Here is a 144,179-nt window from a genome sequence, read left to right as displayed (position 1 = left end):
AAGACTGAACAGCACATGCAGACACTAAAGGAGGACAGAGCGTAAATGAAAAACCATAATGGATTCAAACGTGGAAAAGGAAAACAGTTTAACGAGGGACAGAGAGATGAGTGTAGAGGAGGGAGGACAGTGCATAGATGAAAAACCATAATGGGTTCAAGCCTGGGAAGGGAAGAACTTCGACATGGGACAGAGAAAAGAGGGTAGAGGAGGGAGGTCTACGCGGGACAAAATGAAACATGGAGTTTGGAAACCACAATGCAGTACAAGAATGAAATGAAGACAAGAAGACGTGTCGCAGTTAAGATCTTCAGGTTCAGGAGGAAAGACTGAACAGGAAATTCAGACATTTGAGGAGGACAGAGCATAAATGAAAAGCCATAATGGGTTCAAGCCTAGGAAGGGAAGAACTTCGACGTGGGACAGAGAAAAGAGGGTAGAGGAGGGAGGTCTACGTGGGACATAAAGAATCGCGGAGTTTCGAAACTACAATGTAGTACAAGAATGAAATGAAGACAAGAAGTCGTGTTCCAATAAAGATCTTCAGATTGAGGAGGAAATACTGAATAGGATATCCAGACACTAGAGCAGGCCATAGTATAAATGAAAACGCATATTGGGTTCAAGACTGACAAAGGAAGAAATTCGACGTGGGCCAGATAGAAGAGGGTAGAGGATGGAAGTCTACGCGGGACAAAAAGAACCATGGAGTTTAGAAATCACAATGCAGTAGAAGAACAAAATGAAGACAGGTCGCAGTAAAGATAGAAAGGATCAAGAGGAAAGACTGAAAAGGACATCCAGACATTAAAGGAAGACAGAGCATACATAGAAAACTAGACTTGTGCATTCGTCTTCGGGCGAACATGAAAACGAGCACGAAGAGGCCGTTTTTTTGTTCGTTCCGAAGGAACGTAGAACAGAATACAGTGCCGGCAAACCGTAGGCGAAGACGAAGACTCACAATCACGAAGAATCGAAGATTCTTCGTGATCGTCTTCGTTTTTGCCGCGCAACCGCCAAAATTTCAAACAGGAGTGAGCTGATCCTCGTCTGTCCAATCAGCTCACTCTTGTGACGTAACGCTAAGGGTCTCGTCCAATGCCTGTGCTGCTGTTTTTTGAATTCTGAAGGCGCCTTTATAAGACCAGAGCTTGCCTGAGAGATCCATTCATTTTTCGCTGTGACTGCTTTGGCAACACTGCTGTGCTGCATCCGAGCGTTACAGAGAGAGATTGTTCTGTTCTGTGTGAGACTGGTAAGCCTTAGCCTGCCATTTCTCACTGTGTACTTCATCCTCACTTCAGTGCTACTTAATTAATATATTTAATAATAATAATTTGATTAATTAAATTTTGTTAAAATTAATTTGTCATCAACTTTAGTGTAAGTGCTGTTGAGTTGACAGTGCACCCAGTGCCTCAGTGGCACTGGGGTGCCCTTGCCCTGGGCTGGCACTAGTGCCTATTGCCTGTCCTGCTTAAATAAATTAAATAGAATTTATAAATTACAATTTAATAGAATCTATAATTTAATAGTTCATTATAATATTATATATATATATATATATTTGTCAGTCATATATATATATATACTATAGTATACTAGTGTAGAGTGTACTGTAGACATTCATCTACTAGTGTCTAATTTAAAATCAGTAATATTAATTAATATAATTAATAATTGAATTCATTATAAAATTATATATATATTTGTCAGTTATAGTTAGTAATAGTATACTAGTGTAGAGTGTACTGTAGACATTCAGAACATCTACTAGTGTCTAATCTAAAATCAGTAATATCAATAATCCTCTAATTCTTTCTTATCTTAATAGTTAATTAAATTAGCTATAAATAAAAGTAATAATATTAATTAATTACTACTAGCGTATAGTTCAGCTAATCTTATTAGTACTGGTGCTGCAGCTCTATAGTTTGTGCTTTGTTTTAGCAACAGTAAGAGACCAAGTCAATTTTTCTTAATTAATCTTTCATTTTATTTCATTTGTTTTGCTCACCTCAGTCCATCAGTGAAGTGAACTTGTTGGGCTAGTGAGTGCAGCCGCATAAGTGCTGTGTTTTTTTTTGATCAGCAAGCAGTGACGTTAACTGTTTTGCAAAGATTTTCTCATTTATTTTACATTTTATTTCAATTTTATTAAAAGTACCCTTAGTGTTTTGCTCACCTCAGTCCATCAGTGAAGTGAACTTGTTGGGCTAGTGAGTGCAGCAAGCAGTGAAGATAACCGTTTTGCTGTGACATTTTATTTTATTTCTAATTCTTTTCAAGAAAAATTGACTGACGAGCTGTACTAAGCAAAGCTTCAAGCTACTAGCTGTAGTACTAAAATAATTCTAATCTTTAATCTTAATCTATAATATATTATAAATAATATTCTAATTCATAATCTATAATATAAGTAATTCTAATTCTAAATTCTAATTCATAATCTATATTCTTCTATCTATAATACATAATATATAAGTAAATTAGTTCTAATCTATTAATATTATATAACTTAATATTAATTAATAAATCATATACTGAATCTGATTTAACCTCACTTTAGCTTAGTGGGTTTGAGAGCGTCTGCCTAGAGGTAGACTTATAGTAAGGAAATATAGCTTTAGGCTAGCATAGTGGTAGGCTAAGCTCTTAGGCCCGTGTAAATTCAAATTAAAAATAAAATACTGCTAGTTATTAAATAGTTAATCTTGAGTTAATAATTTCAATAACTTTAGGATTTTGGCAGATTGCACACAGCACAGTGCAGTAGTGCATAGTTTTACTTTTTAAGCAGTAGCACTGAAGAGAACTTCCTCTAATTTTTTTGTCTTTAATTCGTTTTTCCTTTTTTTTTTTTTTTTTTTTTTTTTTTTTTATAGTTTTTTAAACACTACACTACACTACACTACACTACACTACACTACACACACAACACAAAATTTGAAATGGATCCTCCTTTTGGGACTAAGGAGGGACAAGCTCCATCTACCACCACCACCACCACCACCACCACCAGCACCACCACCAGCACCACCACCAGCTCTAAGATGCAGCCTTTGCGTCAGTCTAGTCGGCCAAGTAGGCCAAGCTCTCGCTTATCATTTGGGGAAGCATTGCTTGAAGGATCATCAAGTAAAGGAAAGGCACCAAAAGCAGGCAGTAGTAGTGCGGCTAGGCCCACAAGCTCTATGGTTTTTTACGGAAAGCCTAAAGCACCAGAAGCACGTTCAAAGTTAAAGGGTAGCACAAGTAGTACCAGCCCAGTGACTAAAAAGAAGTGCCTTTTGCCCCAAGCAGCATCTTCCCCATCCACCAGCAGCATGCAAGGTACCAAGCAGAGCCAAATTAGCAGCAAGACTCAGAGGGGTCCCAAACCAAAGCGATCTCATTCCTTTGTAGGGAAAACCACCACCACCACCACCCCCGCCTCTACCACCACTAGTGCTGCGCCTACTGTTCCCACTGGTACCGCCACGCCATGTCCTCCTAGTACCTCTAGCAAGCCACCAAGTCCTTACAAAATTTTTGTAAAGACAGTTAGAGAGAGGGCTACACATAGTGGAACTCCACCTAGCGAGGTAGCAGAGGAGCCTGAGACTGAGAGGCCAAGTGCAGAGTCTATTCTTCCTGCTCGCACTACTACTAGTCACGAGTCTCACGACGATATCAGTCTTAGCTCCAGCCTAGCAGGAATTCCATTCGATCTGGCTAATGAAGAGCTAGACTATGAGCCAGAGGAAGTAGAGGAGATGAGTGGTCAGGAATCAGATTCCTCAGGGAGCAGTGTCCAAATGACTAGTGCACAATTTTCCCCTGAGCCTCCACCTTCTCCGCTACGATCATCACCATCACCACCACCAGCAGCAGCAGCAAAACCTAGCAAATCTAAAGCAATTAGCAGTCCCACTATGGCCAGTACTGTTACCACCAGTCCCACCACCACTAGTTCTGCCTCTGTTCATCCACCCCGAGCAGTAAGAGCAGCACCCAAGGCACACTCCAAGGCTATGCGCGCCCCAATTTGGGAGCACTTTGAAAATGTTGAAGAAGGGCGCTATGGAAAGTGCAAACATTGTGGGAAGCTAATAAGCAGAGGGAAAGTGTCTGGCCATTTTACCAGTGCTAGCATGAAGCATCACCTCAGCACTCAACACAACGCTGTGCTATTGGGGAAAGATGCAGAGGTAAAACTTAGTGCAGGCAGCATAGCTGGTGGCCGTGGAAAAACCCCAACAGCTTCTTCTTCTGAGCCAATAGCAGCAGCAGCAGCAGCAGCAGCAGCAACTAGTGCTGGCAGCCAGAGACCAAGGCAGGTTGGAGCACTGCATGCCCAGCCCACCCTGGAAGAATTTGGGGCATTCCACTCCAAGAGAACGATGCCCAAACAGCAGGCCAATAAAGTAACGCGACTTATTGGTCAGTTCATTGCTGTTGGAGGGGCATCCTTCTCCATGATTGAAGGGGAGCCTTTCAAACAATTGATGGCGGCTGTGGCTCCACAATACACAGTTCCGTCACGTTCCACTTTCAGCAGGAACATTGTCCCCTCGCTGTATCGGTCCTGTGTTGCAGCAGTGAAAGAGGAGCTTTCCAAGGCTGCTGGTCAGTGTGTTCATTTCACTACAGATTTGTGGAGTGCACCTAGCGCCCAGCATGCCTTTCTTTCTTTGACAGCACACTGGTGGCAGCCCGGTGTGTCTAAGGAAGTTGCTGCAGCAGGCTACCGATCATTCCTTCTCCATGCAGAAGTGATGGATGAAAAGCACACTTCCCAAAATATTCTGCATGCGATTAGGAAAATGTTTAGCCTTTGGGTGGGAGCAGAGGCGGGCACCAATGTTGAAGTTGGTTTTGTGGTAACTGACGGAGGTGCCAATATGGTGAAAGCGCTGCGAGATGGTCATATTGTTGGTGTGCGCTGTGCAGCCCACATCATCCATCTTGTAGTGAAGGCAGCAATGTCAGAAGGAACTAATGTGGCAGCAGTAGTTCTGTCCCGCTGCAGAAAGATCGCTGGGCACTTTCACCATAGTGTTAAGGCTAGCCAACTTTTGAGGGAAGAGCAAGAGAGGTCAGGTCTTCCCGTACACTGCCTACGTCAGGATGTCAGTACACGGTGGAACTCCACGTTAGACATGCTAGAGAGGATTTTGGAGCAGCAGAGGGCAATCCATAATCTTGCCTCAGAGCACAATATTGGGATTACCTCTCCATTGAATAGGGAGGATTGGACAGTGATCGCCCAGCTAGTGGCAGTCCTTAAACCATTCAGGGATGCCACAGAAAATTTAAGCTCAAACACTGCCAGTCTGGCCCAGGTAATCCCAGTGTTCTCCCATCTAGGCAGCAAGATGGATGTGTTCCTTGGAAACCGTGAGGCTGTTCAAGGTGGCACTCTACATCCTGACGTAGCAGCCATAGTCAGGAAGCTGAAGGATCTGCTAAAAGTACACCTTCGCAAGCGAATGGAAGAGAGTCCCGAAATGATGCTAGCGTGCCTTTGTGATCCAAGAATTAAGGGAAAGCTAGCTTTGAAATTCAATGTTCTCAGTAGCTACCGGGAGCAATTGGTCAACAAGGTGCGTGACTGGCAGCGTAAAATGGGAATGCTGTCCGAGGAGGGTGAGGTGCAGGAGGAGGAAGAGATGATGTGGTCTGCTACCCCTAGCAGCAGCATCAGCAGCAGTGCCACAAGCAGCACAACACAGCTGAGTGGAGCAGCTGCGTTTTGGGAAGAGGCACTTGGCAGTATAGTTGGACCATCTGACAGAGCTAGCAGCAGAAAGGAGAGTAGTGCTGCTGAAATGGTCAAACTTTACCTCTGTGAAGTTCCTTCTGCTCCTAATGTTGATCCTCTTAGCTACTGGGATGAAAAGAAGAGTGTGTGGCCTGCACTCTCATGGGTTGCGCAGCAGCTTCTATCATGTCCGCCAACCACTGTTCAAAGTGAGCGCGTGTTTTCTATGACTGGAAACATACTGAGTCCACAGCGCTCACGCATGGCACCTCATCTGATGGAGCAGATTGCCTTTCTTAAATTCAATCTGCCCAAATTGGGTTACCCAGCTCTTAGCTTGGAAAGTTAAATTTTTTCTCTCTAATGTTTAAGGTAGTTTCTCCCCCTGGTTGCACTTGCTGCGGTGTGGCAACGCCTGCTACCTCCGCCGGTGTAGCTAGCTTATGCTAGGGCCTTGTGTCTGAGTTCTGTAGGTCTGCTCCCAAACGCCAAGGACTGACAGTGCTTGGATGCTTTGCCCTGGGGTGAAACAGGTGAGCGGGTCGTCAATTGCCCACTCATTCGCCTTTCCCAATTCTGCTGCTGCTGGTGGTGGTGCCAGTGTCTCTCTTCAATGCCAGTTCGCTTCCTGGCTAGTGTCATGCCTCGAATGTCCCTGATGGTAAGGGTAGTTTCTCCCCCCTGGTTGCACTTGCTGCGGTGTGGCAACGCCTGCTACCTCCGCCGGTGTAGCCAGCTTACGCTAGGGCCTTGTGTCTGAGTTCTGTAGGTCTGCTCCCAAACGCCAAGGACTGACAGTGCTTGGATGCTTTGCCCTGGGGTGAAACAGGTGAGCGGGTCATCAATTGCCCACTCATTCGCCTTTTCCAATGCTGCTGCTGCTGCTGGTGGTGGTGCCAGTGTCTCTTCTCTGCCAGTTCGCTTCCTGGCTAGTGTCATGCCTCAAATGTCCCTTATGGTAAGGGCAGTTTCTCCCCCCTGGTTGCACTTGCTGCGGTGTGGCAACGCCTGCTACCTCCGCCAATGTAGCCAGCTTACGCTAGGGCCTTGTGTCTGAGCTCTGGAAGTCCGCTCCCAAACGCCAAGGACTGACAGTGTTTGGATGCTTTGCTCTGGGGTGAAACAGGTGAGTGGGTCGCCAATTGCCCACTCATTCGCCTTTCCCAATTCTGCTGCTGCTGCTGCTGGTGGTGGTGCCAGTGTCTCTTCGATGCCAGTTCGCTTCCTGGCTAGTGTCATGAATCAAATGTCCCTAATGGTAAGGGCAGTTTCTCCCCCCTGGCTGCCTCTGTCTGCGGTGTGGCAACGCCTGCTACCTCCGCCGGAGTGGCCAGCTTACGCTAGGGCCTAGTGTCTGAGCTCTGGAAGTCTGCTGCCAAACGTCTAAGACTGACAGTGTTTGGGTGCTTTGCCCTGGGGTGAAACAGGTGAGTGGGTCGCCAATTGCCCACTCATTCGCCTTTCCCATTTTTCAATGCTGCTGCTGGTGGTGGTGGTGGTGCCAGCATCTCTTCTCTGCCAGTTCGCTTCCTGGCTAGAGTCATGCCCAAAATGTCCCTAGTGGTAAGGGCAGTTTCTCCCCTCTGGCTGCGTCTGTTTGCGGTGTGGCAACGCCTGCTACCTCCGCCGGAGTGGCCAGCTTACGCTAGGGCCTTGTGTCTGAGCTCTGGAAGTCTGCTGCCAAACGTCTAAGACTGACAGTGTTTGGGTGCTTTGCCCTGGGGTGAAACAGGTGAGTGGGTCGCCAATTGCCCACTCATTCGCCTTTCCCAATTCTGCTGCTGCTGCTGGTGGTGGTGCCAGTGTCTCTTCGATGCCAGTTCGCTTCCTGGCTAGTGTCATGAATCAAATGTCCCTAATGGTAAGGGCAGTTTCTCCCCCCTGGCTGCCTCTGTCTGCGGTGTGGCAACGCCTGCTACCTCCGCCGGAGTGGCCAGCTTACGCTAGGGCCTTGTGTCTGAGCTCTGGAAGTCTGCTGCCAAACGTCTAAGACTGACAGTGTTTGGGTGCTTTGCCCTGGGGTGAAACAGGTGAGTGGGTCGCCAATTGCCCACTCATTCGCCTTTCCCAATTCTGCTGCTGCTGCTGGTGGTGGTGCCAGTGTCTCTTCGATGCCAGTTCGCTTCCTGGCTAGTGTCATGAATCAAATGTCCCTAATGGTAAGGGCAGTTTCTCCCCCCTGGCTGCCTCTGTCTGCGGTGTGGCAACGCCTGCTACCTCCGCCGGAGTGGCCAGCTTACGCTAGGGCCTTGTGTCTGAGCTCTGGAAGTCTGCTGCCAAACGTTTAAGACTGACAGTGTTTGGGTGCTTTGCCCTGGGGTGAAACAGGTGAGTGGGTCGCCAATTGCCCACTCATTCGCCTTTCCCATTTTTCAATGCTGCTGCTGGTGGTGGTGGTGGTGCCAGCATCTCTTCTCTGCCAGTTCGCTTCCTGGCTAGAGTCATGCCCAAAATGTCCCTAGTGGTAAGGGCAGTTTCTCCCCTCTGGCTGCGTCTGTTTGCGGTGTGGCAACGCCTGCTACCTCCGCCGGAGTGGCCAGCTTACGCTAGGGCCTTGTGTCTGAGCTCTGGAAGTCTGCTGCCAAACGTCTAAGACTGACAGTGTTTGGGTGCTTTGCCCTGGGGTGAAACAGGTGAGCGGGTCGCCAATTGCCCTCTCATTCGCCTTTCCAATTTTTCAATGCTGCTGGTGGTGGTGGTGGTGGTGGTGGTGGTGGTGGTGCCAGCATCTCTTCTCTGCCAGTTCGCTTCCTGGCTAGAGTCATGCCCAAAATGTCCCTAATTGTAAGGGCAGTTTCTCCCCCCTGGCTGCCTCTGTCTGCGGTGTGGCAACGCCTGCTACCTCCGCCGGAGTGGCCAGCTTACGCTAGGGCCTTGTGTCTGAGCTCTGGAAGTCTGCTGCCAAACGTCTAAGACTGACAGTGTTTGGGTGCTTTGCCCTGGGGTGAAACAGGTGAGTGGGTCGCCAATTGCCCACTCATTCGCCTTTTCAATGCTGCTGCTGGTGGTGGTGCCAGCATCTCTTCTCTGCCAGTTCGCTTCCTGGCTAGAGTCATGCCCAAAATGTCCCTAATGGTAAGGGCAGTTTCTCCCCCCTGGCTGCCTCTGTTTGCGGTGTGGCAACGCCTGCTACCTCCGCCGGAGTGGCCAGCTTACGCTAGGGCCTTGTGTCTGAGCTCTGGAAGTCTGCTGCCAAACGTCTAAGACTGACAGTGTTTGGGTGCTTTGCCCTGGGGTGAAACAGGTGAGCGGGTCGCCAATTGCCCACTCATTTGCCTTTCCCATTTCCTTTTCCATTTCATTATTTTCCTTCTGATACACAACCAACCAAACATAACACACACAATAACACATATAACACATATAACACACAGTGACATCACACATAACACACATACACACACACTTACAATGCACAAAACACAAGGACCTTTTCCTTGTTATTTGCCCTGGCCTTCACTCACTAATAGCATTACATTAACACTATAACTCACACTTCACCCTATAACATTTTTCCATCCACATACCTGCCAACAGACCCAACTTTTTCAGGGACAGTCCTGCTTTTTTCCAGTCCTGTCCCATCTAATTTAGCTAAACTAGGTATGCAAAATGCAAATACACATAGGTAGTTATAGCTCGGTAGGTAACGCTACTATAAACATTTAATAAATATAATCAAGTACTAAATAATAAATCTAACTTTAAAATACATTTAAATAAACCCCTATTTTTTTAAAAAAAAAAACATTAAAATTAAATTATTATTATTTAGACATAATCCATCTTTAACCAAACCAGTGCACTGCTACTAATCTTAAACATAACCGTACATTAACCCTAAGCTATTTTTTAGTTCTTGTCCAACATTTTTCCATCAGCATACCTGCCAACACACCCAAGATTTTGGTGGACAGTCCTGCTATTTTCCAGTCCTGTCCAATAAGTAAGTTGGGTTGTTGATGCCATTGTAAATAGGTAGCAAATGTTAGGCATGTAAAGTGGTCCAAAATCAATTTAAAAATGTAAAATATTCCCTATTCTTTTATTAAACATCTATGGACAGTACACCTCGGTATGTGTGTGCAACTCTATTGGTCGTTTCGGCAGGGGGCTCGCCTGCCATCAACGAATGAAGTGCATTCTGCAGTTCTGCAATTCACTCGTTGATGCCAGACCAGCCCCCTGCCGAAACGACCAATAGAGCTGCACACACGTACCTTCACGGCAGCTGCTGCTGCTGTGATGTGTTATTAACCCCGTATTAACCCCTGCTAGGCAACCAGGAGGAAAACGAAGATTAAACGAGCACGAAGAATGTCCGCGAATATTCGCCCGAAGAGAAGACAGGAACGGGCGAATATTCGCGGAATACGAAGATTTTTTTTTCCCCGAAGACGAGCACGAAGACGAACACGAAGAGCCCCCTGGTGCCCAAGTCTATAGAAAACCATAATGGGTACAAGCATGGAAAAAGAAAAAAGTTTGATGAGGGACCAGTAGCGTACCTAGCAGGGGGGGTGTGGGGGAGCAGTCCGCACTGGGTGCCGCTCATCAGAGTGGTGCCACCATGCCTGCACCCCTCCAGAGACGAATAGTAATGTCCGTCTCTAGAGGAGCAGGCTGGTTTGGGGAGATCTGCATTATTGTCAATGTCTGACTCAATGTATAGTGATAGGGATTACGCTGTACCACCGTCATAATTGCCTCAGTATATAATAATAGCGGTTATGCAGTACCACCGTCAATGTTTGCCTCAGTATATAATGATAGCAGTAATGCTGTACCACCGTTAATGTTTGCCTCAGTATATAATGATAGCAGTTATGCTGTACCACCGTCAATGTCTGCCTCAGTATATAGTGATAGGTGTTATGCTGTACCCCCATCAATGTCTGCTTCAGTATATAATGATAACAGTTATGTTGTACCCCCATCAATGTTTGCCAAATGATAGAAACTATGCAGTTTTAAAGTGTGTGTGTGTGGGGGGGCACATACAGGGTTCACCCCAGGTGCCAAATACTCTAGGTATGCCCCTGTGAGGGACAGAGAGAAGGAGGTAGAGGAGGGAGGCCTACATGGGACAAAATAATATAGAATTTAGAAACTAGAATGTAGTAAAAGGAGGGGAAGAATGCAGGAAGAAAAGTCACAGTAAAGATAGTCAGGATCAGGAGGAAAGACTCAATAGGACATCCAGACATTAGAGGAGGACAGAGCATAAATGAAAAGCCATAATGGGTTCAAAGCCTGGAAAAGGAAAAAAGTTTGACGAGGGACAGAGAGAAGAGGGTAGAGGAAGGAGGCCTACGTTTGACAAAAAAAAAAACTACGGAATTTAGAAACTACTATGTAGTGCATGAAGGAGAGGAAGAAGTGTTGCAGTAAAGATAGTCAGAATGAGGAAGAAAGAGTGAACAGGACATCCAGACATTAGAGGAGGACAGATCATATTTGAAAAACCATAATGAGTTTGTAACAGTTAGATGAGAGGATCCCAGGGACAGAGACTGGCACAGCAGGACACAGGAGAAAAGCTGGCTGAGTAGCCCAGTAAATATTGCGTACGACAACTGAGCAGGGTAGGGGGCAGCCGACGACGTGGAACCTGGTTCCTGGGCAGGTAAGTCCTTACAAGGTTCACACCTGTGAAAGGAAAGAACTTTGACGTGCGACAGGGAGAAAAGGATAGAGGAGGGAGGTCTTCGCGGGACAAAAAGAATCATGGAGTTTGGAAACCACAATGCAGTAGAAGAATGAAATGAAGACAGGAAGACGTGTCGCAGTAAAGATCATCAGTTTCAGGAGGAAAGAGTGAACAGGACATCCAGACATTTGAGGAGAACAAAGCATAAAGGAAAAGCCGTAAAGGGTTCAAGCCTGGCAAGGGAAGAACTTCAACGTGGGACAGAGAAAAGAGGGTAGAGGAGGGAGGTCTACGAGGGACAAAAAGAATCATCGAGTTTAAAAACTACAATGTAGTAAAAGAATGAAATGAAGACAGGAAGACATATCACAGTAAAGATCATTGGGTTCAGGAAAAGACTGAACAGGACATACAGACACTAAAGGAGGACAGAGCGTAAATGAAAAACCATAATGGGTTCAAACGTGGAAAAGGAAAACAGTTTAACGAGGGACAGAGAGATGAGTGTAGAGGAGGGAGTTCAGTGCATACATGAAAAACCCTAATGGGTTCAAGCCTGGGAAGGAAGAACTTCGACGTGGGACAGAAAAAAGAGGGTAGAGGAGGGAGGTCTACGTGGGACAAAAAGAAACATGGAGTTTGGAAACCACAATGCAGTAGAAGAATGAAATGAAGACAAGAAGACGTGTCTTAGTAAATATCTTCAGGTTAAGGAGGAAAGACTGAACAGGATATTTAGACATTTGAGGAGGACAAAGCATAAATGAAGGACCAAAATGGTTTCAAACGTGTAAAAGGAATACAGATTAACGAGGGACAGACAAATGAGTGTAGAGGAGGGAGAACAGTGCATAGATGAAAAACCGTAATGGATTGGAGCCTGGGAAGGGAAGAACTTCGACGTGGGACAGAGAAAAGAGGGTAGAGGAGGGAGGTCTACGTGGGACAAAAAGAATCATCGAGTTTAAAAAATACAATGTAGTAAAAGAATGAAATGAAGACAAGAAGACAAATCACAGTAAAGATCATCGGGTTCAGGAGAAAGACTGAACGGGACTACCAGATGCTAAAGGAGGACAGAGCATAAACGAAAAACCATAATGGGTTCAAGCCTGGAAAGGGAAGAAATTCGGCGTGGGACAGAGAAAAGAGGATAGAGGAGGGAGGTCTACGTGGGACAAAAAAGAATCTACAATGTACTACAAGAATGAAATGAAGACAGGAAGACAAATCACAGTAAAGATCATCGGGTTCAGGAGAAAGACTGAACAGGACTACCAGACGCTAAAGGAGGACAGAGCATAAACGAAAAACCATAATGGGTTCAAACGTGGAAAAGGAAAACAGTTTAACGAGGGAAAGAGAGATGAGTGTAGAGGAGGGAGGACAGTGCATAGATGAAAAACCATAATGGGTTCAAGCCTGGGAAGGGAAGAAATTCAGCGTGGGACAGAGAAATGAGGATAGAGGAGGGAGGTCTACGTGGGACAAAAAGAATCTACAATATAGTACAAGAATGAAATGAAGACAGGAAGACATATCACAGTAAAGATCATCGGGTTCAGGAAAAGACTGAACAGGACATACAGACACTAAAGGAGGACAAAGCGTAAATGAAAAACCATAATGGGTTCAAACGTGGAAAAGGAAAACAGTTTAACGAGGGACAGAGAGATGAGTGTAGAGGAGGGAGGACAGTGCATAGATGAAAAACCGTAATGGATTGGAGCCTGGGAAGGGAAGAACTTCGACGTGGGACAGAGAAAAGAGGGTAGAGGAGGGAGGTCTACGTGGGACAAAAAGAATCATCGAGTTTAAAAACTACAATGTAGTAAAAGAATGAAATGAAGACAAGAAGACAAATCACAGTAAAGATCATCGGGTTCAGGAGAAAGACTGAACAGGACTACCAGACGCTAAAGGAGGACAGAGCATAAACGAAAAACCATAATGGGTTCAAGCCTGGGAAGGGAAGAAATTTGGCGTGGGACAGAGAAAAGAGGATAGAGGAGGGAGGTCTACGTGGGACAAAAAGAATCTACAATGTAGTACAAGAATGAAATGAAGACAGGAAGACATATCACAGTAAAGATCATCGGGTTCAGGAGAAAAGACTGAACAGCACATGCAGACACTAAAGGAGGACAGAGCGTAAATGAAAAACCATAATGGATTCAAACGTGGAAAAGGAAAACAGTTTAACGAGGGACAGAGAGATGAGTGTAGAGGAGGGAGGACAGTGCATAGATGAAAAACCATAATGGGTTCAAGCCTGGGAAGGGAAGAACTTCGACATGGGACAGAGAAAAGAGGGTAGAGGAGGGAGGTCTACGCGGGACAAAATGAAACATGGAGTTTGGAAACCACAATGCAGTACAAGAATGAAATGAAGACAAGAAGACGTGTCGCAGTTAAGATCTTCAGGTTCAGGAGGAAAGACTGAACAGGAAATTCAGACATTTGAGGAGGACAGAGCATAAATGAAAAGCCATAATGGGTTCAAGCCTAGGAAGGGAAGAACTTCGACGTGGGACAGAGAAAAGAGGGTAGAGGAGGGAGGTCTACGCGGGACATAAAGAATCGCGGAGTTTAGAAACTACAATGTAGTACAAGAATGAAGTGAAGACAAGAAGTCGTGTTCCAATAAAGATCTTCAGATTGAGGAGGAAATACTGAATAGGATATCCAGACACTAGAGCAGGCCATAGCATAAATGAAAACCCATATTGGGTTCAAGACTGACAAAGGAAGAAATTCGACTTGGGCCAGATAGAAGAGGGTAGAGGATGGAAGTCTACGCGGGACAAAAAGAACCATGGAGTTTAGAAATCACAATGCAGTAGAAGAAAAAAATGAAGACAGGTCGCAGTAAAGATAGAAAGGATCAAGAGGAAAGACTGAAAAGGACATCCAGACATTAAAGGAAGACAGAGCATACATAGAAAACCATAATGGGTACAAGCATGGAAAAAGAAAAAAGTTTGATGAGGGACCAGTAGCGTACCTAGCAGGGGGGGTGTGGGGGAGCAGTCCGCACTGGGTGCCGCTCATCAGAGTGGTGCCACCATGCCTGCACCCCTCCAGAGACGAATAGTAATGTCCGTCTCTAGAGGAGCAGGCTGGTTTGGGGAGATCTGCATTATTGTCAATGTCTGACTCAATGTATAGTGATAGGGATTACGCTGTACCACCGTCATAATTGCCTCAGTATATAATAATAGCGGTTATGCAGTACCACCGTCAATGTTTGCCTCAGTATATAATGATAGCAGTAATGCTGTACCACCGTTAATGTTTGCCTCAGTATATAATGATAGCAGTTATGCTGTACCACCGTCAATGTCTGCCTCAGTATATAGTGATAGGTGTTATGCTGTACCCCCATCAATGTCTGCTTCAGTATATAATGATAACAGTTATGTTGTACCCCCATCAATGTTTGCCAAATGATAGAAACTATGCAGTTTTAAAGTGTGTGTGTGGGGGGGGGCACATACAGGGTTCACCCCAGGTGCCAAATACTCTAGGTATGCCCCTGTGAGGGACAGAGAGAAGGAGGTAGAGGAGGGAGGCCTACATGGGACAAAATAATATAGAATTTAGAAACTAGAATGTAGTAAAAGGTGGGGAAGAATGCAGGAAGAAAAGTCACAGTAAAGATAGTCAGGATCAGGAGGAAAGACTCAATAGGACATCCAGACATTAGAGGAGGACAGAGCATAAATGAAAAGCCATAATGGGTTCAAAGCCTGGAAAAGGAAAAAAGTTTGACGAGGGACAGAGAGAAGAGGGTAGAGGAAGGAGGCCTACGTTTGACAAAAAAAAAAACTACGGAATTTAGAAACTACTATGTAGTGCATGAAGGAGAGGAAGAAGTGTTGCAGTAAAGATAGTCAGAATGAGGAAGAAAGAGTGAACAGGACATCCAGACATTAGAGGAGGACAGATCATATTTGAAAAACCATAATGAGTTTGTAACAGTTAGATGAGAGGATCCCAGGGACAGAGACTGGCACAGCAGGACACAGGAGAAAAGCTGGCTGGGTAGCCCAGTAAATATTGCGTACGACAACTGAGCAGGGTAGGGGGCAGCCGACGACGTGGAACCTGGTTCCTGGGCAGGTAAGTCCTTACAAGGTTCACACCTGTGAAAGGAAAGAACTTTGACGTGCGACAGGGAGAAAAGGATAGAGGAGGGAGGTCTTCGCGGGACAAAAAGAATCATGGAGTTTGGAAACCACAATGCAGTAGAAGAATGAAATGAAGACAGGAAGACGTGTCGCAGTAAAGATCATCAGTTTCAGGAGGAAAGAGTGAACAGGACATCCAGACATTTGAGGAGAACAAAGCATAAAGGAAAAGCCGTAAAGGGTTCAAGCCTGGCAAGGGAAGAACTTCAACGTGGGACAGAGAAAAGAGGGTAGAGGAGGGAGGTCTACGAGGGACAAAAAGAATCATCGAGTTTAAAAACTACAATGTAGTAAAAGAATGAAATGAAGACAGGAAGACATATCACAGTAAAGATCATTGGGTTCAGGAAAAGACTGAACAGGACATACAGACACTAAAGGAGGACAGAGCGTAAATGAAAAACCATAATGGGTTCAAACGTGGAAAAGGAAAACAGTTTAACGAGGGACAGAGAGATGAGTGTAGAGGAGGGAGTTCAGTGCATACATGAAAAACCCTAATGGGTTCAAGCCTGGGAAGGAAGAACTTCGACGTGGGACAGAAAAAAGAGGGTAGAGGAGGGAGGTCTACGTGGGACAAAAAGAAACATGGAGTTTGGAAACCACAATGCAGTAGAAGAATGAAATGAAGACAAGAAGACGTGTCTTAGTAAATATCTTCAGGTTAAGGAGGAAAGACTGAACAGGATATTTAGACATTTGAGGAGGACAAAGCATAAATGAAGGACCAAAATGGTTTCAAACGTGTAAAAGGAATACAGATTAACGAGGGACAGACAAATGAGTGTAGAGGAGGGAGAACAGAGCATAGATGAAAAACCGTAATGGATTGGAGCCTGGGAAGGGAAGAACTTCGACGTGGGACAGAGAAAAGAGGGTAGAGGAGGGAGGTCTACGTGGGACAAAAAGAATCATCGAGTTTAAAAACTACAATGTAGTAAAAGAATGAAATGAAGACAAGAAGACAAATCACAGTAAAGATCATCGGGTTCAGGAGAAAGACTGAACAGGACTACCAGACGCTAAAGGAGGACAGAGCATAAACGAAAAACCATAATGGGTTCAAGCCTGGGAAGGGAAGAAATTTGGCGTGGGACAGAGAAAAGAGGATAGAGGAGGGAGGTCTACGTGGGACAAAAAGAATCTACAATGTACTACAAGAATGAAATGAAGACAGGAAGACATATCACAGTAAAGATCATTGGGTTCAGGAGAAAAGACTGAACAGCACATGCAGACACTAAAGGAGGACAGAGCGTAAATGAAAAACCATAATGGATTCAAACGTGGAAAAGGAAAACAGTTTAACGAGGGACAGAGAGATGAGTGTAGAGGAGGGAGGACAGTGCATAGATGAAAAACCATAATGGGTTCAAGCCTGGGAAGGGAAGAACTTCGACATGGGACAGAGAAAAGAGGGTAGAGGAGGGAGGTCTACGCGGGACAAAATGAAACATGGAGTTTGGAAACCACAATGCAGTACAAGAATGAAATAAAGACAAGAAGACGTGTCGCAGTTAAGATCTTCAGGTTCAGGAGGAAAGACTGAACAGGAAATTCAGACATTTGAGGAGGACAGAGCATAAATGAAAAGCCATAATGGGTTCAAGCCTAGGAAGGGAAGAACTTCGATGTGGGACAGAGAAAAGAGGGTAGAGGAGGGAGGTCTACGTGGGACATAAAGAATCACGGAGTTTAGAAACTACAATGTAGGGTTAATTTAGGGGCAGTTATGGTTGTTGGGGTGTTTAGGGTTAATTTAGGGGCAGTTATGGTTGATGGGGTGTTTAGGGTTAATTTAGGGGCAGTTATGGTTGATGGGGTGTTTAGGGTTAATTTAGGAGCAGTTATGGTCAATGGGATATTTAGGGCTAATTTAGGGGCAGTTATGGTTGATGGGGTCTTTAGGGTAAATTTAGGTGCAGTTATGGTTGGGGTTAATTTCATGCTGAGGGCTGAGGGTTAATTTAATAAGGTTAATTTAAGGTGCAGTTAGAGGTAAAGGGGGGCAAATTAAGGGGAATCTAAATCCTAGGGGCAGTGAAGATTAACCCAGTACTTATTTATAAAAGTATTGTGTCAGTGAGGTGAGGCAAGCCTGGGGCAGATGTGCATATCTGGGGGGGCAGGTTGGAAAATAAAAACAAAATATTTTTCTCAATCATAGCTTTTATTTAAAAAAATAGTTTACATAGTTTACATGAATTACCATTTACTGGTAAAACTTTTTTCCTACAGGGTCATCTTATATTCAGGCTTTTACTTCCCCCCCCCCTAAATTAATATTCAGATGGGGGGGTCGTCTTATAATCGAGCAAATATGGTAATTTAGCAGCAGTTATGGTTAATTGGGTGTTTAGGGTTAATTTAGGGGCAGTTATGGTTGTTGGGGTGTTTAGGGTTAATTTAGGGGCAGTTATGGTTGATGGGGTGTTTAGGGTTAATTTAGGGGCAGTTATGGTTGATGGGGTGTTTAGGGTTAATTTAGAGGCAGTTACGGTTAATGGGGTGTTTAGGGTTAATTTAGGAGCAGTTATGGTCAATGGGATATTTAGGGCTAATTTAGGGGCAGTTATGGTTGATGGGGTCTTTAGGGTAAATTTAGGTGCAGTTATGGTTGGGGTTAATTTCATGCTGAGGGTTAATTTAATAAGGTTAATTTAAGGTGCAGTTAGAGGTAAAGGGGGGCAAATTAAGGGGAATCTAAATCCTGGGGGCAGTGAAGATTAACCCAGTACTTATTTATAAAAGTATTGTGTCAGTGAGGTGAGGCAAGCTTGGGGCAGATGTGCATAACTGGGGGGGCAGGTTGGAAAATAAAAACAAAATATTTTTCTCAATCATAGCTTTTATTTAAAAAAACAGTTTACATAGTTTACATGAATTAACATTTACTGGTAAAACTTTTTTTCCTATAGGGTTGTCTTATATTCAGGCTTTTACTTTTTTCCCTAAATTAATATTCAGATTTGGGGGGGGTCGTCTTATAATCGAGCAAATACGGTAATTTAGGGGCAGTTATGGTTAATGGGGTGTTTAGGGTTAATTTAGGGGCAGTTATGGTTGATGGTGTGTTTAGGGTTAATTTAGGGGCAGTTATGGTTAATGGGATATTTAGGGTTAATTTAGGGGCAGTTATGGTTGATGGGGTGTTTAGGGTTAATTTAGGGGCAGTTATGGTTAATGGGATATTTAGGGTTAATTTAGGGGCAGTTATGGTTGGGGTTAATTTCATGCTGAGGGCTGAGGGTTAATTTAATAAGGTTAATTTAAGGTGCAGTTAGAGGTAAAGGGGGGCAAATTAAGGGGAATCTAAATCCTGGGGGCAGTGAAGATTAACCCAGTACTTATTTATAAAAGTATTGTGTCAGTGAGGTGAGGCAAGCCTGGGGCAGATGTGCATATCTGGGGGGGGCAGGTTGGAAAATAAAAACAAAATATTTTTCTCAATCATAGCTTTTATTTAAAAAAATAGTTTACATAGTTTACATGAATTACCATTTACTGGTAAAACTTTTTTCCTACAGGGTCATCTTATATTCAGGCTTTTACTCCCCCCCCCTAAATTAATATTCAGATGGGGGGGGTCATCTTATAATCGAGCAAATATGGTAATTTAGGAGCAGTTATGGTTAATTGGGTGTTTAGGGTTAATTTAGGGGCAGTTATGGTTGTTGGGGTGTTTAGGGTTAATTTAGGGGCAGTTATGGTTGATGGGGTGTTTAGGGTTAATTTAGGGGCAGTTATGGTTGATGGGGTGTTTAGGGTTAATTTAGGGGCAGTTATGGTTGATGGGGTGTTTAGGGTTAATTTAGGGGCAGTTACGGTTAATGGGGTGTTTAGGGTTAATTTAGGAGCAGTTATGGCCAATGGGATATTTAGGGCTAATTTAGGGGCAGTTATGGTTGATGGGGTCTTTAGGGTAAATTTAGGTGCAGTTATGGTTGGGGTTAATTTCATGCTGAGGGTTAATTTAATAAGGTTAATTTAAGGTGCAGTTAGAGGTAAAGGGGGGCAAATTAAGGGGAATCTAAATCCTGGGGGCAGTGAAGATTAACCCAGTACTTATTTATAAAAGTATTGTGTCAGTGAGGTGAGGCAAGCTTGGGGCAGATGTGCATAACTGGGGGGGCAGGTTGGAAAATAAAAACAAAATATTTTTCTCAATCATAGCTTTTATTTAAAAAAACAGTTTACATAGTTTACATGAATTAACATTTACTGGTAAAACTTTTTTTCCTATAGGGTTGTCTTATATTCAGGCTTTTACTTTTTTCCCTAAATTAATATTCAGATTTGGGGGGGGGTCGTCTTATAATCGAGCAAATACGGTAATTTAGGGGCAGTTATGGTTAATGGGGTGTTTAGGGTTAATTTAGGGGCAGTTATGGTTGATGGTGTGTTTAGGGTTAATTTAGGGGCAGTTATGGTTAATGGGATATTTAGGGTTAATTTAGGGGCAGTTATGGTTAATGGGGTGTTTAGGGTTAATTTAGGGGCAGTTATGGTTAATGGGATATTTAGGGTTAATTTAGGGGCAGTTATGGTTAATGGGATATTTAGGGTTAATTTAGGGGCAGTTATGGTTAGGGTTAATTTCATACTGAGGACTGAGGGTTAATTTAATTAATTTAATAAGGTTAACTTAAGGTGCAGTTAGAGGTAAAGGGGGGGGGGCAAATTAAGGGGAATCTAAATCTGGGGGGCAGTGAAGATTAACCCAGTACTTATTTATAAAAGTATTGTGTCAGTGTGCTGTGTCAACGAGTCTGAATATATGAGGGCACTATGGCATATCTGGGGGTATAAGGCATATGTGGGGAGGACGGAGTGACATATCTAGGGGTTTAAGTCATACTGGGGTATAAGTAATATCAGGGGGCACTGTGGCATATCAGGGGGTATAAGGCATATGTGGGGAAGGTGGAGTGGCATATCTGGGGGTATGTAGCATATCTGGAGGCAGTGTGGCAAGCCTGGGCTCAATTGTTCATAACTGGGGGGCAGGTTGGGAATAAAAACAAGAAATACATTTTTATCAAAGTTTTTTTTTATTCTGCCGGTTTTTTTTTTTTTAACATCCTGTTTATTAAATTATTTTTAATAAATGAAAATTTTACAATATTTTTTTTTGTCCGATTAATCGAAAAAATAAATCGTTAGTTGCAGCCCTACAGACAGACAACTGGGAGAGGGGGTGCAAGCAGACCAGCTAGTATAACGGGCCACAGCCAGGGGCAATTGGGCAACTATCTGGCTACAGATCAATACGGCAGAGGCAGGTATATCAGCAGAAATCTTCCTGGCAACAGCAGATATCTCACCTAACGCACCGGGCCAAGTCGGGCAGGGACAGGTACCGCACCGAGGCAGATCCGGTAGGGGCAGGTACCTCACCGGGGGAGATCCGGCAGGGGCAGGTACCTCACCGGGGCAAGTCAGGCGTTTTCCCCTCGCAGGCCTCAGGCTGACCTTCTCCGGCTGCCATCCTTTCAGCGGCTGAAAGCAGTGCCAGTTACATCACAAGGGCACCACCCATTGTGATGACACGCCCATCACTAGCGTTACCAAGCAGCAGCTCCTGCTATAGCCATTTGGACAGCGCCCCCCGCCGTCGCAGCAGGCAGTCACGAGCTCCGCCTCCGGTTTCCATGGTTAAAGGATCTTCGTAAACGGTGAAAGACACTGTGACAGAGCATGTGCCCCGGCCTGGGCGTGGCCTATACACAAAACGAAGGTATTAACGAACTACTGTGCATACACTCTCAATGTATAACGTTGTATATAGCTCTCTCTTAATGCACGGTTAGCCTGGCCAGACCCTCTCCTCAAATCCCTGTGCATCCATGATGTCCCTCTTTCTTCCTCTGATCCTCTCCCTCTTTCCTTGATGCCCCTCCTCCCCTCAATACCCTTCTTCTCCTCTTAACCCCTCTTTCCTCACCCTAAGCCCACTGTCCTACTTTGAACCACCTTTTTCCTCCCCAATGGCCGCCCCTCTCCTCCTTTAAACCCCCTCTTTCCTTCCCCAGTGCCCCTCTCTCTTCCCCTGATGCCCCCGCACCAGCGCAAGTGGGGCAGGGGCAGGTACCTCACCAGGGCAGGCACCCCCCCCAGGCAGATCCGGCAGGGGCAGGTACCTCACTGGGGTAGATCCGGCAGGGGCAGGTACTTCACCGGGGCAAATCAGGTGTTTTTTCGTCTCTCAGACCTCAGGTTGACTTTCTCCGGCTGCCATTTTTCCAATGGCTGAAAGCAGTGCCAGTTACATCACAAGGGCACCACCCATTGTGATGACACACCCATCACTAGCGTTACCAAGCAGCAGCTCCTGCTATAGCCATTTGGACAGCGCCCCCACCGTTGCAGCAGGCAGTCACGAGCTCCGCCTCCGCTTTCCATGGTTAAGGATCTTCGTAAACGGTGAAAGACACAGTGACAGAGCATACGCAGTGTGCCCCGGCCTGGGCGTGGCCTATACACAAAACAAAGGTATTAACGAACTACTGTGCATACACTCTCAATGTATCACATTGTATATAGCTCTCTCTCAATCCACGGTTAGTCTGGCCAGACCCTCTCCCCAAATCCCTGTGCACCCCTTCACCATCGTGATGTCTCTATTTCTTCCTCTCCCTCTTTCCCTGATGCCCCTCTCTCCTCCCCCCAATACCCTTCTTCTCCTCTTAACCCCCTCTTTCCTCCCCCCTAAGCCCACTGTCCTACTTTGAACCCTCTTTTCCTCCCCCCAATGGCCACTCTCTCTTCCCCTGATGCCCCCTCTCTTCTCCCCTGATGCCCCTCTTTTCTAGGAGGTCAGAATGTTTGCTGGGTATGAGGGTATCGCAGTGTTCTACAGCCCTAAAAGCCCCGATAATGTGTATAGAAACGGCAGGAAATTACTTTATACTTCAAACAATCTAAATAAAACAAAAATTATATGAAATATTATGTGGATGGGTGTGATCAGGAGCAGATATACATACAATATATAACACAACACCCTATATACACAATATAACACCCTATACATACACATATACACGCTGTAACACCCTATAGACACATGTACACGCTGTTACACCCTATATACCCGCTATAACGCCTGTGACAAACCCTGTAGCATGAGGGCCATAAATGCCACAGGGGTCTTAAGCACAGTCCTCTAGGGCAATAAGTCAGGAACACCAGCCTGTAGCAAAACCGGTGCTTTACTTTTTAACTGCTCAAACCCCAAAACCAAATTGTAAAAAGAAAAACCTAGCTCCCAATTGGAGCCTTCTCTAACTACACTATGCTGTCCCAGACTGGCCAGCCTAAACACCCGCTAACAAGTGATGGGAAATTTGGATCAGTAAAGTGAATCGGATCATTTCGAGTCGTTCATTGAAATGATCCGTTTCATGATCCGTTTCTCCGGATCACTCACAGGAGTTACTATTTCCCAGTCCCTCCCTTCAGTCACACTGACAATTGTCCCCCGCCCCTTTCATTAGAGTCTATGAATCCTCCTGCCTGCCTACTCTGGTGATGTCACGCAAGGCAGAGAGTCGTTCAGAGAATCCTTCAGAGATTCGAATCCTTCAGAGAATGATTCAGAGAATCTCACTGACACCATATGTTTAGAAATAAATACAGGATTAATCTTCACTGCCCCCAGGATTTAGATTCCCCTTAGTTTGCCCCCCTTTACCTCTAACTGCACCTTAAGTTAACTTTATTTAATTAATTAAATTAACCCTCAGTCTTCAGCATTAAATTAACCCTAAAGACTCCATTAACCTTAACTGCCCCTAAATTAACCCTAAAGACCCCATTAACATAACTGCCCCTAAATTAACTCTAAACACCCCATCAACCATAACTGCCCCTAAATTAACCCTAAACACCCCATCAACCACAACTGCCCCTATATTAACACTTAAGACCCCATCAACCATACCAATTTATTATGTAATTTATCTGGAGTACATGCAATTAATTTGGGGGCCGTTATGGCTAATGGGGTGTTTAGGGTTAATTTTAGGGGCAGTTATGGTTGATGGGGGGTTTAGGGTTAATTTAGGGGCATTTATGGTTGATGGGGTTGTTAGGGTTAATTTAGGGGAAGTTATGGTTGATGGGGTCGTTAGTGTTAATTTAGGGGCAGTTATGGTTAATGGGGTCTTTAGGGTTAATTTCATGCTGAGGAGTGAGGGTTAATTTAATTTGATAAAGTTAACTTAAGGTGCCGTTAGAAGTAAAGGGGGGCAAACTAAGGGAAGTCTAAATCCTGGGGGGGCAGTGAAGATTATTAATGTATTTATAACATTATTGTGTCAGTGAGATTCTCTGAAGGATTCAAATCTCTGAAGGATTCAAATCTCTGAATGACTCACTGAATCTATGAGTCATAGTTCCTCTGTGAATTAATGAGCTGTAACCTGATCCCAGAGTCTGTGTCTGAGTGCTGTGCAGATGACTCTAGGATCAGGTTACAACTGCATGATTCACAGACTGAACTGTTACAAATGACTTGTTCAGTCTACTGAACCGATTCACCCGGATCACTGAAAAGAATTGGATCAAAAGAACGATTCGTTCATGATCCGGGCATCACTACCGCTAACTTGATCTCCCCACCAGACCCAGCTAAGCCAGGCTCTGGAAAACCTCCTCCAGACAGCACACAGGTCAAGGCAGGTATTGCCTCACTTGGCTCAGGGATGATCTTCTTCAGGGCCTCTCCTTGCCCTGGGAGTATAGGGAAACTTCCTCTTTCCCCAACAGTCTCCCTGATTATCAGGCTCCAGGGGTTTTTAATGCCCAGCACCTGTACCTGATGCCGACCCCACAGGAATCCCAGACCAGATCCAGCAGACTTCTAGCTTCCTGGAAAAGCCAGCATGGATTTTCCTCAGAATAGGGGAACGGAGCATTGGCCCACCCTGCTCTCCAATTGCTTCACCCCAGGAACCCATATTTACCCAAATGCCAAACTAAGCATCTCCCTGGGGTTTACACTAAGGGCCACACACCCTACACACACATATACACAATGTAACACCCTATAAACACATATACATACACACACATGCTTTTTAAACACTTTACAAATACATACACACACTGTAACACCTTACACATATGTACACACTTTAACACCATATACACACGTACATACAAACACGCACACATACACATTCTCTCTAAACACTCAACACATACATACATACACTGCAATACCTAAAACATACACATAGATACATACACACACATATACCGACATGCATGCACACAACACACCCTCTCTAAACACATACATACATACACTTAACTGTGTGTAAAAAAAAGTTGTAATATTTCTGTTAATCTCTGTGGTTCTCATTTGATCTATACCTGTGATGCGGGGCTTGCACATGTTATTCAGTTGATCTCTATGTTCCCATGTGGTTCTCATTTGATCTAAACATGTGATGCAGGGTTTGCACATGTTATTCTGTTGATCTCTATGTTTCCATGTGATTCTCATTTGATCTATACCTGTAATGCGGGATTTGCACGTTTTATTCAGTTGATCTCTGTGTTTCCATGTGGTTCTCATTTGAGCTATACCTGTGATGCGGGGCTTGCATGTGTTTTTCAGTTGATCTCCCATGTTTCCATGTGGTTCTCATTTGATCTATACATGTGATCCGGGGTTTGCACATGTTTTTCAGTTGGTCTGTATGTTTTCTATTTTGTGTGAACAATACATAAAATTTTTTAAAATGGTCCCCAAACCAGTTCAGTCTCTGACCAATCAGCAGCACTCGCAATATATAAATGGAGCATTGCGTTCATTGAGAACATGAGGCATCCATTTAAAAAAAAAAAAACAAGGAATTCTCTCTTGATCGAGCAAGACTTGGGGGAACTTGAATGGTGGTTCCCAAGGACTGCCTTGGGTGAGAGGCATTCCCCTGCACCGTTCACAGCAATCCAGCCTGCTACTGCATAATTTTTATTTATTTTTTATTTTTTTTAATATTGTTTTTATAATTTTATTAATAATATATTTAGTTTTAACTTTATGGAGGCTGCTGATCGGTCTCATGAAGTTTGATGCTTTTTCATCAAACATCATGAAGGTTTTAACAGATGAAAACTACTGTAGGGCAGTACACCATGATACTTGCACATCTAGAAAACCATTATAGTGTTTGTTTATGAGACATTTGTACTTTATGACTTGCCAAAGTTTTTTGCATATTTTAAGCTAAAAAATGTTTTTGGACTGGTGAAATACAGCTTAGAAAAATATTTTGAACAATAACGGGTTACTAGAAATATAAAATTAACTATGGTTTAGTAAATCATTTTGAAAATTTTTAGCTCTAATATTTATTGGATAGCTACACATGTATTTGCCTGTTTATTATTTACTGTGAAGATGATTTATGTGTTTTAACCCCTTAAAGACAAGACTGTTTCTTACTTGTACTACATTTTGGATCTTAACGTTTTTCAGTGTTGCTGTAATTTTCTTCTTTCTCATTTTGTGCACCCACACACATTATGTATTGGGTTTTTTTCAGGACAAACATATAAAAATAAAATATAAAATATGGTGATTTTTTTGTTAAAAATGACTTTTTCTCAATTTTTAACCCCTTAAAGACCGGGCTCAATTTTTCCTTTTTGTACCCTGTGAGACCGAGGCTGTTCTAACACTTTTGCGGTGGTTGTGTTCAGCTGTAATTTTCTCCTCACCCATTTAGTGTACCCACACATGTTATATATTGTTTTTTTCAGCGAAAGATGGGCTTTCTTCTACCATATGTTTTGATCATCTCATCTTATTTACTATAGAAAAAATAATTAAACATGGTGAAAATTTGAAAAAAAACCCCACCTTTTATGACTTTTCTTTGAAAAATATTTTACTCACCTACAAAAGGAAGTAAAAAAACTAGCTAAATAGATTCTACTATTTGTCCTGAGTTTAGAAATACCCAATGTTTTTATGTTTTTTGCTGTTTTTTGTAAGTTATTGGGCAATAAGTACAAGTAGCGTTTTATGCTGGTATTTTAACCCTTTTATGCATGAGATTCTACCACCTGCCTTTGCCAAAATTTAATTTTGTATTTTTTTCCACACAAATTGTACTTCAGGAATGAATTCATAGCTCTTGGTATGCGTCACTATCAAACAACCCCCCAATGTGTGTTCAGTAACATCTCCCAAGTGCAGTGATACCCCACATGCATGGGTTTGTCGGGTTGTTTGAGATTTAAAATCCCACATTTGGGAAGTGCGCTTTTTTTCTCTATTTTGGTCAGTCTGTACCTATGCCCTATCTTTGAGCTCGGCCACTCCAATTTAACCCATCAAGCCATTTTTTATTAAATTAGACACCCCTTGGGTATTTGAAGTGCTTTTATTTTAACTCTTTCTATGTTGAGATTTTTTTAGAAATGTATTTATTTATTTTTTAATTTATTTATTTATTTTACACATTTTGCTGGTACTGGATGGTTCCTCTGGTGACATCACTGCATAATTATTTTTAAATGTTAGCACACTTTTTTTTTTTAGCATTTTTTTTCCATAATTTTTTTTTTTTATATTTTACTAATCACATTGTGATTAGAAAGCTGGGCTCCATTGACTTGCATGGTTGAATGCAGTACCTGGAGACCATCTAGCGAACCTTTTCAACTTGATTGTTTTTTTTACAGGGCGGCCGCCATTTAGCGGATGGCGAAGATCACTTGCAGCTGCGGTCACAGCCCGTCCTGGGGTAAGTGTTTGGTGTCGCTGAATGCCTCCAGATCGAGGCATTCCAGCGACACCATTGAAGTTTAGGAGGTGATCGTTGATCGCCTCCTAAACTCTTTTTAAACGGGCATCCGCCGCCATACAATGTATGGCGGATGTTGACGCCCTGGGGAGAGGCCAGACATGGCCCCTGATGCCGATCTCGGCATTACTGAATGCCTCGGCATTAATTAAATAAGCTTAGAAAGTTATCAACGATCACTTTCTTCACTTAAATGGCGTTTTAAGCGAAGAAAGTGATCGTTGATAACTTTCTAAGCTTATTTAATTTTTTGACGGTTCAGGACCGTCAAAGGTCGTTAAGTGACCGTTTTTCCGTGACGGTCCTGAACCGGCAAAGGTCATTAAGGGGTTAAAAAAAATATTTTGCTCATCTGCAAAAACTAATGAAAAACCTGCTAAATGGATTCTACTATTTGTCCTGAGTTTAGAAATACCCAATGTTTTTATGTTTTTTTGCTTTTTTCTGCACGTTATTGGGCAATATATACCACTAGCGTTTTGCTATTTCAAAACCATTTTTTCCCCAAAGCTGGTCATTCTGCCCCATGTGCTATTTCAGATATCTTTGCAGCCGGCCAATGAAATTTACCCCATTAAACCATATATTTTTAAAAACTAGACACCCTGAGGTATTTGAAATGCTGGTATTTTAACCCTTTCCATGCACTAATTTTACATGCAATAATTTTTAAACATTTCTTTACATTTTTTTTTGTTTAACTAATCGCACTGATCAGTGAGCCTGGCTCCATTGACCTTGCATGGTTGAATGCAGTACCTGCATTCAACCTGCAGGAGGAGCTTGAGACTTCTCAAGAGGGTCTGGAAACTCATTCATTTTTCTATTGTTGTGAGTGGGGGCAACGTCATTTACATGATGGCGCTTGTGGTTGCTCTTCGGAGCAATCACAAGGCTATCGAGGTGGGGGGGTTGTGTTGCTACATGCCTCGATATCTAGGCATGTCACCAGAATCAGGAATCAGCACTCTTGATAAAGACCTCATTGTGAGGTCGAAACGTTGTTGTCCGTTTCCTTCAATAAATCTGTCTGATGGAACCCTTGAGTGCCTGGAGCCTTTTTCTATTTCGATATCTAGGCATGTCAGCAACACCATTTATGCTTTGGAAGCGATTCCGATTTCTTCCTAAGTTGTTTTAGCCTGCCCCTGCCGCGATCTTTGATGACCGGTGCGGCGGCGACGGCCATTTTTCTTGTGGGGAGGGCTTTAGAATTTAGAAAATACAATATAGTACAAAGAGGAGAAAAGGACAGGAAGATGTGTTGCAATAAATATAGTCGGGATCAGGAGTAAACACTGAACAGGACATTAGAGGAGGGCAGAGCATAAATGAAAAGACATAATGGTTTCAAAGCTGGAAGGGAAGAAATTTGACGTGGGACAGAGAGAAGGGTAGAGGAGGAAGGTCTACACAGGACAAAAATAATTATGGAATTTAGAAACCAGAATGCAGAAAGAGAATGAAATGAAGATAAGACGTGTCGCAGTAAAGATCGTTGGGGTCAGAAGGAAAGACTGAACAGGAAGAAAAGACTGAACAGGAAACAGGAGAAAAACTGGCTGAGTAGACCAGCAAATATCGGGTATGACAGAACAAAATCAGCAGGGAGAAAACAAGGTCAGGCAAGCCGGGTAAATGTTCAGAGAATCAGATGTTCATGGAGCCAAATAAGGAATCAAACACTAGGTGAAACAAGCTGGGTTAAAAGTCCAACAAAATAACAATGGAGCAAGAACAAGGTATACACCAACCAAGGGTAACTGTCTAGAAATGGATAGGGTTTAAATACTGGACTTCTGAGGTTAGCTGAGGTAAAAGCGGCAAGTATTGGCAGCCTCCTGGCTTCAGTGACGTCACAGATGCGACCCGCAAGCTCCCGTGATCAGATGACCACGCTTCGCATGCTGCTGTGATGATGTGGCCGCGCCCCACAAACCATTTGCTTCTACTCTCCAGCTGGGTAGGAGGCAGTCTGACGACGTCGGACGTTGTTCCTGCGCAGGTAAGTCCATGCAGGCCTCAAGCCTAGGAAAGGAAAAGATTTCAACAAGGGACAGAGAGAAGAGGGTAGAGGAGGGAGGCCTACACAGGACAAAATAATCATGGAGTTTGGAAACCACAATGCAGAAAGACAATTGGAGTTAAATGAAGATGAGAAGACATGTCACAGTAAAGATCTTTAGGTTCAGGAGGACAGACTGAACAGGACATCCAGACAGAGAAGGACAGAGTATAAATAAAAACCCATAATGGGTTCAAACGTGCAAAAGTAAAAAAGTTCAACGAGGGACAGAGAGAAGAGTGTAGAGGAGGGTGGACAGTGCATAGATGAAAAACCATAATGGGTTCAAGCCTGGGAAGGGAAGAACTTCGACGTGGGACAGAGAAAAGAGGGTAGAGGAGGGAGGTCTACGTGGGACAAAATGAAACATGGAGTTTGGAAACCACAATGCAGTAGAAGAATGAAATGAAGACAAGAAGACGTGTCGCAGTAAATATCTTAAGGTTAATGAGGAAAGACTGAACAGGATATTCAGACATTTGAGGAGGACAAAGCATAAATGAAGGACAAAAATGGTTTCAAACGTGTAAAAGGAAAACAGATTAATGAGGGACAGAGAGATGAGTGTAGAGGAGGGAAGACAGTGCATAGATGAAAAACCGTAATGGGTTGGCGCCTGGGAAGGGAAGAACTTCGACGTGGGACAGAGAAAACAGGGTAGAGGAGGGAGGTCTACGTGGGACAAAAAGAATCGAGTTTAAAAACTACAATGTAGTACAAGAATGAAATGAAGACAGGAAGACATATCACAGTAAAGATCATCGGGTTCAGGAGAAAGACTGAACAGGACTACCAGACGCTAAAGGAGGACAGAGCATAAACGAAAAACCATAATGGGTTGAAGCCTGGGAAGGGAAGAAATTCAGCGTGGGACAGAGAAATGAGGATAGAGGAGGGAGGTCTACGTGGGACAAAAAGAATCTACAATATAGTACAAGAATGAAATGAAGACAGGAAGACATATCACAGTAAAGATCATCGGGTTCAGGAAAAGACTGAACAGGACATACAGACACTAATGGAGGACAGAGCGTAAATGAAAAACCATAATGGGTTCAAACGTGGAAAAGGAAAACAGTTTAACGAGGGACAGAGAGATGAGTGTAGAGGAGGGAGGACAGTGCATACATGAAAAACCATAATGGGTTCAAGCCTGGGAAGGAAGAACTTTGACGTGGGACAGAAAAAAGAGGGTAGAGGAGGGAGGTCTACGTGGGACAAAAAGAATCATCGAGTTTAAAAACTACAATGTAGTAAAAAAATGAAATGAAGACAAGAAGACAAATCACAGTAAAGATCATCGGGTTCAGGAGAAAGACTGAACGGGACTACCAGACGCTAAAGGAGGACAGAGCATAAACGAAAAACCATAATGGGTTCAAGCCTGGGAAGGAAGAACTTCAACGTGGGACAGAAAAAAAGAGGGTAGAGGAGGGAGGTCTACGTGGGACAAAAAGAATCATTGAGTTTAAAAACTACAATGTAGTAAAAGAATGAAATGAAGACAAGAAGACAAATCACAGTAAAGATCATCGGGTTCAGGAGAAAGACTGAACAGGACTACCAGACGCTAAAGGAGGACAGAGCATAAACGAAAAACCATAATGGGTTCAAACGTGGAAAAGGAAAACAGTTTAACGAGGGAAAGAGAGATGAGTGTAGAAGAGGGAGGACAGTGCATAGATGAAAAACCATAATGGGTTCAAGCCTGGGAAGGGAAGAAATTCGGCGTGGGACATAGAAAAGAGGATAGAGGAGGGAGGTCTACGTGGGACAAAAGGAATCTACAATGTAGTACAAGAATGAAATGAAGACAGGAAGACATATCACAGTAAAGATCATTGGGTTCAGGAAAGGACTGAACAGGACATACAGACACTAAAGGAGGACAGAGCGTAAATGAAAAACCATAATGGGTTCAAACGTGGAAAAGGAAAACAGTTTAACGAGGGACAGAGAGATGAGTGTAGAGAAGGGAGGACAGTGCATACATGAAAAACCATAATGGGTTCAAGCCTGGGAAGGAAGAACTTCGACGTGGGACAGAAAAAGAGGGTAGAGGAGGGAGGTCTACGTGGGACAAACTGAAACATGTAGTTTGGAATCCACAATGCAGTAGAAGAATGAAATGAAGACATGAAGATGTGTCGCAGTAAATATCTTCAGGTTAAGGAGTAAAGACTGAACAGGATATTCAGACATTTGAGGAGGACAAAGCATAAATGAAGGACCAAAATGGTTTCAAACGTGTAAAAGGAATACAGATTAACGAGGGACAGAGAGATGAGTGTAGAGGAGGGAGAACAGTGCATAGATGAAAAACCGTAATGGATTGGAGCCTGGGAAGGGAAGAACTTCGACGTGGGACAGAGAAAAGAGGGTAGAGGAGGGAGGTCTACGTGGGACATAAAGAATCGCGGAGTTTCGAAACTACAATGTAGTACAAGAATGAAATGAAGACAAGAAGTCGTGTTCCAATAAAGATCTTCAGATTGAGGAGGAAATACTGAATAGGATATCCAGACACTAGAGCAGGCCATAGCATAAATGAAAACGCATATTGGGTTCAAGACTGACAAAGGAAGAAATTCGACGTGGGCCAGATAGAAGAGGGTAGAGGATGGAAGTCTACGCGGGACAAAAAGAACCATGGAGTTTAGAAATCACAATGCAGTAGAAGAACAAAATGAAGACAGGTCGCAGTAAAGATAGAAAGGATCAAGAGGAAAGACTGAAAAGGACATCCAGACATTAAAGGAAGACAGAGCATACATAGAAAACCATAATGGGTACAAGCATGGAAAAAGAAAAAAGTTTGATGAGGGACCAGTAGCGTACCTAGCGGGGGGGTGTGGGGGAGCAGTCCGCACTGGGTGCTGCTCATCAGAGGGGTGCCACCATGCCTGCACCCCTCCAGAGACGAATAGTAATGTCCGTCTCTAGAGGAGCAGGCTGGTTTGGGGAGATCTGCATTATTGTCAATGTCTGACTCAATGTATAGTGATAGGGATTACGCTGTACCACCGTCATATTTGCCTCAGTATATAATAATAGCGGTTATGCAGTACCACCGTCAATGTTTGCCTCAGTATATAATGATAGCAGTAATGCTGTACCACCGTTAATGTTGGCCTCAGTATATAATGATAGCAGTTATGCTGTACCACCGTCAATGTCTGCCTCAGTATATAGTGATAGGTGTTATGCTGTACCCCCGTCAATGTCTGCTTCAGTATATAATGATAACAGTTATGTTGTACCCCCATCAATGTTTGCCTAATGATAGAAACTATGCAGTTTTAAAGTGTGTGTGTGTGGGGGGGGCACATACAGGGTTCACCCCAGGTGCCAAATACTCTAGGTATGCCCCTGTGAGGGACAGAGAGAAGGAGGTAGAGGAGGGAGGCCTACATGGGACAAAATAATATAGAATTTAGAAACTAGAATGTAGTAAAAGGAGGGGAAGAATGCAGGAAGAAAAGTCACACTAAAGATAGTCAGGATCAGGAGGAAAGACTCAATAGGACATCCAGACATTAGAGGAGGACAGAGCATAAATGAAAAGCCATAATGGGTTCAAAGCCTGGAAAAGGAAAAAAGTTTGACGAGGGACAGAAAGAGGGTAGAGGAAGGAGGCCTACGTGGGACAAAAAAAAAACTACGGAATTTACAAACTACTATGTAGTGCATGAAGGAGAGGAAGAAGTGTTGCAGTAAAGATAGTCAGAATGAGGAAGAAAGAGTGAACAGGACATCCAGACATTAGAGGAGGACAGATCATATTTGAAAAACCATAATGAGTTTGTAACGGTTAGATGAGAGGATCCCAGGGACAGAGACTGGCACAGCAGGACACAGGAGAAAAGCTGGCTGAGTAGCCCAGTAAATATTGCGTACGACAACTGAGCAGGGTAGGGGGCAGCCGACGACGTGGAACCTGGTTCCTGGGCAGGTAAGTCCTTACAAGGTTCACACCTGTGAAAGGAAAGAACTTTGACGTGCGACAGGGAGAAAAGGATAGAGGAGGGAGGTCTTCGCGGGACAAAAAGAATCATGGAGTTTGGAAACCACAATGCAGTAGAAGAATGAAATGAAGACAGGAAGACGTGTCGCAGTAAAGATCATCAGTTTCAGGAGGAAAGAGTGAACAGGACATCCAGACATTTGAGGAGAACAAAGCATAAAGGAAAAGCCGTAAAGGGTTCAAGCCTGGCAAGGGAAGAACTTCAACGTGGGACAGAGAAAAGAGGGTAGAGGAGGGAGGTCTACGAGGGACAAAAAGAATCATCGAGTTTAAAAACTACAATGTAGTAAAAGAATGAAATGAAGACAGGAAGACATATCACAGTAAAGATCATTGGGTTCAGGAAAAGACTGAACAGGACATACAGACACTAAAGGAGGACAGAGCGTAAATGAAAAACCATAATGGGTTCAAACGTGGAAAAGGAAAACAGTTTAACGAGGGACAGAGAGATGAGTGTAGAGGAGGGAGTTCAGTGCATACATGAAAAACCCTAATGGGTTCAAGCCTGGGAAGGAAGAACTTCGACGTGGGACAGAAAAAAGAGGGTAGAGGAGGGAGGTCTACGTGGGACAAAAAGAAACATGGAGTTTGGAAACCACAATGCAGTAGAAGAATGAAATGAAGACAAGAAGACGTGTCTTAGTAAATATCTTCAGGTTAAGGAGGAAAGACTGAACAGGATATTTAGACATTTGAGGAGGACAAAGCATAAATGAAGGACCAAAATGGTTTCAAACGTGTAAAAGGAATACAGATTAACGAGGGACAGACAAATGAGTGTAGAGGAGGGAGAACAGTGCATAGATGAAAAACCGTAATGGATTGGAGCCTGGGAAGGGAAGAACTTCGACGTGGGACAGAGAAAAGAGGGTAGAGGAGGGAGGTCTACGTGGGACAAAAAGAATCATCGAGTTTAAAAACTACAATGTAGTAAAAGAATGAAATGAAGACAAGAAGACAAATCACAGTAAAGATCATCGGGTTCAGGAGAAAGACTGAACGGGACTACCAGATGCTAAAGGAGGACAGAGCATAAACGAAAAACCATAATGGGTTCAAGCCTGGAAAGGGAAGAAATTCGGCGTGGGACAGAGAAAAGAGGATAGAGGAGGGAGGTCTACGTGGGACAAAAAAGAATCTACAATGTACTACAAGAATGAAATGAAGACAGGAAGACAAATCACAGTAAAGATCATCGGGTTCAGGAGAAAGACTGAACAGGACTACCAGACGCTAAAGGAGGACAGAGCATAAACGAAAAACCATAATGGGTTCAAACGTGGAAAAGGAAAACAGTTTAACGAGGGAAAGAGAGATGAGTGTAGAGGAGGGAGGACAGTGCATAGATGAAAAACCATAATGGGTTCAAGCCTGGGAAGGGAAGAAATTCAGCGTGGGACAGAGAAATGAGGATAGAGGAGGGAGGTCTACGTGGGACAAAAAGAATCTACAATATAGTACAAGAATGAAATGAAGACAGGAAGACATATCACAGTAAAGATCATCGGGTTCAGGAAAAGACTGAACAGGACATACAGACACTAAAGGAGGACAAAGCGTAAATGAAAAACCATAATGGGTTCAAACGTGGAAAAGGAAAACAGTTTAACGAGGGACAGAGAGATGAGTGTAGAGGAGGGAGGACAGTGCATAGATGAAAAACCGTAATGGATTGGAGCCTGGGAAGGGAAGAACTTCGACGTGGGACAGAGAAAAGAGGGTAGAGGAGGGAGGTCTACGTGGGACAAAAAGAATCATCGAGTTTAAAAACTACAATGTAGTAAAAGAATGAAATGAAGACAAGAAGACAAATCACAGTAAAGATCATCGGGTTCAGGAGAAAGACTGAACAGGACTACCAGACGCTAAAGGAGGACAGAGCATAAACGAAAAACCATAATGGGTTCAAGCCTGGGAAGGGAAGAAATTTGGCGTGGGACAGAGAAAAGAGGATAGAGGAGGGAGGTCTACGTGGGACAAAAAGAATCTACAATGTAGTACAAGAATGAAATGAAGACAGGAAGACATATCACAGTAAAGCCTGGGAAGGGAAGAACTTCGACATGGGACAGAGAAAAGAGGGTAGAGGAGGGAGGTCTACGCGGGACAAAATGAAACATGGAGTTTGGAAACCACAATGCAGTACAAGAATGAAATGAAGACAAGAAGACGTGTCGCAGTTAAGATCTTCAGGTTCAGGAGGAAAGACTGAACAGGAAATTCAGACATTTGAGGAGGACAGAGCATAAATGAAAAGCCATAATGGGTTCAAGCCTAGGAAGGGAAGAACTTCGACGTGGGACAGAGAAAAGAGGGTAGAGGAGGGAGGTCTACGCGGGACATAAAGAATCGCGGAGTTTAGAAACTACAATGTAGTACAAGAATGAAGTGAAGACAAGAAGTCGTGTTCCAATAAAGATCTTCAGATTGAGGAGGAAATACTGAATAGGATATCCAGACACTAGAGCAGGCCATAGCATAAATGAAAACCCATATTGGGTTCAAGACTGACAAAGGAAGAAATTCGACTTGGGCCAGATAGAAGAGGGTAGAGGATGGAAGTCTACGCGGGACAAAAAGAACCATGGAGTTTAGAAATCACAATGCAGTAGAAGAAAAAAATGAAGACAGGTCGCAGTAAAGATAGAAAGGATCAAGAGGAAAGACTGAAAAGGACATCCAGACATTAAAGGAAGACAGAGCATACATAGAAAACCATAATGGGTACAAGCATGGAAAAAGAAAAAAGTTTGATGAGGGACCAGTAGCGTACCTAGCAGGGGGGGTGTGGGGGAGCAGTCCGCACTGGGTGCCGCTCATCAGAGTGGTGCCACCATGCCTGCACCCCTCCAGAGACGAATAGTAATGTCCGTCTCTAGAGGAGCAGGCTGGTTTGGGGAGATCTGCATTATTGTCAATGTCTGACTCAATGTATAGTGATAGGGATTACGCTGTACCACCGTCATAATTGCCTCAGTATATAATAATAGCGGTTATGCAGTACCACCGTCAATGTTTGCCTCAGTATATAATGATAGCAGTAATGCTGTACCACCGTTAATGTTTGCCTCAGTATATAATGATAGCAGTTATGCTGTACCACCGTCAATGTCTGCCTCAGTATATAGTGATAGGTGTTATGCTGTACCCCCATCAATGTCTGCTTCAGTATATAATGATAACAGTTATGTTGTACCCCCATCAATGTTTGCCAAATGATAGAAACTATGCAGTTTTAAAGTGTGTGTGTGGGGGGGGCACATACAGGGTTCACCCCAGGTGCCAAATACTCTAGGTATGCCCCTGTGAGGGACAGAGAGAAGGAGGTAGAGGAGGGAGGCCTACATGGGACAAAATAATATAGAATTTAGAAACTAGAATGTAGTAAAAGGTGGGGAAGAATGCAGGAAGAAAAGTCACAGTAAAGATAGTCAGGATCAGGAGGAAAGACTCAATAGGACATCCAGACATTAGAGGAGGACAGAGCATAAATGAAAAGCCATAATGGGTTCAAAGCCTGGAAAAGGAAAAAAGTTTGACGAGGGACAGAGAGAAGAGGGTAGAGGAAGGAGGCCTACGTTTGACAAAAAAAAAAACTACGGAATTTAGAAACTACTATGTAGTGCATGAAGGAGAGGAAGAAGTGTTGCAGTAAAAATAGTCAGAATGAGGAAGAAAGAGTGAACAGGACATCCAGACATTAGAGGAGGACAGATCATATTTGAAAACCCATAATGAGTTTGTAACAGTTAGATGAGAGGATCCCAGGGACAGAGACTGGCACAGCAGGACACAGGAGAAAAGCTGGCTGGGTAGCCCAGTAAATATTGCGTACGACAACTGAGCAGGGTAGGGGGCAGCCGACGACGTGGAACCTGGTTCCTGGGCAGGTAAGTCCTTACAAGGTTCACACCTGTGAAAGGAAAGAACTTTGACGTGCGACAGGGAGAAAAGGATAGAGGAGGGAGGTCTTCGCGGGACAAAAAGAATCATGGAGTTTGGAAACCACAATGCAGTAGAAGAATGAAATGAAGACAGGAAGACGTGTCGCAGTAAAGATCATCAGTTTCAGGAGGAAAGAGTGAACAGGACATCCAGACATTTGAGGAGAACAAAGCATAAAGGAAAAGCCGTAAAGGGTTCAAGCCTGGCAAGGGAAGAACTTCAACGTGGGACAGAGAAAAGAGGGTAGAGGAGGGAGGTCTACGAGGGACAAAAAGAATCATCGAGTTTAAAAACTACAATGTAGTAAAAGAATGAAATGAAGACAGGAAGACATATCACAGTAAAGATCATTGGGTTCAGGAAAAGACTGAACAGGACATACAGACACTAAAGGAGGACAGAGCGTAAATGAAAAACCATAATGGGTTCAAACGTGGAAAAGGAAAACAGTTTAACGAGGGACAGAGAGATGAGTGTAGAGGAGGGAGTTCAGTGCATACATGAAAAACCCTAATGGGTTCAAGCCTGGGAAGGAAGAACTTCGACGTGGGACAGAAAAAAGAGGGTAGAGGAGGGAGGTCTACGTGGGACAAAAAGAAACATGGAGTTTGGAAACCACAATGCAGTAGAAGAATGAAATGAAGACAAGAAGACGTGTCTTAGTAAATATCTTCAGGTTAAGGAGGAAAGACTGAACAGGATATTTAGACATTTGAGGAGGACAAAGCATAAATGAAGGACCAAAATGGTTTCAAACGTGTAAAAGGAATACAGATTAACGAGGGACAGACAAATGAGTGTAGAGGAGGGAGAACAGTGCATAGATGAAAAACCGTAATGGATTGGAGCCTGGGAAGGGAAGAACTTCGACGTGGGACAGAGAAAAGAGGGTAGAGGAGGGAGGTCTACGTGGGACAAAAAGAATCATCGAGTTTAAAAACTACAATGTAGTAAAAGAATGAAATGAAGACAAGAAGACAAATCACAGTAAAGATCATCGGGTTCAGGAGAAAGACTGAACAGGACTACCAGACGCTAAAGGAGGACAGAGCATAAACGAAAAACCATAATGGGTTCAAGCCTGGGAAGGGAAGAAATTTGGCGTGGGACAGAGAAAAGAGGATAGAGGAGGGAGGTCTACGTGGGACAAAAAGAATCTACAATGTACTACAAGAATGAAATGAAGACAGGAAGACATATCACAGTAAAGATCATTGGGTTCAGGAGAAAAGACTGAACAGCACATGCAGACACTAAAGGAGGACAGAGCGTAAATGAAAAACCATAATGGATTCAAACGTGGAAAAGGAAAACAGTTTAACGAGGGACAGAGAGATGAGTGTAGAGGAGGGAGGACAGTGCATAGATGAAAAACCATAATGGGTTCAAGCCTGGGAAGGGAAGAACTTCGACATGGGACAGAGAAAAGAGGGTAGAGGAGGGAGGTCTACGCGGGACAAAATGAAACATGGAGTTTGGAAACCACAATGCAGTACAAGAATGAAATAAAGACAAGAAGACGTGTCGCAGTTAAGATCTTCAGGTTCAGGAGGAAAGACTGAACAGGAAATTCAGACATTTGAGGAGGACAGAGCATAAATGAAAAGCCATAATGGGTTCAAGCCTAGGAAGGGAAGAACTTCGATGTGGGACAGAGAAAAGAGGGTAGAGGAGGGAGGTCTACGTGGGACATAAAGAATCACGGAGTTTAGAAACTACAATGTAGGGTTAATTTAGGGGCAGTTATGGTTGTTGGGGTGTTTAGGGTTAATTTAGGGGCAGTTATGGTTGATGGGGTGTTTAGGGTTAATTTAGGGGCAGTTATGGTTGATGGGGTGTTTAGGGTTAATTTAGGAGCAGTTATGGTCAATGGGATATTTAGGGCTAATTTAGGGGCAGTTATGGTTGATGGGGTCTTTAGGGTAAATTTAGGTGCAGTTATGGTTGGGGTTAATTTCATGCTGAGGGCTGAGGGTTAATTTAATAAGGTTAATTTAAGGTGCAGTTAGAGGTAAAGGGGGGCAAATTAAGGGGAATCTAAATCCTAGGGGCAGTGAAGATTAACCCAGTACTTATTTATAAAAGTATTGTGTCAGTGAGGTGAGGCAAGCCTGGGGCAGATGTGCATATCTGGGGGGGCAGGTTGGAAAATAAAAACAAAATATTTTTCTCAATCATAGCTTTTATTTAAAAAAATAGTTTACATAGTTTACATGAATTACCATTTACTGGTAAAACTTTTTTCCTACAGGGTCATCTTATATTCAGGCTTTTACTTCCCCCCCCCCTAAATTAATATTCAGATGGGGGGGTCGTCTTATAATCGAGCAAATATGGTAATTTAGCAGCAGTTATGGTTAATTGGGTGTTTAGGGTTAATTTAGGGGCAGTTATGGTTGTTGGGGTGTTTAGGGTTAATTTAGGGGCAGTTATGGTTGATGGGGTGTTTAGGGTTAATTTAGGGGCAGTTATGGTTGATGGGGTGTTTAGGGTTAATTTAGGGGCAGTTACGGTTAATGGGGTGTTTAGGGTTAATTTAGGAGCAGTTATGGTCAATGGGATATTTAGGGCTAATTTAGGGGCAGTTATGGTTGATGGGGTCTTTAGGGTAAATTTAGGTGCAGTTATGGTTGGGGTTAATTTCATGCTGAGGGTTAATTTAATAAGGTTAATTTAAGGTGCAGTTAGAGGTAAAGGGGGGCAAATTAAGGGGAATCTAAATCCTGGGGGCAGTGAAGATTAACCCAGTACTTATTTATAAAAGTATTGTGTCAGTGAGGTGAGGCAAGCTTGGGGCAGATGTGCATAACTGGGGGGGCAGGTTGGAAAATAAAAACAAAATATTTTTCTCAATCATAGCTTTTATTTAAAAAAACAGTTTACATAGTTTACATGAATTAACATTTACTGGTAAAACTTTTTTTCCTATAGGGTTGTCTTATATTCAGGCTTTTACTTTTTTCCCTAAATTAATATTCAGATTTGGGGGGGGTCGTCTTATAATCGAGCAAATACGGTAATTTAGGGGCAGTTATGGTTAATGGGGTGTTTAGGGTTAATTTAGGGGCAGTTATGGTTGATGGTGTGTTTAGGGTTAATTTAGGGGCAGTTATGGTTAATGGGATATTTAGGGTTAATTTAGGGGCAGTTATGGTTGATGGGGTGTTTAGGGTTAATTTAGGGGCAGTTATGGTTAATGGGATATTTAGGGTTAATTTAGGGGCAGTTATGGTTGGGGTTAATTTCATGCTGAGGGCTGAGGGTTAATTTAATAAGGTTAATTTAAGGTGCAGTTAGAGGTAAAGGGGGGCAAATTAAGGGGAATCTAAATCCTGGGGGCAGTGAAGATTAACCCAGTACTTATTTATAAAAGTATTGTGTCAGTGAGGTGAGGCAAGCCTGGGGCAGATGTGCATATCTGGGGGGGGCAGGTTGGAAAATAAAAACAAAATATTTTTCTCAATCATAGCTTTTATTTAAAAAAATAGTTTACATAGTTTACATGAATTACCATTTACTGGTAAAACTTTTTTCCTACAGGGTCATCTTATATTCAGGCTTTTACTCCCCCCCCCCTAAATTAATATTCAGATGGGGGGGTCATCTTATAATCGAGCAAATATGGTAATTTAGGAGCAGTTATGGTTAATTGGGTGTTTAGGGTTAATTTAGGGGCAGTTATGGTTGTTGGGGTGTTTAGGGTTAATTTAGGGGCAGTTATGGTTGATGGGGTGTTTAGGGTTAATTTAGGGGCAGTTACGGTTAATGGGGTGTTTAGGGTTAATTTAGGAGCAGTTATGGCCAATGGGATATTTAGGGCTAATTTAGGGGCAGTTATGGTTGATGGGGTCTTTAGGGTAAATTTAGGTGCAGTTATGGTTGGGGTTAATTTCATGCTGAGGGTTAATTTAATAAGGTTAATTTAAGGTGCAGTTAGAGGTAAAGGGGGGCAAATTAAGGGGAATCTAAATCCTGGGGGCAGTGAAGATTAACCCAGTACTTATTTATAAAAGTATTGTGTCAGTGAGGTGAGGCAAGCTTGGGGCAGATGTGCATAACTGGGGGGGCAGGTTGGAAAATAAAAACAAAATATTTTTCTCAATCATAGCTTTTATTTAAAAAAACAGTTTACATAGTTTACATGAATTAACATTTACTGGTAAAACTTTTTTTCCTATAGGGTTGTCTTATATTCAGGCTTTTACTTTTTTCCCTAAATTAATATTCAGATTTGGGGGGGGGTCGTCTTATAATCGAGCAAATACGGTAATTTAGGGGCAGTTATGGTTAATGGGGTGTTTAGGGTTAATTTAGGGGCAGTTATGGTTGATGGTGTGTTTAGGGTTAATTTAGGGGCAGTTATGGTTAATGGGATATTTAGGGTTAATTTAGGGGCAGTTATGGTTAATGGGGTGTTTAGGGTTAATTTAGGGGCAGTTATGGTTAATGGGATATTTAGGGTTAATTTAGGGGCAGTTATGGTTAATGGGATATTTAGGGTTAATTTAGGGGCAGTTATGGTTAGGGTTAATTTCATACTGAGGACTGAGGGTTAATTTAATTAATTTAATAAGGTTAACTTAAGGTGCAGTTAGAGGTAAAGGGGGGGGGCAAATTAAGGGGAATCTAAATCTGGGGGGCAGTGAAGATTAACCCAGTACTTATTTATAAAAGTATTGTGTCAGTGTGCTGTGTCAACGAGTCTGAATATATGAGGGCACTATGGCATATCTGGGGGTATAAGGCATATGTGGGGAGGACGGAGTGACATATCTAGGGGTTTAAGTCATACTGGGGTATAAGTAATATCAGGGGGCACTGTGGCATATCAGGGGGTATAAGGCATATGTGGGGAAGGTGGAGTGGCATATCTGGGGGTATGTAGCATATCTGGAGGCAGTGTGGCAAGCCTGGGCTCAATTGTTCATAACTGGGGGGCAGGTTGGGAATAAAAACAAGAAATACATTTTTATCAAAGTTTTTTTTTATTCTGCCGGTTTTTTTTTTTTTAACATCCTGTTTATTAAATTATTTTTAATAAATGAAAATTTTACAATATTTTTTTTTGTCCGATTAATCGAAAAAATAAATCGTTAGTTGCAGCCCTACAGACAGACAACTGGGAGAGGGGGTGCAAGCAGACCAGCTAGTATAACGGGCCACAGCCAGGGGCAATTGGGCAACTATCTGGCTACAGATCAATACGGCAGAGGCAGGTATATCAGCAGAAATCTTCCTGGCAACAGCAGATATCTCACCTAACGCACCGGGCCAAGTCGGGCAGGGACAGGTACCGCACCGAGGCAGATCCGGTAGGGGCAGGTACCTCACCGGGGGAGATCCGGCAGGGGCAGGTACCTCACCGGGGCAAGTCAGGCGTTTTCCCCTCGCAGGCCTCAGGCTGACCTTCTCCGGCTGCCATCCTTTCAGCGGCTGAAAGCAGTGCCAGTTACATCACAAGGGCACCACCCATTGTGATGACACGCCCATCACTAGCGTTACCAAGCAGCAGCTCCTGCTATAGCCATTTGGACAGCGCCCCCCGCCGTCGCAGCAGGCAGTCACGAGCTCCGCCTCCGGTTTCCATGGTTAAAGGATCTTCGTAAACGGTGAAAGACACTGTGACAGAGCATGTGCCCCGGCCTGGGCGTGGCCTATACACAAAACGAAGGTATTAACGAACTACTGTGCATACACTCTCAATGTATAACGTTGTATATAGCTCTCTCTTAATGCACGGTTAGCCTGGCCAGACCCTCTCCTCAAATCCCTGTGCATCCATGATGTCCCTCTTTCTTCCTCTGATCCTCTCCCTCTTTCCTTGATGCCCCTCCTCCCCTCAATACCCTTCTTCTCCTCTTAACCCCTCTTTCCTCACCCTAAGCCCACTGTCCTACTTTGAACCGCCTTTTTCCTCCCCAATGGCCGCCCCTCTCCTCCTTTAAACCCCCTCTTTCCTTCCCCAGTGCCCCTCTCTCTTCCCCTGATGCCCCCGCACCAGCGCAAGTGGGGCAGGGGCAGGTACCTCACCAGGGCAGGCACCCCCCCCAGGCAGATCCGGCAGGGGCAGGTACCTCACTGGGGTAGATCCGGCAGGGGCAGGTACTTCACCGGGGCAAATCAGGTGTTTTTTCGTCTCTCAGACCTCAGGTTGACTTTCTCCGGCTGCCATTTTTCCAATGGCTGAAAGCAGTGCCAGTTACATCACAAGGGCACCACCCATTGTGATGACACACCCATCACTAGCGTTACCAAGCAGCAGCTCCTGCTATAGCCATTTGGACAGCGCCCCCACCGTTGCAGCAGGCAGTCACGAGCTCCGCCTCCGCTTTCCATGGTTAAGGATCTTCGTAAACGGTGAAAGACACAGTGACAGAGCATACGCAGTGTGCCCCGGCCTGGGCGTGGCCTATACACAAAACAAAGGTATTAACGAACTACTGTGCATACACTCTCAATGTATCACATTGTATATAGCTCTCTCTCAATCCACGGTTAGTCTGGCCAGACCCTCTCCCCAAATCCCTGTGCACCCCTTCACCATCGTGATGTCTCTATTTCTTCCTCTCCCTCTTTCCCTGATGCCCCTCTCTCCTCCCCCCAATACCCTTCTTCTCCTCTTAACCCCCTCTTTCCTCCCCCCTAAGCCCACTGTCCTACTTTGAACCCTCTTTTCCTCCCCCCAATGGCCACTCTCTCTTCCCCTGATGCCCCCTCTCTTCTCCCCTGATGCCCCTCTTTTCTAGGAGGTCAGAATGTTTGCTGGGTATGAGGGTATCGCAGTGTTCTACAGCCCTAAAAGCCCCGATAATGTGTATAGAAACGGCAGGAAATTACTTTATACTTCAAACAATCTAAATAAAACAAAAATTATATGAAATATTATGTGGATGGGTGTGATCAGGAGCAGATATACATACAATATATAACACAACACCCTATATACACAATATAACACCCTATACATACACATATACACGCTGTAACACCCTATAGACACATGTACACGCTGTTACACCCTATATACCCGCTATAACGCCTGTGACAAACCCTGTAGCATGAGGGCCATAAATGCCACAGGGGTCTTAAGCACAGTCCTCTAGGGCAATAAGTCAGGAACACCAGCCTGTAGCAAAACCGGTGCTTTACTTTTTAACTGCTCAAACCCCAAAACCAAATTGTAAAAAGAAAAACCTAGCTCCCAATTGGAGCCTTCTCTAACTACACTATGCTGTCCCAGACTGGCCAGCCTAAACACCCGCTAACAAGTGATGGGAAATTTGGATCAGTAAAGTGAATCGGATCATTTCGAGTCGTTCATTGAAATGATCCGTTTCATGATCCGTTTCTCCGGATCACTCACAGGAGTTACTATTTCCCAGTCCCTCCCTTCAGTCACACTGACAATTGTCCCCCGCCCCTTTCATTAGAGTCTATGAATCCTCCTGCCTGCCTACTCTGGTGTTGTCACGCAAGGCAGAGAGTCGTTCAGAGAATCCTTCAGAGATTCGAATCCTTCAGAGAATGATTCAGAGAATCTCACTGACACCATATGTTTAGAAATAAATACAGGATTAATCTTCACTGCCCCCAGGATTTAGATTCCCCTTAGTTTGCCCCCCTTTACCTCTAACTGCACCTTAAGTTAACTTTATTTAATTAATTAAATTAACCCTCAGTCTTCAGCATTAAATTAACCCTAAAGACTCCATTAACCTTAACTGCCCCTAAATTAACCCTAAAGACCCCATTAACATAACTGCCCCTAAATTAACTCTAAACACCCCATCAACCATAACTGCCCCTAAATTAACCCTAAACACCCCATCAACCACAACTGCCCCTATATTAACACTTAAGACCCCATCAACCATACCAATTTATTATGTAATTTATCTGGAGTACATGCAATTAATTTGGGGGCCGTTATGGCTAATGGGGTGTTTAGGGTTAATTTTAGGGGCAGTTATGGTTGATGGGGGGTTTAGGGTTAATTTAGGGGCATTTATGGTTGATGGGGTTGTTAGGGTTAATTTAGGGGAAGTTATGGTTGATGGGGTCGTTAGTGTTAATTTAGGGGCAGTTATGGTTAATGGGGTCTTTAGGGTTAATTTCATGCTGAGGAGTGAGGGTTAATTTAATTTGATAAAGTTAACTTAAGGTGCCGTTAGAAGTAAAGGGGGGCAAACTAAGGGAAGTCTAAATCCTGGGGGGGCAGTGAAGATTATTAATGTATTTATAACATTATTGTGTCAGTGAGATTCTCTGAAGGATTCAAATCTCTGAAGGATTCAAATCTCTGAATGACTCACTGAATCTATGAGTCATAGTTCCTCTGTGAATTAATGAGCTGTAACCTGATCCCAGAGTCTGTGTCTGAGTGCTGTGCAGATGACTCTAGGATCAGGTTACAACTGCATGATTCACAGACTGAACTGTTACAAATGACTTGTTCAGTCTACTGAACCGATTCACCCGGATCACTGAAAAGAATTGGATCAAAAGAACGATTCGTTCATGATCCGGGCATCACTACCGCTAACTTGATCTCCCCACCAGACCCAGCTAAGCCAGGCTCTGGAAAACCTCCTCCAGACAGCACACAGGTCAAGGCAGGTATTGCCTCACTTGGCTCAGGGATGATCTTCTTCAGGGCCTCTCCTTGCCCTGGGAGTATAGGGAAACTTCCTCTTTCCCCAACAGTCTCCCTGATTATCAGGCTCCAGGGGTTTTTAATGCCCAGCACCTGTACCTGATGCCGACCCCACAGGAATCCCAGACCAGATCCAGCAGACTTCTAGCTTCCTGGAAAAGCCAGCATGGATTTTCCTCAGAATAGGGGAACGGAGCATTGGCCCACCCTGCTCTCCAATTGCTTCACCCCAGGAACCCATATTTACCCAAATGCCAAACTAAGCATCTCCCTGGGGTTTACACTAAGGGCCACACACCCTACACACACATATACACAATGTAACACCCTATAAACACATATACATACACACACATGCTTTTTAAACACTTTACAAATACATACACACACTGTAACACCTTACACATATGTACACACTTTAACACCATATACACACGTACATACAAACACGCACACATACACATTCTCTCTAAACACTCAACACATACATACATACACTGCAATACCTAAAACATACACATAGATACATACACACACATATACCGACATGCATGCACACAACACACCCTCTCTAAACACATACATACATACACTTAACTGTGTGTAAAAAAAAGTTGTAATATTTCTGTTAATCTCTGTGGTTCTCATTTGATCTATACCTGTGATGCGGGGCTTGCACATGTTATTCAGTTGATCTCTATGTTCCCATGTGGTTCTCATTTGATCTAAACATGTGATGCAGGGTTTGCACATGTTATTCTGTTGATCTCTATGTTTCCATGTGATTCTCATTTGATCTATACCTGTAATGCGGGATTTGCACGTTTTATTCAGTTGATCTCTGTGTTTCCATGTGGTTCTCATTTGAGCTATACCTGTGATGCGGGGCTTGCATGTGTTTTTCAGTTGATCTCCCATGTTTCCATGTGGTTCTCATTTGATCTATACATGTGATCCGGGGTTTGCACATGTTTTTCAGTTGGTCTGTATGTTTTCTATTTTGTGTGAACAATACATAAAATTTTTTAAAATGGTCCCCAAACCAGTTCAGTCTCTGACCAATCAGCAGCACTCGCGATATATAAATGGAGCATTGCGTTCATTGAGAACATGAGGCATCCATTTAAAAAAAAACAAACAAGGAATTCTCTCTTGATCGAGCAAGACTTGGGGGAACTTGAATGGTGGTTCCCAAGGACTGCCTTGGGTGAGAGGCATTCCCCTGCACCGTTCACAGCAATCCAGCCTGCTACTGCATAATTTTTATTTATTTTTTATTTTTTTTAATATTGTTTTTATAATTTTATTAATAATATATTTAGTTTTAACTTTATGGAGGCTGCTGATCGGTCTCATGAAGTTTGATGCTTTTTCATCAAACATCATGAAGGTTTTAACAGATGAAAACTACTGTAGGGCAGTACACCATGATACTTGCACATCTAGAAAACCATTATAGTGTTTGTTTATGAGACATTTGTACTTTATGACTTGCCAAAGTTTTTTGCATATTTTAAGCTAAAAAATGTTTTTGGACTGGTGAAATACAGCTTAGAAAAATATTTTGAACAATAACGGGTTACTAGAAATATAAAATTAACTATGGTTTAGTAAATCATTTTGAAAATTTTTAGCTCTAATATTTATTGGATAGCTACACATGTATTTGCCTGTTTATTATTTACTGTGAAGATGATTTATGTGTTTTAACCCCTTAAAGACAAGACTGTTTCTTACTTGTACTACATTTTGGATCTTAACGTTTTTCAGTGTTGCTGTAATTTTCTTCTTTCTCATTTTGTGCACCCACACACATTATGTATTGGGTTTTTTTCAGGACAAACATATAAAAATAAAATATAAAATATAAAATATGGTGATTTTTTTGTTAAAAATGACTTTTTCTCAATTTTTAACCCCTTAAAGACCGGGCTCAATTTTTCCTTTTTGTACCCTGTGAGACCGAGGCTGTTCTAACACTTTTGCGGTGGTTGTGTTCAGCTGTAATTTTCTCCTCACCCATTTAGTGTACCCACACATGTTATATATTGTTTTTTTCAGCGAAAGATGGGCTTTCTTCTACCATATGTTTTGATCATATCATCTTATTTACTATAGAAAAAATAATTAAACATGGTGAAAATTTGAAAAAAAACCCCACCTTTTATGACTTTTCTTTGAAAAATATTTTACTCACCTACAAAAGGAAGTAAAAAAACTAGCTAAATAGATTCTACTATTTGTCCTGAGTTTAGAAATACCCAATGTTTTTATGTTTTTTGCTGTTTTTTGTAAGTTATTGGGCAATAAGTACAAGTAGCGTTTTATGCTGGTATTTTAACCCTTTTATGCATGAGATTCTACCACCTGCCTTTGCCAAAATTTAATTTTGTATTTTTTTCCACACAAATTGTACTTCAGGAATGAATTCATAGCTCTTGGTATGCGTCACTATCAAACAACCCCCCAATGTGTGTTCAGTAACATCTCCCAAGTGCAGTGATACCCCACATGCATGGGTTTGTCGGGTTGTTTGAGATTTAAAATCCCACATTTGGGAAGTGCGCTTTTTTTCTCTATTTTGGTCAGTCTGTACCTATGCCCTATCTTTGAGCTCGGCCACTCCAATTTAACCCATCAAGCCATTTTTTATTAAATTAGACACCCCTTGGGTATTTGAAGTGCTTTTATTTTAACTCTTTCTATGTTGAGATTTTTTTAGAAATGTATTTATTTATTTTTTAATTTATTTATTTATTTTACACATTTTGCTGGTACTGGATGGTTCCTCTGGTGACATCACTGCATAATTATTTTTAAATGTTAGCACACTTTTTTTTTTTAGCATTTTTTTTCCATAATTTTTTTTTTTTATATTTTACTAATCACATTGTGATTAGAAAGCTGGGCTCCATTGACTTGCATGGTTGAATGCAGTACCTGGAGACCATCTAGCGAACCTTTTCAACTTGATTGTTTTTTTTACAGGGCGGCCGCCATTTAGCGGATGGCGAAGATCACTTGCAGCTGCGGTCACAGCCCGTCCTGGGGTAAGTGTTTGGTGTCGCTGAATGCCTCCAGATCGAGGCATTCCAGCGACACCATTGAAGTTTAGGAGGTGATCGTTGATCGCCTCCTAAACTCTTTTTAAACGGGCATCCGCCGCCATACAATGTATGGCGGATGTTGACGCCCTGGGGAGAGGCCAGACATGGCCCCTGATGCCGATCTCGGCATTACTGAATGCCTCGGCATTAATTAAATAAGCTTAGAAAGTTATCAACGATCACTTTCTTCACTTAAATGGCGTTTTAAGCGAAGAAAGTGATCGTTGATAACTTTCTAAGCTTATTTAATTTTTTGACGGTTCAGGACCGTCAAAGGTCGTTAAGTGACCGTTTTTCCGTGACGGTCCTGAACCGGCAAAGGTCATTAAGGGGTTAAAAAAAATATTTTGCTCATCTGCAAAAACTAATGAAAAACCTGCTAAATGGATTCTACTATTTGTCCTGAGTTTAGAAATACCCAATGTTTTTATGTTTTTTTGCTTTTTTCTGCACGTTATTGGGCAATATATACCACTAGCGTTTTGCTATTTCAAAACCATTTTTTCCCCAAAGCTGGTCATTCTGCCCCATGTGCTATTTCAGATATCTTTGCAGCCGGCCAATGAAATTTACCCCATTAAACCATATATTTTTAAAAACTAGACACCCTGAGGTATTTGAAATGCTGGTATTTTAACCCTTTCCATGCACTAATTTTACATGCAATAATTTTTAAACATTTCTTTACATTTTTTTTTGTTTAACTAATCGCACTGATCAGTGAGCCTGGCTCCATTGACCTTGCATGGTTGAATGCAGTACCTGCATTCAACCTGCAGGAGGAGCTTGAGACTTCTCAAGAGGGTCTGGAAACTCATTCATTTTTCTATTGTTGTGAGTGGGGGCAACGTCATTTACATGATGGCGCTTGTGGTTGCTCTTCGGAGCAATCACAAGGCTATCGAGGTGGGGGGGTTGTGTTGCTACATGCCTCGATATCTAGGCATGTCACCAGAATCAGGAATCAGCACTCTTGATAAAGACCTCATTGTGAGGTCGAAACGTTGTTGTCCGTTTCCTTCAATAAATCTGTCTGATGGAACCCTTGAGTGCCTGGAGCCTTTTTCTATTTCGATATCTAGGCATGTCAGCAACACCATTTATGCTTTGGAAGCGATTCCGATTTCTTCCTAAGTTGTTTTAGCCTGCCCCTGCCGCGATCTTTGATGACCGGTGCGGCGGCGACGGCCATTTTTCTTGTGGGGAGGGCTTTAGAATTTAGAAAATACAATATAGTACAAAGAGGAGAAAAGGACAGGAAGATGTGTTGCAATAAATATAGTCGGGATCAGGAGTAAACACTGAACAGGACATTAGAGGAGGGCAGAGCATAAATGAAAAGACATAATGGTTTCAAAGCTGGAAGGGAAGAAATTTGATGTGGGACAGAGAGAAGGGTAGAGGAGGAAGGTCTACACAGGACAAAAATAATTATGGAATTTAGAAACCAGAATGCAGAAAGAGAATGAAATGAAGATAAGACGTGTCGCAGTAAAGATCGTTGGGGTCAGAAGGAAAGACTGAACAGGAAGAAAAGACTGAACAGGAAACAGGAGAAAAACTGGCTGAGTAGACCAGCAAATATCGGGTATGACAGAACAAAATCAGCAGGGAGAAAACAAGGTCAGGCAAGCCGGGTAAATGTTCAGAGAATCAGATGTTCATGGAGCCAAATAAGGAATCAAACACTAGGTGAAACAAGCTGGGTTAAAAGTCCAACAAAATAACAATGGAGCAAGAACAAGGTATACACCAACCAAGGGTAACTGTCTAGAAATGGATAGGGTTTAAATACTGGACTTCTGAGGTTAGCTGAGGTAAAAGCGGCAAGTATTGGCAGCCTCCTGGCTTCAGTGACGTCACAGATGCGACCCGCAAGCTCCCGTGATCAGATGACCACGCTTCGCATGCTGCTGTGATGATGTGGCCGCGCCCCACAAACCATTTGCTTCTACTCTCCAGCTGGGTAGGAGGCAGTCTGACGACGTCGGACGTTGTTCCTGCGCAGGTAAGTCCATGCAGGCCTCAAGCCTAGGAAAGGAAAAGATTTCAACAAGGGACAGAGAGAAGAGGGTAGAGGAGGGAGGCCTACACAGGACAAAATAATCATGGAGTTTGGAAACCACAATGCAGAAAGACAATTGGAGTTAAATGAAGATGAGAAGACATGTCACAGTAAAGATCTTTAGGTTCAGGAGGACAGACTGAACAGGACATCCAGACAGAGAAGGACAGAGTATAAATAAAAACCCATAATGGGTTCAAACGTGCAAAAGTAAAAAAGTTCAACGAGGGACAGAGAGAAGAGTGTAGAGGAGGGTGGACAGTGCATAGATGAAAAACCATAATGGGTTCAAGCCTGGGAAGGGAAGAACTTCGACGTGGGACAGAGAAAAGAGGGTAGAGGAGGGAGGTCTACGTGGGACAAAATGAAACATGGAGTTTGGAAACCACAATGCAGTAGAAGAATGAAATGAAGACAAGAAGACGTGTCGCAGTAAATATCTTAAGGTTAATGAGGAAAGACTGAACAGGATATTCAGACATTTGAGGAGGACAAAGCATAAATGAAGGACAAAAATGGTTTCAAACGTGTAAAAGGAAAACAGATTAATGAGGGACAGAGAGATGAGTGTAGAGGAGGGAAGACAGTGCATAGATGAAAAACCGTAATGGGTTGGCGCCTGGGAAGGGAAGAACTTCGACGTGGGACAGAGAAAACAGGGTAGAGGAGGGAGGTCTACGTGGGACAAAAAGAATCGAGTTTAAAAACTACAATGTAGTACAAGAATGAAATGAAGACAGGAAGACATATCACAGTAAAGATCATCGGGTTCAGGAGAAAGACTGAACAGGACTACCAGACGCTAAAGGAGGACAGAGCATAAACGAAAAACCATAATGGGTTGAAGCCTGGGAAGGGAAGAAATTCAGCGTGGGACAGAGAAATGAGGATAGAGGAGGGAGGTCTACGTGGGACAAAAAGAATCTACAATATAGTACAAGAATGAAATGAAGACAGGAAGACATATCACAGTAAAGATCATCGGGTTCAGGAAAAGACTGAACAGGACATACAGACACTAATGGAGGACAGAGCGTAAATGAAAAACCATAATGGGTTCAAACGTGGAAAAGGAAAACAGTTTAACGAGGGACAGAGAGATGAGTGTAGAGGAGGGAGGACAGTGCATACATGAAAAACCATAATGGGTTCAAGCCTGGGAAGGAAGAACTTTGACGTGGGACAGAAAAAAGAGGGTAGAGGAGGGAGGTCTACGTGGGACAAAAAGAATCATCGAGTTTAAAAACTACAATGTAGTAAAAAAATGAAATGAAGACAAGAAGACAAATCACAGTAAAGATCATCGGGTTCAGGAGAAAGACTGAACGGGACTACCAGACGCTAAAGGAGGACAGAGCATAAACGAAAAACCATAATGGGTTCAAGCCTGGGAAGGAAGAACTTCAACGTGGGACAGAAAAAAAGAGGGTAGAGGAGGGAGGTCTACGTGGGACAAAAAGAATCATTGAGTTTAAAAACTACAATGTAGTAAAAGAATGAAATGAAGACAAGAAGACAAATCACAGTAAAGATCATCGGGTTCAGGAGAAAGACTGAACAGGACTACCAGACGCTAAAGGAGGACAGAGCATAAACGAAAAACCATAATGGGTTCAAACGTGGAAAAGGAAAACAGTTTAACGAGGGAAAGAGAGATGAGTGTAGAAGAGGGAGGACAGTGCATAGATGAAAAACCATAATGGGTTCAAGCCTGGGAAGGGAAGAAATTCGGCGTGGGACATAGAAAAGAGGATAGAGGAGGGAGGTCTACGTGGGACAAAAGGAATCTACAATGTAGTACAAGAATGAAATGAAGACAGGAAGACATATCACAGTAAAGATCATTGGGTTCAGGAAAGGACTGAACAGGACATACAGACACTAAAGGAGGACAGAGCGTAAATGAAAAACCATAATGGGTTCAAACGTGGAAAAGGAAAACAGTTTAACGAGGGACAGAGAGATGAGTGTAGAGAAGGGAGGACAGTGCATACATGAAAAACCATAATGGGTTCAAGCCTGGGAAGGAAGAACTTCGACGTGGGACAGAAAAAGAGGGTAGAGGAGGGAGGTCTACGTGGGACAAACTGAAACATGTAGTTTGGAATCCACAATGCAGTAGAAGAATGAAATGAAGACATGAAGATGTGTCGCAGTAAATATCTTCAGGTTAAGGAGTAAAGACTGAACAGGATATTCAGACATTTGAGGAGGACAAAGCATAAATGAAGGACCAAAATGGTTTCAAACGTGTAAAAGGAATACAGATTAACGAGGGACAGAGAGATGAGTGTAGAGGAGGGAGAACAGTGCATAGATGAAAAACCGTAATGGATTGGAGCCTGGGAAGGGAAGAACTTCGACGTGGGACAGAGAAAAGAGGGTAGAGGAGGGAGGTCTACGTGGGACATAAAGAATCGCGGAGTTTAGAAACTACAATGTAGTACAAGAATGAAATGAAGACAAGAAGTCGTGTTCCAATAAAGATCTTCAGATTGAGGAGGAAATACTGAATAGGATATCCAGACACTAGAGCAGGCCATAGCATAAATGAAAACGCATATTGGGTTCAAGACTGACAAAGGAAGAAATTCGACGTGGGCCAGATAGAAGAGGGTAGAGGATGGAAGTCTACGCGGGACAAAAAGAACCATGGAGTTTAGAAATCACAATGCAGTAGAAGAACAAAATGAAGACAGGTCGCAGTAAAGATAGAAAGGATCAAGAGGAAAGACTGAAAAGGACATCCAGACATTAAAGGAAGACAGAGCATACATAGAAAACCATAATGGGTACAAGCATGGAAAAAGAAAAAAGTTTGATGAGGGACCAGTAGCGTACCTAGCGGGGGGGTGTGGGGGAGCAGTCCGCACTGGGTGCTGCTCATCAGAGGGGTGCCACCATGCCTGCACCCCTCCAGAGACGAATAGTAATGTCCGTCTCTAGAGGAGCAGGCTGGTTTGTGGAGATCTGTATTATTGTCAATGTCTGACTCAATGTATAGTGATAGGGATTACGCTGTACCACCGTCATATTTGCCTCAGTATATAATAATAGCGGTTATGCAGTACCACCGTCAATGTTTGCCTCAGTATATAATGATAGCAGTAATGCTGTACCACCGTTAATGTTGGCCTCAGTATATAATGATAGCAGTTATGCTGTACCACCGTCAATGTCTGCCTCAGTATATAGTGATAGGTGTTATGCTGTACCCCCGTCAATGTCTGCTTCAGTATATAATGATAACAGTTATGTTGTACCCCCATCAATGTTTGCCTAATGATAGAAACTATGCAGTTTTAAAGTGTGTGTGTGTGGGGGGGGCACATACAGGGTTCACCCCAGGTGCCAAATACTCTAGGTATGCCCCTGTGAGGGACAGAGAGAAGGAGGTAGAGGAGGGAGGCCTACATGGGACAAAATAATATAGAATTTAGAAACTAGAATGTAGTAAAAGGAGGGGAAGAATGCAGGAAGAAAAGTCACAGTAAAGATAGTCAGGATCAGGAGGAAAGACTCAATAGGACATCCAGACATTAGAGGAGGACAGAGCATAAATGAAAAGCCATAATGGGTTCAAAGCCTGGAAAAGGAAAAAAGTTTGACGAGGGACAGAGAGAAGAGGGTAGAGGAAGGAGGCCTACGTGGGACAAAAAAAAAACTACGGAATTTACAAACTACTATGTAGTGCATGAAGGAGAGGAAGAAGTGTTGCAGTAAAGATAGTCAGAATGAGGAAGAAAGAGTGAACAGGACATCCAGACATTAGAGGAGGACAGATCATATTTGAAAAACCATAATGAGTTTGTAACGGTTAGATGAGAGGATCCCAGGGACAGAGACTGGCACAGCAGGACACAGGAGAAAAGCTGGCTGAGTAGCCCAGTAAATATTGCATACGACAACTGAGCAGGGTAGGGGGCAGCCGACGACGTGGAACCTGGTTCCTGGGCAGGTAAGTCCTTACAAGGTTCACACCTGTGAAAGGAAAGAACTTTGACGTGCGACAGGGAGAAAAGGATAGAGGAGGGAGGTCTTCGCGGGACAAAAAGAATCATGGAGTTTGGAAACCACAATGCAGTACAAGAATGAAATGAAGACAGGAAGACGTGTCGCAGTAAAGATCATCAGTTTCAGGAGGAAAGAGTGAACAGGACATCCAGACATTTGAGGAGAACAAAGCATGAAGGAAAAGCCGTAAAGGGTTCAAGCCTGGCAAGGGAAGAACTTCAACGTGGGACAGAGAAAAGAGGGTAGAGGAGGGAGGTCTACGAGGGACAAAAAGAATCGAGTTTAAAAACTACAATGTAGTAAAAGAATGAAATGAAGACAGGAAGACATATCACAGTAAAGATCATTGGGTTCAGGAAAAGACTGAACAGGACATACAGACACTAAAGGAGGACAGAGCGTAAATGAAAAACCATAATGGGTTCAAACGTGGAAAAGGAAAACAGTTTAACGAGGGATAGAGAGATGAGTGTAGAGGAGGGAGTTCAGTGCATACATGAAAAATCCTAATGGGTTCAAGCCTGGGAAGCAAGAACTTCGACGTGGGACAGAAAGAAGAGGGTAGAGGAGGGAGGTCTACGTGGGACAAAATGAAACATGGAGTTTGGAAACCACAATGCAGTAGAAGAATGAAATGAAGACAAGAAGACGTGTCTTAGTAAATATCTTCAGGTTAAGGAGGAAAGACTGAACAGGATATTCAGACATTTGAGGAGGACAAAGCATAAATGAAGGACCAAAATGGTTTCAAACGTGTAAAAGGAATACAGATTAACGAGGGATAGAGAGATAAGTGTAGAGGAGGGAGAACAGTGCATAGATGAAAAACCGTAATGGATTGGAGCCTGGGAAGGGAAGAACTTCGACGTGGGACAGAGAAAAGTGGGTAGAGGAGGGAGGTCTACGTGGGACAAAAAGAATCATCGAGTTTAAAAACTACAATGTAGTAAAAGAATGAAATGAAGACAAGAAGACAAATCACAGTAAAGATCATCGGGTTCAGGAGAAAGACTGAACAGGACTACCAGACGCTAAAGGAGGACAGAGCATAAACGAAAAACCATAATGGGTTCAAACGTGGAAAAGGAAAACAGTTTAACGAGGGAAAGAGAGATGAGTGTAGAAGAGGGAGGACAGTGCATAGATGAAAAACCATAATGGGGTCAAGCCTGGGAAGGGAAGAAATTCGGCGTGGGACAGAGAAAAGAGGATAGAGGAGGGAGGTCTACGTGGGACAAAAGGAATCTACAATGTAGTACAAGAATGAAATGAAGACAGGAAGACATATCACAGTAAAGATCATTGGGTTCAGGAAAGGACTGAACAGGACATACAGACACTAAAGGAGGACAGAGCGTAAATGAAAAACCATAATGGGTTCAAACGTGGAAAAGGAAAACAGTTTAACGAGGGACAGAGAGATGAGTGTAGAGGAGGGAGGACAGTGCATAGATGAAAAACCGTAATGGATTGGAGCCTGGGAAGGGAAGAAGTTCGACGTGGGACAGAGAAAAGAGGATAGAGGAGGGAGGTCTACGTGGGACAAAAAGAATCTACAATGTACTACAAGAATGAAATGAAGACAGGAAGACATATCACAGTAAAGATCATCGGGTTCAGGAAAAGACTGAACAGGACATACAGACACTAAAGGAGGACAGAGCGTAAATGAAAAACCATAATGGGTTCAAACGTGGAAAAGGAAAACAATTTAACGAGGGACAGAGAGATGAGTGTAGAGGAGGGAGGACAGTGCATAGATGAAAAACCATAATGGGTTCAAGCCTGGGAAGGGAAGAAATTCAGCGTGGGACAGAGAAATGAGGATAAAGGAGGGAGGTCTACGTGGGACAAAAAGAATCTACAATATAGTACAAGAATGAAATGAAGACAGGAAGACATATCACAGTAAAGATCATCGGGTTCAGGAAAAGACTGAACAGGACATACAGACACTAAAGGAGGACAAAGCGTAAATGAAAAACCATAATGGGTTCAAACGTGGAAAAGGAAAATAGTTTAACGAGGGACAGAGAGATGAGTGTAGAGGAGGGAGGACAGTGCATACATGAAAAACCATAATGGGTTCAAGCCTGGGAAGCAAGAACTTCGACGTGGGACAGAAAGAAGAGGGTAGAGGAGGGAGGTCTACGTGGGACAAAATGAAACATGGAGTTTGGAAACCACAATGCAGTAGAAGAATGAAATGAAGACAAGAAGACGTGTCTTAGTAAATATCTTCAGGTTAAGGAGGAAAGACTGAACAGGATATTCAGACATTTGAGGAGGACAAAGCATAAATGAAGGACCAAAATGGTTTCAAACGTGTAAATGGAATACAGATTAACGAGGGACAGAGAGATGAGTGTAGAGGAGGGAGAACAGTGCATAGATGAAAAACCGTAATGGATTGGAGCCTGGGAAGGGAAGAACTTCGACGTGGGACAGAGAAAAGAGGGTAGAGGAGGGAGGTCTACGTGGGACAAAAAGAATCATCGAGTTTAAAAACTACAATGTAGTAAAAGAATGAAATGAAGACAAGAAGACAAATCACAGTAAAGATCATCGGGTTCAGGAGAAAGACTGAACAGGACTACCAGACGCTAAAGGAGGACAGAGCATAAAAGAAAAACCATAATGGGTTCAAGCCTGGGAAGGGAAGAAATTTGGCGTGGGACAGAGAAAAGAGGATAGAGGAGGGAGGTCTACGTGGGACAAAAAGAATCTACAATGTACTACAAGAATGAAATGAAGACAGGAAGACATATCACAGTAAAGATCATTGGGTTCAGGAGAAAAGACTGAACAGCACATGCAGACACTAAAGGAGGACAGAGCGTAAATGAAAAACCATAATGGATTCAAACGTGGAAAAGGAAAACAGTTTAACGAGGGACAGAGAGATGAGTGTAGAGGAGGGAGGACAGTGCATAGATGAAAAACCATAATGGGTTCAAGCCTGGGAAGGGAAGAACTTCGACATGGGACAGAGAAAAGAGGGTAGAGGAGGGAGGTCTACGCGGGACAAAATGAAACATGGAGTTTGGAAACCACAATGCAGTACAAGAATGAAATAAAGACAAGAAGACGTGTCGCAGTTAAGATCTTCAGGTTCAGGAGGAAAGACTGAACAGGAAATTCAGACATTTGAGGAGGACAGAGCATAAATGAAAAGCCATAATGGGTTCAAGCCTAGGAAGGGAAGAACTTCGACGTGGGACAGAGAAAAGAGGGTAGAGGAGGGAGGTCTACGAGGGACAAAAAGAATCATCGAGTTTAAAAACTACAATGTAGTAAAAGAATGAAATGAAGACAGGAAGACATATCACAGTAAAGATCATTGGGTTCAGGAAAAGACTGAACAGGACATACAGACACTAAAGGAGGACAGAGCGTAAATGAAAAACCATAATGGGTTCAAACGTGGAAAAGGAAAACAGTTTAACGAGGGACAGAGAGATGAGTGTAGAGGAGGGAGTTCAGTGCATACATGAAAAACCCTAACGGGTTCAAGCCTGGGAAGCAAGAACTTCGACGTGGGACAGAAAGAAGAGGGTAGAGGAGGGAGGTCTACGTGGGACAAAATGAAACATGGAGTTTAAAAACTACAATGTAGTAAAAGAATGAACTGAAGACAAGAAGACAAATCACAGTAAAGATCATCGGGTTCAGGAGAAAGACTGAACGGGACTACCAGACGCTAAAGGAGGACAGAGCATAAACGAAAAACCATAATGGGTTCAAGCCTGGAAAGGGAAGAAATTCGGCGTGGGACAGAGAAAAGAGGATAGAGGAGGGAGGTCTACGTGGGACAAAAAGAATCTACAATGTACTACAAGAATGAAATGAAGACAGGAAGGCATATCACAGTAAAGATCATCGGGTTCAGGAAAAGACTGAACAGCACATACAGACACTAAAGGAGCACAGAGCGTAAATGAAAAACCATAATGGGTTCAAACGTGGAAAAGGAAAACAATTTAACGAGGGACAGAGAGATGAGTGTAGAGGAGGGAGGACAGTGCATACATGAAAAACCATAATGGGTTCAAGCCTGGGAAGGAAGAACTTCGACGTGGGACAGAAAAAAAGAGGGTAGAGGAGGGAGGTCTACGTGGGACAAAATGAAACATGGAGTTTGGAAACCACAATGCAGTAGAAGAATGAAATGAAGACAAGAAGACGTGTCTTAGTAAATATCTTCAGGTTAAGGAGGAAAGACTGAACAGGATATTCAGACATTTGAGGAGGACAAAGCATAAATGAAGGACCAAAATGGTTTCAAACGTGTAAAAGGAATACAGATTAACGAGGGACAGAGAGATGAGTGTAGAGGAGGGAGAACAGTGCATAGATGAAAAACCGTAATGGATTGGAGCCTGGGAAGGGAAGAACTTCGACGTGGGACAGAGAAAAGAGGGTAGAGGAGGGAGGTCTACGTGGGACAAAAAGAATCATCGAGTTTAAAAACTACAATGTAGTAAAAGAATGAAATGAAGACAAGAAGACAAATCACAGTAAAGATCATCGGGTTCAGGAGAAAGACTGAACAGGACTACCAGACGCTAAAGGAGGACAGAGCATAAACGAAAAACCATAATGGGTTCAAATGTGGAAAAGGAAAACAGTTTAACGAGGGAAAGAGAGATGAGTGTAGAGGAGGGAGGACAGTGCATAGATGAAAAACCATAATGGGTTCAAGCCTGGGAAGGGAAGAAATTCAGCGTGGGACAGAGAAATGAGGATAGAGGAGGGAGGTCTACGTGGGACAAAAAGAATCTACAATGTACTACAAGAATGAAATGAAGACAGGAAGACAAATCACAGTAAAGATCATCGGGTTCAGGAGAAAGACTGAACAGGACTACCAGACGCTAAAGGAGGACAGAGCGTAAACGAAAAACCATAATGGGTTCAAACGTGGAAAAGGAAAACAGTTTAACGAGGGAAAGAGAGATGAGTGTAGAAGAGGGAGGACAGTGCATAGATGAAAAACCATAATGGGTTCAAGCCTGGGAAGGGAAGAAATTCGGCGTGGGACAGAGAAATGAGGATAGAGGAGGGAGGTCTACGTGGGACAAAAAGAATCTACAATATAGTACAAGAATGAAATGAAGACAGGAAGACATATCACAGTAAAGATCATCGGGTTCAGGAAAAGACTGAACAGGACATACAGACACTAATGGAGGACAGAGCGTAAATGAAAAACCATAATGGGTTCAAACGTGGAAAAGGAAAACAGTTTAACGAGGGACAGAGAGATGAGTGTAGAGGAGGGAGGACAGTGCATACATGAAAAACCATAATGGGTTCAAGCCTGGGAAGGAAGAACTTCGACGTGGGACAGAGAAAAGAGGGTAGAGGAGGGAGGTCTACGTGGGACAAAAAGAATCATCGAGTTTAAAAACTACAATGTAGTAAAAGAATGAAATGAAGACAAGAAGACAAATCACAGTAAAGATCATCGGGTTCAGGAGAAAGACTGAACAGGACTACCAGACGCTAAAGGAGGACAGAGCATAAACGAAAAACCATAATGGGTTCAAGCCTGGGACGGGAAGAAATTTGGCCTGGGACAGAGAAAAGAGGATAGAGGAGGGAGGTCTACGTGGGACAAAAAGAATCTACAATGTAGTACAAGAACGAAATGAAGACAGGAAGACATATCACAGTAAATATCATTGGGTTCAGGAGAAAAGACTGAACAGCACATGCAGACACTAAAGGAGGACAGAGCGTAAATGAAAAACCATAATGGATTCAAACGTGGAAAAGGAAAACAGTTTAACGAGGGACAGAGAGATGAGTGTAGAGGAGGGAGGACAGTGCATAGATGAAAAACCATAATGGGTTCAAGCCTGGGAAGGGAAGAACTTCGACATGGGACAGAGAAAAGAGGGTAGAGGAGGGAGGTCTACGTGGGACATAAAGAATCGCGGAGTTTAGAAACTACAATGTAGTACAAGAATGAAATGAAGACAAGAAGTCGTGTTCCAATAAAGATCTTCGGATTGAGGAGGAAATACTGAATAGGATATCCAGACACTAGAGCAGGCCATAGCATAAATGAAAACGCATATTGGGTTCAAGACTGACAAAGGAAGAAATTCGACGTGGGCCAGATAGAAGAGGGTAGAGGATGGAATTCTACGCGGGACAAAAAGAACCATGGAGTTTGGAAACCACAATGCAGTACAAGAATGAAATGAAGACAAGAAGACGTGTCGCAGTTAAGATCTTCAGGTTCAGGAGGAAAGACTGAACAGGAAATTCAGACATTTGAGGAGGACAGAGCATAAATGAAAAGCCATAATGGGTTCAAGCCTAGGAAGGGAAGAACTTCGACGTGGGACAGAGAAAAGAGGGTAGAGGAGGGAGGTCTACGTGGGACATAAAGAATCGCGGAGTTTAGAAACTACAATGTAGTACAAGAATGAAATGAAGACAAGAAGTCGTGTTCCAATAAAGATATTCAGATTGAGGAGGAAATACTGAATAGGATATCCAGACACTAGAGCAGGCCATAGCATAAATGAAAACGCATATTGGGTTCAAGACTGACAAAGGAAGAAATTCGACGTGGGCCAGATAGAAGAGGGTAGAGGATGGAATTCTACGCGGGACAAAAAGAACCATGGAGTTTAGAAATCACAATGCAGTAGAAGAACAAAATGAAGACAGGTCGCAGTAAAGATAGAAAGGATCAAGAGGAAAGACTGAAAAGGACATCCAGACATTAAAGGAAGACAGAGCATACATAGAAAACCATAATGGGTACAAGCATGGAAAAAGAAAAAAGTTTGATGAGGGACCAGTAGCGTACCTAGCGGGGGGGTGTGGGGGAGCAGTCCGCACTGGGTGCCGCTCATCAGAGGGGTGCCACCATGCCTGCACCCCTCCAGAGACGAATAGTAATGTCCGTCTCTAGATTAGCAGGCTGGTTAGGGGAGATCTGCATTATTGTCAATGTCTGACTCAATGTATAGTGATAGGGATTACGCTGTACCACCGTCATATTTGCCTCAGTATATAATAATAGCGGTTATGCAGTACCACCGTCAATGTTTGCCTCAGTATATAATGATAGCAGTAATGCTGTACCACCGTTAATGTTGGCCTCAGTATATAATGATAGCAGTTATGCTGTACCACCGTCAATGTCTGCCTCAGTATATAGTGATAGGTGTTATGCTGTACCCCCGTCAATGTCTGCTTCAGTATATAATGATAACAGTTATGTTGTACCCCCATCAATGTTTGCCTAATGATAGAAACTATGCAGTTTTAAAGTGTGTGTGGGGGGGGGCACATACAGGGTTCACCCCAGGTGCCAAATACTCTAGGTATGCCCCTGTGAGGGACAGAGAGAAGGAGGTAGAGGAGGGAGGCCTACATGGGACAAAATAATATAGAATTTAGAAACTAGAATGTAGTAAAAGGAGGGGAAGAATGCAGGAAGAAAAGTCACAGTAAAGATAGTCAGGATCAGGAGGAAAGACTCAATAGGACATCCAGACATTAGAGGAGGACAGAGCATAAATGAAAAGCCATAATGGGTTCAAAGCCTGGAAAAGGAAAAAAGTTTGACGAGGGACAGAGAGAAGAGGGTAGAGGAAGGAGGCCTACGTGGGACAAAAAAAAAACTACAGAATTTACAAACTACTATGTAGTGCATGAAGGAGAGGAAGAAGTGTTGCAGTAAAGATAGTCAGAATGAGGAAGAAAGAGTGAACAGGACATCCAGACATTAGAGGAGGACAGATCATATTTGAAAAACCATAATGAGTTTGTAACGGTTAGATGAGAGGATCCCAGGGACAGAGACTGGCACAGCAGGACACAGGAGAAAAGCTGGCTGAGTAGCCCAGTAAATATTGCGTACGACAACTGAGCAGGGTAGGGGACAGCCGACGACGTGGAACCTGGTTCCTGGGCAGGTAAGTCCTTACAAGGTTCACACCTGTGAAAGGAAAGAACTTTGACGTGCGACAGGGAGAAAAGGATAGAGAAGGGAGGTCTTCGCGGGACAAAAAGAATCATGGAGTTTGGAAACCACAATGCAGTACAAGAATGAAATGAAGACAGGAAGACGTGTCGCAGTAAAGATCATCAGTTTCAGGAGGAAAGAGTGAACAGGACATCCAGACATTTGAGGAGAACAAAGCATGAAGGAAAAGCCGTAAAGGGTTCAAGCCTGGCAAGGGAACAACTTCAACGTGGGACAGAGAAAAGAGGGTACAGGAGGGAGGTCTACGAGGGACAAAAAGAATCATCGAGTTTAAAAACTACAATGTAGTAAAAGAATGAAATGAAGGCAGGAAGACATATCACAGTAAAGATCATTGGGTTCAGGAAAAGACTGAACAGGACATACAGACACTAATGGAGGACAGAGCGTAAATGAAAAACCATAATGGGTTCAAACGTGGAAAAGGAAAACAGTTTAACGAGGGACAGAAAGATGAGTGTAGAGGAGGGAGGACAGTGCATACATGAAAAACCATAATGGGTTCAAGCCTGGGAAGGAAGAACTTCGACGTGGGACAGAAAAAAGAGGGTAGAGGAGGGAGGTCTACGTGGGACAAAAAGAATCATCGAGTTTAAAAACTACAATGTAGTAAAAAAATGAAATGAAGACAAGAAGACAAATCACAGTAAAGATCATCGGGTTCAGGAGAAAGACTGAACGGGACTACCAGACGCTAAAGGAGGACAGAGCATAAACGAAAAACCATAATGGGTTCAAGCCTGGAAAGGGAAGAAATTCGGCGTGGGACAGAGAAAAGAGGATAGAGGAGGGAGGTCTACGTGGGACAAAAAGAATCTACAATGTACTACAAGAATGAAATGAAGACAGGAAGACATATCACAGTAAAGATCATCGGGTTCAGGAAAAGACTGAACAGGACATACAGACACTAAAGGAGGACAGAGCGTAAATGAAAAACCATAATGGGTTCAAACGTGGAAAAGGAAAACAATTTAACGAGGGACAGAGAGATGAGTGTAGAGGAGGGAGGACAGTGCATAGATGAAAAACCATAATGGGTTCAAGCCTGGGAAGGGAAGAAATTCAGCGTGGGACAGAGAAATGAGGATAAAGGAGGGAGGTCTACGTGGGACAAAATGAAACATGGAGTTTGGAAACCACAATGCAGTAGAAGAATGAAATGAAGACAAGAAGACGTGTCTTAGTAAATATCTTCAGGTTAAGGAGGAAAGACTGAACAGGATATTCAGACATTTGAGGAGGACAAAGCATAAATGAAGGACCAAAATGGTTTCAAACGTGTAAACGGAATACAGATTAACGAGGGACAGAGAGATGAGTGTAGAGGAGGGAGAACAGTGCATAGATGAAAAACCGTAATGGATTGGAGCCTGGGAAGGGAAGAACTTCGACGTGGGACAGAGAAAAGTGGGTAGAGGAGGGAGGTCTACGAGGGACAAAAAGAATCATCGAGTTTAAAAACTACAATGTAGTAAAAGAATGAAATGAAGACAAGAAGACAAATCACAGTAAAGATCATCGGGTTCAGGAGAAAGACTGAACAGGACTACCAGACGCTAAAGGAGGACAGATCATAAACGAAAAACCATAATGGGTTCAAACGTGGAAAAGGAAAACAGTTTAACGAGGGAAAGAGAGATGAGTGTAGAAGAGGGAGGACAGTGAATAGATGAAAAACCATAATGGGTTCAAGCCTGGGAAGGGAAGAAATTCGGCGTGGGACAGAGAAAAGAGGATAGAGGAGGGAGGTCTACGTGGGACAAAAGGAATCTACAATGTAGTACAAGAATGAAATGAAGACAAGAAGACAAATCACAGTAAAGATCATTGGGTTCAGGAGAAAGACTGAACAGGACTACCAGACGCTAAAGGAGGACAGAGCATAAACGAAAAACCATAATGGGTTCAAGCCTGGGAAGGGAAGAAATTTGGCGTGGGACAGAGAAAAGAGGATAGAGGAGGGAGGTCTACGTGGGACAAAAAGAATCTACAATGTAGTACAAGAATGAAATGAAGACAGGAAGACATATCACAGTAAATATCATTGGGTTCAGGAGAAAAGACTGAACAGCACATGCAGACACTAAAGGAGGACAGAGCGTAAATGAAAAACCATAATGGATTCAAACGTGGAAAAGGAAAACAGTTTAACGAGGGACAGAGAGATGAGTGTAGAGGAGGGAGGACAGTGCATAGATGAAAAACCATAATGGGTTCAAGCCTGGGAAGGGAAGAACTTCGACATGGGACAGAGAAAAGAGGGTAGAGGAGGGAGGTCTACGCGGGACAAAATGAAACATGGAGTTTGGAAACCACAATGCAGTACAAGAATGAAATGAAGACAAGAAGACGTGTCGCAGTTAAGATCTTCAGGTTCAGGAGGAAAGACTGAACAGGAAATTCAGACATTTGAGGAGGACAGAGCATAAATGAAAAGCCATAATGGGTTCAAGCCTAGGAAGGGAAGAACTTCGACGTGGGACAGAGAAAAGAGGGTAGAGGAGGGAGGTCTACGTGGGACATAAAGAATCGCGGAGTTTCGAAACTACAATGTAGTACAAGAATGAAATGAAGACAAGAAGTCGTGTTCCAATAAAGATCTTCAGATTGAGGAGGAAATACTGAATAGGATATCCAGACACTAGAGCAGGCCATAGTATAAATGAAAACGCATATTGGGTTCAAGACTGACAAAGGAAGAAATTCGACGTGGGCCAGATAGAAGAGGGTAGAGGATGGAAGTCTACGCGGGACAAAAAGAACCATGGAGTTTAGAAATCACAATGCAGTAGAAGAACAAAATGAAGACAGGTCGCAGTAAAGATAGAAAGGATCAAGAGGAAAGACTGAAAAGGACATCCAGACATTAAAGGAAGACAGAGCATACATAGAAAACCATAATGGGTACAAGCATGGAAAAAGAAAAAAGTTTGATGAGGGACCAGTAGCGTACCTAGCGGGGGGGGGTGGGGGAGCAGTCCGCACTGGGTGCCGCTCATCAGAGGGGTGCCACCATGCCTGCACCCCTCCAGAGACGAATAGTAATGTCCGTCTCTAGAGGAGCAGGCTGGTTTGGGGAGATCTGCATTATTGTCAATGTCTGACTCAATGTATAGTGATAGGGATTGCGCTGTACCACCGTCATATTTGCCTCAGTATATAATAATAGCGGTTATGCAGTACCACCGTCAATGTTTGCCTCAGTATATAATGATAGCAGTAATGCTGTACCACCGTTAATGTTGGCCTCAGTATATAATGATAGCAGTTATGCTGTACCACCGTCAATGTCTGCCTCAGTATATAGTGATAGGTGTTATGCTGTACCCCCGTCAATGTCTGCTTCAGTATATAATGATAACAGTTATGTTGTACCCCCATCAATGTTTGCCTAATGATAGAAACTATGCAGTTTTAAAGTGTGTGTGTGTGTGTGGGGGGGGCACATACAGGGTTCACCCCAGGTGCCAAATACTCTAGGTATGCCCCTGTGAGGGACAGAGAGAAGGAGGTAGAGGAGGGAGGCCTACATGGGACAAAATAATATAGAATTTAGAAACTAGAATGTAGTAAAAGGAGGGGAAGAATGCAGGAAGAAAAGTCACAGTAAAGATAGTCAGGATCAGGAGGAAAGACTCAATAGGACATCCAGACATTAGAGGAGGACAGAGCATAAATGAAAAGCCATAATGGGTTCAAAGCCTGGAAAAGGAAAAAAGTTTGACGAGGGACAGAGAGAAGAGGGTAGAGGAAGGAGGCCTACGTGGGACAAAAAAAAAACTACAGAATTTACAAACTACTATGTAGTGCATGAAGGAGAGGAAGAAGTGTTGCAGTAAAGATAGTCAGAATGAAGAAGAAAGAGTGAACAGGACATCCAGACATTAGAGGAGGACAGATCATATTTGAAAAACCATAATGAGTTTGTAACGGTTAGATGAGAGGATCCCAGGGACAGAGACTGGCACAGCAGGACACAGGAGAAAAGCTGGCTGAGTAGCCCAGTAAATATTGCGTACGACAACTGAGCAGGGTAGGGGACAGCCGACGACGTGGAACCTGGTTCCTGGGCAGGTAAGTCCTTACAAGGTTCACACCTGTGAAAGGAAAGAACTTTGACGTGCGACAGGGAGAAAAGGATAGAGAAGGGAGGTCTTCGCGGGACAAAAAGAATCATGGAGTTTGGAAACCACAATGCAGTACAAGAATGAAATGAAGACAGGAAGACGTGTCGCAGTAAAGATCATCAGTTTCAGGAGGAAAGAGTGAACAGGACATCCAGACATTTGAGGAGAACAAAGCATGAAGGAAAAGCCGTAAAGGGTTCAAGCCTGGCAAGGGAACAACTTCAACGTGGGACAGAGAAAAGAGGGTACAGGAGGGAGGTCTACGAGGGACAAAAAGAATCATCGAGTTTAAAAACTACAATGTAGTAAAAGAATGAAATGAAGGCAGGAAGACATATCACAGTAAAGATCATTGGGTTCAGGAAAAGACTGAACAGGACATACAGACACTAATGGAGGACAGAGCGTAAATGAAAAACCATAATGGGTTCAAACGTGGAAAAGGAAAACAGTTTAACGAGGGACAGAGAGATGAGTGTAGAGGAGGGAGGACAGTGCATACATGAAAAACCATAATGGGTTCAAGCCTGGGAAGGAAGAACTTCGACGTGGGACAGAAAAAAGAGGGTAGAGGAGGGAGGTCTACGTGGGACAAAAAGAATCATCGAGTTTAAAAACTACAATGTAGTAAAAAAATGAAATGAAGACAAGAAGACAAATCACAGTAAAGATCATCGGGTTCAGGAGAAAGACTGAACGGGACTACCAGACGCTAAAGGAGGACAGAGCATAAACGAAAAACCATAATGGGTTCAAGCCTGGAAAGGGAAGAAATTCGGCGTGGGACAGAGAAAAGAGGATAGAGGAGGGAGGTCTACGTGGGACAAAAAGAATCTACAATGTACTACAAGAATGAAATGAAGACAGGAAGACATATCACAGTAAAGATCATCGGGTTCAGGAAAAGACTGAACAGGACATACAGACACTAAAGGAGGACAGAGCGTAAATGAAAAACCATAATGGGTTCAAACGTGGAAAAGGAAAACAATTTAACGAGGGACAGAGAGATGAGTGTAGAGGAGGGAGGACAGTGCATAGATGAAAAACCATAATGGGTTCAAGCCTGGGAAGGGAAGAAATTCAGCGTGGGACAGAGAAATGAGGATAAAGGAGGGAGGTCTACGTGGGACAAAAAGAATCTACAATATAGTACAAGAATGAAATGAAGACAGGAAGACATATCACAGTAAAGATCATCGGGTTCAGGAAAAGACTGAACAGGACATACAGACACTAATGGAGGACAGAGCGTAAATGAAAAACCATAATGGGTTCAAACGTGGAAAAGGAAAACAGTTTAACGAGGGACAGAGAGATGAGTGTAGAGGAGGGAGGACAGTGCATACATGAAAAACCATAATGGGTTCAAGCCTGGGAAGGAAGAACTTCGACGTGGGACAGAAAAAAGAGGGTAGAGGAGGGAGGTCTACGTGGGACAAAAAGAATCATCGAGTTTAAAAACTACAATGTAGTAAAAAAATGAAATGAAGACAAGAAGACAAATCACAGTAAAGATCATCAGGTTCAGGAGAAAGACTGAACGGGACTACCAGACGCTAAAGGAGGACAGAGCATAAACGAAAAACCATAATGGGTTCAAGCCTGGGAAGGAAGAACTTCGACGTGGGACAGAAAAAAAGAGGGTAGAGGAGGGAGGTCTACGTGGGACAAAATGAAACATGGAGTTTGGAAACCACAATGCAGTAGAAGAATGAAATGAAGACAAGAAGACGTGTCTTAGTAAATATCTTCAGGTTAAGGAGGAAAGACTGAACAGGATATTCAGACAGTTGAGGAGGACAAAGCATAAATGAAGGACCAAAATGGTTTCAAACGTGTAAACGGAATACAGATTAACGAGGGACAGAGAGATGAGTGTAGAGGAGGGAGAACAGTGCATAGATGAAAAACCGTAATTGATTGGAGCCTGGGAAGGGAAGAACTTCGACGTGGGACAGAGAAAAGTGGGTAGAGGAGGGAGGTCTACGTGGGACAAAAATAATCATCAAGTTTAAAAACTACAATGTAGTAAAAGAATGAAATGAAGACAAGAAGACAAATCACAGTAAAGATCATCGGGTTCAGGAGAAAGACTGAACAGGACTACCAGACGCTAAAGGAGGACAGAGCATAAACGAAAAACCATAATGGGTTCAAACGTGGAAAAGGAAAACAGTTTAACGAGGGAAAGAGAGATGAGTGTAGAGGAGGGAGGACAGTGCATAGATGAAAAACCATAATGGGTTCAAGCCTGGGAAGGAAAGAAATTCAGCGTGGGACAGAGAAATGAGGATAGAGGAGGGAGGTCTACGTGGGACAAAAAGAATCTACAATATAGTACAAGAATGAAATGAAGACAGGAAGACATATCACAGTAAAGATCATCGGGTTCAGGAAAAGACTGAACAGGACATACAGACACTAATGGAGGACAGAGCGTAAATGAAAAACCATAATGGGTTCAAACGTGGAAAAGGAAAACAGTTTAACGAGGGACAGAGAGATGAGTGTAGAGGAGGGAGAACAGTGCATAGATGAAAAACCATAATGGGTTCAAGCCTGGGAAGGGAAGAACTTCGACGTGGGACAGAGAAAAGAGGGTAGAGGAGGGAGGTCTACGTGGGACAAAAAGAATCATCGAGTTTAAAAACTACAATGTAGTAAAAGAATGAAATGAAGACAAGAAGACAAATCACAGTAAAGATCATCGGGTTCAGGAGAAAGACTGAACAGGACTACCAGACGCTAAAGGAGGACAGAGCATAAACGAAAAACCATAATGGGTTCAAGCCTGGGAAGGGAAGAAATTTGGCGTGGGACAGAGAAAAGAGGATAGAGGAGGGAGGTCTACGTGGGACAAAAAGAATCTACAACGTAGTACAAGAATGAAATGAAGACAGGAAGACATATCACAGTAAATATCATTGGGTTCAGGAGAAAAGACTGAACAGCACATGCAGACACTAAAGGAGGACAGAGCGTAAATGAAAAACCATAATGGATTCAAACGTGGAAAAGGAAAACAGTTTAACGAGGGACAGAGAGATGAGTGTAGAGGAGGGAGGACAGTGCATAGATGAAAAACCATAATGGGTTCAAGCCTGGGAAGGGAAGAACTTCGACATGGGACAGAGAAAAGAGGGTAGAGGAGGGAGGTCTACGCGGGACAAAATGAAACATGGAGTTTGGAAACCACAATGCAGTACAAGAATGAAATGAAGACAAGAAGACGTGTCGCAGTTAAGATCTTCAGGTTCAGGAGGAAAGACTGAACAGGAAATTCAGACATTTGAGGAGGACAGAGCATAAATGAAAAGCCATAATGGGTTCAAGCCTAGGAAGGGAAGAACTTCGACGTGGGACAGAGAAAAGAGGGTAGAGGAGGGAGGTCTACGTGGGACATAAAGAATCGCGGAGTTTCGAAACTACAATGTAGTACAAGAATGAAATGAAGACAAGAAGTCGTGTTCCAATAAAGATCTTCAGATTGAGGAGGAAATACTGAATAGGATATCCAGACACTAGAGCAGGCCATAGTATAAATGAAAACGCATATTGGGTTCAAGACTGACAAAGGAAGAAATTCGACGTGGGCCAGATAGAAGAGGGTAAAGGATGGAAGTCTACGCGGGACAAAAAGAACCATGGAGTTTAGAAATCACAATGCAGTAGAAGAACAAAATGAAGACAGGTCGCAGTAAAGATAGAAAGGATCAAGAGGAAAGACTGAAAAGGACATCCAGACATTAAAGGAAGACAGAGCATACATAGAAAACCATAATGGGTACAAGCATGGAAAAAGAAAAAAGTTTGATGAGGGACCAGTAGCGTACCTAGCGGGGGGGGGGAGCAGTCCGCACTGGGTGCCGCTCATCAGAGGGGTGCCACCATGCCTGCACCCCTCCAGAGACGAATAGTAATGTCCGTCTCTAGAGGAGCAGGCTGGTTTGGGGAGATCTGCATTATTGTCAATGTCTGACTCAATGTATAGTGATAGGGATTGCGCTGTACCACCGTCATATTTGCCTCAGTATATAATAATAGCGGTTATGCAGTACCACCGTCAATGTTTGCCTCAGTATATAATGATAGCAGTAATGCTGTACCACCGTTAATGTTGGCCTCAGTATATAATGATAGCAGTTATGCTGTACCACCGTCAATGTCTGCCTCAGTATATAGTGATAGGTGTTATGCTGTACCCCCGTCAATGTCTGCTTCAGTATATAATGATAACAGTTATGTTGTACCCCCATCAATGTTTGCCTAATGATAGAAACTATGCAGTTTTAAAGTGTGTGTGTGTGTGTGTGAGGGCACATACAGGGTTCACCCCAGGTGCCAAATACTCTAGGTATGCCCCTGTGAGGGACAGAGAGAAGGAGGTAGAGGAGGGAGGCCTACATGGGACAAAATAATATAGAATTTAGAAACTAGAATGTAGTAAAAGGAGGGGAAGAATGCAGGAAGAAAAGTCACAGTAAAGATAGTCAGGATCAGGAGGAAAGACTCAATAGGACATCCAGACATTAGAGGAGGACAGAGCATAAATGAAAAGCCATAATGGGTTCAAAGCCTGGAAAAGGAAAAAAGTTTGACGAGGGACAGAGAGAAGAGGGTAGAGGAAGGAGGCCTACGTGGGACAAAAAAAAAAACTACAGAATTTACAAACTACTATGTAGTGCATGAAGGAGAGGAAGAAGTGTTGCAGTAAAGATAGTCAGAATGAGGAAGAAAGAGTGAACAGGACATCCAGACATTAGAGGAGGACAGATCATATTTGAAAAACCATAATGAGTTTGTAACGGTTAGATGAGAGGATCCCAGGGACAGAGACTGGCACAGCAGGACACAGGAGAAAAGCTGGCTGAGTAGCCCAGTAAATATTGCGTACGACAACTGAGCAGGGTAGGGGACAGCCGACGACGTGGAACCTGGTTCCTGGGCAGGTAAGTCCTTACAAGGTTCACACCTGTGAAAGGAAAGAACTTTGACGTGCGACAGGGAGAAAAGGATAGAGAAGGGAGGTCTTCGAGGGACAAAAAGAATCATGGAGTTTGGAAACCACAATGCAGTACAAGAATGAAATGAAGACAGGAAGACGTGTCGCAGTAAAGATCATCAGTTTCAGGAGGAAAGAGTGAACAGGACATCCAGACATTTGAGGAGAACAAAGCATGAAGGAAAAGCCGTAAAGGGTTCAAGCCTGGCAAGGGAACAACTTCAACGTGGGACAGAGAAAAGAGGGTACAGGAGGGAGGTCTACGAGGGACAAAAAGAATCATCGAGTTTAAAAACTACAATGTAGTAAAAGAATGAAATGAAGGCAGGAAGACATATCACAGTAAAGATCATTGGGTTCAGGAAAAGACTGAACAGGACATACAGACACTAATGGAGGACAGAGCGTAAATGAAAAACCATAATGGGTTCAAACGTGGAAAAGGAAAACAGTTTAACGAGGGACAGAGAGATGCGTGTAGAGGAGGGAGGACAGTGCATACATGAAAAACCATAATGGGTTCAAGCCTGGGAAGGAAGAACTTCGACGTGGGACAGAAAAAAGAGGGTAGAGGAGGGAGGTCTACGTGGGACAAAAAGAATCATCGAGTTTAAAAACTACAATGTAGTAAAAAAATGAAATGAAGACAAGAAGACAAATCACAGTAAAGATCATCGGGTTCAGGAGAAAGACTGAACGGGACTACCAGACGCTAAAGGAGGACAGAGCATAAACTAAAAACCATAATGGGTTCAAGCCTGGAAAGGGAAGAAATTCGGCGTGGGACAGAGAAAAGAGGATAGAGGAGGGAGGTCTACGTGGGACAAAAAGAATCTACAATGTACTACAAGAATGAAATGAAGACAGGAAGACATATCACAGTAAAGATCATCGGGTTCAGGAAAAGACTGAACAGGACATACAGACACTAAAGGAGGACAGAGCGTAAATGAAAAACCATAATGGGTTCAAACGTGGAAAAGGAAAACAATTTAACGAGGGACAGAGAGATGAGTGTACAGGAGGGAGGACAGTGCATAGATGAAAAACCATAATGGGTTCAAGCCTGGGAAGGGAAGAAATTCAGCGTGGGACAGAGAAATGAGGATAAAGGAGGGAGGTCTACGTGGGACAAAAAGAATCTACAATGTACTACAAGAATGAAATGAAGACAGGAAGACATATCACAGTAAAGATCATCGGGTTCAGGAAAAGACTGAACAGGACATACAGACACTAAAGGAGGACAGAGCGTAAATGAAAAACCATAATGGGTTCAAACGTGGAAAAGGAAAACAATTTAACGAGGGACAGAGAGATGAGTGTAGAGGAGGGAGGACAGTGCATACATGAAAAACCATAATGGGTTCAAGCCTGGGAAGGAAGAACTTCGACGTGGGACAGAAAAAAAGAGGGTAGAGGAGGGAGGTCTACGTGGGACAAAATGAAACATGGAGTTTGGAAACCACAATGCAGTAGAAGAATGAAATGAAGACAAGAAGACGTGTCTTAGTAAATATCTTCAGGTTAAGGAGGAAAGACTGAACAGGATATTCAGACATTTGAGGAGGACAAAGCATAAATGAAGGACCAAAATGGTTTCAAACGTGTAAACGGAATACAGATTAACGAGGGACAGAGAGATGAGTGTAGAGGAGGGAGAACAGTGCATAGATGAAAAACCGTAATGGATTGGAGCCTGGGAAGGGAAGAACTTCGACGTGGGACAGAGAAAAGTGGGTAGAGGAGGGAGGTCTACGAGGGACAAAAAGAATCATCGAGTTTAAAAACTACAATGTAGTAAAAGAATGAAATGAAGACAAGAAGACAAATCACAGTAAAGATCATCGGGTTCAGGAGAAAGACTGAACAGGACTACCAGACGCTAAAGGAGGACAGAGCATAAACGAAAAACCATAATGGGTTCAAACGTGGAAAAGGAAAACAGTTTAACGAGGGAAAGAGAGATGAGTGTAGAGGAGGGAGGACAGTGCATAGATGAAAAACCATAATGGGTTCAAGCCTGGGAAGGGAAGAAATTCAGCGTGGGACAGAGAAATGAGGATAGAGGAGGGAGGTCTACGTGGGACAAAAAGAATCTACAATATAGTACAAGAATGAAATGAAGACAGGAAGACATATCACAGTAAAGATCATCGGGTTCAGGAGAAAGACTGAACAGGACTACCAGACGCTAAAGGAGGACAGAGCATAAACGAAAAACCATAATGGGTTCAAGCCTGGGAAGGGAAGAAATTTGGCGTGGGACAGAGAAAAGAGGATAGAGGAGGGAGGTCTACGTGGGACAAAAAGAATCTACAATGTAGTACAAGAATGAAATGAAGACAGGAAGACATATCACAGTAAAGATCATCGGGTTCAGGAGAAAAGACTGAACAGCACATGCAGACACTAAAGGAGGACAGAGCGTAAATGAAAAACCATAATGGATTCAAACGTGGAAAAGGAAAACAGTTTAACGAGGGACAGAGAGATGAGTGTAGAGGAGGGAGGACAGTGCATAGATGAAAAACCATAATGGGTTCAAGCCTGGGAAGGGAAGAACTTCGACATGGGACAGAGAAAAGAGGGTAGAGGAGGGAGGTTTACGCGGGACAAAATGAAACATGGAGTTTGGAAACCACAATGCAGTACAAGAATGAAATGAAGACAAGAAGACGTGTCGCAGTTAAGATCTTCAGGTTCAGGAGGAAAGACTGAACAGGAAATTCAGACATTTGAGGAGGACAGAGCATAAATGAAAAGCCATAATGGGTTCAAGCCTAGGAAGGGAAGAACTTCGACGTGGGACAGAGAAAAGAGGGTAGAGGAGGGAGGTCTACGCGGGACATAAAGAATCGCGGAGTTTAGAAACTACAATGTAGTACAAGAATGAAGTGAAGACAAGAAGTCGTGTTCCAATAAAGATCTTCAGATTGAGGAGGAAATACTGAATAGGATATCCAGACACTAGAGCAGGCTATAGCATAAATGAAAACCCATATTGGGTTCAAGACTGACAAAGGAAGAAATTCGACTTGGGCCAGATAGAAGAGGGTAGAGGATGGAAGTCTACGCGGGACAAAAAGAACCATGGAGTTTAGAAATCACAATGCAGTAGAAGAAAAAAATGAAGACAGGTCGCAGTAAAGATAGAAAGGATCAAGAGGAAAGACTGAAAAGGACATCCAGACATTAAAGGAAGACAGAGCATACATAGAAAACTAGAGTTGTGCATTCGTCTTCGGGCGAACATGAAAACGAGCACGAAGAGGCCGTTTTTTTGTTCGTTCCGAAGGAACGTAGAACAGAATACAGTGCCGGCAAACCGTAGGCGAAGACGAAGACTCACAATCACGAAGAATCGAAGATCGTCTTCGTTTTTGCCGCGCAACCGCCAAAATTTCAAACAGGAGTGAGCTGATCCTCGTCTGTCCAATCAGCTCACTCTTGTGACGTAACGCTAAGGGTCTCGTCCAATGCCTGTGCTGCTGTTTTTTGAATTCTGAAGGCGCCTTTATAAGACCAGAGCTTGCCTGAGAGATCCATTCATTTTTCGCTGTGACTGCTTTGGCAACACTGCTGTGCTGCATCCGAGCGTTACAGAGAGAGATTGTTCTGTTCTGTGTGAGACTGGTAAGCCTTAGCCTGCCATTTCTCACTGTGTACTTCATCCTCACTTCAGTGCTACTTAATTAATATATTTAATAATAATAATTTGATTAATTTAATTTTTTTTAAATTAATTTGTCATCAACTTTAGTGTAAGTGCTGTTGAGTTGACAGTGCACCCAGTGCCTCAGTGGCACTGGGGTGCCCTTGCCCTGGGCTGGCACTAGTGCCTATTGCCTGTCCTGCTTAAATAAATTAAATAGAATTTATAAATTACAATTTAATAAAATCTATAATTTAATAGTTCATTATAATATTATATATATATATATATTTGTCAGTCATATATATATATATACTATAGTATACTAGTGTAGAGTGTACTGTAGACATTCATCTACTAGTGTCTATTTTAAAATCAGTAATATTAATTAATATAATTAATTGAATTCATTATAAAATTATATATATATTTGTCAGTTATAGTTAGTAATAGTATACTAGTGTAGAGTGTACTGTAGACATTCAGAACATCTACTAGTGTCTAATCTAAAATCAGTAATATCAATAATTCTCTAATTCTTTCTTATCTTAATAGTTAATTAAATTAGCTATAAATAAAAGTAATAATATTAATTAATTACTACTAGCGTATAGTTCAGCTAATCTTATTAGTACTGGTGCTGCAGCTCTATAGTTTGTGCTTTGTTTTAGCAACAGTAAGAGACCAAGTCAATTTTTCTTAATTAATCTTTCATTTTATTTCATTTGTTTTGCTCACCTCAGTCCATCAGTGAAGTGAACTTGTTGGGCTAGTGAGTGCAGCCGCATAAGTGCTGTGTTTTTTTTTGATCAGCAAGCAGTGACGTTAACTGTTTTGCAAAGATTTTCTCATTTATTTTACATTTTATTTCAATTTTATTAAAAGTACCCTTAGTGTTTTGCTCACCTCAGTCCATCAGTGAAGTGAACTTGTTGGGCTAGTGAGTGCAGCAAGCAGTGAAGATAACCGTTTTGCTGTGACATTTTATTTTATTTCTAATTCTTTTCAAGAAAAATTGACTGTGACGAGCTGTACTAAGCAAAGCTTCAAGCTACTAGCTGTAGTACTAAAATAATTCTAATCTTCTTTAATCTTAATCTATAATATATTATAAATAATAATATTCTAATTCATAATCTATAATATAAGTAATTCTAATTCTAAATTCTAATTCATAATCTATATTCTTCTATCTATAATACATAATATATAAGTAAATTAGTTCTAATCTATTAATATTATATAACTTAATATTAATTAATAAATCATATACTGAATCTGATTTAACCTCACTTTAGCTTAGTGGGTTTGAGAGCGTCTGCCTAGAGGTAGACTTATAGTAAGGAAATATAGCTTTAGGCTAGCATAGTGGTAGGCTAAGCTCTTAGGCCCGTGTAAATTCAAATTAAAAATAAAATACTGCTAGTTATTAAATAGTTAATCTTGAGTTAATAATTTCAATAACTTTAGGATTTTGGCAGATTGCACACAGCACAGTGCAGTAGTGCATAGTTTTACTTTTTAAGCAGTAGCACTGAAGAGAACTTCCTCTAATTTTTTTGTCTTTAATTCGTTTTTCCTTTTTTTTATTTTTATTTTTTTATTTATTTTTTTATAGTTTTTTAAACACTACACTACACTACACTACACTACACTACACACACATCACAAAATTTGAAATGGATCCTCCTTTTGGGACTAAGGAGGGACAAGCTCCATCTACCACCACCACCACCACCACCAGCACCACCACCAGCACCACCACCAGCTCTAAGATGCAGCCTTTGCGTCAGTCTAGTCGGCCAAGTAGGCCAAGCTCTCGCTTATCATTTGGGGAAGCATTGCTTGAAGGATCATCAAGTAAAGGAAAGGCACCAAAAGCAGGCAGTAGTAGTGCGGCTAGGCCCACAAGCTCTATGGTTTTTTACGGAAAGCCTAAAGCACCAGAAGCACGTTCAAAGTTAAAGGGTAGCACAAGTAGTACCAGCCCAGTGACTAAAAAGAAGTGCCTTTTGCCCCAAGCAGCATCTTCCCCATCCACCAGCAGCATGCAAGGTACCAAGCAGAGCCAAATTAGCAGCAAGACTCAGAGGGGTCCCAAACCAAAGCGATCTCATTCCTTTGTAGGGAAAACCACCACCACCACCACCCCCGCCTCTACCACCACTAGTGCTGCGCCTACTGTTCCCACTGGTACCGCCACGCCATGTCCTCCTAGTACCTCTAGCAAGCCACCAAGTCCTTACAAAATTTTTGTAAAGACAGTTAGAGAGAGGGCTACACATAGTGGAACTCCACCTAGCGAGGTAGCAGAGGAGCCTGAGACTGAGAGGCCAAGTGCAGAGTCTATTCTTCCTGCTCGCACTACTACTAGTCACGAGTCTCACGACGATATCAGTCTTAGCTCCAGCCTAGCAGGAATTCCATTCGATCTGGCTAATGAAGAGCTAGACTATGAGCCAGAGGAAGTAGAGGAGATGAGTGGTCAGGAATCAGATTCCTCAGGGAGCAGTGTCCAAATGACTAGTGCACAATTTTCCCCTGAGCCTCCACCTTCTCCGCTACGATCATCACCATCACCACCACCAGCAGCAGCAGCAAAACCTAGCAAATCTAAAGCAATTAGCAGTCCCACTATGGCCAGTACTGTTACCACCAGTCCCACCACCACTAGTTCTGCCTCTGTTCATCCACCCCGAGCAGTAAGAGCAGCACCCAAGGCACACTCCAAGGCTATGCGCGCCCCAATTTGGGAGCACTTTGAAAATGTTGAAGAAGGGCGCTATGGAAAGTGCAAACATTGTGGGAAGCTAATAAGCAGAGGGAAAGTGTCTGGCCATTTTACCAGTGCTAGCATGAAGCATCACCTCAGCACTCAACACAACGCTGTGCTATTGGGGAAAGATGCAGAGGTAAAACTTAGTGCAGGCAGCATAGCTGGTGGCCGTGGAAAAACCCCAACAGCTTCTTCTTCTGAGCCAATAGCAGCAGCAGCAGCAGCAGCAGCAGCAACTAGTGCTGGCAGCCAGAGACCAAGGCAGGTTGGAGCACTGCATGCCCAGCCCACCCTGGAAGAATTTGGGGCATTCCACTCCAAGAGAACGATGCCCAAACAGCAGGCCAATAAAGTAACGCGACTTATTGGTCAGTTCATTGCTGTTGGAGGGGCATCCTTCTCCATGATTGAAGGGGAGCCTTTCAAACAATTGATGGCGGCTGTGGCTCCACAATACACAGTTCCGTCACGTTCCACTTTCAGCAGGAACATTGTCCCCTCGCTGTATCGGTCCTGTGTTGCAGCAGTGAAAGAGGAGCTTTCCAAGGCTGCTGGTCAGTGTGTTCATTTCACTACAGATTTGTGGAGTGCACCTAGCGCCCAGCATGCCTTTCTTTCTTTGACAGCACACTGGTGGCAGCCCGGTGTGTCTAAGGAAGTTGCTGCAGCAGGCTACCGATCATTCCTTCTCCATGCAGAAGTGATGGATGAAAAGCACACTTCCCAAAATATTCTGCATGCGATTAGGAAAATGTTTAGCCTTTGGGTGGGAGCAGAGGCGGGCACCAATGTTGAAGTTGGTTTTGTGGTAACTGACGGAGGTGCCAATATGGTGAAAGCGCTGCGAGATGGTCATATTGTTGGTGTGCGCTGTGCAGCCCACATCATCCATCTTGTAGTGAAGGCAGCAATGTCAGAAGGAACTAATGTGGCAGCAGTAGTTCTGTCCCGCTGCAGAAAGATCGCTGGGCACTTTCACCATAGTGTTAAGGCTAGCCAACTTTTGAGGGAAGAGCAAGAGAGGTCAGGTCTTCCCGTACACTGCCTACGTCAGGATGTCAGTACACGGTGGAACTCCACGTTAGACATGCTAGAGAGGATTTTGGAGCAGCAGAGGGCAATCCATAATCTTGCCTCAGAGCACAATATTGGGATTACCTCTCCATTGAATAGGGAGGATTGGACAGTGATCGCCCAGCTAGTGGCAGTCCTTAAACCATTCAGGGATGCCACAGAAAATTTAAGCTCAAACACTGCCAGTCTGGCCCAGGTAATCCCAGTGTTCTCCCATCTAGGCAGCAAGATGGATGTGTTCCTTGGAAACCGTGAGGCTGTTCAAGGTGGCACTCTACATCCTGACGTAGCAGCCATAGTCAGGAAGCTGAAGGATCTGCTAAAAGTACACCTTCGCAAGCGAATGGAAGAGAGTCCCGAAATGATGCTAGCGTGCCTTTGTGATCCAAGAATTAAGGGAAAGCTAGCTTTGAAATTCAATGTTCTCAGTAGCTACCGGGAGCAATTGGTCAACAAGGTGCGTGACTGGCAGCGTAAAATGGGAATGCTGTCCGAGGAGGGTGAGGTGCAGGAGGAGGAAGAGATGATGTGGTCTGCTACCCCTAGCAGCAGCATCAGCAGCAGTGCCACAAGCAGCACAACACAGCTGAGTGGAGCAGCTGCGTTTTGGGAAGAGGCACTTGGCAGTATAGTTGGACCATCTGACAGAGCTAGCAGCAGAAAGGAGAGTAGTGCTGCTGAAATGGTCAAACTTTACCTCTGTGAAGTTCCTTCTGCTCCTAATGTTGATCCTCTTAGCTACTGGGATGAAAAGAAGAGTGTGTGGCCTGCACTCTAATGGGTTGCGCAGCAGCTTCTATCATGTCCGCCAACCACTGTTCAAAGTGAGCGCGTGTTTTCTATGACTGGAAACATACTGAGTCCACAGCGCTCACGCATGGCACCTCATCTGATGGAGCAGATTGCCTTTCTTAAATTCAATCTGCCCAAATTGGGTTACCCAGCTCTTAGCTTGGAAAGTTAAATTTTTTCTCTCTAATGTTTAAGGTAGTTTCTCCCCCTGGTTGCACTTGCTGCGGTGTGGCAACGCCTGCTACCTCCGCCGGTGTAGCTAGCTTATGCTAGGGCCTTGTGTCTGAGTTCTGTAGGTCTGCTCCCAAACGCCAAGGACTGACAGTGCTTGGATGCTTTGCCCTGGGGTGAAACAGGTGAGCGGGTCGTCAATTGCCCACTCATTCGCCTTTCCCAATTCTGCTGCTGCTGGTGGTGGTGCCAGTGTCTCTCTTCAATGCCAGTTCGCTTCCTGGCTAGTGTCATGCCTCGAATGTCCCTGATGGTAAGGGTAGTTTCTCCCCCCTGGTTGCACTTGCTGCGGTGTGGCAACGCCTGCTACCTCCGCCGGTGTAGCCAGCTTACGCTAGGGCCTTGTGTCTGAGTTCTGTAGGTCTGCTCCCAAACGCCAAGGACTGACAGTGCTTGGATGCTTTGCCCTGGGGTGAAACAGGTGAGCGGGTCGTCAATTGCCCACTCATTCGCCTTTTCCAATGCTGCTGCTGCTGCTGGTGGTGGTGCCAGTGTCTCTTCTCTGCCAGTTCGCTTCCTGGCTAGTGTCATGCCTCAAATGTCCCTTATGGTAAGGGCAGTTTCTCCCCCCTGGTTGCACTTGCTGCGGTGTGGCAACGCCTGCTACCTCCGCCAATGTAGCCAGCTTACGCTAGGGCCTTGTGTCTGAGCTCTGGAAGTCCGCTCCCAAACGCCAAGGACTGACAGTGTTTGGATGCTTTGCTCTGGGGTGAAACAGGTGAGTGGGTCGCCAATTGCCCACTCATTCGCCTTTCCCAATTCTGCTGCTGCTGCTGCTGGTGGTGGTGCCAGTGTCTCTTCGATGCCAGTTCGCTTCCTGGCTAGTGTCATGAATCAAATGTCCCTAATGGTAAGGGCAGTTTCTCCCCCCTGGCTGCCTCTGTCTGCGGTGTGGCAACGCCTGCTACCTCCGCCGGAGTGGCCAGCTTACGCTAGGGCCTAGTGTCTGAGCTCTGGAAGTCTGCTGCCAAACGTCTAAGACTGACAGTGTTTGGGTGCTTTGCCCTGGGGTGAAACAGGTGAGTGGGTCGCCAATTGCCCACTCATTCGCCTTTCCCATTTTTCAATGCTGCTGCTGGTGGTGGTGGTGGTGCCAGCATCTCTTCTCTGCCAGTTCGCTTCCTGGCTAGAGTCATGCCCAAAATGTCCCTAGTGGTAAGGGCAGTTTCTCCCCTCTGGCTGCGTCTGTTTGCGGTGTGGCAACGCCTGCTACCTCCGCCGGAGTGGCCAGCTTACGCTAGGGCCTTGTGTCTGAGCTCTGGAAGTCTGCTGCCAAACGTCTAAGACTGACAGTGTTTGGGTGCTTTGCCCTGGGGTGAAACAGGTGAGTGGGTCGCCAATTGCCCACTCATTCGCCTTTCCCAATTCTGCTGCTGCTGCTGGTGGTGGTGCCAGTGTCTCTTCGATGCCAGTTCTCTTCCTGGCTAGTGTCATGAATCAAATGTCCCTAATGGTAAGGGCAGTTTCTCCCCCCTGGCTGCCTCTGTCTGCGGTGTGGCAACGCCTGCTACCTCCGCCGGAGTGGCCAGCTTACGCTAGGGCCTTGTGTCTGAGCTCTGGAAGTCTGCTGCCAAACGTCTAAGACTGACAGTGTTTGGGTGCTTTGCCCTGGGGTGAAACAGGTGAGTGGGTCGCCAATTGCCCACTCATTCGCCTTTCCCAATTCTGCTGCTGCTGCTGGTGGTGGTGCCAGTGTCTCTTCGATGCCAGTTCGCTTCCTGGCTAGTGTCATGAATCAAATGTCCCTAATGGTAAGGGCAGTTTCTCCCCCCTGGCTGCCTCTGTCTGCGGTGTGGCAACGCCTGCTACCTCCGCCGGAGTGGCCAGCTTACGCTAGGGCCTTGTGTCTGAGCTCTGGAAGTCTGCTGCCAAACGTTTAAGACTGACAGTGTTTGGGTGCTTTGCCCTGGGGTGAAACAGGTGAGTGGGTCGCCAATTGCCCACTCATTCGCCTTTCCCATTTTTCAATGCTGCTGCTGGTGGTGGTGGTGGTGCCAGCATCTCTTCTCTGCCAGTTCGCTTCCTGGCTAGAGTCATGCCCAAAATGTCCCTAGTGGTAAGGGCAGTTTCTCCCCTCTGGCTGCGTCTGTTTGCGGTGTGGCAACGCCTGCTACCTCCGCCGGAGTGGCCAGCTTACGCTAGGGCCTTGTGTCTGAGCTCTGGAAGTCTGCTGCCAAACGTCTAAGACTGACAGTGTTTGGGTGCTTTGCCCTGGGGTGAAACAGGTGAGCGGGTCGCCAATTGCCCTCTCATTCGCCTTTCCAATTTTTCAATGCTGCTGGTGGTGGTGGTGGTGGTGGTGGTGGTGGTGCCAGCATCTCTTCTCTGCCAGTTCGCTTCCTGGCTAGAGTCATGCCCAAAATGTCCCTAATTGTAAGGGCAGTTTCTCCCCCCTGGCTGCCTCTGTCTGCGGTGTGGCAACGCCTGCTACCTCCGCCGGAGTGGCCAGCTTACGCTAGGGCCTTGTGTCTGAGCTCTGGAAGTCTGCTGCCAAACGTCTAAGACTGACAGTGTTTGGGTGCTTTGCCCTGGGGTGAAACAGGTGAGTGGGTCGCCAATTGCCCACTCATTCGCCTTTTCAATGCTGCTGCTGGTGGTGGTGCCAGCATCTCTTCTCTGCCAGTTCGCTTCCTGGCTAGAGTCATGCCCAAAATGTCCCTAATGGTAAGGGCAGTTTCTCCCCCCTGGCTGCCTCTGTTTGCGGTGTGGCAACGCCTGCTACCTCCGCCGGAGTGGCCAGCTTACGCTAGGGCCTTGTGTCTGAGCTCTGGAAGTCTGCTGCCAAACGTCTAAGACTGACAGTGTTTGGGTGCTTTGCCCTGGGGTGAAACAGGTGAGCGGGTCGCCAATTGCCCACTCATTTGCCTTTCCCATTTCCTTTTCCATTTCATTATTTTCCTTCTGATACACAACCAACCAAACATAACACACACAATAACACATATAACACATATAACACACAGTGACATCACACATAACACACATACACACACACTTACAATGCACAAAACACAAGGACCTTTTCCTTGTTATTTGCCCTGGCCTTCACTCACTAATAGCATTACATTAACACTATAACTCACACTTCACCCTATAACATTTTTCCATCCACATACCTGCCAACAGACCCAACTTTTTCAGGGACAGTCCTGCTTTTTTCCAGTCCTGTCCCATCTAATTTAGCTAAACTAGGTATGCAAAATGCAAATACACATAGGTAGTTATAGCTCGGTAGGTAACGCTACTATAAACATTTAATAAATATAATCAAGTACTAAATAATAAATCTAACTTTAAAATACATTTAAATAAACCCCTATTTTTTTTAAAAAAAAAAACATTAAAATTAAATTATTATTATTTAGACATAATCCATCTTTAACCAAACCAGTGCACTGCTACTAATCTTAAACATAACCGTACATTAACCCTAAGCTATTTTTTAGTTCTTGTCCAACATTTTTCCATCAGCATACCTGCCAACACACCCAAGATTTTGGTGGACAGTCCTGCTATTTTCCAGTCCTGTCCAATAAGTAAGTTGGGTTGTTGCAAAGTATGCCATTGTAAATAGGTAGCAAATGTTAGGCATGTAAAGTGGTCCAAAATCAATTTAAAAATGTAAAATATTCCCTATTCTTTTATTAAACATCTATGGACAGTACACCTCGGTATGTGTGTGCAACTCTATTGGTCGTTTCGGCAGGGGGCTCGCCTGCCATCAACGAATGAAGTGCATTCTGCAGTTCTGCAATTCACTCGTTGATGCCAGACCAGCCCCCTGCCGAAACGACCAATAGAGCTGCACACACGTACCTTCACGGCAGCTGCTGCTGCTGTGATGTGTTATTAACCCCGTATTAACCCCTGCTAGGCAACCAGGAGGAAAACGAAGATTAAACGAGCACGAAGAATGTCCGCGAATATTCGCCCGAAGAGAAGACAGGAACGGGCGAATATTCGCGGAATACGAAGATTTTTTTTTTCCCGAAGACGAGCACGAAGACGAACACGAAGAGCCCCCTGGTGCCCAAGTCTATAGAAAACCATAATGGGTACAAGCATGGAAAAAGAAAAAAGTTTGATGAGGGACCAGTAGCGTACCTAGCAGGGGGGGTGTGGGGGAGCAGTCCGCACTGGGTGCCGCTCATCAGAGTGGTGCCACCATGCCTGCACCCCTCCAGAGACGAATAGTAATGTCCGTCTCTAGAGGAGCAGGCTGGTTTGGGGAGATCTGCATTATTGTCAATGTCTGACTCAATGTATAGTGATAGGGATTACGCTGTACCACCGTCATAATTGCCTCAGTATATAATAATAGCGGTTATGCAGTACCACCGTCAATGTTTGCCTCAGTATATAATGATAGCAGTAATGCTGTACCACCGTTAATGTTTGCCTCAGTATATAATGATAGCAGTTATGCTGTACCACCGTCAATGTCTGCCTCAGTATATAGTGATAGGTGTTATGCTGTACCCCCATCAATGTCTGCTTCAGTATATAATGATAACAGTTATGTTGTACCCCCATCAATGTTTGCCAAATGATAGAAACTATGCAGTTTTAAAGTGTGTGTGTGGGGGGGGGCACATACAGGGTTCACCCCAGGTGCCAAATACTCTAGGTATGCCCCTGTGAGGGACAGAGAGAAGGAGGTAGAGGAGGGAGGCCTACATGGGACAAAATAATATAGAATTTAGAAACTAGAATGTAGTAAAAGGAGGGGAAGAATGCAGGAAGAAAAGTCACAGTAAAGATAGTCAGGATCAGGAGGAAAGACTCAATAGGACATCCAGACATTAGAGGAGGACAGAGCATAAATGAAAAGCCATAATGGGTTCAAAGCCTGGAAAAGGAAAAAAGTTTGACGAGGGACAGAGAGAAGAGGGTAGAGGAAGGAGGCCTACGTTTGACAAAAAAAAAAACTACGGAATTTAGAAACTACTATGTAGTGCATGAAGGAGAGGAAGAAGTGTTGCAGTAAAGATAGTCAGAATGAGGAAGAAAGAGTGAACAGGACATCCAGACATTAGAGGAGGACAGATCATATTTGAAAAACCATAATGAGTTTGTAACAGTTAGATGAGAGGATCCCAGGGACAGAGACTGGCACAGCAGGACACAGGAGAAAAGCTGGCTGAGTAGCCCAGTAAATATTGCGTACGACAACTGAGCAGGGTAGGGGGCAGCCGACGACGTGGAACCTGGTTCCTGGGCAGGTAAGTCCTTACAAGGTTCACACCTGTGAAAGGAAAGAACTTTGACGTGCGACAGGGAGAAAAGGATAGAGGAGGGAGGTCTTCGCGGGACAAAAAGAATCATGGAGTTTGGAAACCACAATGCAGTAGAAGAATGAAATGAAGACAGGAAGACGTGTCGCAGTAAAGATCATCAGTTTCAGGAGGAAAGAGTGAACAGGACATCCAGACATTTGAGGAGAACAAAGCATAAAGGAAAAGCCGTAAAGGGTTCAAGCCTGGCAAGGGAAGAACTTCAACGTGGGACAGAGAAAAGAGGGTAGAGGAGGGAGGTCTACGAGGGACAAAAAGAATCATCGAGTTTAAAAACTACAATGTAGTAAAAGAATGAAATGAAGACAGGAAGACATATCACAGTAAAGATCATTGGGTTCAGGAAAAGACTGAACAGGACATACAGACACTAAAGGAGGACAGAGCGTAAATGAAAAACCATAATGGGTTCAAACGTGGAAAAGGAAAACAGTTTAACGAGGGACAGAGAGATGAGTGTAGAGGAGGGAGTTCAGTGCATACATGAAAAACCCTAATGGGTTCAAGCCTGGGAAGGAAGAACTTCGACGTGGGACAGAAAAAAGAGGGTAGAGGAGGGAGGTCTACGTGGGACAAAAAGAAACATGGAGTTTGGAAACCACAATGCAGTAGAAGAATGAAATGAAGACAAGAAGACGTGTCTTAGTAAATATCTTCAGGTTAAGGAGGAAAGACTGAACAGGATATTTAGACATTTGAGGAGGACAAAGCATAAATGAAGGACCAAAATGGTTTCAAACGTGTAAAAGGAATACAGATTAACGAGGGACAGACAAATGAGTGTAGAGGAGGGAGAACAGTGCATAGATGAAAAACCGTAATGGATTGGAGCCTGGGAAGGGAAGAACTTCGACGTGGGACAGAGAAAAGAGGGTAGAGGAGGGAGGTCTACGTGGGACAAAAAGAATCATCGAGTTTAAAAACTACAATGTAGTAAAAGAATGAAATGAAGACAAGAAGACAAATCACAGTAAAGATCATCGGGTTCAGGAGAAAGACTGAACAGGACTACCAGACGCTAAAGGAGGACAGAGCATAAACGAAAAACCATAATGGGTTCAAGCCTGGGAAGGGAAGAAATTTGGCGTGGGACAGAGAAAAGAGGATAGAGGAGGGAGGTCTACGTGGGACAAAAAGAATCTACAATGTACTACAAGAATGAAATGAAGACAGGAAGACATATCACAGTAAAGATCATTGGGTTCAGGAGAAAAGACTGAACAGCACATGCAGACACTAAAGGAGGACAGAGCGTAAATGAAAAACCATAATGGATTCAAACGTGGAAAAGGAAAACAGTTTAACGAGGGACAGAGAGATGAGTGTAGAGGAGGGAGGACAGTGCATAGATGAAAAACCATAATGGGTTCAAGCCTGGGAAGGGAAGAACTTCGACATGGGACAGAGAAAAGAGGGTAGAGGAGGGAGGTCTACGCGGGACAAAATGAAACATGGAGTTTGGAAACCACAATGCAGTACAAGAATGAAATAAAGACAAGAAGACGTGTCGCAGTTAAGATCTTCAGGTTCAGGAGGAAAGACTGAACAGGAAATTCAGACATTTGAGGAGGACAGAGCATAAATGAAAAGCCATAATGGGTTCAAGCCTAGGAAGGGAAGAACTTCGACGTGGGACAGAGAAAAGAGGGTAGAGGAGGGAGGTCTACGTGGGACATAAAGAATCACGGAGTTTAGAAACTACAATGTAGGGTTAATTTAGGGGCAGTTATGGTTGTTGGGGTGTTTAGGGTTAATTTAGGGGCAGTTATGGTTGATGGGGTGTTTAGGGTTAATTTAGGGGCAGTTATGGTTGATGGGGTGTTTAGGGTTAATTTAGGAGCAGTTATGGTCAATGGGATATTTAGGGCTAATTTAGGGGCAGTTATGGTTGATGGGGTCTTTAGGGTAAATTTAGGTGCAGTTATGGTTGGGGTTAATTTCATGCTGAGGGTTAATTTAATAAGGTTACTTTAAGGTGCAGTTAGAGGTAAAGGGGGGCAAATTAAGGGGAATCTAAATCCTAGGGGCAGTGAAGATTAACCCAGTACTTATTTATAAAAGTATTGTGTCAGTGAGGTGAGGCAAGCCTGGGGCAAATGTGCATATCTGGGGGGGCAGGTTGGAAAATAAAAACAAAATATTTTTCTCAATCATAGCTTTTATTTAAAAAAATAGTTTACATAGTTTACATGAATTACCATTTACTGGTAAAACTTTTTTCCTACAGGGTCATCTTATATTCAGGCTTTTACTCCCCCCCCCCTAAATTAATATTCAGATGGGGGGGTCGTCTTATAATCGAGCAAATATGGTAATTTAGGAGCAGTTATGGTTAATTGGGTGTTTAGGGTTAATTTAGGGGCAGTTATGGTTGTTGGGGTGTTTAGGGTTAATTTAGGGGCAGTTATGGTTGATGGGGTGTTTAGGGTTAATTTAGGGGCAGTTATGGTTGATGGGGTGTTTAGGGTTAATTTAGGGGCAGTTACGGTTAATGGGGTGTTTAGGGTTAATTTAGGAGCAGTTATGGTCAATGGGATATTTAGGGCTAATTTAGGGGCAGTTATGGTTGATGGGGTCTTTAGGGTAAATTTAGGTGCAGTTATGGTTGGGGTTAATTTCATGCTGAGGGTTAATTTAATAAGGTTAATTTAAGGTGCAGTTAGAGGTAAAGGGGGGCAAATTAAGGGGAATCTAAATCCTGGGGGCAGTGAAGATTAACCCAGTACTTATTTATAAAAGTATTGTGTCAGTGAGGTGAGGCAAGCTTGGGGCAGATGTGCATAACTGGGGGGGCAGGTTGGAAAATAAAAACAAAATATTTTTCTCAATCATAGCTTTTATTTAAAAAAACAGTTTACATAGTTTACATGAATTAACATTTACTGGTAAAACTTTTTTTCCTATAGGGTTGTCTTATATTCAGGCTTTTACTTTTTTCCCTAAATTAATATTCAGATTTGGGGGGGGTCGTCTTATAATCGAGCAAATACGGTAATTTAGGGGCAGTTATGGTTAATGTGGTGTTTAGGGTTAATTTAGGGGCAGTTATGGTTGATGGTGTGTTTAGGGTTAATTTAGGGGCAGTTATGGTTAATGGGATATTTAGGGTTAATTTAGGGGCAGTTATGGTTGATGGGGTGTTTAGGGTTAATTTAGGGGCAGTTATGGTTAATGGGATATTTAGGGTTAATTTAGGGGCAGTTATGGTTGGGGTTAATTTCATGCTGAGGGCTGAGGGTTAATTTAATAAGGTTAATTTAAGGTGCAGTTAGAGGTAAAGGGGGGCAAATTAAGGGGAATCTAAATCCTGGGGGCAGTGAAGATTAACCCAGTACTTATTTATAAAAGTATTGTGTCAGTGAGGTGAGGCAAGCCTGGGGCAGATGTGCATATCTGGGGGGGGCAGGTTGGAAAATAAAAACAAAATATTTTTCTCAATCATAGCTTTTATTTAAAAAAATAGTTTACATAGTTTACATGAATTACCATTTACTGGTAAAACTTTTTTCCTACAGGGTCATCTTATATTCAGGCTTTTACTCCCCCCCCTAAATTAATATTCAGATGGGGGGGTCATCTTATAATCGAGCAAATATGGTAATTTAGGAGCAGTTATGGTTAATTGGGTGTTTAGGGTTAATTTAGGGGCAGTTATGGTTGTTGGGGTGTTTAGGGTTAATTTAGGGGCAGTTATGGTTGATGGGGTGTTTAGGGTTAATTTAGGGGCAGTTATGGTTGATGGGGTGTTTAGGGTTAATTTAGGGGCAGTTATGGTTGATGGGGTGTTTAGGGTTAATTTAGGGGCAGTTACGGTTAATGGGGTGTTTAGGGTTAATTTAGGAGCAGTTATGGCCAATGGGATATTTAGGGCTAATTTAGGGGCAGTTATGGTTGATGGGGTCTTTAGGGTAAATTTAGGTGCAGTTATGGTTGGGGTTAATTTCATGCTGAGGGTTAATTTAATAAGGTTAATTTAAGGTGCAGTTAGAGGTAAAGGGGGGCAAATTAAGGGGAATCTAAATCCTGGGGGCAGTGAAGATTAACCCAGTACTTATTTATAAAAGTATTGTGTCAGTGAGGTGAGGCAAGCTTGGGGCAGATGTGCATAACTGGGGGGGCAGGTTGGAAAATAAAAACAAAATATTTTTCTCAATCATAGCTTTTATTTAAAAAAACAGTTTACATAGTTTACATGAATTAACATTTACTGGTAAAACTTTTTTTCCTATAGGGTTGTCTTATATTCAGGCTTTTACTTTTTTCCCTAAATTAATATTCAGATTTGGGGGGGGGTCGTCTTATAATCGAGCAAATACGGTAATTTAGGGGCAGTTATGGTTAATGGGGTGTTTAGGGTTAATTTAGGGGCAGTTATGGTTGATGGTGTGTTTAGGGTTAATTTAGGGGCAGTTATGGTTAATGGGATATTTAGGGTTAATTTAGGGGCAGTTATGGTTAATGGGGTGTTTAGGGTTAATTTAGGGGCAGTTATGGTTAATGGGATATTTAGGGTTAATTTAGGGGCAGTTATGGTTAATGGGATATTTAGGGTTAATTTAGGGGCAGTTATGGTTAGGGTTAATTTCATACTGAGGACTGAGGGTTAATTTAATTAATTTAATAAGGTTAACTTAAGGTGCAGTTAGAGGTAAAGGGGGGGGGGCAAATTAAGGGGAATCTAAATCTGGGGGGCAGTGAAGATTAACCCAGTACTTATTTATAAAAGTATTGTGTCAGTGTGCTGTGTCAACGAGTCTGAATATATGAGGGCACTATGGCATATCTGGGGGTATAAGGCATATGTGGGGAGGACGGAGTGACATATCTAGGGGTTTAAGTCATACTGGGGTATAAGTAATATCAGGGGGCACTGTGGCATATCAGGGGGTATAAGGCATATGTGGGGAAGGTGGAGTGGCATATCTGGGGGTATGTAGCATATCTGGAGGCAGTGTGGCAAGCCTGGGCTCAATTGTTCATAACTGGGGGGCAGGTTGGGAATAAAAACAAGAAATACATTTTTATCAAAGTTTTTTTTTATTCTGCCGGTTTTTTTTTTTTTTAACATCCTGTTTATTAAATTATTTTTAATAAATGAAAATTTTACAATATTTTTTTTTGTCCGATTAATCGAAAAAATAAATCGTTAGTTGCAGCCCTACAGACAGACAACTGGGAGAGGGGGTGCAAGCAGACCAGCTAGTATAACGGGCCACAGCCAGGGGCAATTGGGCAACTATCTGGCTACAGATCAATACGGCAGAGGCAGGTATATCAGCAGAAATCTTCCTGGCAACAGCAGATATCTCACCTAACGCACCGGGCCAAGTCGGGCAGGGACAGGTACCGCACCGAGGCAGATCCGGTAGGGGCAGGTACCTCACCGGGGGAGATCCGGCAGGGGCAGGTACCTCACCGGGGCAAGTCAGGCGTTTTCCCCTCGCAGGCCTCAGGCTGACCTTCTCCGGCTGCCATCCTTTCAGCGGCTGAAAGCAGTGCCAGTTACATCACAAGGGCACCACCCATTGTGATGACACGCCCATCACTAGCGTTACCAAGCAGCAGCTCCTGCTATAGCCATTTGGACAGCGCCCCCCGCCGTCGCAGCAGGCAGTCACGAGCTCCGCCTCCGGTTTCCATGGTTAAAGGATCTTCGTAAACGGTGAAAGACACTGTGACAGAGCATGTGCCCCGGCCTGGGCGTGGCCTATACACAAAACGAAGGTATTAACGAACTACTGTGCATACACTCTCAATGTATAACGTTGTATATAGCTCTCTCTTAATGCACGGTTAGCCTGGCCAGACCCTCTCCTCAAATCCCTGTGCATCCATGATGTCCCTCTTTCTTCCTCTGATCCTCTCCCTCTTTCCTTGATGCCCCTCCTCCCCTCAATACCCTTCTTCTCCTCTTAACCCCTCTTTCCTCACCCTAAGCCCACTGTCCTACTTTGAACCGCCTTTTCCTCCCCAATGGCCGCCCCTCTCCTCCTTTAAACCCCCTCTTTCCTTCCCCAGTGCCCCTCTCTCTTCCCCTGATGCCCCCGCACCAGCGCAAGTGGGGCAGGGGCAGGTACCTCACCAGGGCAGGCACCCCCCCCAGGCAGATCCGGCAGGGGCAGGTACCTCACTGGGGTAGATCCGGCAGGGGCAGGTACTTCACCGGGGCAAATCAGGTGTTTTTTCGTCTCTCAGACCTCAGGTTGACTTTCTCCGGCTGCCATTTTTCCAATGGCTGAAAGCAGTGCCAGTTACATCACAAGGGCACCACCCATTGTGATGACACACCCATCACTAGCGTTACCAAGCAGCAGCTCCTGCTATAGCCATTTGGACAGCGCCCCCACCGTTGCAGCAGGCAGTCACGAGCTCCGCCTCCGCTTTCCATGGTTAAGGATCTTCGTAAACGGTGAAAGACACAGTGACAGAGCATACGCAGTGTGCCCCGGCCTGGGCGTGGCCTATACACAAAACAAAGGTATTAACGAACTACTGTGCATACACTCTCAATGTATCACATTGTATATAGCTCTCTCTCAATCCACGGTTAGTCTGGCCAGACCCTCTCCCCAAATCCCTGTGCACCCCTTCACCATCGTGATGTCTCTATTTCTTCCTCTCCCTCTTTCCCTGATGCCCCTCTCTCCTCCCCCCAATACCCTTCTTCTCCTCTTAACCCCCTCTTTCCTCCCCCCTAAGCCCACTGTCCTACTTTGAACCCTCTTTTCCTCCCCCCAATGGCCACTCTCTCTTCCCCTGATGCCCCCTCTCTTCTCCCCTGATGCCCCTCTTTTCTAGGAGGTCAGAATGTTTGCTGGGTATGAGGGTATCGCAGTGTTCTACAGCCCTAAAAGCCCCGATAATGTGTATAGAAACGGCAGGAAATTACTTTATACTTCAAACAATCTAAATAAAACAAAAATTATATGAAATATTATGTGGATGGGTGTGATCAGGAGCAGATATACATACAATATATAACACAACACCCTATATACACAATATAACACCCTATACATACACATATACACGCTGTAACACCCTATAGACACATGTACACGCTGTTACACCCTATATACCCGCTATAACGCCTGTGACAAACCCTGTAGCATGAGGGCCATAAATGCCACAGGGGTCTTAAGCACAGTCCTCTAGGGCAATAAGTCAGGAACACCAGCCTGTAGCAAAACCGGTGCTTTACTTTTTAACTGCTCAAACCCCAAAACCAAATTGTAAAAAGAAAAACCTAGCTCCCAATTGGAGCCTTCTCTAACTACACTATGCTGTCCCAGACTGGCCAGCCTAAACACCCGCTAACAAGTGATGGGAAATTTGGATCAGTAAAGTGAATCGGATCATTTCGAGTCGTTCATTGAAATGATCCGTTTCATGATCCGTTTCTCCGGATCACTCACAGGAGTTACTATTTCCCAGTCCCTCCCTTCAGTCACACTGACAATTGTCCCCCGCCCCTTTCATTAGAGTCTATGAATCCTCCTGCCTGCCTACTCTGGTGATGTCACGCAAGGCAGAGAGTCGTTCAGAGAATCCTTCAGAGATTCGAATCCTTCAGAGAATGATTCAGAGAATCTCACTGACACCATATGTTTAGAAATAAATACAGGATTAATCTTCACTGCCCCCAGGATTTAGATTCCCCTTAGTTTGCCCCCCTTTACCTCTAACTGCACCTTAAGTTAACTTTATTTAATTAATTAAATTAACCCTCAGTCTTCAGCATTAAATTAACCCTAAAGACTCCATTAACCTTAACTGCCCCTAAATTAACCCTAAAGACCCCATTAACATAACTGCCCCTAAATTAACTCTAAACACCCCATCAACCATAACTGCCCCTAAATTAACCCTAAACACCCCATCAACCACAACTGCCCCTATATTAACACTTAAGACCCCATCAACCATACCAATTTATTATGTAATTTATCTGGAGTACATGCAATTAATTTGGGGGCCGTTATGGCTAATGGGGTGTTTAGGGTTAATTTTAGGGGCAGTTATGGTTGATGGGGGGTTTAGGGTTAATTTAGGGGCATTTATGGTTGATGGGGTTGTTAGGGTTAATTTAGGGGAAGTTATGGTTGATGGGGTCGTTAGTGTTAATTTAGGGGCAGTTATGGTTAATGGGGTCTTTAGGGTTAATTTCATGCTGAGGAGTGAGGGTTAATTTAATTTGATAAAGTTAACTTAAGGTGCCGTTAGAAGTAAAGGGGGGCAAACTAAGGGAAGTCTAAATCCTGGGGGGGCAGTGAAGATTATTAATGTATTTATAACATTATTGTGTCAGTGAGATTCTCTGAAGGATTCAAATCTCTGAAGGATTCAAATCTCTGAATGACTCACTGAATCTATGAGTCATAGTTCCTCTGTGAATTAATGAGCTGTAACCTGATCCCAGAGTCTGTGTCTGAGTGCTGTGCAGATGACTCTAGGATCAGGTTACAACTGCATGATTCACAGACTGAACTGTTACAAATGACTTGTTCAGTCTACTGAACCGATTCACCCGGATCACTGAAAAGAATTGGATCAAAAGAACGATTCGTTCATGATCCGGGCATCACTACCGCTAACTTGATCTCCCCACCAGACCCAGCTAAGCCAGGCTCTGGAAAACCTCCTCCAGACAGCACACAGGTCAAGGCAGGTATTGCCTCACTTGGCTCAGGGATGATCTTCTTCAGGGCCTCTCCTTGCCCTGGGAGTATAGGGAAACTTCCTCTTTCCCCAACAGTCTCCCTGATTATCAGGCTCCAGGGGTTTTTAATGCCCAGCACCTGTACCTGATGCCGACCCCACAGGAATCCCAGACCAGATCCAGCAGACTTCTAGCTTCCTGGAAAAGCCAGCATGGATTTTCCTCAGAATAGGGGAACGGAGCATTGGCCCACCCTGCTCTCCAATTGCTTCACCCCAGGAACCCATATTTACCCAAATGCCAAACTAAGCATCTCCCTGGGGTTTACACTAAGGGCCACACACCCTACACACACATATACACAATGTAACACCCTATAAACACATATACATACACACACATGCTTTTTAAACACTTTACAAATACATACACACACTGTAACACCTTACACATATGTACACACTTTAACACCATATACACACGTACATACAAACACGCACACATACACATTCTCTCTAAACACTCAACACATACATACATACACTGCAATACCTAAAACATACACATAGATACATACACACACATATACCGACATGCATGCACACAACACACCCTCTCTAAACACTATACACATACATACATACACTTAACTGTGTGTAAAAAAAAGTTGTAATATTTCTGTTAATCTCTGTGGTTCTCATTTGATCTATACCTGTGATGCGGGGCTTGCACATGTTATTCAGTTGATCTCTATGTTCCCATGTGGTTCTCATTTGATCTAAACATGTGATGCAGGGTTTGCACATGTTATTCTGTTGATCTCTATGTTTCCATGTGATTCTCATTTGATCTATACCTGTAATGCGGGATTTGCACGTTTTATTCAGTTGATCTCTGTGTTTCCATGTGGTTCTCATTTGAGCTATACCTGTGATGCGGGGCTTGCACGTGTTTTTCAGTTGATCTCCCATGTTTCCATGTGGTTCTCATTTGATCTATACATGTGATCCGGGGTTTGCACATGTTTTTCAGTTGGTCTGTATGTTTTCTATTTTGTGTGAACAATACATAAAATTTTTTAAAATGGTCCCCAAACCAGTTCAGTCTCTGACCAATCAGCAGCACTCGCGATATATAAATGGAGCATTGCGTTCATTGAGAACATGAGGCATCCATTTAAAAAAAAACAAACAAGGAATTCTCTCTTGATCGAGCAAGACTTGGGGGAACTTGAATGGTGGTTCCCAAGGACTGCCTTGGGTGAGAGGCATTCACCTGCACCGTTCACAGCAATCCAGCCTGCTACTGCATAATTTTTATTTATTTTTTATTTTTTTTAATATTGTTTTTATAATTTTATTAATAATATATTTAGTTTTAACTTTATGGAGGCTGCTGATCGGTCTCATGAAGTTTGATGCTTTTTCATCAAACATCATGAAGGTTTTAACAGATGAAAACTACTGTAGGGCAGTACACCATGATACTTGCACATCTCCAAAACCATTATAGTGTTTGTTTATGAGACATTTGTACTTTATGACTTGCCAAAGTTTTTTGCATATTTTAAGCTAAAAAATGTTTTTGGACTGGTGAAATACAGCTTAGAAAAATATTTTGAACAATAACGGGTTACTAGAAATATAAAATTAACTATGGTTTAGTAAATCATTTTGAAAATTTTTAGCTCTAATATTTATTGGATAGCTACACATGTATTTGCCTGTTTATTATTTACTGTGAAGATGATTTATGTGTTTTAACCCCTTAAAGACAAGACTGTTTCTTACTTGTACTACATTTTGGATCTTAACGTTTTTCAGTGTTGCTGTAATTTTCTTCTTTCTCATTTTGTGCACCCACACACATTATGTATTGGGTTTTTTTCAGGACAAACATATAAAAATAAAATATAAAATATAAAATATGGTGATTTTTTTGTTAAAAATGACTTTTTCTCAATTTTTAACCCCTTAAAGACCGGGCTCAATTTTTCCTTTTTGTACCCTGTGAGACCGAGGCTGTTCTAACACTTTTGCGGTGGTTGTGTTCAGCTGTAATTTTCTCCTCACCCATTTAGTGTACCCACACATGTTATATATTGTTTTTTTCAGCGAAAGATGGGCTTTCTTCTACCATATGTTTTGATCATATCATCTTATTTACTATAGAAAAAATAATTAAACATGGTGAAAATTTGAAAAAAAACCCCACCTTTTATGACTTTTCTTTGAAAAATATTTTACTCACCTACAAAAGGAAGTAAAAAAACTAGCTAAATAGATTCTACTATTTGTCCTGAGTTTAGAAATACCCAATGTTTTTATGTTTTTTGCTGTTTTTTGTAAGTTATTGGGCAATAAGTACAAGTAGCGTTTTATGCTGGTATTTTAACCCTTTTATGCATGAGATTCTACCACCTGCCTTTGCCAAAATTTAATTTTGTATTTTTTTCCACACAAATTGTACTTCAGGAATGAATTCATAGCTCTTGGTATGCGTCACTATCAAACAACCCCCCAATGTGTGTTCAGTAACATCTCCCAAGTGCAGTGATACCCCACATGCATGGGTTTGTCGGGTTGTTTGAGATTTAAAATCCCACATTTGGGAAGTGCGCTTTTTTTCTCTATTTTGGTCAGTCTGTACCTATGCCCTATCTTTGAGCTCGGCCACTCCAATTTAACCCATCAAGCCATTTTTTATTAAATTAGACACCCCTTGGGTATTTGAAGTGCTTTTATTTTAACTCTTTCTATGTTGAGATTTTTTTAGAAATGTATTTATTTATTTTTTAATTTATTTATTTATTTTACACATTTTGCTGGTACTGGATGGTTCCTCTGGTGACATCACTGCATAATTATTTTTAAATGTTAGCACACTTTTTTTTTTTAGCATTTTTTTTCCATAATTTTTTTTTTTTATATTTTACTAATCACATTGTGATTAGAAAGCTGGGCTCCATTGACTTGCATGGTTGAATGCAGTACCTGGAGACCATCTAGCGAACCTTTTCAACTTGATTGTTTTTTTTACAGGGCGGCCGCCATTTAGCGGATGGCGAAGATCACTTGCAGCTGCGGTCACAGCCCGTCCTGGGGTAAGTGTTTGGTGTCGCTGAATGCCTCCAGATCGAGGCATTCCAGCGACACCATTGAAGTTTAGGAGGTGATCGTTGATCGCCTCCTAAACTCTTTTTAAACGGGCATCCGCCGCCATACAATGTATGGCGGATGTTGACGCCCTGGGGAGAGGCCAGACATGGCCCCTGATGCCGATCTCGGCATTACTGAATGCCTCGGCATTAATTAAATAAGCTTAGAAAGTTATCAACGATCACTTTCTTCACTTAAATGGCGTTTTAAGCGAAGAAAGTGATCGTTGATAACTTTCTAAGCTTATTTAATTTTTTGACGGTTCAGGACCGTCAAAGGTCGTTAAGTGACCGTTTTTCCGTGACGGTCCTGAACCGGCAAAGGTCATTAAGGGGTTAAAAAAAATATTTTGCTCATCTGCAAAAACTAATGAAAAACGTGCTAAATGGATTCTACTATTTGTCCTGAGTTTAGAAATACCCAATGTTTTTATGTTTTTTTGCTTTTTTCTGCACGTTATTGGGCAATATATACCACTAGCGTTTTGCTATTTCAAAACCATTTTTTCCCCAAAGCTGGTCATTCTGCCCCATGTGCTATTTCAGATATCTTTGCAGCCGGCCAATGAAATTTACCCCATTAAACCATATATTTTTAAAAACTAGACACCCTGAGGTATTTGAAATGCTGGTATTTTAACCCTTTCCATGCACTAATTTTACATGCAATAATTTTTAAACATTTCTTTACATTTTTTTTTGTTTAACTAATCGCACTGATCAGTGAGCTGGGCTCCATTGACCTTGCATGGTTGAATGCAGTACCTGCATTCAACCTGCAGGAGGAGCTTGAGACTTCTCAAGAGGGTCTGGAAACTCATTCATTTTTCTATTGTTGTGAGTGGGGGCAACGTCATTTACATGATGGCGCTTGTGGTTGCTCTTCGGAGCAATCACAAGGCTATCGAGGTGGGGGGGTTGTGTTGCTACATGCCTCGATATCTAGGCATGTCACCAGAATCAGGAATCAGCACTCTTGATAAAGACCTCATTGTGAGGTCGAAACGTTGTTGTCCGTTTCCTTCAATAAATCTGTCTGATGGAACCCTTGAGTGCCTGGAGCCTTTTTCTATTTCGATATCTAGGCATGTCAGCAACACCATTTATGCTTTGGAAGCGATTCCGATTGCTTCCTAAGTTGTTTTAGCCTGCCCCTGCCGCGATCTTTGATGACCGGTGCGGCGGCGACGGCCATTTTTCTTGTGGGGAGGGCTTTAGAATTTAGAAAATACAATATAGTACAAAGAGGAGAAAAGGACAGGAAGATGTGTTGCAATAAATATAGTCGGGATCAGGAGTAAACACTGAACAGGACATTAGAGGAGGGCAGAGCATAAATGAAAAGACATAATGGTTTCAAAGCTGGAAGGGAAGAAATTTGACGTGGGACAGAGAGAAGGGTAGAGGAGGAAGGTCTACACAGGACAAAAATAATTATGGAGTTTAGAAACCAGAATGCAGAAAGAGAATGAAATGAAGACAAGACGTGTCGCAGTAAAGATCGTTGGGGTCAGAAGGAAAGACTGAACAGGAAGAAAAGACTGAACAGGAAACAGGAGAAAAACTGGCTGAGTAGACCCGCAAATATCGGGTATGACAGAACAAAATCAGCAGGGAGAAAACAAGGTCAGGCAAGCCGGGTAAATGTTCAGAGAATCAGATGTTCATGGAGCCAAATAAGGAATCAAACACTAGGTGAAACAAGCTGGGTTAAAAGTCCAACAAAATAACAATGGAGCAAGAACAAGGTATACACCAACCAAGGGTAACTGTCTAGAAATGGATAGGGTTTAAATACTGGACTTCTGAGGTTAGCTGAGGTAAAAGCGGCAAGTATTGGCAGCCTCCTGGCTTCAGTGACGTCACAGATGCGACCCGCAAGCTCCCGTGATCAGATGACCACGCTTCGCATGCTGCTGTGATGATGTGGCCGCGCCCCACAAACCATTTGCTTCTACTCTCCAGCTGGGTAGGAGGCAGTCTGACGACGTCGGACGTTGTTCCTGCGCAGGTAAGTCCATGCAGGCCTCAAGCCTAGGAAAGGAAAAGATTTCAACAAGGGACAGAGAGAAGAGGGTAGAGGAGGGAGGCCTACACAGGACAAAAGAATCATGGAGTTTGGAAACCACAATGCAGAAAGACAATTGAAGTTAAATGAAGATGAGAAGACATGTCACAGTAAAGATCTTTAGGTTCAGGAGGACAGACTGAACAGGACATCCAGACAGAGAAGGACAGAGTATAAATAAAAACCCATAATGGGTTCAAACGTGCAAAAGTAAAAAAGTTCAACGAGGGACAGAGAGAAGAGTGTAGAGGAGGGTGGACAGTGCATAGATGAAAAACCATAATGGGTTCAAGCCTGGGAAGGGAAGAACTTCGACGTGGGACAGAGAAAAGAGGGTAGAGGAGGGAGGTCTACGTGGGACAAAATGAAACATGGAGTTTGGAAACCACAATGCAGTAGAAGAATGAAATGAAGACAAGAAGACGTGTCGCAGTAAATATCTTAAGGTTAATGAGGAAAGACTGAACAGGATATTCAGACATTTGAGGAGGACAAAGCATAAATGAAGGACAAAAATGGTTTCAAACGTGTAAAAGGAAAACAGATTAATGAGGGACAGAGAGATGAGTGTAGAGGAGGGAAGACAGTACATAGATGAAAAACCGTAATGGGTTGGCGCCTGGGAAGGGAAGAACTTCGACGTGGGACAGAGAAAACAGGGTAGAGGAGGGAGGTCTACGTGGGACAAAAAGAATCGAGTTTAAAAACTACAATGTAGTACAAGAATGAAATGAAGACAGGAAGACATATCACAGTAAAGATCATCGGGTTCAGGAAAAGACTGAACAAGACATACAGACACTAAAGGAGGAGAGAGCGTAAATGAAAAACCATAATGGGTTCAAACGTGGAAAAGGAAAACAGTTTAACGAGGGACAGAGAGATGAGTGTAGAGGAGGGAGGACAGTGCATACATGAAAAACCATAATGGGTTCAAGCTTGGGAAGGAAGAACTTCGACGTGGGACAGAAAAAAGAGGGTAGAGGAGGGAGGTCTACGTGGGACAAAATGAAACATGGAGTTTGGAAACCACAATGGAGTAGAAGAATGAAATGAAGACAAGAAGACGTGTCGCAGTAAATATCTTCAGGTTAAGGAGGAAAGACTGAACAGGATATGCAGACATTTGAGGAGGACAAAGCATAAATGAAGGACCAAAATGGTTTCAAACGTGTAAAAGGAATACAGATTAACGAGGGACAGAGAGATGAGTGTAGAGGAGGGAGAACAGTGCATAGATGAAAAACCGTAATGGATTGGAGCCTGGGAAGGGAAGAACTTCGACGTGGGACAGAGAAAAGAGGGTAGAGGAGGGAGGTCTACGTGGGACAAAAAGAATCATCGAGTTTAAAAACTACAATGTAGTAAAAGAATGAAATGAAGACAAGAAGACAAATCACAGTAAAGATCATCGGGTTCAGGAGAAAGACTGAACAGGACTACCAGACGCTAAAGGAGGACAGAGCATAAACGAAAAACCATAATGGGTTCAAGCCTGGGAAGGGAAGAAATTCAGCGTGGGACAGAGAAATGAGGATAGAGGAGGGAGGTCTACGTGGGACAAAAAGAATCTACAATATAGTACAAGAATGAAATGAAGACAGGAAGACATATCACAGTAAAGATCATCGGGTTCAGGAAAAGACTGAACAGGACATACAGACACTAATGGAGGACAGAGCGTAAATGAAAAACCATAATGGGTTCAAACGTGGAAAAGGAAAACAGTTTAACGAGGGACAGAGAGATGAGTGTAGAGGAGGGAGGACAGTGCATACATGAAAAACCATAATGGGTTCAAGCCTGGGAAGGAAGAACTTCGACGTGGGACAGAAAAAGAGGGTAGAGGAGGGAGGTCTACGTGGGACAAAAAGAATCATCGAGTTTAAAAACTACAATGTAGTAAAAAAATGAAATGAAGACAAGAAGACAAATCACAGTAAAGATCATCGGGTTCAGGAGAAAGACTGAACAGGACTACCAGACGCTAAAGGAGGACAGAGCATAAACGAAAAACCATAATGGGTTCAAGTCTGGGAAGGGAAGAAATTCGGCGTGGGACAGAGAAAAGAGGATAGAGGAGGGAGGTCTACGTGGGACAAAAAGAATCTACAATGTACTACAAGAATGAAATGAAGACAGGAAGACATATCACAGTAAAGATCATCGGGTTCAGGAAAAGACTGAACAGGACATACAGACACTAAAGGAGGACAAAGCGTAAATGAAAAACCATAATGGGTTCAAACGTGGAAAAGGAAAACAGTTTAACGAGGGACAGAGAGATGAGTGTAGAGGAGGGAGGACAGTGCATACATGAAAAACCATAATGGGTTCAAGCCTGGGAAGGAAGAACTTCGACGTGGGACAGAAAGAAGAGGGTAGAGGAGGGAGGTCTACGTGGGACAAAATGAAACATGGAGTTTGGAAACCACAATGCAGTAGAAGAATGAAATGAAGACAAGAAGACGTGTCTTAGTAAATATCTTCAGGTTAAGGAGGAAAGACTGAACAGGATATTCAGACATTTGAGGAGGACAAAGCATAAATGAAGGACCAAAATGGTTTCAAACGTGTAAAAGGAATACAGATTAACGAGGGATAGAGAGATAAGTGTAGAGGAGGGAGAACAGTGCATAGATGAAAAACCGTAATGGATTGGAGCCTGGGAAGGGAAGAACTTCGACGTGGGACAGAGAAAAGTGGGTAGAGGAGGGAGGTCTACGTGGGACAAAAAGAATCATCGAGTTTAAAAACTACAATGTAGTAAAAGAATGAAATGAAGACAAGAAGACAAATCACAGTAAAGATCATCGGGTTCAGGAGAAAGACTGAACAGGACTACCAGACGCTAAAGGAGGACAGAGCATAAAAGAAAAACCATAATGGGTTCAAGCCTGGGAAGGGAAGAAATTTGGCGTGGGACAGAGAAAAGAGGATAGAGGAGGGAGGTCTACATGGGACAAAAAGAATCTACAATGTACTACAAGAATGAAATGAAGACAGGAAGACATATCACAGCAAAGATCATTGGGTTCAGGAGAAAAGACTGAACAGCACATGCAGACACTAAAGGAGGACAGAGCGTAAATGAAAAACCATAATGGATTCAAACGTGGAAAAGGAAAACAGTTTAACGAGGGACAGAGAGATGAGTGTAGAGGAGGGAGGACAGTGCATAGATGAAAAACCATAATGGGTTCAAGCCTGGGAAGGGAAGAACTTCGACATGGGACAGAGAAAAGAGGGTAGAGGAGGGAGGTCTACGCGGGACAAAATGAAACATGGAGTTTGGAAACCACAATGCAGTACAAGAATGAAATAAATACAAGAAGACGTGTCGCAGTTAAGATCTTCAGGTTCAGGAGGAAAGACTGAACAGGAAATTCAGACATTTGAGGAGGACAGAGCATAAATGAAAAGCCATAATGGGTTCAAGCCTAGGAAGGGAAGAACTTCGACGTGGGACAGAGAAAAGAGGGTAGAGGAGGGAGGTCTACGAGGGACAAAAAGAATCATCGAGTTTAAAAACTACAATGTAGTAAAAGAATGAAATGAAGACAGGAAGACATATCACAGTAAAGATCATTGGGTTCAGGAAAAGACTGAACAGGACATACAGACACTAAAGGAGGACAGAGCGTAAATGAAAAACCATAATGGGTTCAAATGTGGAAAAGGAAAACAGTTTAACGAGGGAAAGAGAGATGAGTGTAGAGGAGGGAGGAAAGTGCATAGATGAAAAACCATAATGGGTTCAAGCCTGGGAAGGGAAGAAATTCAGCGTGGGACAGAGAAATGAGGATAGAGGAGGGAGGTCTACGTGGGACAAAAAGAATCTACAATATAGTACAAGAATGAAATGAAGACAGGAAGACATATCACAGTAAAGATCATCGGGTTCAGGAAAAGACTGAACAGGACATACAGACACTAATGGAGGACAGAGCGTAAATGAAAAACCATAATGGGTTCAAACGTGGAAAAGGAAAACAGTTTAACGAGGGACAGAGAGATGAGTGTAGAGGAGGGAGGACAGTGCATACATGAAAAACCATAATGGGTTCAAGCCTGGGAAGGAAGAACTTCGACGTGGGACAGAAAAAAGAGGGTAGAGGAGGGAGGTCTACGTGGGACAAAAAGAATCATCGAGTTTAAAAACTACAATGTAGTAAAAAAATGAAATGAAGACAAGAAGACAAATCACAGTAAAGATCATCGGGTTCAGGAGAAAGACTGAACGGGACTACCAGACGCTAAAGGAGGACAGAGCATAAACGAAAAACCATAATGGGTTCAAGCCTGGAAAGGGAAGAAATTCGGCGTGGGACAGAGAAAAGAGGATAGAGGAGGGAGGTCTACGTGGGACAAAAAGAATCTACAATGTACTACAAGAATGAAATGAAGACAGGAAGACATATCACAGTAAAGATCATCGGGTTCAGGAAAAGACTGAACAGGACATACAGACACTAAAGGAGGACAGAGCGTAAATGAAAAACCATAATGGGTTCAAACGTGGAAAAGGAAAACAATTTAACGAGGGACAGAGAGATGAGTGTAGAGGAGGGAGGACAGTGCATACATGAAAAACCATAATGGGTTCAAGCCTGGGAAGGAAGAACTTCGACGTGGGACAGAAAAAAAGAGGGTAGAGGAGGGAGGTCTACGTGGGACAAAATGAAACATGGAGTTTGGAAACCACAATGCAGTAGAAGAATGAAATGAAGACAAGAAGACGTGTCTTAGTAAATATCTTCAGGTTAAGGAGGAAAGACTGAACAGGATATTCAGACATTTGAGGAGGACAAAGCATAAATGAAGGACCAAAATGGTTTCAAACGTGTAAACGGAATACAGATTAACGAGGGACAGAGAGATGAGTGTAGAGGAGGGAGAACAGTGCATAGATGAAAAACCGTAATGGATTGGAGCCTGGGAAGGGAAGAACTTCGACGTGGGACAGAGAAAAGTGGGTAGAGGAGGGAGGTCTACGTGGGACAAAATGAAACATGGAGTTTGGAATCCACAATGCAGTAGAATAATGAAATGAAGACATGAAGATGTGTCGCAGTAAATATCTTAAGGTTAAGGAGGAAAGACTGAACAGGATATTCAGACATTTGAGGAGGAGAAAGCATAAATGAAGGACCAAAATGGTTTCAAACGTGTAAAAGGAATACAGATTAACGAGGGACAGAGAGATGAGTGTAGAGGAGGGAGAACAGTGCATAGATGAAAAACCGTAATGGATTGGAGCCTGGGAAGGGAAGAACTTCGACGTGGGACAGAGAAAAGTGGGTAGAGGAGGGAGGTCTACGTGGGACAAAAAGAATCATCGAGTTTAAAAACTACAATGTAGTAAAAGAATGAAATGAAGACAAGAAGACAAATCACAGTAAAGATCATCGGGTTCAGGAGAAAGACTGAACAGGACTACCAGACGCTAAAGGAGGACAGAGCATAAACGAAAAACCATAATGGGTTCAAATGTGGAAAAGGAAAACAGTTTAACGAGGGAAAGAGAGATGAGTGTAGAAGAGGGAGGACAGTGCATAGATGAAAAACCATAATGGGTTCAAGCCTGGGAAGGGAAGAAATTCAGCGTGGGACAGAGAAATGAGGATAGAGGAGGGAGGTCTACGTGGGACAAAAAGAATCTACAATATAGTACAAGAATGAAATGAAGACAGGAAGACATATCACAGTAAAGATCATCGGGTTCAGGAAAAGACTGAACAGGACATAGAGACACTAAAGGAGGACAGAGCGTAAATGAAAAACCATAATGGGTTCAAACGTGGAAAAGGAAAACAGTTTAACGAGGGACAGAGAGATGAGTGTAGAGGAGGGAGGACAGTGCATACATGAAAAACCATAATGGGTTCAAGCCTGGGAAGGAAGAACTTCGACGTGGGACAGAAAAAGAGGGTAGAGGAGGGAGGTCTACGTGGGACAAAATGAAACATGGAGTTTGGAATCCACAATGCAGTAGAATAATGAAATGAAGACATGAAGATGTGTCGCAGTAAATATCTTAAGGTTAAGGAGGAAAGACTGAACAGGATATTCAGACATTTGAGGAGGAGAAAGCATAAATGAAGGACCAAAATGGTTTCAAACGTGTAAAAGGAATACAGATTAACGAGGGACAGAGAGATGAGTGTAGAGGAGGGAGAACAGTGCATAGATGAAAAACCGTAATGGATTGGAGCCTGGGAAGGGAAGAACTTCGACGTGGGACAGAGAAAAGTGGGTAGAGGAGGGAGGTCTACGTGGGACAAAAAGAATCATCGAGTTTAAAAACTACAATGTAGTAAAAGAATGAAATGAAGACAAGAAGACAAATCACAGTAAAGATCATCGGGTTCAGGAGAAAGACTGAACAGGACTACCAGACGCTAAAGGAGGACAGAGCATAAACGAAAAACCATAATGGGTTCAAATGTGGAAAAGGAAAACAGTTTAACGAGGGAAAGAGAGATGAGTGTAGAAGAGGGAGGACAGTGCATAGATGAAAAGCCATAATGGGTTCAAGCCTGGGAAGGAAGAACTTCGACGTGGGACAGAAAAAAGAGGGTAGAGGAGGGAGGTCTACGTGGGACAAAAAGAATCATCGAGTTTAAAAACTACAATGTAGTAAAAGAATGAAATGAAGACAAGAAGACAAATCACAGTAAAGATCATCGGGTTCAGGAGAAAGACTGAACAGGACTACCAGACGCTAAAGGAGGACAGAGCATAAACGAAAAACCATAATGGGTTCAAGCCTGGGAAGGGAAGAAATTTGGCGTGGGACAGAGAAAAGAGGATAGAGGAGGGAGGTCTACGTGGGACAAAAAGAATCTACAATGTAGTACAAGAATGAAATGAAGACAGGAAGACATATCACAGTAAAGATCATCGGTTTCAGGAGAAAAGACTGAACAGCACATGCAGACACTAAAGGAGGACAGAGCGTAAATGAAAAACCATAATGGATTCAAACGTGGAAAAGGAAAACAGTTTAACGAGGGACAGAGAGATAAGTGTAGAGGAGGGAGGACAGTGCATAGATGAAAAACCATAATGGGTTCAAGCCTGGGAAGGGAAGAACTTCGACATGGGACAGAGAAAAGAGGGTAGAGGAGGGAGGTCTACGCGGGACAAAATGAAACATGGAGTTTGGAAACCACAATGCAGTACAAGAATGAAATGAAGACAAGAAGACGTGTCGCAGTTAAGATCTTCAGGTTCAGGAGGAAAGACTGAACAGGAAATTCAGACATTTGAGGAGGACAGAGCATAAATGAAAAGCCATAATGGGTTCAAGCCTAGGAAGGGAAGAACTTCGACGTGGGACAGAGAAAAGAGGGTAGAGGAGGGAGGTCTACGTGGGACATAAAGAATCGCGGAGTTTAGAAACTACAATGTAGTACAAGAATGAAATGAAGACAAGAAGTCGTGTTCCAATAAAGATCTTCAGATTGAGGAGGAAATACTGAATAGGATATCCAGACACTAGAGCAGGCCATAGCATAAATGAAAACGCATATTGGGTTCAAGACTGACAAAGGAAGAAATTCGACGTGGGCCAGATAGAAGAGGGTAGAGGATGGAATTCTACGCGGGACAAAAAGAACCATGGAGTTTAGAAATCACAATGCAGTAGAAGAACAAAATGAAGACAGGTCGCAGTAAAGATAGAAAGGATCAAGAGGAAAGACTGAAAAGGACATCCAGACATTAAAGGAAGACAGAGCATACATAGAAAACCATAATGGGTACAAGCATGGAAAAAGAAAAAAGTTTGATGAGGGACCAGTAGCGTACCTAGCGGGGGGGTGTGGGGGAGCAGTCCGCACTGGGTGCCGCTCATCAGAGGGGTGCCACCATGCCTGCACCCCTCCAGAGACGAATAGTAATGTCCGTCTCTAGAGGAGCAGGCTGGTTAGGGGAGATCTGCATTATTGTCAATGTCTGACTCAATGTATAGTGATAGGGATTACGCTGTACCACCGTCATATTTGCCTCAGTATATAATAATAGCGGTTATGCAGTACCACCGTCAATGTTTGCCTCAGTATATAATGATAGCAGTAATGCTGTACCACCGTTAATGTTGGCCTCAGTATATAATGATAGCAGTTATGCTGTACCACCGTCAATGTCTGCCTCAGTATATAGTGATAGGTGTTATGCTGTACCCCCGTCAATGTCTGCTTCAGTATATAATGATAACAGTTATGTTGTACCCCCATCAATGTTTGCCTAATGATAGAAACTATGCAGTTTTAAAGTGTGTGTGTGGGGGGGGGCACATACAGGGTTCACCCCAGGTGCCAAATACTCTAGGTATGCCCCTGTGAGGGACAGAGAGAAGGAGGTAGAGGAGGGAGGCCTACATGGGACAAAATAATATAGAATTTAGAAACTAGAATGTAGTAAAAGGAGGGGAAGAATGCAGGAAGAAAAGTCACAGTAAAGATAGTCAGGATCAGGAGGAAAGACTCAATAGGACATCCAGACATTAGAGGAGGACAGAGCATAAATGAAAAGCCATAATGGGTTCAAAGCCTGGAAAAGGAAAAAAGTTTGACGAGGGACAGAGAGAAGAGGGTAGAGGAAGGAGGCCTACGTGGGACAAAAAAAAAACTACAGAATTTACAAACTACTATGTAGTGCATGAAGGAGAGGAAGAAGTGTTGCAGTAAAGATAGTCAGAATGAGGAAGAAAGAGTGAACAGGACATCCAGACATTAGAGGAGGACAGATCATATTTGAAAAACCATAATGAGTTTGTAACGGTTAGATGAGAGGATCCCAGGGACAGAGACTGGCACAGCAGGACACAGGAGAAAAGCTGGCTGAGTAGCCCAGTAAATATTGCGTACGACAACTGAGCAGGGTAGGGGACAGCCGACGACGTGGAACCTGGTTCCTGGGCAGGTAAGTCCTTACAAGGTTCACACCTGTGAAAGGAAAGAACTTTGACGTGCGACAGGGAGAAAAGGATAGAGAAGGGAGGTCTTCGCGGGACAAAAAGAATCATGGAGTTTGGAAACCACAATGCAGTACAAGAATGAAATGAAGACAGGAAGACGTGTCGCAGTAAAGATCATCAGTTTCAGGAGGAAAGAGTGAACAGGACATCCAGACATTTGAGGAGAACAAAGCATGAAGGAAAAGCCGTAAAGGGTTCAAGCCTGGCAAGGGAACAACTTCAACGTGGGACAGAGAAAAGAGGGTACAGGAGGGAGGTCTACGAGGGACAAAAAGAATCATCGAGTTTAAAAACTACAATGTAGTAAAAGAATGAAATGAAGGCAGGAAGACATATCACAGTAAAGATCATTGGGTTCAGGAAAAGACTGAACAGGACATACAGACACTAATGGAGGACAGAGCGTAAATGAAAAACCATAATGGGTTCAAACGTGGAAAAGGAAAACAGTTTAACGAGGGACAGAGAGATGAGTGTAGAGGAGGGAGGACAGTGCATACATGAAAAACCATAATGGGTTCAAGCCTGGGAAGGAAGAACTTCGACGTGGGACAGAAAAAAGAGGGTAGAGGAGGGAGGTCTACGTGGGACAAAAAGAATCATCGAGTTTAAAAACTACAATGTAGTAAAAAAATGAAATGAAGACAAGAAGACAAATCACAGTAAAGATCATCGGGTTCAGGAGAAAGACTGAACGGGACTACCAGACGCTAAAGGAGGACAGAGCATAAACGAAAAACCATAATGGGTTCAAGCCTGGAAAGGGAAGAAATTCGGCGTGGGACAGAGAAAAGAGGATAGAGGAGGGAGGTCTACGTGGGACAAAAAGAATCTACAATGTACTACAAGAATGAAATGAAGACAGGAAGACATATCACAGTAAAGATCATCGGGTTCAGGAAAAGACTGAACAGGACATACAGACACTAAAGGAGGTCAGAGCGTAAATGAAAAACCATAATGGGTTCAAACGTGGAAAAGGAAAACAATTTAACGAGGGACAGAGAGATGAGTGTAGAGGAGGGAGGACAGTGCATAGATGAAAAACCATAATGGGTTCAAGCCTGGGAAGGGAAGAAATTCAGCGTGGGACAGAGAAATGAGGATAAAGGAGGGAGGTCTACGTGGGACAAAATGAAACATGGAGTTTGGAAACCACAATGCAGTAGAAGAATGAAATGAAGACAAGAAGACGTGTCTTAGTAAATATCTTCAGGTTAAGGAGGAAAGACTGAACAGGATATTCAGACATTTGAGGAGGACAAAGCATAAATGAAGGACCAAAATGGTTTCAAACGTGTAAACGGAATACAGATTAACGAGGGACAGAGAGATGAGTGTAGAGGAGGGAGAACAGTGCATAGATGAAAAACCGTAATGGATTGGAGCCTGGGAAGGGAAGAACTTCGACGTGGGACAGAGAAAAGTGGGTAGAGGAGGGAGGTCTACGAGGGACAAAAAGAATCATCGAGTTTAAAAACTACAATGTAGTAAAAGAATGAAATGAAGACAAGAAGACAAATCACAGTAAAGATCATCGGGTTCAGGAGAAAGACTGAACAGGACTACCAGACGCTAAAGGAGGACAGATCATAAACGAAAAACCATAATGGGTTCAAACGTGGAAAAGGAAAACAGTTTAACGAGGGAAAGAGAGATGAGTGTAGAAGAGGGAGGACAGTGAATAGATGAAAAACCATAATGGGTTCAAGCCTGGGAAGGGAAGAAATTCGGCGTGGGACAGAGAAAAGAGGATAGAGGAGGGAGGTCTACGTGGGACAAAAGGAATCTACAATGTAGTACAAGAATGAAATGAAGACAGGAAGACATATCACAGTAAAGATCATTGGGTTCAGGAAAGGACTGAACAGGACATACAGACACTAAAGGAGGACAGAGCGTAAATGAAAAACCATAATGGGTTCAAACGTGGAAAAGGAAAACAGTTTAACGAGGGACAGAGAGATGAGTGTAGAGGAGGGAGGACAGTGCATACATGAAAAACCATAATGGGTTCAAGCCTGGGAAGGAAGAACTTCGACGTGGGACAGAAAAAAGAGGGTAGAGGAGGGAGGTCTACGTTGGACAAAAAGAATCATCGAGTTTAAAAACTACAATGTAGTAAAAAAATGAAATGAAGACAAGAAGACAAATCACAGTAAAGATCATCAGGTTCAGGAGAAAGACTGAATGGGACTACCAGACGCTAAAGGAGGACAGAGCATAAACGAAAAACCATAATGGGTTCAAGCCTGGGAAGGAAGAACTTCGACGTGGGACAGAAAAAAAGAGGGTAGAGGAGGGAGGTCTACGTGGGACAAAATGAAACATGGAGTTTGGAAACCACAATGCAGTAGAAGAATGAAATGAAGACAAGAAGACGTGTCTTAGTAAATATCTTCAGGTTAAGGAGGAAAGACTGAACAGGATATTCAGACAGTTGAGGAGGACAAAGCATAAATGAAGGACCAAAATGGTTTCAAACGTGTAAACGGAATACAGATTAACGAGGGACAGAGAGATGAGTGTAGAGGAGGGAGAACAGTGCATAGATGAAAAACCGTAATGGATTGGAGCCTGGGAAGGGAAGAACTTCGACGTGGGACAGAGAAAAGTGGGTAGAGGAGGGAGGTCTACGTGGGACAAAAATAATCATCGAGTTTAAAAACTACAATGTAGTAAAAGAATGAAATGAAGACAAGAAGACAAATCACAGTAAAGATCATCGGGTTCAGGAGAAAGACTGAACAGGACTACCAGACGCTAAAGGAGGACAGAGCATAAACGAAAAACCATAATGGGTTCAAACGTGGAAAAGGAAAACAGTTTAACGAGGGAAAGAGAGATGAGTGTAGAGGAGGGAGGACAGTGCATAGATGAAAAACCATAATGGGTTCAAGCCTGGGAAGGGAAGAAATTCAGCGTGGGACAGAGAAATGAGGATAGAGGAGGGAGGTCTACGTGGGACAAAAAGAATCTACAATATAGTACAAGAATGAAATGAAGACAGGAAGACATATCACAGTAAAGATCATCGGGTTCAGGAAAAGACTGAACAGGACATACAGACACTAATGGAGGACAGAGCGTAAATGAAAAACCATAATGGGTTCAAACGTGGAAAAGGAAAACAGTTTAACGAGGGACAGAGAGATGAGTGTAGAGGAGGGAGAACAGTGCATAGATGAAAAACCGTAATGGATTGGAGCCTGGGAAGGGAAGAACTTCGACGTGGGACAGAGAAAAGAGGGTAGAGGAGGGAGGTCTACGTGGGACAAAAAGAATCATCGAGTTTAAAAACTACAATGTAGTAAAAGAATGAAATGAAGACAAGAAGACAAATCACAGTAAAGATCATCGGGTTCAGGAGAAAGACTGAACAGGACTACCAGACGATAAAGGAGGACAGAGCATAAACGAAAAACCATAATGGGTTCAAATGTGGAAAAGGAAAACAGTTTAACGAGGGAAAGAGAGATGAGTGTAGAGGAGGGAGGACAGTGCATAGATGAAAAACCATAATGGGTTCAAGCCTGGGAAGGGAAGAAATTCAGCGTGGGACAGAGAAATGAGGATAGAGGAGGGAGGTCTACGTGGGACAAAAAGAATCTACAATGTACTACAAGAATGAAATGAAGACAGGAAGACAAATCACAGTAAAGATCATCGGGTTCAGGAGAAAGACTGAACAGGACTACCAGACGCTAAAGGAGGACAGAGCGTAAACGAAAAACCATAATGGGTTCAAACGTGGAAAAGGAAAACAGTTTAACGAGGGAAAGAGAGATGAGTGTAGAAGAGGGAGGACAGTGCATAGATGAAAAACCATAATGGGTTCAAGCCTGGGAAGGGAAGAAATTCGGCGTGGGACAGAGAAATGAGGATAGAGGAGGGAGGTCTACGTGGGACAAAAAGAATCTACAATATAGTACAAGAATGAAATGAAGACAGGAAGACATATCACAGTAAAGATCATCGGGTTCAGGAAAAGACTGAACAGGACATACAGACACTAATGGAGGACAGAGCGTAAATGAAAAACCATAATGGGTTCAAACGTGGAAAAGGAAAACAGTTTAACGAGGGACAGAGAGATGAGTGTAGAGGAGGGAGGACAGTGCATACATGAAAAACCATAATGGGTTCAAGCCTGGGAAGGAAGAACTTCGACGTGGGACAGAGAAAAGAGGGTAGAGGAGGGAGGTCTACGTGGGACAAAAAGAATCATCGAGTTTAAAAACTACAATGTAGTAAAAGAATGAAATGAAGACAAGAACACAAATCACAGTAAAGATCATCGGGTTCAGGAGAAAGACTGAACAGGACTACCAGACGCTAAAGGAGGACAGAGCATAAACGAAAAACCATAATGGGTTCAAGCCTGGGACGGGAAGAAATTTGGCCTGGGACAGAGAAAAGAGGATAGAGGAGGGAGGTCTACGTGGGACAAAAAGAATCTACAATGTAGTACAAGAACGAAATGAAGACAGGAAGACATATCACAGTAAATATCATCGGGTTCAGGAGAAAAGACTGAACAGCACATGCAGACACTAAAGGAGGACAGAGCGTAAATGAAAAACCATAATGGATTCAAACGTGGAAAAGGAAAACAGTTTAACGAGGGACAGAGAGATGAGTGTAGAGGAGGGAGGACAGTGCATAGATGAAAAACCATAATGGGTTCAAGCCTGGGAAGGGAAGAACTTCGACATGGGACAGAGAAAAGAGGGTAGAGGAGGGAGGTCTACGCGGGACAAAATGAAACATGGAGTTTGGAAACCACAATGCAGTACAAGAATGAAATGAAGACAAGAAGACGTGTCGCAGTTAAGATCTTCAGGTTCAGGAGGAAAGACTGAACAGGAAATTCAGACATTTGAGGAGGACAGAGCATAAATGAAAAGCCATAATGGGTTCAAGCCTAGGAAGGGAAGAACTTCGACGTGGGACAGAGAAAAGAGGGTAGAGGAGGGAGGTCTACGTGGGACATAAAGAATCGCGGAGTTTAGAAACTACAATGTAGTACAAGAATGAAATGAAGACAAGAAGTCGTGTTCCAATAAAGATCTTCAGATTGAGGAGGAAATACTGAATAGGATATCCAGACACTAGAGCAGGCCATAGCATAAATGAAAACGCATATTGGGTTCAAGACTGACAAAGGAAGAAATTCGACGTGGGCCAGATAGAAGAGGGTAGAGGATGGAATTCTACACGGGACAAAAAGAACCATGGAGTTTAGAAATCACAATGCAGTAGAAGAACAAAATGAAGACAGGTCGCAGTAAAGATAGAAAGGATCAAGAGGAAAGACTGAAAAGGACATCCAGACATTAAAGGAAGACAGAGCATACATAGAAAACCATAATGGGTACAAGCATGGAAAAAGAAAAAAAGTTTGATGAGGGACCAGTAGCGTACCTAGCGGGGGGGTGTGGGGGAGCAGTCCGCACTGGGTGCCGCTCATCAGAGGGGTGCCACCATGCCTGCACCCCTCCAGAGACGAATAGTAATGTCCGTCTCTAGAGGAGCAGGCTGGTTAGGGGAGATCTGCATTATTGTCAATGTCTGACTCAATGTATAGTGATAGGGATTACGCTGTACCACCGTCATATTTGCCTCAGTATATAATAATAGCGGTTATGCAGTACCACCGTCAATGTTTGCCTCAGTATATAATGATAGCAGTAATGCTGTACCACCGTTAATGTTGGCCTCAGTATATAATGATAGCAGTTATGCTGTACCACCGTCAATGTCTGCCTCAGTATATAGTGATAGGTGTTATGCTGTACCCCCGTCAATGTCTGCTTCAGTATATAATGATAACAGTTATGTTGTACCCCCATCAATGTTTGCCTAATGATAGAAACTATGCAGTTTTAAAGTGTGTGTGTGTGGGGGGGCACATACAGGGTTCACCCCAGGTGCCAAATACTCTAGGTATGCCCCTGTGAGGGACAGAGAGAAGGAGGTAGAGGAGGGAGGCCTACATGGGACAAAATAATATAGAATTTAGAAACTAGAATGTAGTAAAAGGAGGGGAAGAATGCAGGAAGAAAAGTCACAGTAAAGATAGTCAGGATCAGGAGGAAAGACTCAATAGGACATCCAGACATTAGAGGAGGACAGAGCATAAATGAAAAGCCATAATGGGTTCAAAGCCTGGAAAAGGAAAAAAGTTTGACGAGGGACAGAGAGAAGAGGGTAGAGGAAGGAGGCCTACGTGGGACAAAAAAAAAACTACAGAATTTACAAACTACTATGTAGTGCATGAAGGAGAGGAAGAAGTGTTGCAGTAAAGATAGTCAGAATGAGGAAGAAAGAGTGAACAGGACATCCAGACATTAGAGGAGGACAGATCATATTTGAAAAACCATAATGAGTTTGTAACGGTTAGATGAGAGGATCCCAGGGACAGAGACTGGCACAGCAGGACACAGGAGAAAAGCTGGCTGAGTAGCCCAGTAAATATTGCGTACGACAACTGAGCAGGGTAGGGGACAGCCGACGACGTGGAACCTGGTTCCTGGGCAGGTAAGTCCTTACAAGGTTCACACCTGTGAAAGGAAAGAACTTTGACGTGCGACAGGGAGAAAAGGATAGAGAAGGGAGGTCTTCGCGGGACAAAAAGAATCATGGAGTTTGGAAACCACAATGCAGTACAAGAATGAAATGAAGACAGGAAGACGTGTCGCAGTAAAGATCATCAGTTTCAGGAGGAAAGAGTGAACAGGACATCCAGACATTTGAGGAGAACAAAGCATGAAGGAAAAGCCGTAAAGGGTTCAAGCCTGGCAAGGGAACAACTTCAACGTGGGACAGAGAAAAGAGGGTACAGGAGGGAGGTCTACGAGGGACAAAAAGAATCATCGAGTTTAAAAACTACAATGTAGTAAAAGAATGAAATGAAGGCAGGAAGACATATCACAGTAAAGATCATTGGGTTCAGGAAAAGACTGAACAGGACATACAGACACTAAAGGAGGACAGAGCGTAAATGAAAAACCATAATGGGTTCAAACGTGGAAAAGGAAAACAATTTAACGAGGCACAGAGAGATGAGTGTAGAGGAGGGAGGACAGTGCATAGATGAAAAACCATAATGGGTTCAAGCCTGGGAAGGGAAGAAATTCAGCGTGGGACAGAGAAATGAGGATAAAGGAGGGAGGTCTACGTGGGACAAAAAGAATCTACAATATAGTACAAGAATGAAATGAAGACAGGAAGACATATCACAGTAAAGATCATCGGGTTCAGGAAAAGACTGAACAGGACATACAGACACTAATGGAGGACAGAGCGTAAATGAAAAACCATAATGGGTTCAAACGTGGAAAAGGAAAACAGTTTAACGAGGGACAGAGAGATGAGTGTAGAGGAGGGAGGACAGTGCATACATGAAAAACCATAATGGGTTCAAGCCTGGGAAGGAAGAACTTCGACGTGGGACAGAAAAAAGAGGGTAGAGGAGGGAGGTCTACGTGGGACAAAAAGAATCATCGAGTTTAAAAACTACAATGTAGTAAAAAAATGAAATGAAGACAAGAAGACAAATCACAGTAAAGATCATCAGGTTCAGGAGAAAGACTGAACGGGACTACCAGACGCTAAAGGAGGACAGAGCATAAACGAAAAACCATAATGGGTTCAAGCCTGGGAAGGAAGAACTTCGACGTGGGACAGAAAAAAAGAGGGTAGAGGAGGGAGGTCTACGTGGGACAAAATGAAACATGGAGTTTGGAAACCACAATGCAGTAGAAGAATGAAATGAAGACAAGAAGACGTGTCTTAGTAAATATCTTCAGGTTAAGGAGGAAAGACTGAACAGGATATTCAGACAGTTGAGGAGGACAAAGCATAAATGAAGGACCAAAATGGTTTCAAACGTGTAAACGGAATACAGATTAACGAGGGACAGAGAGATGAGTGTAGAGGAGGGAGAACAGTGCATAGATGAAAAACCGTAATGGATTGGAGCCTGGGAAGGGAAGAACTTCGACGTGGGACAGAGAAAAGTGGGTAGAGGAGGGAGGTCTACGTGGGACAAAAATAATCATCGAGTTTAAAAACTACAATGTAGTAAAAGAATGAAATGAAGACAAGAAGACAAATCACAGTAAAGATCATCGGGTTCAGGAGAAAGACTGAACAGGACTACCAGACGCTAAAGGAGGACAGAGCATAAACGAAAAACCATAATGGGTTCAAACGTGGAAAAGGAAAACAGTTTAACGAGGGAAAGAGAGATGAGTGTAGAGGAGGGAGGACAGTGCATAGATGAAAAACCATAATGGGTTCAAGCCTGGGAAGGGAAGAAATTCAGCGTGGGACAGAGAAATGAGGATAGAGGAGGGAGGTCTACGTGGGACAAAAAGAATCTACAATATAGTACAAGAATGAAATGAAGACAGGAAGACATATCACAGTAAAGATCATCGGGTTCAGGAAAAGACTGAACAGGACATACAGACACTAATGGAGGACAGAGCGTAAATGAAAAACCATAATGGGTTCAAACGTGGAAAAGGAAAACAGTTTAACGAGGGACAGAGAGATGAGTGTAGAGGAGGGAGGACAGTGCATACATGAAAAACCATAATGGGTTCAAGCCTGGGAAGGAAGAACTTCGACGTGGGACAGAAAAAAGAGGGTAGAGGAGGGAGGTCTACGTGGGACAAAAAGAATCATCGAGTTTAAAAACTACAATGTAGTAAAAAAATGAAATGAAGACAAGAAGACAAATCACAGTAAAGATCATCGGGTTCAGGAGAAAGACTGAACGGGACTACCAGACGCTAAAGGAGGACAGAGCATAAACGAAAAACCATAATGGGTTCAAGCCTGGAAAGGGAAGAAATTCGGCGTGGGACAGAGAAATGAGGATAAAGGAGGGAGGTCTACGTGGGACAAAAATAATCTACAATGTACTACAAGAATGAAATGAAGACAGGAAGACATATCACAGTAAAGATCATCGGGTTCAGGAAAAGACTGAACAGGACATACAGACACTAAAGGAGGACAGAGCGTAAATGAAAAACCATAATGGGTTCAAACGTGGAAAAGGATAACAATTTAACGAGGGACAGAGAGATGAATGTAGAGGAGGGAGGACAGTGCATACATAAAAAACCATAATGGGTTCAAGCCTGGGAAGGAAGAACTTCGACGTGGGACAGAAAAAAAGAGGGTAGAGGAGGGAGGTCTACGTGGGACAAAATGAAACATGGAGTTTGGAATCCACAATGCAGTAGAAGAATGAAATGAAGACATGAAGCTGTGTCGCAGTAAATATCTTCAGGTTAAGGAGGAAAGACTGAACAGGATATTCAGACATTTGAGGAGGAGAAAGCATAAATGAAGGACCAAAATGGTTTCAAACGTGTAAAAGGACTACAGATTAACGAGGGACAGAGAGATGAGTGTAGAGGAGGGAGAACAGTGCATAGATGAAAAACCGTAATGGATTGGAGCCTGGGAAGGGAAGAACTTCGACGTGGGACAGAGAAAAGAGGGTAGAGGAGGGAGGTCTACGTGGGACAAAAAGAATCGAGTTTAAAAACTACAATGTAGTAAAAGAATGAAATGAAGACAAGAAGACAAATCACAGTAAAGATCATCGGGTTCAGGAGAAAGACTGAACAGGACTACCAGACGCTAAAGGAGGACAGAGCATAAACGAAAAACCATAATGGGTTCAACCCTGGGAAGGGAAGAAATTTGGCGTGGGACAGAGAAAAGAGGATAGAGGAGGGAGGTCTACGTGGGACAAAAAGAATCTACAATGTAGTACAAGAATGAAATGAAGACAGGAAGACATATCACAGTAAAGATCATTGGGTTCAGGAGAAAAGACTGAACAGCACATGCAGACACTAAAGGAGGACAGAGCGTAAATGAAAAACCATAATGGATTCAAACGTGGAAAAGGAAAACAGTTTAACGAGGGACAGAGAGATGAGTGTAGAGGAGGGAGGACAGTGCATAGATGAAAAACCATAATGGGTTCAAGCCTGGGAAGGGAAGAACTTCGACATGGGACAGAGAAAAGAGGGTAGAGGAGGGAGGTCTACGCGGGACAAAATGAAACATGGAGTTTGGAAACCACAATGCAGTACAAGAATGAAATGAAGACAAGAAGACGTGTCGCAGTTAAGATCTTCAGGTTCAGGAGGAAAGACTGAACAGGAAATTCAGACATTTGAGGAGGACAGAGCATAAATGAAAAGCCATAATGGGTTCAAGCCTAGGAAGGGAAGAACTTCGACGTGGGACAGAGAAAAGAGGGTAGAGGAGGGAGGTCTACGCGGGACAAAAGGAATCTACAATGTAGTACAAGAATGAAATGAAGACAGGAAGACATATCACAGTAAAGATCATTGGGTTCAGGAAAGGACTGAACAGGACATACAGACACTAAAGGAGGACAGAGCGTAAATGAAAAACCATAATGGGTTTAAACGTGGAAAAGGAAAACAGTTTAACGAGGGACAGAGAGATGAGTGTAGAGGAGGGAGGACAGTGCATACATGAAAAACCATAATGGGTTCATGCCTGGGAAGGAAGAACTTCGACGTGGGACAGAAAAAGAGGGTAGAGGATGGAGGTCTACGTGAGACAAAATGAAACATGGAGTTTGGAATCCACAATGCAGTAGAAGAATGAAATGAAGACATGAAGATGTGTCGCAGTAAATATCTTCAGGTTAAGGAGGAAAGACTGAACAGGATATTCAGACATTTGAGGAGGAGAAAGCATAAATGAAGGACCAAAATGGTTTCAAACGTGTAAAAGGAATACAGATTAACGAGGGACAGAGAGATGAGTGTAGAGGAGGGAGAACAGTGCATAGATGAAAAACCGTAATGGATTGGAGCCTGGGAAGGGAAGAAGTTCGACGTGGGACAGAGAAAAGAGGGTAGAGGAGGGAGGTGTACGTGGGACAAAAAGAATCATCGAGTTTAAAAACTACAATGTGTCACTATCCGGAAGTGAGCTGGTAAGTGAAAGGTTCCTAATAGCAAAAAACTCCAATACACACAGGACACAAATCCAGGCGAGGTACAATAGGGCACGAGCGGAGGCAGAGTCAAAAAACAAGCAGGGGGTCAGAGGCAGGCAGCAAATAGATAATGGTCAGTAAGCGAGAATAGGGTCTGGTACACAAAGGGTCAAAACACAGAGAACGCTTCGGTATAGGAATCCAACTTCAACTGATACTTCAGCAAAGGATACTGGGACTGAAGCGTCTAAATACGTTCGAATTTGGCGCCAAAATGACGTCAGTATTTGAAACGTGTTGCTATGGCAACGGTGGAGCGTGTCCTGCGTCTCACTGGATTCTGCCGGCAGCTAGAGAGAGACGCGTCTCCCTGGCAACGGAGCGAGCGCCCCCTCCCTCCTGTTAACCTCCGGCTGCAGCTGCGTGGGAGTGTAGCTGGAGAGGCCCTGCTTGCTGCTGTGTCAGTAAGCCGGGAAGGAGCAGAGATGTCAGCGTGGGAACGATGGCTGGGGTAAGTACTTGCTTTATGACACAATGTAGTAAAAGAATGAAATGAAGACAAGAAGACAAATCACAGTAAAGATCATCGGGTTCAGGAGAAAGACTGAACAGGACTACCAGACGCTAAAGGAGGACAGAGCATAAACGAAAAACCATAATGGGTTCAAGTCTGGGAAGGGAAGAAATTCGGCGTGGGACAGAAAAGAGGATAGAGGAGGGAGGTCTACGTGGGACAAAAAGAATCTACAATGTACTACAAGAATGAAATGAAGACAGGAAGACATATCACAGTAAAGATCATCGGGTTCAGGAAAAGACTGAAAAGGACATACAGACACTAAAGGAGGACAATGCGTAAATGAAAAACCATAATGGGTTCAAACGTGGAAAAGGAAAACAGTTTAACGAGGGACAGAGAGATGAGTGTAGAGGAGGGAGGACAGTGCATACATGAAAAACCATAATGGGTTCAAGCCTGGGAAGGAAGAACTTCGACGTGGGACAGAAAGAAGAGGGTAGAGGAGGGAGGTCTACGTGTGACAAAATGAAACATGGAGTTTGGAAACCACAATGCAGTAGAAGAATGAAATGAAGACAAGAAGACGTGTCTTAGTAAATATCTTCAGGTTAAGGAGGAAAGACTGAACAGGATATTCAGACATTTGAGGAGGACAAAGCATAAATGAAGGACCAAAATGGTTTCAAACGTGTAAAAGGAATACAGATTAACGAGGGATAGAGAGATGAGTGTAGAGGAGGGAGAACAGTGCATAGATGAAAAACCGTAATGGATTGGAGCCTGGGAATGGAAGAACTTCGACGTGGGACAGAGAAAAGAGGGTAGAGGAGGGAGGTCTACGCGGGACAAAATGAAACATGGAGTTTGGAAACCACAATGCAGTACAAGAATGAAATAAAGACAAGAAGACGTGTCGCAGTTAAGATCTTCAGGTTCAGGAGGAAAGACTGAACAGGAAATTCAGACATTTGAGGAGGACAGAGCATAAATGAAAAGCCATAATGGGTTCAAGCCTAGGAAGGGAAGAACTTCGACGTGGGACAGAGAAAAGAGGGTAGAGGAGGGAGGTCTACGTGGGACATAAAGAATCACGGAGTTTAGAAACTACAATGTAGGGTTAATTTAGGGGCAGTTATGGTTGTTGGGGTGTTTAGGGTTAATTTAGGGGCAGTTATGGTTGATGGGGTGTTTAGGGTTAATTTAGGGGCAGTTATGGTTGATGGGGTGTTTAGGGTTAATTTAGGAGCAGTTATGGTCAATGGGATATTTAGGGCTAATTTAGGGGCAGTTATGGTTGATGGGGTCTTTAGGGTAAATTTAGGTGCAGTTATGGTTGGGGTTAATTTCATGCTGAGGGCTGAGGGTTAATTTAAGGTGCAGTTAGAGGTAAAGGGGGGCAAATTAAGGGGAATCTAAATCCTGGGGGCAGTGAAGATTAACCCAGTACTTATTTATAAAAGTATTGTGTCAGTGAGGTGAGGCAAGCCTGGGGCAGATGTGCATATCTGGGGGGGCAGGTTGGAAAATAAAAACAAAATATTTTTCTCAATCATAGCTTTTATTTAAAAAAATAGTTTACATAGTTTACATGAATTACCATTTACTGGTAAAACTTTTTTCCTACAGGGTCATCTTATATTCAGGCTTTTACTTCCCCCCCCCCTAAATTAATATTCAGATGGGGGGGTCGTCTTATAAATCGAGCAAATATGGTAATTTAGGAGCAGTTATGGTTAATTGGGTGTTTAGGGTTAATTTAGGGGCAGTTATGGTTGTTGGGGTGTTTAGGGTTAATTTAGGGGCAGTTATGGTTGATGGGGTGTTTAGGGTTAATTTAGGGGCAGTTATGGTTGATGGGGTGTTTAGGGTTAATTTAGGGGCAGTTACGGTTAATGGGGTGTTTAGGGTTAATTTAGGAGCAGTTATGGTCAATGGGATATTTAGGGCTAATTTAGGGGCAGTTATGGTTGATGGGGTCTTTAGGGTAAATTTAGGTGCAGTTATGGTTGGGGTTAATTTCATGCTGAGGGTTAATTTAATAAGGTTAATTTAAGGTGCAGTTAGAGGTAAAGGGGGGCAAATTAAGGGGAATCTAAATCCTGGGGGCAGTGAAGATTAACCCAGTACTTATTTATAAAAGTATTGTGTCAGTGAGGTGAGGCAAGCTTGGGGCAGATGTGCATAACTGGGGGGGCAGGTTGGAAAATAAAAACAAAATATTTTTCTCAATCATAGCTTTTATTTAAAAAAACAGTTTACATAGTTTACATGAATTAACATTTACTGGTAAAACTTTTTTTCCTATAGGGTTGTCTTATATTCAGGCTTTTACTTTTTCCCCTAAATTAATATTCAGATTTGGGGGGGGTCGTCTTATAATCGAGCAAATACGGTAATTTAGGAGCAGTTATGGTTAATTGGGTGTTTAGGGTTAATTTAGGGGCAGTTATGGTTGTTGGGGTGTTTAGGGTTAATTTAGGGGCAGTTATGGTTGATGGGGTGTTTAGGGTTAATTTAGGGGCAGTTATGGTTGATGGGGTGTTTAGGGTTAATTTAGGGGCAGTTATGGTTGATGCGGTGTTTAGGGTTAATTTAGGGGCAGTTACGGTTAATGGGGTGTTTAGGGTTAATTTAGGAGCAGTTATGGCCAATGGGATATTTAGGGCTAATTTAGGGGCAGTTATGGTTGATGGGGTCTTTAGGGTAAATTTAGGTGCAGTTATGGTTGGGGTTAATTTCATGCTGAGGGTTAATTTAATAAGGTTAATTTAAGGTGCAGTTAGAGGTAAAGGGGGGCAAATTAAGGGGAATCTAAATCCTGGGGGCAGTGAAGATTAACCCAGTACTTATTTATAAAAGTATTGTGTCAGTGAGGTGAGGCAAGCTTGGGGCAGATGTGCATAACTGGGGGGGCAGGTTGGAAAATAAAAACAAAATATTTTTCTCAATCATAGCTTTTATTTAAAAAAACAGTTTACATAGTTTACATGAATTAACATTTACTGGTAAAACTTTTTTTTCCTATAGGGTTGTCTTATATTCAGGCTTTTACTTTTTTCCCTAAATTAATATTCAGATTTGGGGGGGGTCGTCTTATAATCGAGCAAATACGGTAATTTAGGGGCAGTTATGGTTAATGGGGTGTTTAGGGTTAATTTAGGGGCAGTTATGGTTGATGGTGTGTTTAGGGTTAATTTAGGGGCAGTTATGGTTAATGGGATATTTAGGGTTAATTTAGGGGCAGTTATTGTTAATGGGGTGTTTAGGGTTAATTTAGGGGCAGTTATGGTTAATGGGATATTTAGGGTTAATTTAGGGGCAGTTATGGTTAATGGGATATTTAGGGTTAATTTAGGGGCAGTTATGGTTAGGGTTAATTTCATACTGAGGACTGAGGGTTAATTTAATTAATTTAATAAGGTTAACTTAAGGTGCAGTTAGAGGTAAAGGGGGGGGGCAAATTAAGGGGAATCTAAATCCGGGGGGCAGTGAAGATTAACCCAGTACTTATTTATAAAAGTATTGTGTCAGTGTGCTGTGTCAACGAGTCTGAATATATGAGGGCACTATGGCATATCTGGGGGTATAAGGCATATGTGGGGAGGACGGAGTGACATATCTAGGGGTTTAAGTCATACTGGGGTATAAGTAATATCAGGGGGCACTGTGGCATATCAGGGGGTATAAGGCATATGTGGGGAAGGTGGAGTGGCATATCTGGGGGTATGTAGCATATCTGGAGGCAGTGTGGCAAGCCTGGGCTCAATTGTTCATAACTGGGGGGCAGGTTGGGAATAAAAACAAGAAATACATTTTTATCAAAGTTTTTTTTTATTCTGACGGTTTTTTTTTTTTTTACATCCTGTTTATTAAATTATTTTTAATAAATGAAAATTTTACAATATTTTTTTTTGTCCGATTAATCGAAAAAATAAATCGTTAGTTGCAGCCCTACAGACAGACAACTGGGAGAGGGGGTGCAAGCAGACCAGCTAGTATAACGGGGCCACAGCCAGGGGCAATTGGGCAACTATCTGGCTACAGATCAATACGGCAGAGGCAGGTATATCAGCAGAAATCTTCCTGGCAACAGCAGATATCTCACCTAACGCACCGGGCCAAGTCGGGCAGGGACAGGTACCGCACCGAGGCAGATCCGGTAGGGGCAGGTACCTCACCGGGGGAGATCCGGCAGGGGCAGGTACCTCACCGGGGCAAGTCAGGCGTTTTCCCCTCGCAGGCCTCAGGCTGACCTTCTCCGGCTGCCATCCTTTCAGCGGCTGAAAGCAGTGCCAGTTACATCACAAGGGCACCACCCATTGTGATGACACGCCCATCACTAGCGTTACCAAGCAGCAGCTCCTGCTATAGCCATTTGGACAGCGCCCCCCGCCGTCGCAGCAGGCAGTCACGAGCTCCGCCTCCGGTTTCCATGGTTAAAGGATCTTCGTAAACGGTGAAAGACACTGTGACAGAGCATGTGCCGCGGCCTGGGCGTGGCCTATACACAAAACGAAGGTATTAACGAACTACTGTGCATACACTCTCAATGTATAACGTTGTATATAGCTCTCTCTTAATGCACGGTTAGCCTGGCCAGACCCTCTCCTCAAATCCCTGTGCATCCATGATGTCCCTCTTTCTTCCTCTGATCCTCTCCCTCTTTCCTTGATGCCCCTCCTCCCCTCAATACCCTTCTTCTCCTCTTAACCCCTCTTTCCTCACCCTAAGCCCACTGTCCTACTTTGAACCACCTTTTTCCTCCCCAATGGCCGCCCCTCTCCTCCTTTAAACCCCCTCTCTCTTCCCCTGATGCCCCCGCACCAGGGCAAGTGGGGCAGGGGCAGGTACCTCACCAGGGCAGGCACCCCCCCCAGGCAGATCCGGCAGGGGCAGGTACCTCACTGGGGTAGATCTGGCAGGGGCAGGTACTTCACCGGGGCAAATCAGGTGTTTTTTCGTCTCTCAGACCTCAGGTTGACTTTCTCCGGCTGCCATTTTTCCAATGGCTGAAAGCAGTGCCAGTTACATCACAAGGGCACCACCCATTGTGATGACACACCCATCACTAGCGTTACCAAGCAGCAGCTCCTGCTATAGCCATTTGGACAGCGCCCCCACCGTTGCAGCAGGCAGTCACGAGCCCCGCCTCCGCTTTCCATGGTTAAGGATCTTCGTAAACGGTGAAAGACACAGTGACAGAGCATGTGCCCCGGCCTGGGCGTGGCCTATACACAAAACGAAGGTATTAACGAACTACTGTGCATACACTCTCAATGTATAACGTTGTATATAGCTCTCTCTTAATGCACGGTTAGCCTGGCCAGACCCTCTCCCCAAATCCCTGTGCATCCATGATGTCCCTCTTTCTTCCTCTGATCCTCTCCCTCTTTCCTTGATGCCCCTCCTCCCCTCAATACCCTTCTTCTCCTCTTAACCCCTCTTTCCTCACCCTAAGCCCACTGTCCTACTTTGAACCGCCTTTTCCTCCCCAATGGCCGCCCCTCTCCTCCTTTAAACCCCCTCTTTCCTTCCCCAGTGCCCCTCTCTCTTCCCCTGATGCCCCCGCACCAGCGCAAGTGGGGCAGGGGCAGGTACCTCACCAGGGCAGGCACCCCCCCCAGGCAGATCCGGCAGGGGCAGGTACCTCACTGGGGTAGATCCGGCAGGGGCAGGTACTTCACCGGGGCAAATCAGGTGTTTTTTCGTCTCTCAGACCTCAGGTTGACTTTCTCCGGCTGCCATTTTTCCAATGGCTGAAAGCAGTGCCAGTTACATCACAAGGGCACCACCCATTGTGATGACACACCCATCACTAGCGTTACCAAGCAGCAGCTCCTGCTATAGCCATTTGGACAGCGCCCCCACCGTTGCAGCAGGCAGTCACGAGCTCCGCCTCCGCTTTCCATGGTTAAGGATCTTCGTAAACGGTGAAAGACACAGTGACAGAGCATGTGCCCCGGCCTGGGCGTGGCCTATACACAAAACGAAGGTATTAACGAACTACTGTGCATACACTCTCAATGTATCACATTGTATATAGCTCTCTCTCAATCCACGGTTAGTCTGGCCAGACCCTCTCCCCAAATCCCTGTGCACCCCTTCACCATCGTGATGTCTCTATTTCTTCCTCTCCCTCTTTCCCTGATGCCCCTCTCTCCTCCCCCCAATACCCTTCTTCTCCTCTTAACCCCCTCTTTCCTCCCCCCTAAGCCCACTGTCCTACTTTGAACCCTCTTTTCCTCCCCCCAATGGCCACTCTCTCTTCCCCTGATGCCCCCTCTCTTCTCCCCTGATGCCCCTCTTTTCTAGGAGGTCAGAATGTTTGCTGGGTATGAGGGTATCGCAGTGTTCTACAGCCCTAAAAGCCCCGATAATGTGTATAGAAACGGCAGGAAATTACTTTATACTTCAAACAATCTAAATAAAACAAAAATTATATAAAATATTATGTGGATGGGTGTGATCAGGAGCAGATATACATACAATATATAACACAACACCCTATATACACAATATAACACCCTATACATACACATATACACGCTGTAACACCCTATAGACACATGTACACGCTGTTACACCCTATATACCCGCTATAACGCCTGTGACAAACCCTGTAGCATGAGGGCCATAAATGCCACAGGGGTCTTAAGCACAGTCCTCTAGGGCAATAAGTCAGGAACACCAGCCTGTAGCAAAACCGGTGCTTTACTTTTTAACTGCTCAAACCCCAAAACCAAATTGTAAAAAGAAAAACCTAGCTCCCAATTGGAGCCTTCTCTAACTACACTATGCTGTCCCAGACTGGCCAGCCTAAACACCCGCTAACAAGTGATGGGAAATTTGGATCAGTAAAGTGAATCGGATCATTTCGAGTCGTTCATTGAAATGATCCGTTTCATGATCCGTTTCTCCGGATCACTCACAGGAGTTACTATTTCCCAGTCCCTCCCTTCAGTCACACTGACAATTGTCCCCCGCCCCTTTCATTAGAGTCTATGAATCCTCCTGCCTGCCTACTCTGGTGATGTCACGCAAGGCAGAGAGTGGTTCAGAGAATCCTTCAGAGATTCGAATCCTTCAGAGAATGATTCAGAGAATCTCACTGACACCATATGTTTAGAAATAAATACAGGATTAATCTTCACTGCCCCCAGGATTTAGATTCCCCTTAGTTTGCCCCCCTTTACCTCTAACTGCACCTTAAGTTAACTTTATTTAATTAATTAAATTAACCCTCAGTCTTCAGCATTAAATTAACCCTAAAGACTCCATTAACCTTAACTGCCCCTAAATTAACCCTAAAGACCCCATTAACATAACTGCCCCTAAATTAACTCTAAACACCCCATCAACCATAACTGCCCCTAAATTAACCCTAAACACCCCATCAACCACAACTGCCCCTATATTAACACTTAAGACCCCATCAACCATACCAATTTATTATGTAATTTATCTGGAGTACATGCAATTAATTTGGGGGCCGTTATGGCTAATGGGGTGTTTAGGGTTAATTTTAGGGGCAGTTATGGTTGATGGGGGGTTTAGGGTTAATTTAGGGGCATTTATGGTTGATGGGGTTGTTAGGGTTAATTTAGGGGAAGTTATGGTTGATGGGGTCGTTAGTGTTAATTTAGGGGCAGTTATGGTTAATGGGGTCTTTAGGGTTAATTTCATGCTGAGGAGTGAGGGTTAATTTAATTTGATAAAGTTAACTTAAGGTGCCGTTAGAAGTAAAGGGGGGCAAACTAAGGGAAGTCTAAATCCTGGGGGGGCAGTGAAGATTATTAATGTATTTATAACATTATTGTGTCAGTGAGATTCTCTGAAGGATTCAAATCTCTGAAGGATTCAAATCTCTGAATGACTCACTGAATCTATGAGTCATAGTTCCTCTGTGAATTAATGAGCTGTAACCTGATCCCAGAGTCTGTGTCTGAGTGCTGTGCAGATGACTCTAGGATCAGGTTACAACTGCATGATTCACAGACTGAACTGTTACAAATGACTTGTTCAGTCTACTGAACCGATTCACCCGGATCACTGAAAAGAATTGGATCAAAAGAACGATTCGTTCATGATCCGGGCATCACTACCGCTAACTTGATCTCCCCACCAGACCCAGCTAAGCCAGGCTCTGGAAAACCTCCTCCAGACAGCACACAGGTCAAGGCAGGTATTGCCTCACTTGGCTCAGGGATGATCTTCTTCAGGGCCTCTCCTTGCCCTGGGAGTATAGGGAAACTTCCTCTTTCCCCAACAGTCTCCCTGATTATCAGGCTCCAGGGGTTTTTAATGCCCAGCACCTGTACCTGATGCCGACCCCACAGGAATCCCAGACCAGATCCAGCAGACTTCTAGCTTCCTGGAAAAGCCAGCATGGATTTTCCTCAGAATAGGGGAACGGAGCATTGGCCCACCCTGCTCTCCAATTGCTTCACCCCAGGAACCCATATTTACCCAAATGCCAAACTAAGCATCTCCCTGGGGTTTACACTAAGGGCCACACACCCTACACACACATATACACAATGTAACACCCTATAAACACATATACATACACACACATGCTTTTTAAACACTTTACAAATACATACACACACTGTAACACCTTACACATATGTACACACTTTAACACCATATACACACGTACATACAAACACGCACACATACACATTCTCTCTAAACACTCAACACATACATACATACACTGCAATACCTAAAACATACACATAGATACATACACACACATATACCGACATGCATGCACACAACACACCCTCTCTAAACACATACATACATACACTTAACTGTGTGTAAAAAAAAGTTGTAATATTTCTGTTAATCTCTGTGGTTCTCATTTGATCTATACCTGTGATGCGGGGCTTGCACATGTTATTCAGTTGATCTCTATGTTCCCATGTGGTTCTCATTTGATCTAAACATGTGATGCAGGGTTTGCACATGTTATTCTGTTGATCTCTATGTTTCCATGTGATTCTCATTTGATCTATACCTGTAATGCGGGATTTGCACGTTTTATTCAGTTGATCTCTGTGTTTCCATGTGGTTCTCATTTGAGCTATACCTGTGATGCGGGGCTTGCATGTGTTTTTCAGTTGATCTCCCATGTTTCCATGTGGTTCTCATTTGATCTATACATGTGATCCGGGGTTTGCACATGTTTTTCAGTTGGTCTGTATGTTTTCTATTTTGTGTGAACAATACATAAAATTTTTTAAAATGGTCCCCAAACCAGTTCAGTCTCTGACCAATCAGCAGCACTCGCGATATATAAATGGAGCATTGCGTTCATTGAGAACATGAGGCATCCATTTAAAAAAAAACAAACAAGGAATTCTCTCTTGATCGAGCAAGACTTGGGGGAACTTGAATGGTGGTTCCCAAGGACTGCCTTGGGTGAGAGGCATTCCCCTGCACCGTTCACAGCAATCCAGCCTGCTACTGCATAATTTTTATTTATTTTTTATTTTTTTTAATATTGTTTTTATAATTTTATTAATAATATATTTAGTTTTAACTTTATGGAGGCTGCTGATCGGTCTCATGAAGTTTGATGCTTTTTCATCAAACATCATGAAGGTTTTAACAGATGAAAACTACTGTAGGGCAGTACACCATGATACTTGCACATCTCCAAAACCATTATAGTGTTTGTTTATGAGACATTTGTACTTTATGACTTGCCAAAGTTTTTTGCATATTTTAAGCTAAAAAATGTTTTTGGACTGGTGAAATACAGCTTAGAAAAATATTTTGAACAATAACGGGTTACTAGAAATATAAAATTAACTATGGTTTAGTAAATCATTTTGAAAATTTTTAGCTCTAATATTTATTGGATAGCTACACATGTATTTGCCTGTTTATTATTTACTGTGAAGATGATTTATGTGTTTTAACCCCTTAAAGACAAGACTGTTTCTTACTTGTACTACATTTTGGATCTTAACGTTTTTCAGTGTTGCTGTAATTTTCTTCTTTCTCATTTTGTGCACCCACACACATTATGTATTGGGTTTTTTTCAGGACAAACATATAAAAATAAAATATAAAATATGGTGATTTTTTTGTTAAAAATGACTTTTTCTCAATTTTTAACCCCTTAAAGACCGGGCTCAATTTTTCCTTTTTGTACCCTGTGAGACCGAGGCTGTTCTAACACTTTTGCGGTGGTTGTGTTCAGCTGTAATTTTCTCCTCACCCATTTAGTGTACCCACACATGTTATATATTGTTTTTTTCAGCGAAAGATGGGCTTTCTTCTACCATATGTTTTGATCATATCATCTTATTTACTATAGAAAAAATAATTAAACATGGTGAAAATTTGAAAAAAAAACCCACCTTTTATGACTTTTCTTTGAAAAATATTTTACTCACCTACAAAAGGAAGTAAAAAAACTAGCTAAATAGATTCTACTATTTGTCCTGAGTTTAGAAATACCCAATGTTTTTATGTTTTTTGCTGTTTTTTGTAAGTTATTGGGCAATAAGTACAAGTAGCGTTTTATGCTGGTATTTTAACCCTTTTATGCATGAGATTCTACCACCTGCCTTTGCCAAAATTTAATTTTGTATTTTTTTCCACACAAATTGTACTTCAGGAATGAATTCATAGCTCTTGGTATGCGTCACTATCAAACAACCCCCCAATGTGTGTTCAGTAACATCTCCCAAGTGCAGTGATACCCCACATGCATGGGTTTGTCGGGTTGTTTGAGATTTAAAATCCCACATTTGGGAAGTGCGCTTTTTTTCTCTATTTTGGTCAGTCTGTACCTATGCCCTATCTTTGAGCTCGGCCACTCCAATTTAACCCATCAAGCCATTTTTTATTAAATTAGACACCCCTTGGGTATTTGAAGTGCTTTTATTTTAACTCTTTCTATGTTGAGATTTTTTTAGAAATGTATTTATTTATTTTTTAATTTATTTATTTATTTTACACATTTTGCTGGTACTGGATGGTTCCTCTGGTGACATCACTGCATAATTATTTTTAAATGTTAGCACACTTTTTTTTTTTAGCATTTTTTTTCCATAATTTTTTTTTTTTATATTTTACTAATCACATTGTGATTAGAAAGCTGGGCTCCATTGACTTGCATGGTTGAATGCAGTACCTGGAGACCATCTAGCGAACCTTTTCAACTTGATTGTTTTTTTTACAGGGCGGCCGCCATTTAGCGGATGGCGAAGATCACTTGCAGCTGCGGTCACAGCCCGTCCTGGGGTAAGTGTTTGGTGTCGCTGAATGCCTCCAGATCGAGGCATTCCAGCGACACCATTGAAGTTTAGGAGGTGATCGTTGATCGCCTCCTAAACTCTTTTTAAACGGGCATCCGCCGCCATACAATGTATGGCGGATGTTGACGCCCTGGGGAGAGGCCAGACATGGCCCCTGATGCCGATCTCGGCATTACTGAATGCCTCGGCATTAATTAAATAAGCTTAGAAAGTTATCAACGATCACTTTCTTCACTTAAATGGCGTTTTAAGCGAAGAAAGTGATCGTTGATAACTTTCTAAGCTTATTTAATTTTTTGACGGTTCAGGACCGTCAAAGGTCGTTAAGTGACCGTTTTTCCGTGACGGTCCTGAACCGGCAAAGGTCATTAAGGGGTTAAAAAAAATATTTTGCTCATCTGCAAAAACTAATGAAAAACCTGCTAAATGGATTCTACTATTTGTCCTGAGTTTAGAAATACCCAATGTTTTTATGTTTTTTTGCTTTTTTCTGCACGTTATTGGGCAATATATACCACTAGCGTTTTGCTATTTCAAAACCATTTTTTCCCCAAAGCTGGTCATTCTGCCCCATGTGCTATTTCAGATATCTTTGCAGCCGGCCAATGAAATTTACCCCATTAAACCATATATTTTTAAAAACTAGACACCCTGAGGTATTTGAAATGCTGGTATTTTAACCCTTTCCATGCACTAATTTTACATGCAATAATTTTTAAACATTTCTTTACATTTTTTTTTGTTTAACTAATCGCACTGATCAGTGAGCTGGGCTCCATTGACCTTGCATGGTTGAATGCAGTACCTGCATTCAACCTGCAGGAGGAGCTTGAGACTTCTCAAGAGGGTCTGGAAACTCATTCATTTTTCTATTGTTGTGAGTGGGGGCAACGTCATTTACATGATGGCGCTTGTGGTTGCTCTTCGGAGCAATCACAAGGCTATCGAGGTGGGGGGGTTGTGTTGCTACATGCCTCGATATCTAGGCATGTCACCAGAATCAGGAATCAGCACTCTTGATAAAGACCTCATTGTGAGGTCGAAACGTTGTTGTCCGTTTCCTTCAATAAATCTGTCTGATGGAACCCTTGAGTGCCTGGAGCCTTTTTCTATTTCGATATCTAGGCATGTCAGCAACACCATTTATGCTTTGGAAGCGATTCCGATTTCTTCCTAAGTTGTTTTAGCCTGCCCCTGCCGCGATCTTTGATGACCGGTGCGGCGGCGACGGCCATTTTTCTTGTGGGGAGGGCTTTAGAATTTAGAAAATACAATATAGTACAAAGAGGAGAAAAGGACAGGAAGATGTGTTGCAATAAATATAGTCGGGATCAGGAGTAAACACTGAACAGGACATTAGAGGAGGGCAGAGCATAAATGAAAAGACATAATGGTTTCAAAGCTGGAAGGGAAGAAATTTGACGTGGGACAGAGAGAAGGGTAGAGGAGGAAGGTCTACACAGGACAAAAATAATTATGGAATTTATAAACCAGAATGCAGAAAGAGAATGAAATGAAGATAAGACGTGTCGCAGTAAAGATCGTTGGGGTCAGAAGGAAAGACTGAACAGGAAGAAAAGACTGAACAGGAAACAGGAGAAAAACTGGCTGAGTAGACCCGCAAATATCGGGTATGACAGAACAAAATCAGCAGGGAGAAAACAAGGTCAGGCAAGCCGGGTAAATGTTCAGAGAATCAGATGTTCATGGAGCCAAATAAGGAATCAAACACTAGGTGAAACAAGCTGGGTTAAAAGTCCAACAAAATAACAATGGAGCAAGAACAAGGTATACACCAACCAAGGGTAACTGTCTAGAAATGGATAGGGTTTAAATACTGGACTTCTGAGGTTAGCTGAGGTAAAAGCGGCAAGTATTGGCAGCCTCCTGGCTTCAGTGACGTCACAGATGCGACCCGCAAGCTCCCGTGATCAGATGACCACGCTTCGCATGCTGCTGTGATGATGTGGCCGCGCCCCACAAACCATTTGCTTCTACTCTCCAGCTGGGTAGGAGGCAGTCTGACGACGTCGGACGTTGTTCCTGCGCAGGTAAGTCCATGCAGGCCTCAAGCCTAGGAAAGGAAAAGATTTCAACAAGGGACAGAGAGAAGAGGGTAGAGGAGGGAGGCCTACACAGGACAAAATAATCATGGAGTTTGGAAACCACAATGCAGAAAGACAATTGGAGTTAAATGAAGATGAGAAGACATGTCACAGTAAAGATCTTTAGGTTCAGGAGGACAGACTGAACAGGACATCCAGACAGAGAAGGACAGAGTATAAATAAAAACCCATAATGGGTTCAAACGTGCAAAAGTAAAAAAGTTCAACGAGGGACAGAGAGAAGAGTGTAGAGGAGGGTGGACAGTGCATAGATGAAAAACCATAATGGGTTCAAGCCTGGGAAGGGAAGAACTTCGACGTGGGACAGAGAAAAGAGGGTAGAGGAGGGAGGTCTACGTGGGACAAAATGAAACATGGAGTTTGGAAACCACAATGCAGTAGAAGAATGAAATGAAGACAAGAAGACGTGTCGCAGTAAATATCTTAAGGTTAATGAGGAAAGACTGAACAGGATATTCAGACATTTGAGGAGGACAAAGCATAAATGAAGGACAAAAATGGTTTCAAACGTGTAAAAGGAAAACAGATTAATGAGGGACAGAGAGATGAGTGTAGAGGAGGGAAGACAGTGCATAGATGAAAAACCGTAATGGGTTGGCGCCTGGGAAGGGAAGAACTTCGACGTGGGACAGAGAAAACAGGGTAGAGGAGGGAGGTCTACGTGGGACAAAAAGAATCGAGTTTAAAAACTACAATGTAGTACAAGAATGAAATGAAGACAGGAAGACATATCACAGTAAAGATCATCGGGTTCAGGAGAAAGACTGAACAGGACTACCAGACGCTAAAGGAGGACAGAGCATAAACGAAAAACCATAATGGGTTGAAGCCTGGGAAGGGAAGAAATTCAGCGTGGGACAGAGAAATGAGGATAGAGGAGGGAGGTCTACGTGGGACAAAAAGAATCTACAATATAGTACAAGAATGAAATGAAGACAGGAAGACATATCACAGTAAAGATCATCGGGTTCAGGAAAAGACTGAACAGGACATACAGACACTAAAGGAGGACAGAGCGTAAATGAAAAACCATAATGGGTTCAAACGTGGAAAAGGAAAACAGTTTAACGAGGGACAGAGAGATGAGTGTAGAGGAGGGAGGACAGTGCATACATGAAAAACCATAATGGGTTCAAGCCTGGGAAGGAAGAACTTTGACGTGGGACAGAAAAAAGAGGGTAGAGGAGGGAGGTCTACGTGGGACAAAAAGAATCATCGAGTTTAAAAACTACAATGTAGTAAAAAAATGAAATGAAGACAAGAAGACAAATCACAGTAAAGATCATCGGGTTCAGGAGAAAGACTGAACGGGACTACCAGACGCTAAAGGAGGACAGAGCATAAACGAAAAACCATAATGGGTTCAAGCCTGGGAAGGAAGAACTTCAACGTGGGACAGAAAAAAAGAGGGTAGAGGAGGGAGGTCTACGTGGGACAAAAAGAATCATTGAGTTTAAAAACTACAATGTAGAAAAAGAATGAAATGAAGACAAGAAGACAAATCACAGTAAAGATCATCGGGTTCAGGAGAAAGACTGAACAGGACTACCAGACGCTAAAGGAGGACAGAGCATAAACGAAAAACCATAATGGGTTCAAACGTGGAAAAGGAAAACAGTTTAACGAGGGAAAGAGAGATGAGTGTAGAAGAGGGAGGACAGTGCATAGATGAAAAACCATAATGGGTTCAAGCCTGGGAAGGGAAGAAATTCGGCGTGGGACATAGAAAAAAGGATAGAGGAGGGAGGTCTACGTGGGACAAAAGGAATCTACAATGTAGTACAAGAATGAAATGAAGACAGGAAGACATATCACAGTAAAGATCATTGGGTTCAGGAAAGGACTGAACAGGACATACAGACACTAAAGGAGGACAGAGCGTAAATGAAAAACCATAATGGGTTCAAACGTGGAAAAGGAAAACAGTTTAACGAGGGACAGAGAGATGAGTGTAGAGAAGGGAGGACAGTGCATACATGAAAAACCATAATGGGTTCAAGCCTGGGAAGGAAGAACTTCGACGTGGGACAGAAAAAGAGGGTAGAGGAGGGAGGTCTACGTGGGACAAACTGAAACATGTAGTTTGGAATCCACAATGCAGTAGAAGAATGAAATGAAGACATGAAGATGTGTCGCAGTAAATATCTTCAGGTTAAGGAGTAAAGACTGAACAGGATATTCAGACATTTGAGGAGGACAAAGCATAAATGAAGGACCAAAATGGTTTCAAACGTGTAAAAGGAATACAGATTAACGAGGGACAGAGAGATGAGTGTAGAGGAGGGAGAACAGTGCATAGATGAAAAACCGTAATGGATTGGAGCCTGGGAAGGGAAGAACTTCGACGTGGGACAGAGAAAAGAGGGTAGAGGAGGGAGGTCTACGTGGGACATAAAGAATCGCGGAGTTTAGAAACTACAATGTAGTACAAGAATGAAATGAAGACAAGAAGTCGTGTTCCAATAAAGATCTTCAGATTGAGGAGGAAATACTGAATAGGATATCCAGACACTAGAGCAGGCCATAGCATAAATGAAAACGCATATTGGGTTCAAGACTGACAAAGGAAGAAATTCGACGTGGGCCAGATAGAAGAGGGTAGAGGATGGAAGTCTACGCGGGACAAAAAGAACCATGGAGTTTAGAAATCACAATGCCGTAGAAGAACAAAATGAAGACAGGTCGCAGTAAAGATAGAAAGGATCAAGAGGAAAGACTGAAAAGGACATCCAGACATTAAAGGAAGACAGAGCATACATAGAAAACCATAATGGGTACAAGCATGGAAAAAGAAAAAAGTTTGATGAGGGACCAGTAGCGTACCTAGCGGGGGGGTGTGGGGGAGCAGTCCGCACTGGGTGCTGCTCATCAGAGGGGTGCCACCATGCCTGCACCCCTCCAGAGACGAATAGTAATGTCCGTCTCTAGAGGAGCAGGCTGGTTTGGGGAGATCTGCATTATTGTCAATGTCTGACTCAATGTATAGTGATAGGGATTACGCTGTACCACCGTCATATTTGCCTCAGTATATAATAATAGCGGTTATGCAGTACCACCGTCAATGTTTGCCTCAGTATATAATGATAGCAGTAATGCTGTACCACCGTTAATGTTGGCCTCAGTATATAATGATAGCAGTTATGCTGTACCACCGTCAATGTCTGCCTCAGTATATAGTGATAGGTGTTATGCTGTACCCCCGTCAATGTCTGCTTCAGTATATAATGATAACAGTTATGTTGTACCCCCATCAATGTTTGCCTAATGATAGAAACTATGCAGTTTTAAAGTGTGTGTGTGTGGGGGGGGCACATACAGGGTTCACCCCAGGTGCCAAATACTCTAGGTATGCCCCTGTGAGGGACAGATAGAAAGAGGTAGAGGAGGGAGGCCTACATGGGACAAAATAATATAGAATTTAGAAACTAGAATGTAGTAAAAGGAGGGGAAGAATGCAGGAAGAAAAGTCACAGTAAAGATAGTCAGGATCAGGAGGAAAGACTCAATAGGACATCCAGACATTAGAGGAGGACAGAGCATAAATGAAAAGCCATAATGGGTTCAAAGCCTGGAAAAGGAAAAAAGTTTGACGAGGGACAGAGAGAAGAGGGTAGAGGAAGGAGGCCTACGTGGGACAAAAAAAAAACTACGTAATTTACAAACTACTATGTAGTGCATGAAGGAGAGGAAGAAGTGTTGCAGTAAAGATAGTCAGAATGAGGAAGAAAGAGTGAACAGGACATCCAGACATTAGAGGAGGACAGATCATATTTGAAAAACCATAATGAGTTTGTAACGGTTAGATGAGAGGATCCCAGGGACAGAGACTGGCACAGCAGGACACAGGAGAAAAGCTGGCTGAGTAGCCCAGTAAATATTGCATACGACAACTGAGCAGGGTAGGGGGCAGCCGACGACGTGGAACCTGGTTCCTGGGCAGGTAAGTCCTTACAAGGTTCACACCTGTGAAAGGAAAGAACTTTGACGTGCGACAGGGAGAAAAGGATAGAGGAGGGAGGTCTTCGCGGGACAAAAAGAATCATGGAGTTTGGAAACCACAATGCAGTACAAGAATGAAATGAAGACAGGAAGACGTGTCGCAGTAAAGATCATCAGTTTCAGGAGGAAAGAGTGAACAGGACATCCAGACATTTGAGGAGAACAAAGCATGAAGGAAAAGCCGTAAAGGGTTCAAGCCTGGCAACGGAAGAACTTCAACGTGGGACAGAGAAAAGAGGGTAGAGGAGGGAGGTCTACGAGGGACAAAAAGAATCGAGTTTAAAAACTACAATGTAGTAAAAGAATGAAATGAAGACAGGAAGACATATCACAGTAAAGATCATTGGGTTCAGGAAAAGACTGAACAGGACATACAGACACTAAAGGAGGACAAAGCGTAAATGAAAAACCATAATGGGTTCAAGTCTGGGAAGGGAAGAAATTCGGCGTGGGACAGAGAAAAGAGGATAGAGGAGGGAGGTCTACGTGGGACAAAAAGAATCTACAATGTACTACAAGAATGAAATGAAGACAGGAAGACATATCACAGTAAAGATCATCGGGTTCAGGAAAAGACTGAACAGGACATACAGACACTAAAGGAGGACAAAGCGTAAATGAAAAACCATAATGGGTTCAAACGTGGAAAAGGAAAATAGTTTAACGAGGGACAGAGAGATGAGTGTAGAGGAGGGAGGACAGTGCATACATGAAAAACCATAATGGGTTCAAGCCTGGGAAGCAAGAACTTCGACGTGGGACAGAAAGAAGAGGGTAGAGGAGGGAGGTCTACGTGGGACAAAATGAAACATGGAGTTTGGAAACCACAATGCAGTAGAAGAATGAAATGAAGACAAGAAGACGTGTCTTAGTAAATATCTTCAGGTTAAGGAGGAAAGACTGAACAGGATATTCAGACATTTGAGGAGGACAAAGCATAAATGAAGGACCAAAATGGTTTCAAACGTGTAAATGGAATACAGATTAACGAGGGACAGAGAGATGAGTGTAGAGGAGGGAGAACAGTGCATAGATGAAAAACCGTAATGGATTGGAGCCTGGGAAGGGAAGAACTTCGACGTGGGACAGAGAAAAGTGGGTAGAGGAGGGAGGTCTACGTGGGACAAAAAGAATCATCGAGTTTAAAAACTACAATGTAGTAAAAGAATGAAATGAAGACAAGAAGACAAATCACAGTAAAGATCATCGGGTTCAGGAGAAAGACTGAACAGGACTACCAGACGCTAAAGGAGGACAGAGCATAAAAGAAAAACCATAATGGGTTCAAGCCTGGGAAGGGAAGAAATTTGGCGTGGGACAGAGAAAAGAGGATAGAGGAGGGAGGTCTACGTGGGACAAAAAGAATCTACAATGTACTACAAGAATGAAATGAAGACAGGAAGACATATCACAGTAAAGATCATTGGGTTCAGGAGAAAAGACTGAACAGCACATGCAGACACTAAAGGAGGACAGAGCGTAAATGAAAAACCATAATGGATTCAAACGTGGAAAAGGAAAACAGTTTAACGAGGGACAGATAGATGAGTGTAGAGGAGGGAGGACAGTGCATAGATGAAAAACCATAATGGGTTCAAGCCTGGGAAGGGAAGAACTTCGACATGGGACAGAGAAAAGAGGGTAGAGGAGGGAGGTCTACGCGGGACAAAATGAAACATGGAGTTTGGAAACCACAATGCAGTACAAGAATGAAATAAAGACAAGAAGACGTGTCGCAGTTAAGATCTTCAGGTTCAGGAGGAAAGACTGAACAGGAAATTCAGACATTTGAGGAGGACAGAGCATAAATGAAAAGCCATAATGGGTTCAAGCCTAGGAAGGGAAGAACTTCGACGTGGGACAGAGAAAAGAGGGTAGAGGAGGGAGGTCTACGAGGGACAAAAAGAATCGAGTTTAAAAACTACAATGTAGTAAAAGAATGAAATGAAGACAGGAAGACATATCACAGTAAAGATCATTGGGTTCAGGAAAAGACTGAACAGGACATACAGACACTAAAGGAGGACAGAGCGTAAATGAAAAACCATAATGGGTTCAAACGTGGAAAAGGAAAACAGTTTAACGAGGGACAGAGAGATGAGTGTAGAGGAGGGAGTTCAGTGCATACATGAAAAACCCTAACGGGTTCAAGCCTGGGAAGCAAGAACTTCGACGTGGGACAGAAAGAAGAGGGTAGAGGAGGGAGGTCTACGTGGGACAAAATGAAACATGGAGTTTAAAAACTACAATGTAGTAAAAGAATGAACTGAAGACAAGAAGACAAATCACAGTAAAGATCATCGGGTTCAGGAGAAAGACTGAACGGGACTACCAGACGCTAAAGGAGGACAGAGCATAAACGAAAAACCATAATGGGTTCAAGCCTGGAAAGGGAAGAAATTCGGCGTGGGACAGAGAAAAGAGGATAGAGGAGGGAGGTCTACGTGGGACAAAAAGAATCTACAATGTACTACAAGAATGAAATGAAGACAGGAAGACATATCACAGTAAAGATCATCGGGTTCAGGAAAAGACTGAACAGCACATACAGACACTAAAGGAGGACAGAGCGTAAATGAAAAACCATAATGGGTTCAAACGTGGAAAAGGAAAACAATTTAACGAGGGACAGAGAGATGAGTGTAGAGGAGGGAGGACAGTGCATACATGAAAAACCATAATGGGTTCAAGCCTGGGAAGGAAGAACTTCGACGTGGGACAGAAAAAAAGAGGGTAGAGGAGGGAGGTCTACGTGGGACAAAATGAAACATGGAGTTTGGAAACCACAATGCAGTAGAAGAATGAAATGAAGACAAGAAGACGTGTCTTAGTAAATATCTTCAGGTTAAGGAGGAAAGACTGAACAGGATATTCAGACATTTGAGGAGGACAAAGCATAAATGAAGGACCAAAATGGTTTCAAACGTGTAAAAGGAATACAGATTAACGAGGGACAGAGAGATGAGTGTAGAGGAGGGAGAACAGTGCATAGATGAAAAACCGTAATGGATTGGAGCCTGGGAAGGGAAGAACTTCAACGTGGGACAGAGAAAAGAGGGTAGAGGAGGGAGGTCTACGTGGGACAAAAAGAATCATCGAGTTTAAAAACTACAATGTAGTAAAAGAATGAAATGAAGACAAGAAGACAAATCACAGTAAAGATCATCGGGTTCAGGAGAAAGACTGAACAGGACTACCAGACTCTAAAGGAGGACAGAGCATAAACGAAAAACCATAATGGGTTCAAATGTGGAAAAGGAAAACAGTTTAACGAGGGAAAGAGAGATGAGTGTAGAGGAGGGAGGACAGTGCATAGATGAAAAACCATAATGGGTTCAAGCCTGGGAAGGGAAGAAATTCAGCGTGGGACAGAGAAATGAGGATAGAGGAGGGAGGTCTACGTGGGACAAAAAGAATCTACAATGTACTACAAGAATGAAATGAAGACAGGAAGACAAATCACAGTAAAGATCATCGGGTTCAGGAGAAAGACTGAACAGGACTACCAGACGCTAAAGGAGGACAGAGCGTAAACGAAAAACCATAATGGGTTCAAACGTGGAAAAGGAAAACAGTTTAACGAGGGAAAGAGAGATGAGTGTAGAAGAGGGAGGACAGTGCATAGATGAAAAACCATAATGGGTTCAAGCCTGGGAAGGGAAGAAATTCGGCGTGGGACAGAGAAATGAGGATAGAGGAGGGAGGTCTACGTGGGACAAAAAGAATCTACAATATAGTACAAGAATGAAATGAAGACAGGAAGACATATCACAGTAAAGATCATCGGGTTCAGGAAAAGACTGAACAGGACATACAGACACTAATGGAGGACAGAGCGTAAATGAAAAACCATAATGGGTTCAAACGTGGAAAAGGAAAACAGTTTAACGAGGGACAGAGAGATGAGTGTAGAGGAGGGAGGACAGTGCATACATGAAAAACCATAATGGGTTCAAGCCTGGGAAGGAAGAACTTCGACGTGGGACAGAGAAAAGAGGGTAGAGGAGGGAGGTCTACGTGGGACAAAAAGAATCATCGAGTTTAAAAACTACAATGTAGTAAAAGAATGAAATGAAGACAAGAAGACAAATCACAGTAAAGATCATCGGGTTCAGGAGAAAGACTGAACAGGACTACCAGACGCTAAAGGAGGACAGAGCATAAACGAAAAACCATAATGGGTTCAAGCCTGGGACGGGAAGAAATTTGGCCTGGGACAGAGAAAAGAGGATAGAGGAGGGAGGTCTACGTGGGACAAAAAGAATCTACAATGTAGTACAAGAACGAAATGAAGACAGGAAGACATATCACAGTAAATATCATTGGGTTCAGGAGAAAAGACTGAACAGCACATGCAGACACTAAAGGAGGACAGAGCGTAAATGAAAAACCATAATGGATTCAAACGTGGAAAAGGAAAACAGTTTAACGAGGGACAGAGAGATGAGTGTAGAGGAGGGAGGACAGTGCATAGATGAAAAACCATAATGGGTTCAAGCCTGGGAAGGGAAGAACTTCGACATGGGACAGAGAAAAGAGGGTAGAGGAGGGAGGTCTACGTGGGACATAAAGAATCGCGGAGTTTAGAAACTACAATGTAGTACAAGAATGAAATGAAGACAAGAAGTCGTGTTCCAATAAAGATCTTCAGATTGAGGAGGAAATACTGAATAGGATATCCAAACACTAGAGCAGGCCATAGCATAAATGAAAACGCATATTGGGTTCAAGACTGACAAAGGAAGAAATTCGACGTGGGCCAGATAGAAGAGGGTAGAGGATGGAATTCTACGCGGGACAAAAAGAACCATGGAGTTTGGAAACCACAATGCAGTACAAGAATGAAATGAAGACAAGAAGACGTGTCGCAGTTAAGATCTTCAGGTTCAGGAGGAAAGACTGAACAGGAAATTCAGACATTTGAGGAGGACAGAGCATAAATGAAAAGCCATAATGGGTTCAAGCCTAGGAAGGGAAGAACTTCGACGTGGGACAGAGAAAAGAGGGTAGAGGAGGGAGGTCTACGTGGGACATAAAGAATCGCGGAGTTTAGAAACTACAATGTAGTACAAGAATGAAATGAAGACAAGAAGTCGTGTTCCAATAAAGATCTTCAGATTGAGGAGGAAATACTGAATAGGATATCCAGACACTAGAGCAGGCCATAGCATAAATGAAAACGCATATTGGGTTCAAGACTGACAAAGGAAGAAATTCGACGTGGGCCAGATAGAAGAGGGTAGAGGATGGAATTCTACGCGGGACAAAAAGAACCATGGAGTTTAGAAATCACAATGCAGTAGAAGAACAAAATGAAGACAGGTCGCAGTAAAGATAGAAAGGATCAAGAGGAAAGACTGAAAAGGACATCCAGACATTAAAGGAAGACAGAGCATACATAGAAAACCATAATGGGTACAAGCATGGAAAAAGAAAAAAGTTTGATGAGGGACCAGTAGCGTACCTAGCGGGGGGGTGTGGGGGAGCAGTCCGCACTGGGTGCCGCTCATCAGAGGGGTGCCACCATGCCTGCACCCCTCCAGAGACGAATAGTAATGTCCGTCTCTAGAGGAGCAGGCTGGTTAGGGGAGATCTGCATTATTGTCAATGTCTGACTCAATGTATAGTGATAGGGATTACGCTGTACCACCGTCATATTTGCCTCAGTATATAATAATAGCGGTTATGCAGTACCACCGTCAATGTTTGCCTCAGTATATAATGATAGCAGTAATGCTGTACCACCGTTAATGTTGGCCTCAGTATATAATGATAGCAGTTATGCTGTACCACCGTCAATGTCTGCCTCAGTATATAGTGATAGGTGTTATGCTGTACCCCCGTCAATGTCTGCTTCAGTATATAATGATAACAGTTATGTTGTACCCCCATCAATGTTTGCCTAATGATAGAAACTATGCAGTTTTAAAGTGTGTGTGTGGGGGGGGGGCACATACAGGGTTCACCCCAGGTGCCAAATACTCTAGGTATGCCCCTGTGAGGGACAGAGAGAAGGAGGTAGAGGAGGGAGGCCTACATGGGACAAAATAATATAGAATTTAGAAACTAGAATGTAGTAAAAGGAGGGGAAGAATGCAGGAAGAAAAGTCACAGTAAAGATAGTCAGGATC

The sequence above is a fragment of the Sceloporus occidentalis genome, unplaced genomic scaffold (genome assembly GCF_023333645.1).
Source record: "Sceloporus occidentalis isolate IW3139 unplaced genomic scaffold, rSceOcc1.0.p SCAF_47, whole genome shotgun sequence".
NCBI lineage: Eukaryota > Metazoa > Chordata > Lepidosauria > Squamata > Phrynosomatidae > Sceloporus > Sceloporus occidentalis.
This window is presented reverse-complemented; position numbering follows the sequence as displayed.